The following is a 144,179-nucleotide window of genomic DNA, read 5'->3' on the forward strand; positions in this document are numbered from 1 at the left end:
CAGGAGGGAGTAATCATGACAATTAAGATGTATTTGAGCTTCTGTGCTGGCTGCTCTTGCTGCTGGCAATCTGAACAACAAACACTCATTTCTAAAGGCAACTTACTTGGGGGAGCCAGTGTTTAGATCAAAGGACACATAATTCTCTGTAATTTGGACTTCTAAGATCTCCTTAATCATGCTTATAAAGAGCTCAGCAACATCTGAGAAGTCCATTACAATACATGCAAATCATCATAACACACCTCAAAATTATTTTAACTTAGCAGAATACAAAAGTTGGGTCCTTTAATTTCTTAAAAAGTTGGGAAAAAACCCTGATCTTTAATTCAGTAGTCTATTCAGTTGCTTGCAGAATGTTCATCCATATTATAAACTAGGAACAAAGGCCTAAAAAGCCAGTGGAAAACCCAGCTTTCCCTAAACTGAAATAAAAATAAGCACATTTGAATATCTCCATAAGCATCCAGTTAAACACAACTGCATGACTGAACAACCTAGATCTAAAATTAAGTAAGTTTTCCTTTCATTTTAAAAGGCTGCAGGACAGATGTCTTACTGCTAACGAAAGGCCAACTGATTTCAGCAGAAAGTTTAGATTTCAATTAGTTATCCCTGGTCAACGTCTGAACCTTGCTCAGTTACAAGCCTTGATAGAAACAGATCAAATAATAAGACATTACCTAAATTATTAATGATTTTCCCTCAGTGATGACTGCAGTACAAAATCTGAATAGGATCTGAAGCTTTCCTCACACTTTGCTAGTTCTAGTCAACTGTTCTTGCTGGTTTATTTCTGCAGTGATCATACCATGTGTTATTATGAATGAGGTTTTTTGGGATTAAGATCCCACTTAAGCAAAAATTTCAATCACCTTTTCAGAAGACCTCAGCAGACAGATGATCTCTTCAGAAACGTTAGACAGAAGTGTTCAAAGTCAAGGAGCTTCCATTTTAAATAAGGTTGTCCACACTGCCATTAAGAAGCCTGAATGGAAGCCACGTACTTGAAAATCAGCTCACGAGATCTGGGAGCCTGGGGAAGCTGGACCCAAACTAGAAATTCCCAGAAAAATAAAACTTTTACTGCCTTTATCATGGAAGGAGATCCCCTATGAGAGCAAGCAGCAGAGGCTTGAGCATCAAAGGGGAAAATACATAGGTGCCTCTCAAAAAATAAGCTTCAGTTGTAAATGCCTCATTGCTCCTGTAGAATGGATTCAAGGAGAGAAGAGCAATGGCAGCAAATCTTATTCTTCTGAATACTTCCTCCATGCACCCCTTTTCTTGAATCTTCATATCCATAACAGCCATCCTTGGATTCTACCTCTCATCTCATCATTTCCAGGAAATTCTCATGATTCAAAAGAAAAAAACAAACGAATTCCTTGTAAATTCATTTTATGCCTCTGAGTTTATATTTAAGTAGTGTATATATATAGATGGTGGTAAATGGCACAAAGTGCTATAACAGTATGGACATTTGTTCTACTTCTTTAATAATGTCCACATCCAAATACTTCAAATACAGTTCCATGAAGTGTTTCTGGTGCTCAGTGCCCACCCTCAGGTACTCAAAAGGTCTGACCTGTACAGACTAAGTTCTCATCAGATTCTCACAGTTAAGGCTTTTTAAAGGTCTTTGAAGCAAAACATTAATTTGGATAGATTGATCTGCACTAAGCTGAGCTTTTCTGCAAGACCAGAAAATAAAGAAATGAAAGTCCATTTTCCATTGCTATTCCTGACTTTAACAGGGGTAATGTAAATTTACAACATCAGGAGATTCAGACAGCAAGCAATGAAGATTTGAAGGAAGTTGTTTAAAGTTGCTCCTGACTGGTAAGCTACAAGTCATCGGTCCTTCTTTGAATGGCATTGTGTTATGCTGTGTACAGGTTAACACTAATCTGTTAAAGTTGAGAGAGTTTTGGTAAAATTGCTTTGAAGTTATTCATAACTAGGGCCATTTCAATCATTTACTTAGTCTAAAAACAGTTTTTATAAGTACCTTAGGTGCTTGCTAGAAGGACTGACATGCAAACAGTGACTTTTTAACCTGTTTAAAAAAAACTCTAGACATGCTTTTAGTTGCTTACAGTAAATCACAACCTGTCTGAAAGCCCCCTGGAATTAGCATCTGATTTAATTAGCTACCTGGCAAAAGTGGGAAGAAACCATTTCATATGAACTCAGCTGGCTGTTGTTTTCAGGCGTCCTTGTATAGATGCCTACTAGTGATGGGAAGCAAACCTTCCCCTGCGCGGCTGCATGGTCTCAGCTGGCAGAGAGCATCCAGCTTCAGAGCCTGTGCTTCAGGATGGATGAGAACCTACCCGAGAGGCCACAGGAGAGCAGCAAACAGGAATACGACATGTTAGGAAAGACCCAGCACGCTTAGGCTCTTGAACTAGAGAGAAGGCTACAAGTATGATAACTGGCATCTCTTTCTCTAAACACATAAAAGTCCATGACAAAGGAAGGGAATCATCTGCTTCATCACATTCAGTGTGTCTAAGGGAAAGGAGTTTAAATGGCAGCAAGAGGAAATTAGACTAGATATTACAAAACTAATTTCTAATTCTAAAACTAGTAAACCACCGAAATAGAACGTCTACAGCATCTGTGTGGAGTCACTCCAACAGTGAGTAAATTGTAAAGCAAAAACCAAGGGACTGTTAATTCCACATGGAAGAGTGGGAAGAACTCCCTGTGGCTTCATAAATAGTCCTAAAATGGACATCATAACTCGGTGCTGTTTATTCCCGTGTGGATGCTCAGTGAATTTCAATTTAGTCAAATTTTTAACAGAATGAGAGGAAATAACAAAAACCCCTTATATACACTGTTACCGAGTTTGACATTTATCACTTCCAAATTTGTTTTATACAGTGATAGACAATTCAATGACAATAGAGGTATTCTATTGCTGCTTGCCATCTCACTGAATTTGACATGCCTAAGGATTAATTCTTGCATGGTAGGATGGGTTGAGGCGGGGGGAGAGTTGTTTTTCTTTAAACCATGTTTGGCTCATCGTTAAAATCCCATCAATTGTATTGGGAAGAATTCCTGTTTAAGATAATACGTCATTTAATCATGACTTGGGGTAGGAAAACTGCACTGAAATATTTTCTTTAAAAATTCCATCACTTTAAAGAGAATTGGTTTGACTGATTGCAGACAGTAGCACTGAAAGGCCAGGGTTTTCTCTGGACTCTGAAGAAAACACTGCTTGCCTGTGTAGATCCAACTGTGAAGTGATGCAAAGCAGGAGCATACCGCAGAAAGAGCAAAGCTGAAACATGTACAGTGAAATAAGCTGTATTCAGTTTGCAGGGCACAAACAATAACTTAATCCAAGTGTTCTTAGTCATGTTGAAACAGACTGTAACTGCCCCAATAATATTTCAAAGGTAAATGAGATTTTTTTTTTTGGCTCATGATGCATATTTATTCTTGTGTCTACTGAATGCAGTTACGCCATAAATCTGACCTTTAACTAACAAGAGTTCAGTATTTTTACTACCAAAAAAAGTACTTAAACCATGCAAAATCATTACAGATGTGAAGAGGGACTACAGCATGAGAATTTTTTTTTTCCTTTCTTTAATCTGATATGGTTCTTATGTTTGCTAACAAAAAAAAGATACAGTATTGCTATACCACCAAAAGGCAACCTTTCACAACAAATAAGGCACCCACAGTAAAACTCAGGAATATGTAAATCCAGATCTGTTACTGACCCATTGTGCAGAACTGACCCGCTCGTTCTGGCTTTCTGCTCTCGGCTGGCTTCACCAGCATGTAACCCAGCTGGGCCAAACCCATCCCGACCACTCATTTGAAACAAACCCAATACTGATATTTCCTCCTCCTTCCTGGCTGTGAGCTTTTTAAAAAACAAATCCATTTCTGGTCATTTACCATCAATCTTCATTTCCATGCTTCCTTAAATCAGATTCCGCTGGGCAGTGGTTGGGGAAGAATAGTTTGTCCATGGACAGATTTGCATAGAACTCAATAAATCCTGGCTGGAGCACAGTTTCCATTTTAACTGAAGCACCATTAAATGCGACTTACACCCTTCTGATGAGAGCACACTGCTTAACCAACAGCAAGGCTATGGGGATGTAAATGAGAACAAATAAGGAAAGAAATGCAAATCAGATTTTCTAAGAAACGTAGAGCTCTCACAAAATTTGTGCAAGTGTTATTCGTTTCTAGACTTTTTAGGTAGGTGTTGTTTTGTCTGTCATATTGGAACAGCAAGACAACAAAACAGGAGATATTAAGTTCCAAAATTTCAGCTAATGGAAAGCACCTGGCGATACACTTTCAGCCCTACCAGTCTGGGCAGGCTGCACACAGGCCAAAACCACCTGACACCTAATTCCCTCATACCAAAATGAATCCGATAAATCCAGCTTTCACAATAAATCACTCTGAATTCTCACTAAAGTTGAAAAACAATTTAGAGCAACAACACAAACCCTAGCAACTCTGGCGAATGGTCATTCCAAAGCTATTATATGCTATTCAGACTGCTTTAACCACCTTGAATTATTTACCCTCAAAAGATATTAAGTATTTTCTTCACTTTGGTTGTGTCACCAAACCAGTTAGCTAGTCATGTCAACTGTACGTGACAATATATATCTCATGCACTGATGGCATGCCTTAGTGAATTTTGCTTGTTACATTTGACAGATGGTTATTAAGGCAAATTTCTGAAAGATATTGATGGGCAAAGAAAAATCCAGAAACAGCTTACATGTTTTAGGATATATCTGTCACAGTAAATTCTAAACAAGCAGTTGGGGAAAGAGTGATTGCAGTGAATGATGGGAGAAGTGGGACAAACTGGGGCAGGGAAAAAAGTAGCTATAGTGTTGCTGGTACCAGCATCAAAACCAAACCACTATTTTTTTCTACTAATTCCCTTGTGGCTTTCCTCAGAAGGCATGCTCATAGTTTAGAGGAGTAGGCATTTGACATTTTTTCCTTGTAATAAGTAATTTGTGTAATAAAGCTGTGAGGAAATTGAACTTGTCAGCATGTTAAATGCATTTGTCTCTAGGAATATAATAAACTACATATGTGGAATTGATAGGATTGGAAGCTGAAATTCCCTGTGATTTAAAATCTAATTTGTCATTAATTTTTGTAATCCATTCAAATGCTCAAGTTTTACCAACGCTGCATAATAATTTCATTTTAAATGTAAATGAAACAGAGGGCATAGCTAGGCATTGAAAACAAACATTACCCAAGGCAGACGGACAGAAAAATTATTTAAATCAGTACATTCCAGCTTTCCAGTAACAATACCGAATGTTATATTGAACAGGATACAGTTGAAAACTGCCAAGATTTTGGCACAAGAAATAGTATTTTTATATACGTGTGTGTATACACACATGCATACCTGCCATTTAAATATTGTTAGCCAGATGCCTGCAAGTTACACTCAGCACTTAATATATACTGTAGGACATGTATTAATTTAAAATAGCTACACAGAGCAGTGTGAGGCTACTAGTTTTGAGGTTTTGTTTCTTCTTTTCATACCAGTTAGTGTTACCTCGAAAATACAACTACAGGAGGGAAAAGTTAGATTTATAAGCTGTTAAAGTAGATTTTTGTTATGACCTTAACTGACAAGTAAATTACTCTGTGGTTTACAGGCACAGATTATATTGTTTCTCAAAGCATACTAAAAGGCAGAGAAGAGAATGTTGCAAGGTATTTTGAAACCAGCATTTTTTCCACACTCATTTAAGGGTTTCTATACAACCCTTTAATCCATTTTGGCACGATCTATCACATGTTTAGTAGGATAAGACTTTCAGTTTATTAAAACAACTTGCTTTTTTAATCTATTATTCTTACATGCAACTTTGTGGTCTATTTACCTGAATAGGTTGTAGAAAATATGGAAGACCGTGGGCTCTTTTCCTCAGTTTACAGTGTAGCTCAACTAAATTTGAGAAACATACAAATTTGAGTATCAAAAAATATATTTCATGAAAGCAACATTTAAATCTAATGTTAACTTTTTAAGACTACCCTTCCCAATTGAAAGTCATACTCTGAGAAGATGATCTTAAAGATATTGCCGTTGTAGATTCCGTGCTAAGAATAAACAACAGACATCTATGCAAGATTTGAAGCTGAAACAAATAATATCTAAATTCAGACTTTACCCAATCTTAAAGAAATTTCTTCCTTAGAGAAGCTCATTTTTATAGACGTATTTTATTGTTTTCTTAGATGGCCAATAGCAACATAAGCCAGCATAGGTCTATAAAGACCCAAGTTTAATTACCGACCTTGCCATAGGTATTTTTGTGAATAGGGCTAAGTATCTTCATTTTAGCATCTATTGCCCACCTACGAACTGATGTAGTGACCCCTGTAGCACTTCCTGTGATTATCTCAGCATTTCATGTTAACAAATGCCTGTTATGAAGTGATTTAGAACACAACTGATGTTTTGATCTTCTCTGTTCTTATGGAACTTCATACTGCAAGACTCCAGTTATAAAACGTTAAGGATAACTCTGGGTTGTGACACGTGAGAGTATTTTGCGCCACTTCGTGATGTTGAGACTGCGTAGCCCAGTCACGTTGACTAGACTGTGACATTACTTAAGATTACAAGAGTAAAAACAGGAGCAGCTTTCCTGCTTCTATGCTGAGAGCACTGTCCTTAGCCCACTCCTGGCACCTGGTTCCACCTCACCATTGCTTTGGTGTTTCCGTCCCGTCCGGTTTTCTCCCTCAGCGCATTCACGTTGTTCCAAGTTACAATGCTCCTTTTCCCTTCTTCACTCATCATCACTGCTGCCTCTGCAAATAGATGTCATGCACAACATAAAGCTCATCAGGAAGGACATTTATTTCTATGGCAGTAACATTTCCTTTCATAAATATCCTTCCAGCTTATTTATCACATACCATGTTGTCCTCTCCCCTCTTCTCCCTCTCCTGTGAGGAGCAATTTTCTTTAAAATCCACATTAGAAATTGCCAATAAAATATATGTAGAATTCATATACAAAGGTGACTCTCCTTGCACTATTCCTCTACCGTAACAAATAAGAATCAAACTGAAACCCACATGCTTGTGTATAAAACTGCTTATTCAGCTGCCCATAATGTAAAATTTTATTCTTATTATTGAGGATATTATGCATTTGGAGATCCCATTAGATGTTAGTATCTAATAAAAATCTTACATTTCTTTTCTGCTCTGCCTATGCACATCTCTAATTTAAGATGAATCCTCAAAATTTCATATATTAAATATTTTTTCTATCCCCCCCCGATTTACTGGAAGAGATATGTATAAGTACATGCATGTGGAACTACTACCACCAGTGAAAGCACTTTCTCTTTTCCTAACCTCAAAGCTTGACAAAGTCTTGTAGGATTTAATATTAAAATCGTGTACAATGTACAATTTGCAAACACAACTACTGAAACAGTCTTAAAGGGAATCCACAGGCTTTGTGAAAACTAGATTTATTACAGATTATATTGCTGCAATCCAAACCCACAGAATATTTTCAGGTCTCTGGAGGATTATGATTCATATCACTCTCCAAGTGATGATTCCTACTGCTTGAGACAGGAAAAAACTTTCAAATGCAAGAGTGTTAATTCATTCACTTCTACGGTAGTTTTGTACATGGTCATACCTGCCCCCACTGGGAAAGTGAGAAGCACAAGAACGTGTTTTTTGTAACAGGGCTTGAGAACTGTCAATGGAACTCAACAGGAATCCCTGGAAACGTAGCTGGGGACCAACCCTCCCAACAGAGAAGGGACATATCCATTTTGCCAACAAGGACACACATAGATGATCTTCCCTGACAACATACGTTTCCACATGTCTCTGCTCAATGCTCAGCTCACAGCCCGTGAACTGAAAGGCAGCTTGTATGTCAGCTGGAAGTAAGGGCGTAAGAAGCCACTAATATCCCATGGGCTACACCATTTGCCAGATTATACTACAGTTATGTAGGATGAGGAGCTTAGCTGATTAAAACATTCCTAAAACATGCAGAGGATATTAACTGTAATAAATAATTTGCACAACATGACAAACATGCTAAACATCTTCCATAAAACCTGCTAAATATCTTCCATAAAACCTGCCACATAAGCAGTTATTTAATATGGCATCTGCTCTGACTGGCTTTCCATCTAGTCACCTAAATGTAACCTAAACCCGTAAACTAGGCTGAAACAGTATGAGCTTACTACATAATGTATAAGCAATGCCCTTTTTTGGAGGGGATGAGCAAAGTTAAACCACAGATTGGGTATTCCTTGTGTCACACACCTTGCTTTTCTGGCTTTAACTCTTTATGCCACTTTGCTGAGTAATAAAATATATGCCACTCTGTGCAAGACACTCAAATTAAAAACACCTAAACTTCATCATTCTTGTTAAACAAAGTATCCTGAAATGTATAATTTAAAAGAATTTCCTCAGCCTGTTTTTTTAAAAAAATAATTTCTTCTGGTAGACAACACAGTGGCTATAAAACTAATACCAAGGTTTAACTAAGTTTTTAAAACAAACTCTATATGTACTACCTAATTGAAATTCTTAATTTCCCCCCAACTGTGCCTTTAATTTTGTTGAATAATAAACACCTTAATCACAGTATCGATATTCCATTTTAGCTTTATTGTTTGAGATCTTCTTTTAAATTCATAAATTAATAGCATGCTATTAAAAGTGACAGATTGTCATCACTATAAATTCTTGTTCACCCATTTAAAAAAAAATCCTACAAACAAGTGAATGCTTCCCCATCAAGTCACATTAGTGTATTTTAATCTGAATTATTCTGAATATTGACAACAGGAACAAGAATATAATTGAAATTAATGTACTTTTTTGTCCTACTGAGACTGTGACTTGCATTTGTGAAGATGCTTCTATAATACGTTCTTTGATGCTTGCCAAATTGGCTACATGTGCTTTAGATTTAAACATCTGAGCTGGAGATGAATCTATCACAGTGTCTCACCAAGTGAAAAGATTTTCACTTTGTAAAACCTCATTTCCTTCACTTTTAAGATGGAAGTTTGGAATTTTCACCTTTGCTCAATACTGGGTAAATTTTTTCAGTGTTCTAAATGAGAATGATGAGGACAAATTCAAAGATTAACAGCAGTGCACTTGAATTAATATTAAATCTTAGGTGCTTAGCAAAAAGGAAAGCAAAAACATAAGGAAAAATCTCAAAACAAAATTCATGTGAGAACCCCAAACTATCTGATTTATCTAGTACTAGTTAACAAATCCATGTAAGCATCTTGCAGCCACAGGAGACTCATTACAGAACAAACCTACCAAGAATTAATATTAAAGTAAAGCTTCCTAGAAAAAGCTGAGTTTTTTAGTTAATAGATATATTATGGCAATAATAGAAAAGCCTAGCTTGAGAAGTAACCTTCACTGTGAAGAGGATGAAGTCATCATAGCCAACACAGAGCAAAATATGTCTTGTAGAAAAATGGATTATGACAGCCGACATATCTGAAACCCACACAGTTGTCATTTAGAGTCACTCAAAGTTCATTTAATTTTCTTCAGAAGTTCTTTTCCCTGCCACACTACCACCCCTCTGGTCATCTATTCCTATCTCCTTTACACATTTTCTTACCATTTTTTAACTACTTAAGTGGATGTTTATTTTAGAAATTTCTTCCAGCTGTCACGTATCAAAGACAGCTTGGCAGCTGTTTTAGGAGCAGTGCATAAGCTTTCCCCACTACTGCTGTAAACCGGTGCCAAGTGCGGAGAACTGACACCGCCTGAATATTTCTCTGGGGCACCAATACTGCTTTAATGTGTCTTGATTTAATGACAGCTCTGTATGGCTATTGCAAGTTGCCTTTCTTTTTCTCACCACCAGCACGCCCCATCCTGAGCCACCCTAAAGACATTCTTTGATGCAGAGTGCCAAGGCCTCCTTTGTTACACACACACACTGTCCTGAAACCATCCCTAAAAGGCTGGTAGGACTTGTGTCCATCGCTCGTTCCACAGCTTGCTGCTCTCCCCCAGCTGAGCAAACTCTTCTCTCCCTACAGCAGTTTAGTACCTGAATTTACAAAAGATACCTCATGCATCCATGTGAAATCAAATCTCAGAGAAATATGATATATAATACAAAAAGAGACAAATTTTGTAAAAGAATAAGCTAGAGTAATTTGGAACAATGGCTGAAAATAGAGCAGTAACTTTATTACACAGGGCCATAATTCAGAACATTGATCTCGTAGGTTGGAGTGGAAACTTAAATCACACTCTATGCTCTTTACGACTGAAGTTTAAAGGTAATCTTTAAAAGTGTGTAATTTTAAAAATATACATGCCAAAGAATGTTTTCTTCATACCAGAAACTCTCCCTTGAACTCTTTTATAGGTTCAATGCCAATTCTGGTGATCTTTAAGAAAAAGCTTGCAGAATAGCTTTGCCATGGAGAGCATTAGAAGCTGCCCAACTCACGGCAAAGCACAAATTAACAATCACAGGACACAGGTAAAGTATGATCCCTAAAGTAGGACCAGACTAGCAGCAATGCACATAGACTTTTTTTCCTGCACCGGTAAATCAAACAGGTGCTAAATAACATCCCCAAAAATGATGGCAACCCAGCCAAAAAATACCATTTTTGCTTTTTCTGCCATATAAATGAAGAAAAAAATCAGGACACAGAAGAACAGTTGCAAACATTCCAGGATCAACAATGATTTTTTTTTTTTTTTTTTAAAAAAAAGACACAGAGCCTTTCAGTTCTCTCCATTTCTACTAGATGGGTCCAAGTTCATAATGCTGGCAGAGCTCAACAGCTCAGGGAGAGAAGCTTGACACTATGAGCACGCACACCCAGTGAACGGCTCTGGCAAGCAATGGAATATGACAGATAACATGCTGAGTATTTGACATACTAGATTAACTTGCTGAGAAAGTAACTCCCATCCAAAAAGCCACAGCAACAGATAACCTCTGTTATCTAGTCTGCCTGTGGCAATAGGGTGGTTTACAATAGCCAGTTACTACTGTTTTCCAACATCCCTTTTTAATTGCACATATAATACGAGATCTCAGTTGCTACAACAAAATTCAATAAATACTGTGGGATCTTAGGTCCTTAAAAACAAATACAAATAAGAATTTTAAAAGTTACGTATTATTCTAGCCATTCCTATGATGCTCAAGGATAAGTCTGATAGCTGATGTTGCCCTGTTATCACAAAGGCACAAGCCTCTAGCATCCCTTATGAAGTTATGTATTTTACTGTAAGTCACCCTATTTCCCAATCAGTCCTTAGTCTAGTCTTTTACTGTATCTAACATATGGATTGGAGTAAATAGTTTTAAAAGCTATTAAAAAGTGCACCCCTAGTAACTGCGCTCCTCACACTCACCCCTCATCTTAATATTACATCTGACCATTTCTATTAAGCAGGACCACAATTATTCCCAGGACTAAACCCCAGATAATGCAAAAGAAACTACTTTTTTTCATCCCACACCAGTACACAAAATCTAAGATTAAAAACGGGAAACAGAAGTTGTTCAACCTGAAATGACAAAGTTGCTTTAGCACTAGAATAGAACAGTTTTACTGGAAGGGACCTACAACCCTCACCTGGTCCAACGGTTTAATCACTATCTAACTCACAAATGAGCTTCTGGTTCTGTGGGGTTTGTTTTCTTTCATTTCTATAGTGAACTGTCCTGCCTTATCACACCTGGGAATTATCCCCAACAAAATTCTAATGTGAAACATCCCTTACAGCTCAAACAGCTCTATATAAAACACTGCATTCACAGTTGGGATTGAGTACTTTCAGACCACTTCTCATTGATTAAAACGTTTTATAGTAAGATTATACATAATCCTATTTCTTAGCATGAGATTTCAATATTGTAGTTGAAAAATGATTGACCTGAAAGAAATGGTGTACTTCAAGAAAAATATTCTGTTGTTGGCTAAATTGGCAGTCAATATCTATCAAGCACAGCCCAGAAAAAACTTCCGCCATATTAACGGTTTATTTGAAAAACCTGTGATAAGCAATCTTATTCATGTTGCTAGAAAAATCACATTATTATCAGCAAGGTAATATCTGTCAAGTGACTATTGTCTTTTATGCTGATTCTTCTCAAGAAGGCTACTAGCAGAAACTTCAACAATATTGAAGTGTTCTAACAGCAAAAATTCATCTGAAAGGAAAAGGGATTCATGCTCTTATTTTAAATCACACTTTTTCTGCAATATCTAACAAATAGGAACCTCAAGATATCCAGTAATCAGAGAGGGCTCAGTTCTTACCTAAACAAAGTTAATAAGATTCTTCTCTTACACTTAAGAGCTACAATTAAATCTTAAAATGAATAGGAATAGCCTAATATTTTAACTAGGAATCATATATGATAACAGGAAGAAGCGACTGGCCTCGGGACTAAATACCCCAGCAGAAGAAAAGTTCTCTATTTCCCGGTTTATAGGGTATACAGTAATCTCCACCAAGAAGATACCATGGGAGTTAAGGAAAATAAATCACAGGAATATTCAGGTTCATGCTGGCATGGACAGATGCAACTTAAAAGAGCCCCAGCCCCTAACTCCAGGGTTATTCACTCCTGCACAGTGGTGGACTTTATCTTGCCGTACGCCTATGTTCTCCCAAAGGCTTGCAAAAGCAAGCCTCCCTCAGTGCATATCCTTCCCCTTGGAAGTGTGGATGATTTTTCTGGCTGTGATTGAAGACAGACACTAACAAAGAATATCTTCTAATATCACCTAATAAATATTCTATAAGCAGCCAGATCTCTCACTCATGCATTAAATATTTTATAGTCCCTACTGTCTATAAAAATAAATTTGAGGACAGTAAAATTAAGCAAATGGAAAAAAAAATCTTGAGATGTTTTATCAACAAGATGAATTTCGTATTAGAAAAAGTCATCAGTTTATTTTAACAAAAAACAGGCAGTTGTAATTAAATCCAGCCATTTGAACTGACAGAGCAATGATTCTGCTAACATTAAGGGTCTGTTACATGCCTACTATTCCCACTTCTAATGCGTAACTGGTTCTCTAAGCTGGAGAATCCAGGCAGAGTGGGACTATATTCACTGACTTTTTTTGTTGGATTTTTCTAGCAGAAATGAGATGAACGGAGAGACTTTAAATTTAAATAGAATTTAAGAAGAAAATATGAAATTGAGTAACAGTAATTGATACTGCTAGTTATACATATATGGAAGAAATCTAATAATCTAAAATTGTAACAGAATTCAGGGAAATTCATCTTGATCCAATTCTACTGTTTAAAACTGGGACAGTGTGATCTGCCGTTGTCCAGCAGGTCTCTGAAGTTACGCTATACGTTTTTCATCCACTTCCTATCTTCAGGTTAGAGATGATAGATGAGACAGAAAAAGGGAGAAAAGGAAATACGAAAATGAGGTTTTTATTTATGTTCATAAATAGGAGCAGTGGTTTTGAATTACCCTTCAGAAGTTGGGAATTCTGCTGTGATCTTTAAAACACACCCATTCCAAAATGCCTCAGTTCAGGTGCTCAACAGAAATAACGTGCACAAGACTAACAATGGTTATTTCCCCCGTGATTTATACTTTTTAAAAGGCAAAATACAGAGATAGCAGAAACTTTTTAAAAGTTAATAATCTCCAACATAACTTTTTGTTTGGTGTTTTGTGGCATCTTTGGTTTTCTTTTTTCAATTTCAGAGTATGTTTCTAGTAACCCAACTTCCTTTCAGACTCTTTCATCAAGGCTATAATTTTGGTTGAGCGGAAGGCTGGGCCACAGAGTCTGGCTTGATGCTAAATCTTGCCAGAGCAACAGAGGATCAACATGAATGGATCTGAAAATCTTAGTCTTGATTTTGGGGCAGCAGGTCATTCCCGTTAACTATAGCGGTGCTACAGATAGGAGGCAATTTGCAGGCAGGACTTGGAATAACAAAGGCTGTGCAGCTGGTATCACCACTGTCAGCCATAAAGCGCGGAAAGCTAAATCCAGGGCTGGTAAGAGTCAGTCTAAATGCCTTATTGCCACCGTCTTGGCAATAGCTTCCTTGGTTTTAGTCACCGTTTCTGTGAGGAGTCAAGAAGTTATGTTAACCACCTGCAGAATCCTTCCAGTACTTTATTCATAAAGTGAAGATTTCTCTTGGAAGATTCAAAGGACTTGGTCTTACTTCTTGCATAATAATAATATGTTTAGCTTGTATTAAAGTCAAAGATTAAAGTTCACATTCAGGATGGCTGGAACCGCAGAGCTCAAACTGCGGCCAAATCCTGCCAGGCTCTGGGGTGCCCGGAGCGAGCGCTCCCAAGCCCCACACATTGCTTTCAGGCAGCCTGTAAGGGCGAGGAGCAGGTTGGCTTTGGAACCTGAACCGATGCTGCATTAACATAGGCCCTGTCTTAACAGCTATTTCAAACATGTATAGAACTGCATAGGGATTTTTTTATTTATTTATATATTTTCCAAGTTGTTTACCTCTTGAGTTTATGGTACTGCTCCGAACCAATTTGTCCTTTTGCTTTACAGATTATACTGGGGGTTTTTACTTCCTTAGAGCACAACCCAAACCCATAACTCCCTGCTGTTTTAAAGACTATTTGTTCCCAGATTAAGTTAATTTTCACATAAATAGGTCCCATTCACAAGATCAAGGAGATCCATGAGCCTTAAAACCACTGACTTTGGTGGTAGTGAGAGCTCTTTGAACATAGCAGAGACTGTGGTTTTACAGTGACTGGCCATAACGTGTCCCTCTGGAATAGCACTGTAGCATGCATCTAAGTTTAAGCATTTGAATGGAGGGACACAGTTCCCAGGCATAAAATAAGCAGGGAAATTGAAAACAATATTCTTTAATCTATAGGACTTTGCCTTCAAGTCTTTAAGAGAAAAAGAGGAAAAGCACTTCAGACTTATACATAAAAGCAAGATGCAACAGAAGGAGGTTTAGAAAACAGCTTTCTAGAATTTCTGCTGCATTGTTGTCCTGCTGTTCACATGCTTAAGTCATTTGCAATGCAACAAAGCAGTCTTACTCTGCTCAACCCAATTGACATTGCCCCAAAGAGGAAATTTCTTCACCTTTGTTTACCCAAGAACAATCGTTGCAAATCATATTAACACTTCACATTTTCTATGTGAAGAAATCCCTACCCACACACACACACTACCCTTTGTGCAATAATTAGCCTTTTTGTTGGGTTTTGGGTAGGTTTTTTTTTTTTTGCTGGGTTGGTTTTGTGTTTTTTGGAGGTTTTGTTTGCTTGTTTCTTTTTACTTGTTGTTTTGTGTGAGTTTATTGGTTTGGTTTTAGGATTTTTTTAAGTTTAGCAAGGAAGACAAAAGCCATATCTACCATCCTTCTACAACCTGCTGACTCACTTTGCTCCTCTGAACAATGGTTCGGCCAGAGGCAAGAGGACCATGGCCAGAGCCACTTAGTAAAACCTTCTCTAGCCAAGAAACCAGACAGCAGCCCTGAAAACCACACACCAGGAGCAGCTCACACTAACCTTTCTCCATGATCTCAGGGTCTTGCTGCATCTCCTTCTCCCAGTTGTAACAACTTGTGTCAAAACCTACATTTCAGGGGCAAGAAAGGAAGACGACCATACATTTAACAGACAAGTTATGTAAGTGCAGAGAGGCAAAAAAATACAGTGCCAGTACGTCAAAATCAGGAGCAAACAGTGACTATTTTACTGTAGAAAGTTTCAGAGCAGCTTTTTCCTGCGCGGTGCAGATGGCTATGCCATGCACTTGCCAGAAACCTCTTCATTATGAGCATCCTTTTCTAGACTGCAGGGTGATTCAGTCTCTAAGGAAATCTTTATTTTGCATAAGAACTATACACTGTTCTGGGAAAAACAAAAAAATTCTGAGACTAAAAATACAGTTAGTACAGAAAATAAGTTACTTCAATCACTAATTCTCTCTCCCCCTTGATTTTTGTCATGATAGGTCACCTTCATTCTAATTTCATCTCTACTGAACACAGAAAAAAGAATTTTTGTAAGACCTGACTATGCCACTGAACATCAATACCATGCAACAGCCAGTTGAGTGCCATGACTTTACCCCTGTTGCGGTCTGTCCAACACCATGACAGCTAAGACTCTTCTAGGCAATGGCAGCACTGCCCTCCTGAGTGGCTTTATCTCTCTGGGGTTTGTTCTGTCAGCCACGCAGAATACCCTCTGCATTTATTCTTTGATTTCCAATTTCTCAAAATGTGTCAGGAAAACAAGCAGCAATTTAATATGCAAATAACAGACCAACTGAACAGAAACAAACTCCCATACCACGTAATCTATGAATTTGGAAACTGGAAGCATTCAGACTGGCACAAAAATTGCTACAGGGGAGGAGAGTTTCCTTTCAGCACTTCTGACAGGGATGGTGGAACAAAAGAAGGGTTGCATCACTAGCAAACACTTCAATAATCCAAAGGTTAAGATTTTGCCTGGCATGAAGAATTAACAAGCAAGCATTATATTATTTATTTCTGCTTCTGAGAATACTGATACAGTATTAGGGTGACTTTGAAGAACAATCAGTTTTATTGATTATTCAATACCGTTGTGGCTATGATTCATTTAGCAGTGTCCTCGTCGTGTTTCCAAAAGTTGCAGGCAAGAGGCAGCCACAATGTTCAAAGGGAACCTTTGTGCCTCCATTTGTAGAAGAGGAATTTCCCGCGCATCATCTGTGTGGAGCAGAGCCATCCCAGCGCTGGGCAGGGGCTCAGCTCCCCACTCCATGTCCAAGCACTGGTTCAAATCATTAAAAGAAATACCCAAGCGTCTGGGCTATCAAGTTCAGCAAATGTTTCACACTGAATTAGGTCCAAGCATCTCAGATGCTGTTGTTTTGTCAAGGTAATATATTTGGACAATTCTCAGCGTTTAGTAGCCCATAAAATCACACTTATTTGAGCAAGTGGCAGTTTTAGAAGAGTTATATAAAATACAGGTTAACTCAAAGCCTTTTTAGGCCAGTGCTTTTTAAATTGGATGCCATTTAACCATGGAACACTAAGTGTACACATTTTAGAAAAAATTCTCAATAGGTACTGTACAAGATTAGCTTTATACATTCACTCTGAAATTCTTTACTTCTGTTGATAGCTTATTTTAAGCCCTTAATGTCACTCAAATACAGCGTTTTCCCTAATAGTTAATAAGTTTTTGTAAAAAGCCTTGAGAAAAGAAACTGTTTAAAGTGCAAGAACATACAAAAAGTTATTTTTACATTCAGTTTGATTTTTCCCTCAATTAATTCATTGTACTACTGCAAAAGCTATCAAGTCTCCGAGTCAGATTTATTTCTCTTCTCTGTTATTTTATAGCAATGCACAAAGGAGCATTTCTCTCCTTTTGCAGACAAGGAGAGAAAACAGGTCCTTGGTTCCCAGGAGCTTTGTAGCCTAAAGATGATACAACCTACTAAGGCATGACAGTAAATACATGTGGGTGGGGGGAATGGAAATAAGAAGGTTACTTAAAATAAACAGACATGCTTATTATCTCTGCAGTAGCAGAGCTTTCTGTAAAAGCAAGCACTTACATAAAGGTTGCAGGGAAAAAAATAGTTTATTTCAGTTATTTTTGCTACTTAATACGCTGAAGTGCAGGTACGATGCCAGGAATGATGGTCTCTCTGGAGATTACTTGTACACTGTACAGCAGAAACGCATTCACAGCGTGAAAGTATGCAGTATACCTGCCGCTGCACTTGGAGGTTCAAGGTAAGAGCTGCAGGACCAGCAGATACTAAAGAAAGAGTGGTCCAAAAGCAAGGGAGTCCAGGACTTTTTTTTTTTCTTGCCTGTCAGGAAAAAAGAGAACAAAAACACCCTCAGAACAGTTTCCGTAAGTCACAAGCCAGGCTGCCTTACTGCCTTTAGTTTAAAGCTAAACCAGAAGACATGTGCCGAACGCGAGGCTCACGCGCTATCTACGGGCCGGCATTCAAATTTCACCGGCGAACACCAGTCCGGAGTGAAAACTCTGCGTCCACACAGACGTCACATCCTCAGCAGCAGGTGCCTGGCCGTGTAGATTCGCTCCCCTCGCACCCAACTGCTAGCTAACGCGGACACAGCCTCAGGCTGCCTCTGTTCCGGCCTCGTCCTAATACCAAGCACATATGGATGGAAAATCCAGCCCTCGCACAGGAGGGATTAGAGTTTCAGTTAGAAGAAAGAGCTGCTTTTACGGTTAAAACTATTTGGATGCCAGAGTCACTGTGGCACCCAAACCTGCAAGCAGGCTTCAGTGTATTACACTTCCGAAAGATAATTTTTTTTTTTCCTTACCTAAAGGTAGCTTTATCAGCAACATCCATTAGAGACTGCAGTACACCTTCTTGTATCTCCACGGGCAACATATAGTCCAGACTGTATTCTGCACATTCTAGCTAATTAAAATCATGCAGCATTAAATTCAAGATTCTGGAGAACCTGGTAAAACTTTCTGTGATTTTTGATTCTAGCAGGTAGCAATTAAACAAAAGCTGAAACCATAACTGCAGACACTGACCGTTACATGAGAGATTTTTTTTCTTACTGTGTTAGATACCTATACATCACTAATAATCTTTCTTCACAGTGTCACTGAATTTACCATACCTCTGATCAGAAACCTGCACAGAAACAATTTTTTTCCCATAACAGCAATGAATGACTACACAGCATTTTTCGCAAAGTTGGAAAGTTCTTAGCAAACATGAATAAGTGTCATGAATTTGACATGAGAACTACATACTCTGCAGATGCTTATTGGTAATTTGCCATGAATAATTTCTATCCAAGTTTTCAGTGATTTCTTGAAGCCAGCTGTCTGTCAATGACAAGTTCTCTGTTTAAATTTGAATACATATCTCTGTTTCATTAACACCTGAAGGTAGCTGAACCCTAGCACTCTCTCCTTGAAAAGCCTGCTCTGGGCACTTGAAGTAGGAACATCATCTGCACTATCACATATAAGGTGCTGTCGCTGACCCACCTGATGCATTAGAGCAACCACATCATGGCATAGGTAGCCAAGACTCTACTGGGGCAGTTATTACTGGTGTAATCCCCACCATACCGGGTGGATTTGGGCCATTGTCTCCAGAGTCAAGCAAGGCAAGAAAAGCTAATACCGGTCATTAATAGACTTGTGCAAATGCATTCCCTCTTCCCTGGGATCTGCAGCTCTATCCACAATTGCCATATGACCTAGCCCCGATATCAACAGAAAGAGCCCAACTGACTTGTAGATTTAGGATTCTTCGAGAAAGAGAAATTCCGTATAGAAGGCTGTGTAAAGAAGCCAAAATAAACTGTGCAGATTGTGATTCAATATAGTTTTCCTCAGTGATAGGCATTTCATAAGAAATTCACTTCAGACTAAATTAAATTCAGTTTTATAACTCAAGCTTAAGACAGGTATAAATCAGCAAAGCTATATAGTTTGCTATAACTCCATCAATTTCTATCAGATGAGCATATGACCTGTCGAGACTACATTTAAATCATTATTTCAAAGTGTTTTTATTAAGTGATCAGAGCATATGTTACTTTTGTCTTTAAGAATAATAAATCACCAGTGAGCTGACATGGAAACAGTAGAAGGGACAGAGTACAATGTATTAAGTTTTCCATATACCGTTGATGCCAAACGCAGACACTGCTTATGGAAGGGCAGCCCACCGAGGGAAAATGTTTGAAGTCCTGCAAACATAAAATCAAATAATTACCTGCAAATAGTCTGGTCAGATAACTTGAGTTACATTACTATTATTTTTGATGAGGTTTTTATACAGCAGAATAATAGGAAAACAAATGGAAGGGATGAGAATCAACATTGCTTGAAAATAGAGGCTGAGAAACTTTGAATCTCAGATGGATTGCAGACACTGCAGCAAGTCAATTCAGGTAACACCAGTTCAGTCAACAGGCAGAGCTAAATATCGGAAAGAAAAAGGTTTATACATATGAAACACGGATGGGTTTTGGGTTTGGTGGGTTCCCCCCTTTCCCCCAGAATTCTTTGAAGATATTTAAGGTGTTTGGATATTTGCATAATGAAAGCCACAGGAAGACTATCATTTAACTGAGTTTAATTCACAGCATTTAGAGTCTGATTTAATACTTATTGAAGTCAGTAGGAGCCCTCCCATTTAATTCATGAGTTTAGATCAGACCTTCATCTGCAGCTATAACAAGAGAGAGTTAAAAAGGATAATTTTGGGGCACATAGTTCTCCAAGTTAGAATTCCTAGATTCAGTTCCTTCAGCTAATTTGTGCACCCCTGCTGGGGAGGACAGAAGAAGAGAATTGCATCCAGATGACAGGCAGATGAAAATAAAGACATCCAATGTTAAACTGTGCATCAGCAACCCAGTCGCTCAGAATGGCTCGGCAGTCCCTCTCCCACAATTAGGTTATTCTCAGATAAGTGCAATGTGTTGCATAGGCCTACCTCAGATCAAAGGCTTGAAGTTGATATTTTCCAGTCTGGAAAATATCAAGTTTACCTTTGCAGTTTTAGGCACAAAAATACAAATCTCAAGCCACCAACGTGTGTTCAACCACGAAAATCACCACCTAACCTGGTTTCCAGAAAATTTCCTTCATGGTTAATTGACTTTCTAGCAAGCTAATTATAAACTCACTCCTGTTAAATTAGTCACACAATCCCTGCAAGAAAAGGACATGACCAATTACCTAAACACAGAAGACTTTACATAGATTTCATACTTTCTTAGACAACAAAGAATGAACTTCCACAGGTAAGATCTTTACCTATGTATCTTCCTGGATTCTAGCGATTCCTGAACTTGCATGAAGTTTTTCCCAGTCAGGATACTTGCAATAGGAACATTTAATACAGATTCTCTAAGCTGGTGTTCATACTGCCTTTTTTTTTTTGGCCAATAATGGCGCTAATAAGCTGTTTTTTACCTTCTCATTTTCACAAAATTCACAGAAATTTTGACACCTTCAATCTTGCGCCAAGTTTAGTTGATATTAAACAACTTAATTACAGGGGAAGCAGAAGACCAAGCATGAGTCCCTGAAATCTCTTTCCCTAGGGAGAAGTAACAAACTAAAAATAAAAAGCATCGGTCCTATTAGCTATTCTATTACAAAGCATAATTAAATGCTATTTAATTCTGTGTTCATGAAAATACACAGAATAAAGAAACTTCCCAACTTCTGAACTGACTGCTAGGTTTCAGCTCACATCTCGTTTCCCAGGCCTCTAGCTTTTCCAGTTCATGTTTTTCTGGCATCTTGGAAGTGCGCTGGCTTTACCGACAGGACAGTTATGATAGCAGCATAATAGCCATGACACCATCTGGCAGCATGTCCTAGAGACACAGCCTACACCCTGAGGTATAGGACAAGACTTCAGTAGAGTTATTCCTATAGATTTGATACCTACACTCTGTCCCAGGCTTCGCAAAGAAAAATGCTTTGGAAATCCAAAAAAACCCATAAATTGCCATATCCGGTAGCAAACAACTCCAAACAATCGGTGTGTCTACTTGGATGTTAGTAATTGTTTCAAACTAATGAAGCATCATGCACTGTAATCTCTAGCAAAAAACACTTGCTACTTCCCAGTGATATTTAAGGTAACAGGTTCACAATATACATTAGTGAACTTCCGTATGCTCCATGTTATAATGCTGTTCCATTCCATATGCAGACAGATTTAGTCTTTGCAAAGAACAGCCTCTTAGAAACCACCTAAATCAAAGGAGATCTTTCTGTTGCCCCTAATTCATGTGAAGAGAGGTGAAATTTTAGAAAAAATAAAAATTCAAGTTTGATACTGTTTTTGCAGCTGTAGCTTTAAAGAAAAAAGAGCCAGGGCTCATTCTTCTTTTAATGTTAGCCCCAAAATCTTCTGTTTAGAGCAAATAACTTATTTGTGAAAGCTAGTGTGACATTTAATTGAGCTGATAACCCCTCACTGTCAAAAAAAAAAGACTTAAAAAAAGTCTGAAAATAACTGAAATCTGCTTTCTAAAGCTCACATTTTAAAGTGTGTCTAGAGTACATGTCTCTCCTTAATTTGATTGTGAAACATCTTCAGATGCATAATCCAGCAAAGTATGTCAAGGGAGATGGCAACAAAACTAAATAAACAAACAGAAATTATTCTTTCAGATCTGACACCTGCTGTCTCTTCAGACAGTGTGGATCTGATGAGAATTAATGTAGCAGATGGAGCAAAATAAATGATGACTGCTTGGTTTCTGAATCATCAAATTATAAAGAAATCCTCTAATAGTTTTTTTCCAGAGGTTACTTAGCAGGACAAAAAAGCCCCAGGATTTTCCTGCACATGCCCTAAAGGTAGACAGAGATAAAGCTGCACAGAAGTGGTCTTCCCATCCTGCCAATTCCAGCCTAGTTATTTACATTGCAGCTTTAAGAAACATACAGCTCCTAACAGCTAAAACCCAAGTATTCAGGTATCCTGCTAAAACATTTCAATGCTCTAACGCTGAATCTCTACTTTATCAAAGGAGTCTTCTCCCAGGTCAGGAAATCCTGTCCACGTCGCACAGTTGTAGCAATGACTTTCCAGGGAGGCAGGAGTTTGGCAATTCCATGTGGTACAGTTTTCTGACAGATCAACATTTTACTATTCTGTTCTTTTACATTTTAAGAAAATGCAGCATCTTGCTAATGAGCTACTCAACACAAGAAAAACAATGGACTGCTCTAAAAAACAACCTGTAGAAAGCATGCATGCTCCACGTTGTAACAGGAAAGTATAGGAACATATCAGAATGCCAAGAACTATTGTGGACAAGAATTTTAGTTCCAATATTTTCTGACAATCTAGAAGTGAGGTTGTAGTACCTCTGCAAAAGAAAGTGAATTCCAAGACTGATTTCTTGAAATCTTTCAAGATTTCTTAGTGATTGTCCTCAACGCTTCTGGTTTCAGAAATCCTATTTGTAAAATGTGTGGAATAGAAACATATGCCCTGAGCAGAGGGCCTTTGATACATCTGCCTTTGAGGGAGATCAGGGCCTGATCTTCCAAAGTAGTTGAGTTGACAAGAGGGGCTTTTAGTTATTTCCATTTGTTTCCTTTCTCTTGCATATTAGATGTTGATAACTAGAAGCAAACAGACATTTTGGATTAAGCAAGCCTTTTTTTTTTAAAACTTTGAGTAGCTTTCACATTGAAACTTTACTAGGTAATAACATCCCTATAGATATGACATGCTAGAGGTCATTAGAGTTTCAGAAATATATTCTCATTTACCTACGTCTGCAGTCCCCTCAGATACAGCCGTTTGGCTTCAGCAAGTACACAGCTTCACAACCTTTGCTGCAGTCACAAATTCTCTTAGGCAAGTCTTGTTCTATGGACCTTCTCAAAATCCCAGAAGGCAAGAGCTTAATTTGTATTTTAAATATCTAACTATTTGGGCAAGCACAGACTTAAGGAACTGGTGACATTTGGCAGTGGGACCCAACGTAATGTCACTCTCTTCCCAATATCCCTGTTACCTTGTGTACAGCTGCGGATGGAGAGAGGTTACCCTACAGTGGGTGAACTTTTTAAAGCCAGATTTCTTTTTACAGGTCATTTCTTTTTACAGGCAGATCTTGTCTCACATTTACAATATTGAGCTACTCTTCCAATGTTGTAGAATTATCTACAAACCTATCTAGAGTCATGGTGATTTATTACCATGTGGCAGCTCCTACCATTTATATCTTTAGCTCTGCATCTTTATCCCTTCTCAAATATTTGCATTTGTTTTCAACACAGTCTGAAGGTTTTCACTTTCTTCTAGCTTTAAAACGATACTGTTTCATCGCAAATCAGAATGTGGCTGAAATGGTCACCTGCACTTTAAGCATTTGCAAGAGATTATTAGCACATCAAGTCACAGAAGAGATAGCTCCTGTGTGAAAATATAGCCTTTTTATAACCTAAACCCATCTGGCAGGCAGGTATCTACAAAATACACTTACACCAGCTGTAACAAAATGTAATGAAACACAATTAGGAATTTATCTCTCTCAGACAATTACAAGTGCAGTCTTCAGAGGAGCCATTGGAACCACATGGATGTGCTTTATCTTAGATTTTCACTTAAACTAATGACTTCTAAATTACTTGAGTAGAAAATTAAGAATGCAATGCTGCACTTAAGAAAGCATTTGCATTTCATTGCATATGCTGTTAAATTTCCATTAAACTCTACATTTATATACAGATTTTTTTAATTCATAAAAGATGATAATAGAATGAAACAATCTGATTGGGCAGATGACACCTTCTGAAGAAAGCAGATATTTCTGCATATCTGCCTTCCTCAGACCATACCTGTATCTCTTCAGCATCACGTGTCCTTTGTTTTGGGAAAAGCTTAAACAAAGAATTTAAGCTAATTGAAACTGTTTAGCTTTTTTTTTTCCAAATCAAGTCCAAGATCTATTCTCCAAGGTTTATGACAACAATTAAGAAGTCCAGGATACTCAATAAATACACATAATGCATTGGTGGGTTAATCCCAAAGTTGTATAAAGATGAAGTATTTTAAAATGGCAAAATAATCTATTCATAAATCTATTCATAAAGTGTTCAACAATCTTTTGTGCAAGAAATAGGAACACAGTGGTTTACTTAAGTAAACTGCAGATTTCAGTGAGACATTAAGAATTGTGTGAAGACAGTGGACTCATCTTTGCCAAAGACTTTCAGAAATCATCCTGTGAGGATCCTGCCTTCCAGAGATTTCTTAGTCTTTTTAGCCCTGTTGCAAGTAGATCTGTTATTTCACAAGCCAACTTCTGCCACTAATTCATAGTAGAGCTGGCAATACCCAATCTCATTAAAGCTTTACACAGACCCCATTAAACAAGTGCAGAACGTACTGCAGTTACATTTCAAAGTTGCAGGGTACACTACATGTGCATTTTTGATCATTTTGCTTGCTATATGTTTAAGGTCAAACAACAAATTTATTTTTTATTAATAATTGACATTTTGATATTATCTGGGAAAATATGTTACCAGATTTAACCATATTCAGCTTTATTCTCAAGTGTTAAATTGACATTTGTAACACTCTCCTTCAGGTAGGATTTTCAAGAAAAGAAAAAATTGCTTGGACCATATTGGTCACTAAGGGTACATAAAGCATTCAATCCTTGAAGGGTCATTGTGGAATCATTGCTGATGTTGGAACTATTCAGAGAAGTGCTACAAGTCACAGTCAGCTCAAGGGCTCATATCTGCTCTGTTTTGCATAAGAAATCCATAGTCCACATACAAATCAACTGGTAGGATCAGATAGGTGTACAAATATTTTATACCTAGATTGAAGGAATGAAGATACTGCAATCAGTCTACATTTTCATCCTGTGTAATACCTAACATGAGATTCTGATGTGGCTAATTTCAAGGTACTCTTTGCAGTAGGAATTTTTTGGTCCCATGCCCTTTTGGTGAGCAAATTTTAATTTTACCACATTTCATTCTAATCACCACTGTGCCATGTGTGTGACTAACCCATCGGTGGTGACTCTGGCTCTTTCACTGATAGGCTCCAGGAAATTTGTTTCATAAATAACTTTATAAAATAGGGACATTAAAATCATTGGTGTTTACACGAAAAGTAATTGAATATCAATCAAAACACACTGGCAACCTCTTGACAGCTCTAGTTCTGCTATAATTCATTGAATTAATCAAGTCTTGACATTGTGATATGTTATTACTAAGGCTGAAGAAGGAGCAGGAAATTACAAAGTTAAGGAAAAAAAGATCTTTTTTCCACTTCATTGTATGTGAAACTTTCCAGTGGAGGAGAATAAGGCCATTAGAAGATCTGCCATAGCTCAGATTCAGTTAATCTATTGTTTGATCTGGCAGTGGCCAAAACCAACCATTAAAATGATGGTGAAAGAATTGCATCAGACAAGTGTCTTGACTTCACCAAAGCAGCAATAATGCACCCTGCACATCCTTATGGCATATCTGTATTACCTTCAATACTTCTCAGTTGTGCGTCTCATTCTTTTATGAGGACAAAGTCCAAATCGACTACATTACATTACCTCCCCTCTTATTTCTCAAAGGAAAATCGGCAAGGCAGTACATAGTGTCCCCAGTGTATTATGTTGTAGATTATTGCAACCTCCTTTCACTGGCTATCAGGAAAACTTTGAACAATACAGCCGGTATAATTTTTGAAAGAGTATTTAAAAATGCCACTCCCTTTTGATCAGGTTGGGCATGAGCGGCAGCTACCATGACTCCTTTGATACACTTCAGCCACAGAACATCTTTGTTTCAAAAACACACTGAGCCATGCACCATGAAAGGTGTGCATTGAGTTCCTGCTTTATTACCAGGACACTGTGGTACAGACCACCAAGCATAAGTATTCATATGTACAAGTATTCAGAGTATTTTTTCTGCACAGTAAAGCAAAAAATAGCTAGTACTTGCTTTTGTATATCAGTAAGATTGCTGCCTAACTACTGCCACCTCTACCCCACCAAGTGATTTCCCAATGTCATATGAAGCAGCAGTGGTGGAGGAGGTACAAGAATTGTTGTCTGCAGACTCGTAGCTTCCTGCTCTAGCCACTAGATCATGTGGTCATGAATAACCGCAGACACAAAGAAGCATTTGGAAGCACAACACCACATTCAATCATGCAAATGTGTGTTTAGTGCACACTAGAACCTGTCCTCATAATAAATGGGTAACTTAAGAGCACAAATAGGACCCTATATAATCAAACTAATATTCATTCCACTCTTCCAACAGCTTATAGACACACAGCAAACACCACAGAGGTCTGTTTCCCAAGTTGTTAATGCCTAGAACAGAGAAGTGCTAAAAAAAAAAAAGATCTATTGTAGGGAACACTTGCAAAAAACACAGACGACTTACCAGGTATTCTTCCCCTACCTTTGCTTTTGTAAGATAAGCAAAAGCAGATAAACACATAGCCATATGCTTAAAAAGTACAGACAGTTCATAAAGCAGGAGGGAAATTGTGCCCTGGGATCTTTCTTCTCTAAACGACCTTCCTGAGAAATGCTGCATAGGATGAAGTGAAATGCCTACACTTCCTAGCAGCTAGTCTGATGCTATACTTGCTGTTTTCCGATACTTTGCAACCAGAGAAGGGGGGGAAAAAAGCCAAGCAGGTTTCAATTTCTCCAGAAAGGAGAAGATTTTAAGACTATTTCAGCTGGCAAAGTGCCATAGTTGCTCATGAAAAGGAGAAAGCAGGATATTTTAAACCTCACACTATATTCCCCCGCTACAGTAAGGAATATAAATATCTTCATCTCAAAGATTTTGGCAGAAGATGTTATTTTACTCCACTTCAATTCATTTTTAAAAAATGAGCTCGATGAACAGATGTTGAATTTACCCCAGTGGAAAATGAAGTCTGTTTTTTATCCACACAACAAAACCAGCCACTCTAAAATAAGAGCTGACAAACCTCTCCTGAAGTGCCGTGCTATGCTGTTCACTTTCTTTTGTTGCACCCATCATTACTATCTAAACTAGATTTTTTTCCATTCCTCCTCCCATTTTCTTACCCAGGTGGAAACATCATGTGGCTGATTTTTAAATAGGCTTTTTCCCCCCCCTTTATTAGAAAAGTGAATTTTATACTTGGAAGAGAAAGAATAAAAGGCTGCAGCAGATCTTCAATTGTGTGGAAGTAATTTGTTCTACAACCCTGAACTGGTTTAAAAAAAAAAATCCCAATTTTGCCTTGTGAAAGACTACTTTCAAATTGTGGACAAAGCAAAAAGCAAATATTTGGAGCAAATATGCCGTCAGACACATTTAGAGAGCCAGGGTCTACGTCTCTTATGGAAGAATTTTATGTCTGGCAAATTGAAACATAAACCTTGGTCTGAACTGGTACAGGAATGAGGGTGGTCTCAGGCAAGCCAACGCCAGCTTTCACCTTCTCCTTCGGGCGGAAGGAACCTGTCAGTCCTGAAAAAGTAGAGATAGTCACGGCACTTCTCAGGCCGGACGGAGCACTGCTTCCTCAGCGCTGCCCGAGGAGAGGAAAAGCAATGGGCTATGCCCCCCAGCCCTCTCGCTGCCGAGGGCACAGCGGCTCGTCCCCACTGCACGGGGCATCGTCCTGCACCGACTCCTTTGGTCTCATGGGACGCCTCATCCCACAAGTGTCCCGGCTTCTGCTAGAAATCCGGGATGCTGTGGGCTCCTGGATGTCAGCCTCTGTCGCTCTCTTCTTGAGGCATATCATAATTTCTCAAAAGTTCCATGTTCTGCTGCGGTGCTTCGTAGTGTAGGGTCTGCAGAGCCAGAGAAACAGGACTAAATACTTCTAATGTACTTGCCTCCAACTACAAGAAATTGGATTCAGTGGCCCAGATAACATGAGAATATAAAGTGGAAAAAATTAAGTACCTAGAGCTTGAGTCCTTTGCTAATATCCTAATTTAAAATACATACTAGCAAATCTTTCCATCACTAAAGCATAAAACGGTAGCAAGCATGGCAGCAGCTCTCCCACCCCACTAATTCAACCCAGCCTCCTGATTTTCTAAGAGTTCAACTTAATACATGACACGAGACAGTTCATATTTGAAATTGTTAATGGGGTTTTATAGTTGAGTTAAACCTGGAGATACTCCATCTATACATCACTTGGAGATCTTTGCCGCATCACCTTTAAAACAAATGACAGCAGAGAGAAGGGCTGAGGTGCAGTGAGACTTGGGCAAAACCTTTAAATGATAAAAGGCAAAGTACAGTGCATGGTAGATATTTTCAGGAACACATTCTCATCTCCAGTTTACACACAAACACAGACAGGGCAATAATATTTAATACCAAGGCACAGACCTCAGCAATATGTCCAACAGCAATTCCTAAAAGAAGAAATGGCTTTTTTTGCAGCAACAATAAAGCCAGCTCTCTTGGGCAATAGGAAATAAAATGTTTTCGTTTGTCTAAAATATGAGCTGTGAAAATAATAGCTATGCTATACAGAAAATGTCATTCAAATAAAAAACTGCACTTGCCTTTTGATGGGATATTAAATATAACACTGTCGCTATCTGGTATTTCTTCCCGATTTGCATTACCCTACAGACACCACTTAGTTATATACATTTTGTTTTATTATTCTTAGCATGCAATATTAATCTCTTCTTGGCTCGTAATTAATTACTGTTACATATTTTCACAGCTCCATGGTTTCCTCAGGGGAAAGACTCTACTACATATTTAAGAAGTAGATTAATGTGTACTTATGTAGATGGACCCTCTGGAATAATTTACATTTTGCTAGGATGATTTCTTAGTCAAACACATCTGAGTGGCTTTTTTTAGTCCAAGAATAACAATGTCCACAAAGTTAGGCATACCGATATTGAGAAATAAAAATGAAATAATATGGTGTCCTTTGGGAGCTCAAGGAACAATCCTGTTTTCAGTAATGACAGTATTCAGTGATAAAATAGGAATGAATCAGATCCATTATTTTAATCTACTTTCCAAAAGGTAGAACAAATTGTCAGTTTGCCTGCTTTAAGTAGTGCCGCTCCAAAGTATCTTCAGAGTGGAAGAGCCTGAAGATAAAGGGCCTTACTTTACTCTTTCATTGCCGTAATCCTGAAGATATAATTACTTCAGACTTCTGGCCTGATTCAAAGCATACTGAAATTAGTGCAAGCCTTTCCTCTGGCTTCAGATTAGGCTGTTAAAATAGCCTGTCTTTCCACATAGTATCTGGCTAAGGAGTGTAACTAATACAGTTTAAGGGTGTATAATTCCTATTCATGACAAAGTCTAGAATTTCTATGAAGATCAACATCTCCTGATCGTATGGCTAATCATTGCATTCCCACTTCACAGCAAAGGAAAATAAATATTTTTTCTAGGAACGAATAAATTCAAATGTGACAGCTGAAGTGATAGAAGTTAATGGAGAAAGCAGCTTTTCAACTGTGAGGAATGATAAATAACTATTGAGGTCACAGAGAGGCAACAAGAATAATAGCTAGCGACTTGCCATGCAGTATATTTCACCTATAGGGAAGCCAGCTGACTATTTTTCCTTTATCCTTACTTCCACAGCCTGTTTATTAATGTGGCCACATGAATTCTTCTGATAGTTTCTCTTCAAATACTGAACCCAGAAAGGCACGATATGGTGCCCGTTTAATTTCCCTATTGAGAGTTACCAAATGCTTTGCATTCCAAGAACCTGTGTAATTTACTAAACATTCATAATTAGAAAGTTCTTGCCCTTCGAAGGACAGACCTTGGCCGTTTTAATCCAGTTGATGTTCTGGCCTTAATGCATCACTGTCATTAAAAGGACAAGAGTATCTTTAGTGTATGTGATGGGCACCAAACAGAACACGTGTATATTTACACTCCGGTTGGTGCTAGGTTTACACAGAGATTTAGCCATCTTGTGTAATTATTGGAATCAAATGCATTAATAGGCCCTGATGAGCGTTATCAGTGCGTGAACCTTTAGAATGGCTAGGAATTTACCAAACGTTGATTTTATATTCTATTCTCTAAACTCTCAAAGTATTCATGCAGGATAAACCCATTTGAAAAACACCTTCATGGAGTGACAACTGGTAACGTCAGTTTGTTCCTAAGGCTTCATGCATTGGGATCCAAGGTTTAAGGTACAGTTTTTCTTATATACTATTATTACCAATTAAAAAGAATGCTCTGCACAGGTTCTGGCTTCTATTTCCCTAGATAAGGTTGATTGTAATTTTCATCAAAATGATCTTTAATTTATTCCTACTTAAAAACTATTTTGCTCCCCCCTCCTCCTTCCAGATTAAACAATATAAAACCAGAAGTTCTTTGAAGTATTGGTTGGTTTGGGGTTTTGTTCTTTTTTGCCTCCCTTAGTAGTTGAAAAGGCAAGTAGTACCTAGTTGTTCAAAGAAATAAAAGGGGTTTTATTTTCTTTCAAACATTTCACAGCTAGTATTTTTCTGAAGATGACAGTTTTTACTCTGGATTCAAACAGGGAGGCAGTTTGCTGAAAAAGATATTTCTGTTTTTGCCCATACCTTTGATGACAAAAAAAAAAATAATTTACAGGCTAAATTTACTCATTACCATTTTACACCTATTTATTCTCATATTCACCTTTAGTGGAAATAGCTCTTCTCCCACTGTTTTAACCATCTCCCATATTTATAAAATGCAGTTGTGTCCTTCTCAGCTGTATGAACAAAGGATTCTAGTAACTCCAGACTTCAGTTCCCATTTTCCTAGAGCATATGGAAAAATATTGTAACCCCTTCTGCCTTTGGAATAAAAATAAAAATCATTGTGGACTGGATAAAATATTCATTAAGATATCTTCAGTTTTGCAATCCAGAGTAGAACCTTGCCTCAAATAAGACAAGAAATAAGAAGAAATTACAGAATACTGGAAACCATATCAGTTCTAAATCAGTCATGCTATTTAATAAAGCCCACATATCACCTAGCCACGAGAGTTATTCCCTTGAGATTTCATATCTTAAAACATTACACAGAATGATCATTGCTTACTGCTCTTATGCAAAATGTTGATTTTTTTTTTCTTTCCACTTCAATCTCATTAAAGAGACTTAAGCAAGACAACTTTCACTGTTTTACTGTGCTTCATAAATAGAAAGATAACTTTTCATGGTTTTCAGATACAAGAAGGTACTTTAGTGGAAAAATCTATTAAAGGACTTGAATTTGGAAAGTGAACTGGATAGCTACTATGAATGCACAAAGACAATCATACACAGGAATGGCCATAAATTTCAACCAGGCTTTGGGCACAAAAAGTATCTTTGCAGCTGAAATAACTGCTATATGTACTGATATATATAACTATATATACACACAGATATATACAGATATACATATATATATATAACTGCTGTATGCACTGATATAGCTGCTCATGTGCACTGTATCAAGGTTCAAAGCATCCTTACCACGATGGGGGAAGTATTATGTGCAAAACACCCAGCATTCAAGCCAGAAGTTTGAGGAAGGAATTAGGCTTTCACAAAAGTCATCAACAGTGCAATTAGCTCAGATCTCTCACAGGTAAGATTTGGATCTCATCCACACTTTAAGGTCATCCTGCTGCTTGATGTCTCAGGTTTAACATGATCCACAAGCTATAAATTCTAGATTATATATTGCTGCTTGCCATGTGTTCTACAAGTTATCATTGTCTACCAGTTCTTCTACCGTATATGACAAAATACTATAAGTTAACCAGTATCTCCAGTGATGCTGAAAGAGTATTTTGCTGGCTTCTATAGGTTGTCCAAAGGGAATCATGTATTTTGCTCAGTCATACCCCAGTTCTGGAACATGGACTGCTATGGCAGGTTAACATTCCTCATTTAGTGAATAAAAGTATTCCAAAAGTAAATCTCTGCCTTACTTCTCCTAATATTGTGAAATACTCTATCTCCAACATAGCTTTTCATTAAAACATTTCTATCCAATTTTAATATTTATTTCTAAAGTATGTACTAAGATACATTATTTTCATTCCATCTGTTAAGTAGTTTAAAGCATAATTGAAATAAAATCACTGCACTTTGAAGATTTAAGGCTCCTAGAACCAAGAAGCATTGTGAAGTCTATTCAGCTGTTGTATTCAGGTTCTTAAATAGAATAGAGAAAGAGACTGTCTCTATAGAAACAGGCAGCTTCCTTGAACATAGTGCTGGTCATTTAGCTTCAACCTTGACCCTTGTGATGACAACACACCCAAAAAGTTATTTCCTCATTACTTTTGCATCTCATAACCATGTATTAGCAAAAATACAGGTGAGGCAGATTTGCTTTTTACCCTCAAGTTTTTAACTTAAAAGTCAGTAAGTAATTCAAAACAGGGAAACTTGACTGTGCCCTTCATTCTCTACTGTCTTTGTAGTAGCAAGGCATGGTGGCATACTGCAACACAAAATGATAATCTAAATGTTAACAAGTCATCATTAAAGAATGATGACCGTTTTCAAAGTACAAGCGATGCCTGACATGCTATCAGACATGACAGAAGACAAGATATTTTATTCATTTCAGGGCTTCATTATCAATCCCTCTTCAAAGCAGTCAGAACTCATGCACCTCTCAAGCATCTAACAACTGACTAGTGTGCAATTAGCATAAGAAGTTAAAACTGAAAGCATATCTAAGCACATAAAAGTGTACATGTATGTGCTTCTGATTATTAAGTGTGAGAAGATGGCTGGGTTCAGAAAACCATTATACTGGTTTTCAATTAGATGCATCCCTCTGCTTTGGGTCTGCCAACCTCTTACTTAGAAAACTGAAGGAAAATGATTAAAAGGAAACGTTATGCTTGCATATCGAAAACTGTACAATAGGCCACCTCATTAAGCAACTGTCAGCCTCAGAGAGGCCAGGATATCCACAGGTGCAGGAAGCACAAGACTTCAGTTTCATTAGTAGAGCAACTTCCAGCAAGGACATATGTTTTGGTCACCTCTGCAACTCTAACTTCTCCATAAATTCTAAGTCAAGGGTTATTCTGATGCAGATTTGCAACCATCCTTGGTTGCCACCAAGCTGATAGCTCACCTACCTCTAACTTCATGCCAAAAGAGAAGCCTGAACACTGTTTGTGCTATAATAGACAGCCTAGCCCTAATATTTTTACCTCAGTCATGTTTTATAGGGGTATCTTACACAAAACGTCTTATTAGGAAGCAATCCTAACACTCACAAATAATATTAGAAAATTTGTTCCATAAGCTTTGAAAGAGCCATAAGCTTCTAAAATAAGAACTTAGGAAAACATTGGAAACAAGAAAACATTAGGAAAACATTAAGAAAACGTTTTGGCCCACTGTTTCGTATGTATGACTTTCCCTAGTGTTTTTAACATGGCTTATCTGGTGATTTGGCCCCAAACCACCACCAAGCTGCCCATGTATTATTTGATTTCTGGTAAAGGAGCTGCTATGGAGGGAAAGTAAATGTTGTACTTCAGTGACTAGTTGCCCAGGTTGTGCTTTTTTTTTCCCCCCCTTTTAAAGACCAGATTTGTTAACCAATCAGTTATTAATATGCTCCTTAATAACTTATAGAAACATTTCAAACAAAACTGGGAATGTAGGAACAATGAATATGACAATTCCCTAAAGGCAAACACTGGTTTCCTCTGAAACTGAAAGCTGCAAGAAATAGAGCTAAACTGCAACAGGAAAATAAATGACAAAAGTCATACCCTGAATATTCCCAGTAGGCCATTTGGTCAGATGAATGGTTGCTATAGCACCAACTCTCCTTACATGAATTCACTCCTAAAGATCCAAAATAGCTTCTCTTCTAAGGAAAAAAAATACAGGCAGATAAATTTTATATCAGTAACACCACTGGAGATAGAACGTCTCCAATCACACAACAATAGCCACCAATCTCTCTAGGAGAACTTTGCTTTTAGTTATGAACCGACCCTAGCAGCAGGCTCTGGTTCACCTTCCAGAAATCACTCATGTCTTATTCTTTGACTACAATGGCAAAAAACCCTGATCCGCCAGAAGTGATTCCCTGCTGTGGTAGCAATATGGTTAATATTGTCAGTACAGTTGCAGCAAGAAACACTACGAGTTCAACAAGGGCCACAAGGATGATTCAGGGAGTGGAGCACCTCACATATGAGGGAAGGCTGATAGAGCTGGGACTGCTTAGCCTAGAGAAGAGAAGGCTCAGGGAGGCTCTCATTAATGTACATTAATAACTGAAGGAAGAGTGCAAAGAGGACAGAGCCAGGCTCTTTTCAGTGGTAGGACCAGAGGCAATGGCCACAAAGACACGCAGGAGGGTTTGTCTAAACATCATGAAATGCTTTTTCACTGTGAGGGTGACCGACCACTGGAATAGGTTGCCCAAGGGAGTTGCAGAGTCTTCTCCAGTGATGTTCAAAAACCACCTGGACATCCGAGGACACAGGCTCTAGGTGGTCCTGCTTGAGCCAGAGTTTGGACAAGATGACCTCCAGAGGTCCCTATGAACCTCAGCTATTCTGTGATTCTGAGACAAGCATCTGTTGAAATTTAGCCCTGTTTGTTGTCCGAGTTCCCTTGGGAAAACTGCTCCCAGATAGTTCTCCATTTGTAATGAGTAATCATACTGCAGAGTCATTAAACTTGGACAGGGCTTATGTTCTCAGGGAAAGAGGAAACTTGCAATAAGCAACAAGTGGTATGAGGGAGAACAAGGTCTACAGACCTTCAGATTAAATATGGTTAAAATAACAACAGAACATTAAGCATAGGTAAGTCAATAGGCTTCCTAGTACTTAACACTAGTGTCTTGGGCTAAGTCTCCTCTGTAAAAGTGGCACCTCCATTTACCCTTGCTCCAAGGCCTCCTACCTTTCCTAAAATAAATGACTCCTCAGGGTAGGCTAGAAGTGAAGGGGTATTGGGCTGGTAAGCTGAATCTTGGTAGTCTGAGGCAGGCAAAAATGGCTGAGAAAGGTATCCTGGCCAGACTAAAAGCAGCCTTGCTGCTATGCTAAATCGCAAAGATCTACCCCACCCGCTGTTTTCTGGCAGAAGATATACAGCACCTTCTCTGATTAGGCCTCTCATGTATGAAGAATAAGTTTGGTATATTAACATGTAATTAAGTTAAAAAACAAAAACTTAATGAAATTACTATGCAGCATCACTATCTTTATGGATCTAATTGAATCACCAAGGGAGTCATTTTCTCTTGGTTGCAGCAAGAAAATTTAATAAAAAAGGCAAATATTTTCCACTCCATGGTGAAACACTGTAATCACTTGCTCTTTCTATACTGCGCACCCACGTTTAGAGGACAGAGGTTGGATTTAAATAGCTTCACTGTGCAATTGGTTGCGAAGCACCAAATTACACCAGGTTTCACAACTCGGGTACACAGCTGTCCAAGTTTCCTTGACCTGTGCCATTTATGAAATTATGGAACATTATCTACAATTGGTTGGGCTGCTGCACACAACAGCAGCAGGGACATTTTTTGTTTTCAGGACACAGTTTAGGGGGCATGGTGGCATTGGGTTAACGGTTGGACTTGATGATCTTGAAGGTCCTTTCCAACCTTAGTGATTCTGTGAACAGCTAAACCACATGAGTAGAGAGATAACAACTGAAGTTACTGTAACTTGTGTGAGTTCAAGTCTCCCTTGCTGTACTGAACTGCTTCTAACTCTTTTTTTGTCTCTAAAGCCAGATTAAGTCCACCAGAATTCATCAGCACTTTGTCTTGATAATGTCCCAATAAACATCTGGGAAGTCCCCCTCAGCTGGCACCCGTCACTTGCTCCATGGAGCCTTAGATCAATACCTGTCAGAGGAACCTTAACTGATGTTAATTCCCACAGCTTGTGTAGCAGTTACAGAGAGCAGATGTGTTCAAAGTAAACTAATAGAGCAGCCATTGTCATTAAGTGGTAAGAGGCCTCAAGTGTTACAGCTCACAGATTGTTCCAGCTTTTTAGCTTTTCTGGGACAAGAACACTAATAAATGAAACTAAATTCTTCAGTTTCCTATCACTTCCTTTCATGCCTGTTCCTGCTCACATTTTCATAGCATCACACTCTGCCATCTTTAACAGCTCTGGCTATCTCTTAATAATTTCCATAGCTTTATACTAACATTAGGTTCATTTTCTTATTTTATCCAAATTAAAATCCAACATTACTGTGACATCTCCTTCCAGCCATGTTGACCATGGCCAGACATGAAGTCCTAGCAATAATCTATTTGAATATGGGTTCTTTTAGAGGCATGAAATAAAATTGAATCCCCCAAGGACCATTTAAGAAATTCTAACAAACAGCTTTAGCATCACATAGAAGTACTTTCTCCTTCCCTTTCAAATTTCTGGGCAGGGCCAGGCAAATCAACCAGCAACACTTCATGCAGACACAGCTTGCAGGAAGTTTTGCTTGTGTATCCTAAGAGTTCTGTCAAATATAAGCACGCAGGATTTTGAAAAGACCAACTTCAGGCATTTATGCGAACAAAACTCAATTGTGGAAAAATTAACACAAAGATCTGTATGTAACAACTGTCTGTTATCCAGACAATAACTGAACTAGATTGCACTCTCAGTCATGCATGGTCAGGTCAAGCTGGTGCTACCCTGCTGAGGGTGAGAAGATAGCCTGGTCTATGCTCATTAGTCTCTCTTTCATAAATGTCAGAGTCAAACTGACTTTATTTAAATGAGAAACATATGTCCACTCCACAGGCTCCATTTCTGCTTAAAAGAACTCTTCATGAATGAGGCAGCTCCTCTGTTTTTACCCACCTACACTCTTTTTCCTGTTAACTGCTGTGATTATCAAACTTGCCAGATTGCATAATGGGGTTGCCATGGTAAATATTTTTACTTTTAATAAACACTCCGCTATACTCCTTCTAATGTCTCTCAGCACACAGGGAATGTAAAAATATCATTTTGAAGTCTCTTGCCAAATTTCATGGTAAGATTCCCAAGAACTATTTTTTTAAGCAGGGCTAAGCTGATATACCTCCCATAACAAACCAACTGTACTAATAAATAACATGCAATCTTAATCAGACATATTTTGGTTTTGCTATACAAACATTTTCACAAACTTGTTGACAGCTTTGCCAGAGCAACATCCTTAGGCAAAAACACTTTTGCCCATGTAATGTCATTTACCATCAAAATCTAACACATATATGACAAATGGAGAGTCATTTGTCCCCTCAGTTGATGGGAACCAAATAAATCACTCAGACTTTGCTGGAGTTGACTTTTCTGTCCTATGAGACCAGCTCCTTCAAAATGTATTTTTTTTATTATTATTTCCCATGCAGTCTCCACATACATAATCTAAAATTCATAGCTTCTTTTTTAGGATTCTGACCATGATTTTCTTTGGTACTATTCTAAACATTAAGAATTTAAAAGGGTTCTAAACATCTGGATGTGTCTGTGTTGCTGCTATTCCTGTGTTTGCTGTGCCAAAAAATTTCATTGTCGTATGTGTGCATATGTTGTATTCTTTCTCATATTAATAACAACATTAGTAATTCTTATGCAAATCTACTGTGCTGCTGCCTTTGTGCAATTTTTTTTTTTTTTTACTATTTCTCTTTGGTGTTATATGGCCACTAAGCACTTTTGAAATAGAGCAATACTTTTTTTAGGTTTTTTTTTTTTTTACAGAAAACCTAAGCTCCTGGCCACCATTTTGTTCACTATCTCTAATCACAACTAATCAAACCATTGTGCTTTCTTTTTCTCCTAGAGAATTAGGAAAAGACAAAAGTATATGCAAAGTCTAAGCTGTAGGTTCAAGTAGGAAGAGAACTTACATGAAATACAAAAAACCTACAAGTTTGAGGATAATTTGCAAGTCAGTCATTAAAAAGTCATTAAGAAAACATGTTTTATCTCTTCTCTGATAAGTCTGTTACAGCCAGGTTTCATAAGGGACTTTTTTGCCATCTTTATTGTAGGAATCTGTGATGTTGGTGCTTAGCCATCCCTGTGGCAGAACTGGCTCTATCCTATGGCCAAACATCCTTTAGGTGGCACTTCCACAGCTGTAAAATGTGCCCACATATTCCTGTGCAGTGCTGTTCACCTCTAGTCCTGGCACTCAATCGTATCACACCCTTCCCATTCCACCTTACCCTTTCCTTTTCTGTAATCACTACTTAAAGGCATTTAGAATTCACCACAACACCTAGTACTACTGTCAATATTGCATACCTCAAAGGATCCTAAAGAGAAAAATATCTCTTATAAATGCACATTACTCAGTCAACTGTCAATACTTGTTACTTTACACGTGCCCAATTTTCATGTTAGAGGGAGTTATTTTGTTGTTCCAGTGCAAGTCTTGGGTTGTGCAAACCCCAGTTTCGCCATGTGGGTGCCTTACGTTGTGTAAGGAGCAACTGTAGGTTCTTTGAATACAGTATGATGAGACAAAACTCCTTATGATCTCTAAAAACCCTGCAATAGCTTTGACTCAGTGTGTGAAGAGAATTTAAAGCAAGCAGGACATTGAAGTACTCTGCGGTTTGATGCACCTTGCAGCTCAAGCTCTCATTCATATAGAAAGAAAAAAAAAGAGAATTTAACTTTTACATACAGTTTGAGCCTGTAAATCCAATTCTAGGCTTTGTGAAAATGGGTAGGATGCAAGTTTCAATGCTACAAGACACCTTATCAAAACCATCAACCACAGCAAATCTGAAGTCTGAGGCATCACTGATCCTGACCCAGGCTTTGCACCTGGTGTGTGTTTCTGACCTCAGAGATAAACTGTCTTCAATCCAGTTTTATTGAAAAGAGCTGATCAAAGTAGAGGGTAAAACATACAGATCTCACAGCAAAGCACCTGGACAAACTCTTACACTGGTCCCAGGTACTCAGCTGGCCAAGCCATGGGACCTTGGGGGTCATCAGCTCCCCATCTTGGCTCATCTGGGCAGCAGTAAATATCCTGCTTCCAGCTTCTGTCTTTAGAGCCCCAGGGCTGCCCAGCAAAAACCTTTCTGAAAGCTTCAGGGCACAGCAAGCCAGGTCTCCTCAGGGCAGATCACACTTGCATACCCCCAACATGCCTGGGGGCTGCACATCCCCAACTGCTGTGTTCACCACCACCATCCACCCATTGCAAGCTCATACCTACCTTGGCCAGGTCTCACTCACTCCTCCACAGCTGCACCGAGGAGCTGCAGAGTTTCGCTCACCCTATGTAACACCACTTAGGTCCCTCAAATTTACCTGAAAAGCCTTATAGTATGATTCTTCCCACACTATTGTCACCCTCCCAAACCTGATTGGGACCTTGAAGCATAGAAAGAGCTGAAAATTAAGAAGAGTCTTCCCTCTTAAGAAATAAAGAAAAACATTTCAGGTTTACTTCATTTGAAGGTTGCAGGTTGGTTCCTTTTGTAGTTAAATTGGGACCCATTGTGTGTCTTCCACCTGATCACTTTAAAACTTTTAATCCAGGCATCTATGCCTGGAAAATTGCTTTATTGTATGGCTTCCATATTTTTAACTGTAGTTTGAAAGACACTGTAATAGTTATGAATTCCCATCGAGACCCATTATGTTGGCAATCGGATGCCTCAAAAGGGCAGAAGTATTCCAGGCAACATTTACTATTCAGCTTTGAAAGAATCTATGTTGTTATGCTGTTCTGTATTATTCAATGTATAACAATGAAGCATTTCAAGTACTTTAAAATTATTCTGTTACTGTGTGTACTTAAACAGTCTGAAGTAAAAGAAAATATTTCTGGGAGACTGTAGGAACTTGGTAAAGAGACTTAAATTATTTTTTTTGCATTGTCTCCTAATGAAAAGAAAGAAGCCACAATGTACCAAAAAACCTTCCTGAGCCACCAACAAAGGAAGCGTGTAGCACGTATACTTTTTCTAAACCGAAATGCATGTATCTGAAGTTAGTAACATCTTTGTGTGGTAGTTGTCTGTAGCATCACCAAGAGTCTAGTACTAGGAAGACACTTATTTCCAAGTAACAGCTCAAGTACTAAAGTAGCTATCTATCTACACCCCCCTCTTTTGAAGGCACTGTCTTTCACATCACCACTTAGTCATTACCAAAAAGCATTTCTATCAACAATATCCCCTGGAAGAGTAAAACATCAAGGACACTTCAGGACTGTCAGCACCCTTGATCTGGGGAAACATTGCCCCCACTGGGATTTCAGTCTGTGCATCAAGACGCTATCTGTTTTGACCCTCCTAAAGTAGTTAAAAATACATCCAAGTGATTTCCTGGAGACAGGCACGCATTTGACAATTAGGAAACTTAAGCACAGTGCATGTAGGTGTCATGGTCAGAGTGGTCTGGGACTAAAAATTTACCCTCTTCTACACTGGTGAAGGAAGTGCTACTTATCTGAAGTAAGTATTTATCATTTAAAACTAGATAGCACCATGACAAGAAGCCCTATATGTGAGCTGGATCCAAATAAAGTGCAACAAATTACAGTTTGCCTCTTGCCTTTCTCCTTCAGGGAGGCCATAAGCAGCTTGCACTTCTTCCTTCAAACAGCTCTGGTTTAATACATCTCTAGCTTTTCCTTTCTCTCCCACCACAGTAAGCACATGGCCCCCAGGCAGCGACTGCCGAGGTGAGCCTCCCGAAGCACTTGCCCAGCCACAGCTCCTCCCCATCTCCGCGGCTAGTCCCACACCCAATCTCCCCGGGACGTGCCCAGCAGCTTCCCGAGGCGCCCAGCCACGCAGGCTGCTCACCATCGCTTCAAGCTCCTCAGAGCCGCTGTGCCCAGGCCGCTCCGCACAGCACCTCTGTTTGGGGTAGTGGCTTAACTCAGAGCCGGGGCACTGAACTGCCCAGGGTCGCTGGTGACCAGAGGACGACCGCAAATCTCTGCAAAGATGGATCTGCATCCACACTGCAAAGGAGAAGGACTATATACGTATATATAGTATATATACTATATATATAGTATATATACTATATAAAACCAAAAGAAAAACTTTACCTGACCCCAACAATATATCTTCCTATGACATATAATTATTATTGTTTAGTTTTGGCACCGAGTAATCCATTAATTTTGACTGGAGTAGGAAAAAAAATCTGTGTAATACGCATCTTTCCAAGAATGGAAAGCGTACCATGACTCCTGCCACAAAGCAAAACAGCCCTGGGTTCCAGGCTGGCCTAAACATGGGTAGCAATGGTAGATGAGTTTGGGTAAAACACAGGGAAGAATACTTTAAACCTACAGCAAAGATAAGTCCTCAGGGTAAACCCAAACAGCCAAGAGGATATTTGCCTCGCTACTGTTTCTATCCGTCAGCTGCAAATAGGTCCTCTCATATTTTTCAATATTCTTTAACAAGGTTAGAAATCAGAAGCAGACCAAGATGACTTTTGCAAAGCTGTAATAATTTATAACTATCAGGATGTTTGGTTTTGCTTGGCGTTTGGTCAGTTTGTTGTTGGGTTATTTAGGGTTAGGGAAGAGATGAAGAACAATGAATGACATGAAAGATGACCTGCATCTGGAAAAACACAATTTCAGCTTTTGGGGAAAACTATTGAAAAAGAAACACAGAAGACGCCTTTCAACGGCGGCAGATAGCAATGAAAACAAAATCTCAGAACAAGTAAATTAATAAATAAGTCAGATTGCAGATTGTTGCACAGCCACAACAAGCTGCAGAGCTTATTGTTTCGCTTCCAGACCAAGGTCTACAGAAAATAAATATATGGGGCTTGGGGCATTTACAGACAATGAACATCCAGACTGAGGAATGTACCCCGAGGTATTGCGGGAATCATCTCACTGACAGAACAGAAATCGGATTAAAAAAGTAAGAAAGAAATATGACCTGTGGAGACACAGAGAGACAGAGGCTTAAACTGACTGGTAAGTAATGGCATCTTTCCACCCATAGTGCAAATAACTACATTTGAAGTTTACCAAGGAACACATTTCAGCTGATTTAGCCCTGACCTGTTTCTGAAGCTTTGTCTATACAGCGCAGCCGGCGCATCAAACTTGCGAGGCCTGGTACCCGCCTATGGAAGCGGCGCCGATACCTCCCTTCCCACTATCACGCCTCCGCCTCGAGGCTGGGCGGCTGCTGGAGGCCTGCCCTTGCGGAGCGTTAAACATCCAACCGGGAATTGAACCTTCCCCGGCACCTTTGTTATCAGCGTAACAGGAGGTGGTTTTTTACAATTCCGCAAACGGCACCTTCATTACTCCAGGGAGCCCGTCCCTGCTGCCTAAAGGCAGACGTCCGGGTGCAGGGATGGTCACCCAGAGCCATAGCCCCCGCGTGCCACACCGTGCCCCTGCCACGCACCCCCCGAGGGCTCCGGCTCTCTGCTGTTCAGCTCGGCTCTGAACCATCTTTCTGATGGTGTTACTTCTCAGTGCAATTCCTTCTGGCGAGCCTAATAGCCAGTTACAAAAGCAAAACCAAAAGAAAAACTTTACCTGACCCCAACAATATACCTTCCTATGACATATAATTATTATTGTTTAGTTTTGGCACCAAGTAATCCATTAATTTTGACTGGAGTAGGAAAAAAAAACCTGTGTAATACGCATCTTTCCAAGAATGGAAAGCGTACCATGACTCCTGCCACAAAGCAATCTCCGCCAATCTCCAGTAACACATATGCTTGAACATTAGCTGGAATAAATCCAAGAATGAAAAGAAAAATCTTTATGAATTCACTTCAAGCGTGGTGAGCTTAATGTCATTCTCCAAGAAGAAAAAAGGCTACGCAAGTTTCTTTACAACAAATTATGTTTGCTCGGCCCCTTGTACAGCACTTCCAAGTGCCAGATACAGTACTGGCTACAGTGCCGCATCGGATACAGTCGCCTTTGCGTTGTAACAGGAGTTTAGATCCTCAAGCACTGAAAATTGAGGTCTCTCTATTGACTCTTGCACATGGATTCTTTCCGCTGAATCTTTACACCACATCAATCTTCTGTGTTTCGGTATTTACTTCAGTTTGTGTTTATCAGCTTACAATTACTTAATCAAGAAAGGCTCTTGCGATGCATTATCACCCTTTGAAAAATAATACCAAGGATGAAAGAGAGAGGAAAAGCAACAGATGGGTAACAGTTCCAGCAGGACAATTGCATTTGCAAACAACAAGCTATAACAAGCGCCTCAGCCTCCCCACAGATTTCTTTTTAAGTTTAGCAATAACGTGTTAAGCGTGCCTCCAACTTGCGAGGCATTTCACGGTGTAAACGTTCCGGTGAGCCTTTGGTAACCGCAGCAAAGCTCGCTAGAACAGCCCCGCTGGGACGTGGCTCTGCCCGAGCAGACCGAGGCTGCCCCGGGGGCTGCGGGGACCTTCCTCCCCGGGACCCTGCGGGCGAGCCGCACGCTGGCGCGGGGCTGGCAGCGCATTTCTCTGGTGACCAGGAACCCCGTCTGAGGCGGAAGCCTGTATAAATTGAACAGGAGGAGAGGAAACCGGTTTCCTGTGCTGAACTATCACTGCCCATTACGTTTGTGCAAACGACAACCTCTTCACTGCGTTACAGTTTCTCCATTCCTCTTTTGGGGGTTACTTTTTTTTACTGGGCTTACCCATCCCCACCCTTTTGATTGTTACCATCCATGTGTGTAGCTATCCAGATGAAAAATAGTTAGGAAAGAACTGAAAAAACAATACAATCCATTAATTTACCTCATTTTTCTCCTCCCTCAGGATAGGTCTGTGGAACTCTAATTCCTTCTATGCATGAAGTACAGTATTCCCAGGATTTAATTTGCTTTCGTGAATTATAGAGAAACTATCTGCCGCTCTAGGTTGATTTTCCCCTCGAAATACCTCACAGCCTCCTTTCTCCTCCTTTTAAAAGCAGCCGCGTTGGGTTAGGCAGCAGGTATCACCCGGCACCGCCGCTGCCGCGGCTTCGCAGCCGGATGCGGCCGAGTGCCGGCGCCGAGCTGGGAGCAACGCTCCAAGGCTGGAAGTGGAACTGCTTATCTTTTCTAGGACTGTTCTCACATGCCCATGCAACTGCCGCTACGTGTGTGACTACATGTGTGACTTCTAGAAACGAAGCATTATGAGGGAGCAAAACCAGCAAAAACTAATTTGAGTTTTACGCTGCAGCCAAACCAGCAAAATCTGAGTCTTATATTGTAGCCAATATTGTGCGAACTTGGATGCGCTCCTCTTTTAATAAATAGCAATATTGGAATGTTTAATTCATTATTGTTTATACGAGCACATTACATTCCTTGAACTCACAGGGTTTAATTCTTATTGCGTTCCTATGAGTCTGCTCAGTCTCAAGCTCATGTAAATAACCAGCAAGTCCTTGGTTTGATGCAGAGAAAGGAAAAGCTTGTACTTGACTGTCACCTCCTTCAGGCAAGGTGCAGCATGCAGCAGTGGTAATGGTTATTCATTTAATAGTTGTTTAAGATGTTCTGTCCTGTTTCTCCACAAGAGTTTCCATCTTTTCTATGCTAAAAGTCTTTTTCTAGTGGCTCAGAGGATAAAGGAGTTTAGCATGGTAGCACCTTGCTCTTCCTGGTGTATGTGATAATTGCCAGAATCTCTTACAGGGCAGAGCACAACAATATGCTCAGAATGAAAAGTCTTGTGTTCAAACCTCTGCCTTCCTGCAGCCTTCCAGCGCAAAGTTAGACCACATAGTTAAATTCAGATGACACCAAGGCAGCCAGCTCCTGCTGGATTTGGGAAGCAATATTTACGTGTCTGGGCTAAAGTTTAATTCACCCAACTCTACATTTTCTGAAAACAGAGCTTACAGCTTCCCTGACTCAAAAAGGTTTTGCAGAGATTACAGAAAAAAAAAACCCCACAATCTGCAAAGCAACCAGATGCAGCAAGCCCCATAAGCACAAAAAGCACTAATTACCTCACACTTTGAGCGCGCAGAGAGGGGGCTGCCCACCCCGGCCAGCACAAGCAGAGCAGCACTGCGGGTGAGGACGGGGTGGGAGCCAACAGGGACAACATGGCAGCACCCTCACCAGAGCAACAACACACAAAGCAAGAAGCAGGTCCAAGAACAACCTAGAAAGGCAGGAGCAAGCAGGGCTGAGCAAAGAGCTACCCACAACAGGCAGAAAACCCCACACAAAGACCAGAGCCTGCCCTAAATGTGGCTCTGGGGCCAGTGGGTGGGTGCATGGGTAGGGGTCCCAGGTGATCCTGGTCAGGGCAATGAAGACCTCAGCAGCTGAGGATAAGAGCATTCACCTGTGTTGCTTTTATGGAAGCTTTGACCCTTAATTTGAGACAAAAAAGAAAAAAATTGAAAGCAAGCCTTTTTTTTTATGATGAAGCAGAGTATTTCAATATCCTCAAACATTTACTGTCTTTATAATCTTTAACATAATTTCTTGTTTCTAAACATTTTCATACTTGATAGCTCTCTTAAAAAATTATCCTGACACTGCTCATTCTACAAAAGCAACTAGAAAAAGAAAACAATCGCTCTAGTAATCCAAACTAGGTTCCATTTTTTAGTCACATCAGTCTGCCTCTGCTGAGAGATGCCATAAATACTGAGCACATTTCTTAGGACGTCCAGGACAGTTTTGTTACTTGGCAAGTCTCCGTAAGTCGTTCTCTACAACACACTTCACTAATGCCACCATTCTTTTTTTTTTTTCATTAGGGTTGAACAGGAGCAGGAGGCACTTTCTGAGAGCAACTGAGGTGATCAGCAGTTTCAAAATGTTGCCGGAAAAGTTAGGGTGGATTTGATAGAAATAAATCACAAGATCGCAAGACACTTCACCAGAAGTGGAGTGTGTATCAGGAGTACAAGCCAGACCATTCCCATACAGAAAGTAATGGGTTACCATGAAACCAAGGTTTTCAAATTCAGAGGAAGAAATAATAAAATCATACTTGTGGGAATAACAAAGATCGTGTTAATGAATGGGGCTCTTATTTGGCTCCATTCTTGCTGCAGTCCTCTGGGTGACATGCGGTTCCCCGTGCATAACTGGAAGAGTCAGCACCTTCTTTCTTGCTCTGAGATGATACAGTAAATTTAACCATCTGCTACGTTTTGTTAGAGCTCGGAGGAAAGGGAACAGCAACAGGAAGAATATCTGGGCAATCAGTTGTGAATCTTACGTATTAGACAAGTAAAGGTTTGCATGCGTTAGCAGAGCAGACTGATTTTTTTCTTCTGATCAACGTTGATGATACTGTTCTCCAGACTCTGGAAAACTTTGCAATAGTATCTGAATGGTATCATAACAAACTTGCTAATGAAAAACAAGTGGAGAGTGGATGGTGAGAACTGTGCCAACATAATTACTGAACAGACCAGCTACCTGATACTCTTACAGATTCAAAGAGAATGCCTCAGAAGTATCCTCCATGATTCTTGCTCGAAGTTTCTGAAAGTTTTCACTTTTTTAGCTGTGAGTTAGAATCCAAACAACTTGAAAATGAGATATCGAAATATTTGAAGGCACTGAACATATCTTGCACTCATCCTGGAGAATATCTGCTATTATATGTGCATTTATACTAACAACAGAGGCAAAATGAGAGGGGGAAGTCCCAGAAAAATCTTCCCTCAACAGGAAAGTAAAAACACTTTCATACCAACCATCTCTTTATTTGAGCTTGCACCCCGCGTGGATGGCTGTCAGTCAGGAGACCCGGTTCCTCCTCCAAGTTGAGGGACACCTCAGTGTTGATCTCAGTAAGACTTGCTTCTGCACAGAGTCAGTGAAACAACAGCTCCACATCATGCCTGAGCCATCGGTCACCCTGTGCAAGGAGCACTAGGCTCCCTCCCCGCAAGATGGGTGTTCGTAACCTCAGCAGGCGCGTCCTTAGCCCAAGCCGTAGGGATTGCTGTGGCACTTGTGTTGGCAGGGCCCAACGGGTAACCGCCGACGGCAGAGATCGCTGACACGCACTGGCATACTCCGTACAAACGGTGGGGAAAGCTTCAGAGCCAGGGAAGAGGGGGCCCAGCCTTCCCTGGGCAGGTTGCCTGATGGAGGGAGGCAAAAGCGAGAGGGAAGTTGTGTCTATTTTTGATACCCCTCTGCAGCTTAAGCAAAGATCAGGACATCCTGATCTTTGAGTATGTATTCTGCATAGTTTGTATGCCTTTTCCTGCACTGCCTTTCCCTTGCTTTTCCCCTTGGAAGAGCTAACTCCTGCCGGAGCGAGAGTCTGTGCTGCGGTCGAGGGTGTTCGTCACCCAGAGGAGGTGTGGAGGACCTTGAACTGGTTTCAAGCTCTGAGATACCACATACCTGAACTATATACCTCTCTCCCCCAGGACAGTCAATAAGGGTAACAGAAGTATTGTGATTTTCAATATGTATTTTAATATACATTTTAAACACACACTAACCATAATGGGAATTTGGATTTGAAAGTTCTCATTCTGCAGCCAATATACATAAATATTGGAGCAAACACAATTTGAAAAGTGTCGGTATCACGTATTAACATGTTGCAACATTTACTCCCCATAGGAAGGCATACTACTGATGTACCTAATGCATATTCTACTGAAGTACAGCATACATATATATTTGTTGTACTTCAGCCATTTACCTGCGATCAGCTCTCCTGCCGGACTCAGCATTGCCACCAGCAAGAACAGTGCTTTGTATTATCCTTCCATTTTATATTTAAAAACTCAGTTTCACAGTTTTAAACTGCTGTCTCGCATTAGTTAGAAATCATCGGCTTTTATTTTTCTGTTCCAGCATGGGGTTTTTTTTCATTTTTCATTTCCTCTTTGCAGTCACAAACTTAACATCTATTTAAACACAGATACATCCTGTTACCAAGGGTAATTGAAGTAGCTGATGATTTTAGGTACTCAGCAATTTACTGATTTGGAGAGCACAGTATCTCAGCATACCTTCTGCTTGGATCTCACAGTTTCGCTGCAGAGCAAAGAGAGTTCGGAGTATTTGATCTAGCAAGCACATGTTTTATTAAATTATTGACATTCTGCAGATTTCCATGGGGTAGCAACGGCTCACATTGCTTATCATTTCCTTCGGCTAAATCGCCTCATTCCATGTTTGACCATGTACAAAAACAAAGTGCATACTATGTTTACAGCAGAGACCGGTAGTATTTTAATTCAAATATATTAAATTTCCTGTGTGGTATTTACAAACTCTTATTCCATATTTTTAGTTACTGAATTTGTTAATTCAGTATTAATTTAAATATTAACATTAAATCGGAAATTAACATTATTGTAACGATATAAAGAAATGTCTTTCATACTCGAAATCCCCAATTTTCAGGTTTTTTGTTTGTTTTCTTGGGGGTTTTTTGCAAGGAATTTATAACACAAAGTAGATATGAGGCATAACTCACAGCTGGAGGAGTCCTTATACTACTGATATAAGAAAACACAGACAACATCGACAGAGCTACCAGGCGCTCAGCAGACGCGAGCGGTCACACGGCGGCTGCTGCGGCGGGCGAGAGCGGGATGCCCAGCGGGGCCGTCGCCTCCGCGCTCGGCGTGCGGCGGCGGGGGCTTGTGGGCCGCTTCGCCCGAGCCCTGCGAAGAGGCGGAGAGGCCGGAGCTGCAGCCCGGCGGCTCCCACACCGCCCAGGGCTCTCTGTTCCCTCTTCCCTTTGCAAAACGAGTCCTCAGCCTGACAAAGAACATTTTACTTTCGTAAAGATCATTCTTGCTCCACAGAGGGTGAAACAGCACAGGATGCTCCGCTTCACAGGGCAGCCCCCAGAAACCAGCCTCTCCTCCACCTTTCTATGCCCGTGTCCCCCACGCAGGATCACAACACCCGGGGGGAGCACCAGGAACCGCTCCGCCGCGCGCTCCCAAGCCGCCGCTGCGAGCTGCCCGCGGCGCGCTGCCGCCTGCCGCACCCCCGCGGAGGCCGGCGGCCGGGTGCCGCTTGGCCGCTCGGTCCGAGCGCCGGGTGCTGGCGGGACTCTCACCGCTCAGAGATGAGGTCCTCGCTCAAATGTCAGTCGTGAGATTTTCACATGTCGGTATAAAACATAGACTTAAGAAGAGGCTAGCCCGGTTCCCCGCAGGCAGCACGCAGTTCAGCTGGGAAGAGGGTCCAGGCTTGCTCTGCTCTGCCTCACCTGGGGATACACAGCTGGATTTTAATAGCAGGAAAACTGGCAACAAACCCTGTTGTTCAGAACACCACCAGAAGGATGTTTTCATTCGCTTTTACAGAAAACCTAACCCAAAAAGAAGTAGCCCGCATGTTTCCAGTGCTTTCAAAAGGTGAGGCTCTTGGCTTTTCTCATTTTATTTCCTTGATGCTCTCAGCTGTGTGGGCTCAGGCTTTATACCTGAGCCAAAGCAGTAACAGGCTGTTTTCTCACTATGCAATTAGACATACGTAGGCAGGATTACAAAGACTGGGTACCTTCATGAAGGTATATGCCTTTCTATTATCTTAAGAAATGGCAAAGGCACTTGCACGTGCTCTTTTGTTACTTGTATGACCCACTCAACAGCTGTTGCATGGCCAAAAGCTGTGGGCACCTGACAGCTGCCCAGGATTGCATGTTTACCATCACGATCTGCTTGGACAATTTATTCTACTTTATATCCTCTCTTTCTGGATTTTAAGACATGCTTTTTTTAAAACAGTAGGCCTCTCCATACGCTAAAGAATAAAGCAAAACCAAGAAGCATGTAATGCCTGAAAAAGTAGAAAAAATAAAATAAGTGAAACTCTGTTTTGAACTAACAAATATGAGTCGCCACATGAGAAAGAGACTTTGGGAGAAGTCAGGCTTGTGTGTGGCATTTACACAAATGAATGGCTAAAAGTCAATTCAGCTGGTGAACAGGAACCACAGGGGTTATGACAATAGTGCCACTGTATTAAGTGACCTCCAGTTACTCAACATAAGACACATTTATTAAAGGTTGTTGGGCTGGGGTTTTAAATGTATGGGAACAGCACAGGTGTAGATGTATTCACAGGAATTACTGTGACTTAGACAAGGTGAGGTTCCTGAGTAGCCCCATGGCCATGGTCCTGTGTCAGTGCTAGAACCCCACTTAGAGCTTTCCAGTCTGCCCAGCCAGTAAATCTGGGACTGATCAAGATAGATTCAAATGAAGTAATTTATTTCTGTGGCAGTAAGTGCCTGATTTTTTCACCTTGATAACTGCTTGTAACACCATCTGATTTGGGGCATAATACTGAAAGTGTCCAGCATCAGCGTCCCCTCTCCTGTCACTGGAGGGAGGACATGAGGCTCCTGCAGATGACACTGCAGAACATCTCAGGCACTTTCTCTGAGTCACCCTCAAGACGTGTCTCCCCTTCAGGATCCTAGGGAGATGGCCAAAGAACTCAAGTTAGATACTTTTTTTTTTAATAACCAATGAGAAAAATCTGACATTCTTAACAGTCTTTAAACCAGTTCCACAATGGCTTGCAATATTCCCAGCAGAAACAGCAGGCTTAATGTAACCTCAGTGGAAGTCCAGCAATGCAAATGGACTTACACCATTGCTGAATTTGGTCCTGTAGTGCCTGGGATGGAATGATGAAGTTCACACCTCATAATATACCTTTTTTTTATTATTATTATTATTCAGTGTTTCATACCATTATGAAATGTGTGCCACAAAACGTTTTAATTGACCTGATGCTGTAGCAGTGGTAAATCAGTAAGGGCTTTTGTTAGCACACACGATGTGCTTGTGATGCAGGAGCCAAACAGGACAGCTGAATCCTTTCCTTATGAGGTTAATTACTGATTATCCCAAATGTTGCTACACCTAGATACTCCTGCACCTGGTTCATCTCCTGGCAAAAGCGGGAGAAAGAAGAAAGTTGCAGAGGACTCCTTCCCTCCCAGTGACAGCTGCCCGAGGCTGATGACGTTGCTTCTCCTACCCCACTTCTACTGCCAACCCCCGAACACACTGATTTTAACCTTCCTTCAATTCTCAGATCCCTGAGCAATTCCCAGAGGGGGTGTAATTGTAGATGCAATGACCACATGCTCACTTTCTTAATGCCCTTTGGTGAGCCCTGGAGAGGCAGCTGAGGACAGCCTAGAGCCCCGCAGCGCGGGCTGAAGGCCTCTGCCAGCGTCGGACTATTCTTGGCATCGGCGGTTTCCAGGCTTCACTTCTGCTTTACATCACCTGAGGCATCCAGATCCGTACCTCCTGCAGCGCTGCAGAACACCGTGTTGGGCTCCCCACACAACAGCGGTGTGAGTGCAGCGGCTGGTGGTTCACCTGTGCATAGCCCCGTGCTGTTGCGGTTGTGCTGTCTTCAGTACCCCCGCTTGCTCATTCAGCCCTTACGCGCCACGGAGCTTCAGCCTGCCTCTGAGAGAGAGACGGATCGAGACGCTCACACCTTCATCCCACGCTCCTCCTCTTTTGGCTGAGGAGCATCACTTCCAAGAGCAAAGACCAGGTGCTGAGATGCAGCCAGGCCGCTCGCTGCTGGGGGCGGCTGTGCAGGACGGACTGAAGAAAGGCCACCGGCTCCGCTCCGCAGCACAGCAGTGTCCCCGCAGCCCTCGAGGCTTCCAGAGCCAGTGGCACCTGGAAGGGATGTGGCAGCCTTCCCCTTGGGAGGCTTCCCCTTGGGAGGCGCTGGCCCTGAAGCAGACCTTGCTGCAAGGATGGATTCTTTTGTGACAGGGTAATCCCGGCTTGTAAAACCCACCTGAAATCAACAGTATAGGATTTGCTCAGTGCCAATTCTATTTATTTAAAATAATGAACAAAAACGTAAAAAACAGATATCTGCACAGTTCATTCACGAAAGAAAATATATTATATTCCTGTCTTCCCTGAATCAGGTGGGGATGATTAAAGAGTCTCATCAGGAATGGCACAAACACTAATAGAGCCAGAGATGTTTTGTATACAGCACTGCTTTGGCTGACAGCTCAGAATTTCCTTAGGGTGCTTCCCTGATGGAATGAATTCTATCTTCGATCTATACCGCGAGGGGAGGAAATGGATATTTAGGTTATCAGTGTGTTGCTGTGGACTTTTATACTTGCTACTAGTAAACTAATACGAGGAACTCAATGTTCTTGTTTCAGTGACTTTCAGTGCGCGTGTTAAGGCAGTACGGCCAATTCCCCGCAACTTAGACCCTGCCGCCGCAATCTGCATCACAGTGCCCGGCGTTGTCACAGGACCAGGGAATGGTGAGTGGTCCTGAGCAAGCCTGACGCAGAAGATGTTTGTTTGTGATGGGCTTGTGCAAAGTCACAACTGAGCAAGTGCACTGGAGACGCCTCTGGCAGCAATTACAGTCACCAGGAGGTGGCACCGCATTTTAAATGATTAGTCTCTGCAAATGAGTGTTGAGGAAGGGGGGATAAAATACACCCGTTAAATCTCAGCCTTTCAAAATATGATGTCACAGCAAGTCACGTTCTATTAAAGGAATCAGAAGATAAATGTTTGCTGTGGGCTGGCGAAAGAAACCAGGAAGAAAATAAAGCTTTCCACCCTGTATATAAATTGTAAAAGATGACTTCTTTCGTTGCTTTGCTTCTGCCAAAGAAAAAATTCTTTGCTAACTAAGAGAAATACAGCAGGAGACAAATCTCCCAAAAATAGAGATAGCAACTATGGCTTTCCACCAGAGAACGTCAGTTATTTCCAAACGCCGTTGTGTTTTGGTTTGGTTTCATGCCATACAGTCTGTGAACCAGCGCTTTGCTTTAATCCAAGCAAGTTCATCCAAAACTAGGGCAAAAGGTTCATATCTCAGTCTCTGGTTACAAACGTTAAGAGGTAAGAGACTGTTGTTTAAGAAAGGGGGAATCTGGGCTCTGAGATAAAATTAAAGAACTCTCCTGTTTACACCAGCGTGGGTTACTCAAGCAGTACCGGGAAGAGGGAGGACACTCAAAATTCTCAAGATGCCAGGAACCAGTGGGAACGCTGCCCAAGCACGGCACCTGCCGCCAGCCTCTTGAGAAAGGGGCTTTTTTTGATATCGTGAACTTTTGCATATTTCCGTATAGAAGATAAATCTGGTGAAACAGATGTGTTACGACAGAGCGCTCTCTTTTTCTTCTTACATATCAGATTAAAAGATGCATTGCGGGAATTCCACATTACTGTCGTGTCTTTGCTGTGTCCTGCATTCCACAGATTTATATTGCTCAGAGAAAAGAGGCGGCTGTAATTCTGCCTGCCTGGCAGCCATTGACAAAGACAATGAAAGCACTCAGGGCTCAAAAGAAAATGGTTATTTAATTAAAGCGACAAGAAAACTCCCTTTCTTACTGTAGCCAGCAGCCACATGGGGTCCAGCATCATATCTCTCTTCATTCCTTAAATCATCTTCTGGAGAGGGGGTAAGCAAGGTTGAACAAATGGGTTTACATGCCACAGAGCTAGCAAGGACCAGCTTCCCAGGGACCTGTGTCCTGTGGGTCAGTTATCAGGTGGGAGCTCCACAGCACCTACCGTTGCCTACACGTATGTCTCGGGTGTCCAGTAAAAGGTGAATTCACATCTCAGCCTTTCCCTCTGTAGAAAACTTCTGCTCTTCATGAAGTCTGTAGGAAGTTAATGATCTCTGAAAACATAACCACAGTGTAAACTCAAATGCAGATTACAGTCAGTATGCTTGAACAGCGAGGTGCTCTGTTCTGACAAATCTTTTATTTTGATATAAAAGAGTGACGAGATCTTTTTAAATATCTCTTCTAAGTTGGGAGTCAATCAGTTGTGTCCTTAGAAGCTGGCTCCTGGAGCTTTTGCTGCATGACCTAATATGAGGGTTTGCTGGAGGCATATATTAATGGCTTTTAAATGAATTTTGAGCAAACGGTGCCTTGGGAGCACCCCTTTAGCCTGTACTTCAGAAACATTTTAAAATTAAATATAGTGAAACAGACAGCTAGAAAAATAGACCATATTAATACTAACAAAGCCCCTAGTAGACAACAGGCTGCAAGGCCATTAAAATTCTAGTCATGGCTGGGAGAGCAGACTGCAAACTTCGGAGACGGCGACGTAGAAAAAGCAACTAACAGCAATTTTGAAGAGAATCTGACATGATTGTAAGAACATCAGCTGGTTCTGCCTTGGTTGTTGTTAATAGACTCTGTTGTGACCCCCTGCACAGCAGAAATATAACATAATGAAAGACGAGGCGTATAAATCAGCAATCAACTCTTCCTTCTCCTCGACACATCAGTAACAGCTAAATGAAATGAAGATCTGGGATGCTCCCCTGAGCTAATTCTGCACCACTTAAATTGCACCCTAATCTGCGGTATTTATAATGCAAGCAACTTCAATGGATTAGGTTCTTTGAAATTCAGTGTAATTTTGTAAAACAAAGCAATTATGAAGCCAGCAATTTCCAAAGGGCTATTAAGGCCACAGCTTACTACAGTGAAAAAGCGTCTGATTCCATGGAAGTTTGAATCTCTGGGTTGCTATCAGTACATCATAAGTACTTTTTTCCTTCGTTCTGATGGTGGTCACCAAGACATTGCTTCGTGATCTAAAAGCTCTTTTAAAACAATGTATCTATCAACGTGTTCTGTAGAAAATGCTTGTGGCATGGGAAAAAAACTGGAAGGAATTATGAAACCTCCAATATTGTAGGTGGAAACAGTCATCCTGATACCTTTGTGTACTTTTTACCTTGTTATACACTTCAGATACTTCCATAGGTGTTCATTAGTCAACTGACTGAGCATCAAGGGACAGCTTAAAACGGCATTCCAGCAGGACCCTGCCAGGTGCCAATAACAGACAAAGAAAAGAAAATCTAGCTAGAACTTCTGATTCTTGGATGTAATACAGTTTGTGAAAACTGACAGGACACGGTGGGAAAACAAGTTATATTGCAAAAATGCATCTGGAAAACTTCACTAAGTATCATCAGGGTAAGAAAAACAACCTTCTTGCTTTCGTTCACTCAGAGGTAACTGATTAATTCTTCATTCTAAGGAAATCATTTCAAGTTGCCGGTCTGCTTTGTATTTTTAACAGATGTGTGGCATTGCATATTGGCCAGCTGCCCATCTCTGAGACCGACTTGTTCTCTGCAAAGTTCCCACTTTGCTAGAGACAGGGGTAGAAACTAAAGTCTGACAGCCTATTATAAAATAAGACAATTCTTACTGCTCTTGGACTTAGCATTCTTCAGAATGTGTGGAAAGCCCCCGTTCTTCTATTTTTCACAGGAAAGAATGGCTTGTTAAGTTCCATATGAAGGGAGGGTATGAGGGATGGGAAGGAGTGCTCTCCCACCACTGCTGAAGCCATAGCAGGCTGGCGAGATGCCTGTTGTTGGGTACCAGCTCCCATTTCCATCCTCACCTGCCTCAGGGCAATGACTTTCCTATGGAAGTGAGCTAGCCACGATTTGGGAATTCCAAGGCAAAGGAATGCTTTTTTCAGGATCTGATATGCTGGGATTCAGACTTTGCTTTGCAAACAGGGAAAAAACCAGCACACCTAGCTATTGAGATAGTCATTTAAATGTTAATGCTACGTGGTTCACCTACTTTTATCCCATTTCTCTTTACCCTAATCAGAGTTTGGCACTTAGACAATAAAGTACTTCCAGCTCCAGCTGATGATTCCCTTTTTGAGGGCATCAGGAGAGTTATAAAAGAAATGTTCCCTTGCACAAAGAACCAAAACAAGCAGAGTTCAAATGTGTTGCAATGTCAAAAAGTATGTTCTGCTTCATTCAGCAGCAAGAGAGCTCACACTTGCCTGTATGGGAAAGCCAGCAGAATTACCTGTTTGAGTAACTCTCCAACTTCTTTGACCCACGCTTTTCACAAAGGAAATATAAAAGCATGTAAATCTGATAACAAACTGCTGTGTCTGGAAGGAGAGGGGCTCTTTATTTCCCATCAAGATGTTTTTACTGAACCACTGTGAAAATGCACCTTGGTGTACTGTGACAGAGACAACATCATTTTGGATTTTTGATGAGAAACTGCTCATCGACTTGTTCGCAAGATGGAAAAGTGATGAAAAATAAAATGCAAGAAAATAAATTATAAAATGATGACGCTTCAGGTCTTCTTGCAGTTAAAAACCCCCATGATATTCTTTAGAAAGTACTTTGGATCAGGCTATTCTCTATAATGAGGGGAAAATCAAGGAGAAATCAAGGGAAATCACTGTGACAACAGTGCAGGAGGATGAAAAAGGAACAGTGCAATCTGCAGGAGACTGCATGGACAATAGGGACAGGGGCTATATTTCTCACATACTGCCTGTGCATTTCAGCTCCTGGCTTTCCCTCCCAGCCACTGTCTGCTGGTTTGCATGGTATTTCCCTGCTCACAGAAGCAGCAGCCAGATTTCCTATCCTACACACATTTACACAGCAAAACAGTGCTTGATCCAACTTAGAGCAAGCCAAAAGTTGATTTAACTTGCAGCTACTTCTAACAACTCCAAGGAGTCAAAGAGCAGAGGTCACACATAGGTGGTAGGTACTGACAGATGCATCCAAAGGATCCATATGGCATTGCTGCTGGAGAGCCACCGCAGTAGTAGTAACCAAACAAAAAACCCCAACCCAAACCCTTGCTCACATTTTACTATCATAAAACAACTTGTTTCCAGCTTATCATATTAAGTGCAAGTTTCAGTCCCTGATTATGTCTGGCTTTCTTAGATGCACTTCAAATTATTTCTCTCTTGCTTTCTGACCAGTCTACTTAGTATTCTTCCTCATTTGCAAGAAGCCTGGATGAAATATCGCTCCTGGGAACAGAAGTAGCATCCCAGCTCAACGTTGGAAATCAATACAATTAGAAGATGCTATAAATCTAGTTTTCCCTGAGAAGCGGCTGTTGTATTTTGAGTTCTAGATGCGCAAAACCTTCCCATATTTTGTAAAGCAGGTGAAGCCACATCTGCAAGTACCTTCTGGAGTACCAGGGTTTGTAGTCTTGGCTTATGAGGTAGATAAATGAGCATGTGTCAAAAGCAGCAGAAGTACTCACAGCCTTTCATGGATAATGATGTGTCAGTCTTGATTCTTCCAATAAAGCAAAAAAAGCTAGCTTTGTTCTTCAGAATCCCCTAATCATAATCAAACAAATTAACTCACACTGAAACATAATCAAATAATATACAAAGACTTGTTACCAGGCTATTAGTAGATTCAAACAGATTAAAAATAGCACTGTGAGCCTTCCCCTCCTAGGTTTTCCTTTTTTTTTTGTACTGGGCTTGGATTTCTTGATTCATTTTATGTGTTACAGACCTAATGTTCACACTGACATTAGCAGTGACAGCCGGTAATAATGCCATTGTCATTCGATGCTGATTTCCTGCAATCCCAAGAGCACTAATAAATGATTGCCTGATCCAAGCCCAGCAATATCCATGGAAAGAATTCCTGACGCCTTCCGTGGCTCAGTTGTTCACTTTCCCAGTTTAAGGTTGAATTAAGAGGTGACTATTGCAAATAACATAAACATCACCTGGGCTTGCTCAAATGTCAGCTTCTATTTTGGGCTGTGTAGCTCAAGGAGGGAGCCTAAAGGAACCCTGACACTGAAGGCAACCTTTTCTTATATAATCAGCTATATGCTCTTATTTAAATAATGGCTCCTCAGGAAAATGACATGCTGCCACAGGAGGTTCCCCAGGGGAATGAAGACACACAGAACAGAGAAACAATCTTCTGCAAATGCATCTATTTAAGGGGTTCTTAATTCCAGTTTTCTTACAGGCAACAAGTTTTTCCAGCCAAACTCTCCCCATCTGACATGAAGTCTTTGTCAACGTTAAACAGCACAAGCCTAACTGGTTAGAAGTTAATGAACAATCTTATCCTCGTTTGGCAAAAATAAAGTGAAACTTTAAAACAATTCCAAAACTTGAGTAAAACTCAAATCCAAGTGTGCTCTTGATACTGAACCAGATGTAAAGATTTTCAGCGACAAAATCTGCCCATGAATTTACATGCTTGCCTTCCCTTTGTTTCATTTCTGCTTCAGGCAGGGCTTCGTACCACAACTCAGTGACCTTCATAAGCCAGAACAATTTGGCACTGATGCCAACATTCTCCCCTTTATTTGCTCCTGCCTCTGCTTTGCCCCTCTCCATGCCAGCAGCCCCAGAGTGAAGATAACCTGGGAACTAATTCAAGTTAAATAGACCTAACAAAGAGCCCTACCCAAACAAAACATTCCCCAAACCCAAGTGCAGTTTTAAGCAGATCAGTTTTCTGCTGGCGGAGAACTAACTCTTGCTCTGCCAGAATAAAGATCTAAAGACAGAGATATAAATGAAGGCACAGCCCTTTTTTCCACCACCCAAATGAATATGGTTTGGAAATGATATATTCTTAATATCCTGCAGCATATCAGCATCTTAGGAGCCTGGTTACAATGGAAAGCTGAGCTTTAAGTACCTAGGCTGCCCTATGGGAAAAACTTTCATCCAGTTCAGTTGGTGCCAGATCAGGCACTGATGGGTAAGTGGTGGCTTTCAGTGTCAAAAATCACAGTTCTTCAGTGAATCCTACTTCTGGCCTTGAAAACATTGACTGAATAGAACATAACATCTGGGTCTGTGTAAATCCATCTCACTTTTTTTAGGCATTTAGTCATCATCTCTAAGGATCAGTCCCACGTTCACAGGTGTATTGTATTTTTCCTGCTACCTGGTCGCTTGGACAGATATATGTGTAAGCATGAGACTTAAGAGAAAATATATTTCCTACATGCTGGTAAACTGTGCAGTGTCAACCTGTGCACCTGGTTCTGCTACAAATGAAGACACACTTCAACAGAGACCACTGAGCAAGTAAGGAAATAAAACAAAAGCAATCAGAGAGCATCAAATCTTCCAAGATAATTAAACTCTACTTAAGCATTCTGTTCTCACTTTGAACCATAGATTTAAGCAATTTAAGCAATTTTCCACGAGGATTTGACAGTCACATGTGGCAAAGGAAGAGCAACTTTCGATTGATTTTGTTTCACTCTGTAAGCAACTAAATTGAATAATACATGGGATAAACAAATGCGAGAAATAACAGACATCCCCCCCCAAACAAAGCTAAATGGCATTTTTATTTTATATATTGCTGCTCTAGGTGGACCCTGGCCTTGCATCGATTCTTGTTGGCTCACTGTAAAAGGCTGGCAAAGGTCTGCCACAGAAGCATTTTTTCTTGCAAATATTTGCTAGGTTTCTGGAGTAGAGAAAAGGATAGACTGTGCCAGAGACCTACCATGGCTCTCAGGAAGAAGAATGACTCAAGCCCTCTTAAAAGTACGCATTCTGTTTTTCCTTGGGTTTGATACTGAAAATGCCTGTGTAAAAATTCCAAATGTCTCAAGGAAGAAAGGGAAGAAAATAGTAAGAGCGTGCAGTTAGCCCACATCAAAGCACGTGGCTTGACAGTATTCCTACTAAAGCATCTCTGCCTGGGTATTGCACCAAATCAGTCTTCCTCCCCAGCAAGAGGAATGCCGCTTGTGTCTTAGAGGGACCACCCATGAGTGCGAGTCCAGCCCACTCTTCAGTGATGGAAGCCTTTGGATAAAGGAGAGGGAGAACTTTTTTCTTGAGAATTTCCACTAAGAGTCTGTATCCAAAGAGAAACTGGGCACCTCAGTGCCATTCCAGCCCCACGCCAACGACCACTGGTCCTCTTCTGGGAAGGATCAGCCTCTGCCGGAATCCTCGTGACTTGCGGTGTGAGATACAGGGTCTGTACAAGAGAGCCGACAGCTGGAGGCTGTGAGCAGTGATGGACCACGACAAGACGGACCGAGCCAAATGAGTTGCTGCAGCTCATCTCCACGAGGCAGGGCTGTGTGACACCTTCCTTTTTGTGGGCTGCCATGGTTGTGAGGTGCGGTAGCATCTGGAGAAACTACAGTCTTGATTTTTCCAATCCATCTCTTCATTTGGCTTAAGAAAGGATGTCATTTTGCTGGGGCTTTACATGGACATCACTCCGTCATAGCTGCTCTTGTTCTTCCTTGCTGCCTATGTCCACGGATGTTCCAGTATCTGAATATACGGAGTTCCTTTGAGCCTACCCCCAATACATTTAAAGGCACATGAAAGTCTGGCCTGGTCTTCATTCTGGGACAAATACATGAAGAAAAGGGCAGGTTACTCAAGGGCACCAAGGGGACACCAGAACAGAGCTCTCTAGGTGTGACAGGTGCCCCCAACTCTTTATCTTTCACAACTGGCAGAGGAGCTATAAATCTAATTTTGCTACCTTCTCCCTTCTTACATTGCAGAACAACATTTACTTGTTTCATTATGCTAAATGTAGGTACACTTTCATTTTACTAAATGTGCCAAAAATAGAGATCATACATCATCAATACTGTCTGGCTTTCAGCTGAGTCATCACGTGTTTATGGAGACATAAGTATTTATGCAACTATTTACTTCAGTTTTATGGACAGTATATTCCAAAAGGATGCATTGCCTTCAGCACAAAGAGTTTTCTGTATCATTTGGTCTGTATACAATTTATCTCATTATGTAAAATTAAGCACTCTTTGTTCAGTCAAAAAGGTACAATAAATTATATTAGCAAGTGAATCACTTATTCATTTCTCTTAGTCATTTTGTAATGTCTTTTATCCGGTGATCTCAAAATACGGACAATATCCGATTAAAAGTTGTAATTTCATACAATTGTAAATTCATACCATTATTTCATACACTACCTATAAATAGCATGTCCACTTCTGTGTAAAGTATGCTAGATTTTTTTACGTTCACAGCAGAATATAAAAGTATATAAAAGATTGACTTTAGGGAAAGTCAATCTAGAAAATTGAAAGACAAATTCAGGCAGTTTCCAGAGTTTAAGTGTGGCTAGGGTGCCATTCTCTTAAAAAAAAAAATTACCAAAATCATCTTAACGAGCACAGGTAATTGAAGTCTCTTTTTTATGCGTCCTTTAAAATCTAATTTGTCCAATAGGACCAGGGGTCCTCTTCACACTGTTTTATGTGGCCCTTACTGTATTGTTTCTGAAAACGGCAGGACTGCACGTTTACCCTGGGGACTCCTGCCTGTGGACATGCCATTCCCGTTTCTAAGACATGGAAATCAAGTGGAAATCCCAGATTAGATTGGAAATGGAGCCTGAGCCAAAAAATGAGCCCAGCTAGCCATTGCTAGTTTCCTCACCTGAGGATCTAAAACTCTTCACTTAGGTTGTGACCTGCAGCAGAATGCAAGGGCGGGATAAATCATCTGCATCCCCCATTTCTCTGCTCAGCCGTGATGGACCGGCTCAGAAATACACTGCTCCTCTAGCTGGGAGGTGGCTTTCTGGAAGCTTTAAAGACAGTTGGGTGTCAACGCTGCAGTTGGGTGACCTAACGTTTGGAAGCTGGAACAGTTTAATACAAAAACCCCAAGCAAACAAGTGAAGCACCTTCCTTCAGGCAAGGCTCAGACCCTGCCTCTCCCCGCCAGCGGGACGCGCAGCCGCGCCGCGGTGCTGCGCTGTGCCAACTCGGACGCCTTGGGCGAGATGCGGCGGGAGCCGAAAGCGGAGGCCCTGGGCTCATTGACAGGCTTTGCTTTCTCAAACTGACGTAAGAGGCAGGAGAAATCTGTGCAAAGCCAGCTGTTCGGCAGCTACACCCACCAGCCCTCTCTTCCCTGTGCAAAACCCGTGAGGTCAGCAGCAAAGCGCAAACGGTGGGCTCATCTCCATCCTGTTCACACGGGGCAAAAAGGGCACCAGGAGCGCACAGGAAAGCGTTTTTGCTACGCATTTATTGCTTGTACAGAGGGAACTTGCAGTTCTCCAAGACATTTACACTTCTATTGTGTTTCTATAAAGTTTAGCCATAGAGATCTCTTTTAGAATAAGCCGATGTTCCCCTTGATACGCAAGCAAGGGAGGAGATGGAGCATATGGGCTTGATATGGAAGAAACGATGGAAGGCACCACGACAGAAAAAGACAAAAAACACGGGCTATTCCGCCGTGGTTCGCTATACCCCCGGTGCGGCGGGAGCTGAGGGAGCCGGGCCGGCAGCGGCGAGCGAAGTCAGCCGGAGCCCCCTCCCTTCCCCACGGCAAGGCTGGCGCCGCCGGCTGCACCGGCATCGCGCCTCCGCGCCGGGCGGCTTCACCCCGGCACCCGGGAGGCGCAGACCTGCCGAGCCAAGAGCCAAACGTGCTCTAAGCTATTTTTGGTTCTTCCGTTCTGTATTTTCTCATGTTTGTATGGCTGGAAGAGCAGGAATTAATTTCACCAGAGCAGCTACAACTTTTTTTAGATGGCTTAGAGCAAGATGAACACCTCACACCTTTTATTTCTAAGATTTCCAGAGTATTAAAAAGACAGGTATCTGGGAAAACACTCATATGCAAACCCAACTGTTTGGAATGTCTCAGCACCTAATTCCTTTTTAAGCTTGTAAAGAAACAGAACAATGCACAGGCTAAATACTAAAGAGAAAACCCACCACAATAAACTTTTTCCTGGCAAGTTTATTTGCTGGCATTTGTAAATCCACTGAGAAAGTGTAGTGCGATCAATACAGCTGAGGCCCAAGTTCTAATTAGAGCCTTCTGTTTGAAAACAGCTTTTCTTTAAACGCTACGTGGCTAGTGGTGGTGATAGAATATTCCCTTAAAATAAGAAAATGGTTCATTAGTGTTCATGGAAACAGAAGATCAATCTGTCCTTGTGAAAGTTAATGAATACACAGAAATATCACATCATGACCCCTGATCTCGGTGCCTGAGGCAGCGGTATTATTATGCACTCACCAGAATTGCTCAGCAACACGACTCAGATACAACTCTTACTGCATTAATTTTATCTGTGTGATTATTTAAATTAATGACATTCTAGCTGCAAGTCACAAACTTCAAGAGACGTTCATCTGCTTAAATATTAATGATGCTTTTCTGCTGTAAACTGTAGGAAGGGAAAGCAGAACTAAATACTAACAATTTTAAGAATAAATATTAACAACAGCATAAGCATGAAAAATAAAGCTGTTTCACTCAAATACTAAAACAACCCACTTACACCGCTACCCTCCCTCCCTCAAGGAAGCAAAAACTGTTTTGTTAAATCTTGGTCAAGCAAGAAGTGCAAGATCTCCTTTATTTAAGAATGAAAGTTTTGAAGTATGATGAAAATACCTTGAGGTCTTAAGCAACTTTTGACAAGTCCTTCTGTGACTCCATCTCCCTCTATAAAGTACAAATGGAGAGGATGTCAGCCATCTCATTTCTGTCAGCAGCACAGTGATTTACGGTAATTATGTTGACCTGTATGCTGTTTTAGATAATGGCATTTGCATTCTGTTACCTGCAATAAGAAGGTCTAAGAAAAAGAAATGTAATTTGAAGTCTTGATATTATGATTTTTTTCCCCTAATGTACTTGATTCCAAGATTAGTCTTGTAAGTTCATTACCCACTGAGCTCTGCTGCAGTTCAGACCGTCTCCATCTACCCACTGAGCTATTACCGGTTTGCTGGGTCCTACCTGCTCAAAAGATAGAACACCTTCGCACGGATTTGAAAACTGGGGTAAGCAGCTCTACGCTTTCTCTTCCGATCCCTTCTTCTTTTACCCCTGAAAAATACTCTCCTGTCTCCACTACTATGACTTGCAGGTTGGCCACTGGTCTTTTGTGGGAGGAAAGGGACCAGAGAGTACACAGCATTTCTGTTCAGTCTTTGAGGAGCAGCTGTCTGAACAATCGCACAGCGCTACTGAGAGCCGTCTCTCCGTAACCGGGAGAGGTTACGCAGAGCCAAAGACCTGCTCATTGGGATGACTTTGCAGAACACTTTTGTGCCTTTGAAAAAGTTATCTAGGAAGATCTGTGGACATTCGAGAAAGAACAAGGTTGAAGGATATAAAAGGCTGTGCTGGAATTTGGTGGAGCAATTGAAACTAGTCCGTAAAATTGTTATCCTCTTTTTCACATACCGGACAAGCTCAAAAAAACCCTTGTGAAGTCCTGTTAATGGGGAGGGCCTGTGTGTAGGGCAGAGACTGGAAAAAAACAGTTCTCAAGGATTTACCACATACTGATCTCTGAATCCCATGGTAACCCAGGGCCCCACGGCTCTACACATGGATTTGCAGCACATTTTCTGAAGTACGTCTCTTCAGACAGAATGTAGCTCAGGTACCTGAAGGATTTCTAGTCTAATTGTGCATCTTTTTCCACCAGCATATCAGGTACCACCAGCACCCAACTGGCACACATGATGGCATCATCATATCAGAGTTGTAGACATGCAGTCTGCTCTACAGCCTAAACACTGCCGCTCCAAATACAGTGAAAACCTTTCCCTTGCCATAAAGCCAGTAACTGGAGGAGTAGCAAACCCTCTCACTTCCTTCAGCTAATGAGCTTGCTAACTAAGCGAGTCAGCAATGATGCAAAGATTAAGTGACTTAATCTGTTGGTACCACAAATTAACATAAAACAACTTCTTGATATCGTGTCATACACACACTTAATTGAAAGCAAAGTTACTTTTAGGCCCTTTTCCATCCTTTGCAGACAGTTTCACTAGAAAGAATAATATCAGAGCTAGTTGATTTAATGACCTTTCATTTGAAGGCCAAGGTTAGAGTGGCTTTTTTTGTCTTCTTTGTAATTGGACTGTTCAACCACAGATAGTCTTGCTATATCAATCATTGCATGAGTGAAAGGTGAATAAAAGCATTTACTGAACTGTCATATCCATGATAAAACAACAGATGCTGTCAGCTCTAAAGGGAATACATTAACAGAAGTAAACCTGAAAGATAAAGACCTATTAGTCATAACATGCCTTTCAATCACTTATTTACGTTAGCAGTTCAGCTTTGATATAAAGTGAACATAATCCTTTTTTACAATAAATTAAGCTTATCTTTGCACTATGGTGTATCTTAATTAATGATGGCATATTGATTTTTTTCCTTTAGAAACACGTTTACCTTCACCATGCTCATCGGTTTGCTTCCCTGAAAACCCCCTCACCTCCAGCTCTGTTAGTACAGCCCTTTGGGATGTAGAAACCCAACATCGCACATTTTCCCAGTGTTTTACTTCACAATTGATAATGCATTTATTAAACTGACACACAGATCCTAAGCCCAAACAGTTAAAATAGATCTTACTGGAGTGACTGGTTACTTCAGGGCACTCTAACAACCAGAAAGGCTGATCTGACTCGGAAACATCGGCTCCTTCCTTATTCCTGGAGAGAAAGCCAGTCTGTTTAATAAAGGAAGGTAAAGACACTGAACAGCGCACAGTGCAGTTCAAGAGCTGAACTATCCAACGTGTCCGCGCTGTAGCAGGGCACAGCTATTTGTAGTAGCAGAGCACGTTAGCTTGGGATCAGCCACCATACGGGACTCCAGCTGAGACCTTGCCAGCCCTAAGCAGAGCAGAAGAATTACTTCAGCTGTCTTGAAAGCTAAATGCTTTTATGTTCCCTTATGACATTTAGTTATTTTGCAGCAACATGGCCTTGTTTCCTCATGTTCCACTTGCAATCTGCTATAATCCTTACATTCCTTTCTAAAGGGCTGCTGTCTTGCTTCTCTTCCCATTATGTATTTGTGTAGTCAATTAGACTTGCTTAGAAGCACTTGTCCCTATTGAATTTCTTCAATTTGTCCAGATCATTTTGTATTCTGATCTTGTATTCCTGTGTCCTTCCTTTCCATTTTATAGCTCTGCAGTTTTAATAAGCGCACGGCCCACTGCTCCGTCCATGTGATTAAGTAGGACTGGAACCAGACACAGAACCGCACGCCACTCTGGATAGCCTACTCCTCCTCCAGCACTGAACACTGACAGCATCTCTGAGTGCAGCTCACTGTAACTATGAGTATAGTTTTGAAATCTACTTCTAGTCATAATGTGGGTCATGATCAACATCAGTCCTCTCAGTCTGCTTTGAAACTTCATATTTAGAATTAAAAGCCAAGCTTAAGATATTTGCTATTTTTACTCAAACCATAAGACTATTACTTCTGTCATATGAGAAAATTAGCCTGTGCTAACTCACTCTCTACAAACATGAACAAATGTAGCTCATGTTGTTCATGTCAACATGAACAAACCTACTCTGGCCGTTGCATTCTTTTACTTTTCTTCCAGGGTATCTGCTGAAAAAGTAGCTGCTAACATTATACACACCTAGATAAATGAAATTATTATTAGAATTGCATCCCATATTTTTTCAATTAAAAATATGCAGAGACCATATTCCCCACTGGTGCAATCAAAGTAAGACCTTGTCCTCATGGTCCTGAAGTGAGCAGGAATTACGTGGTTAGAGACGATCAGTCTGACTTGTAACCTGACAAGGCATTCTTACGCAGAGCTTGTTAACAAAATGATTTAACTACAGCTCACTAAGCACAGTGCTTCACTTGCATCCAGGGTAATCATAGCTTTCTATCTACAGCTGTTATGCGTTTCTGACCATTTGGCATAGCACACAGTAGTCAACCATGTTATTTTTGAAAGGTCTGTTTGCTGTTAAATTAAGATGCTGGTGCCAATCTATGAAAGTAGTGCATAATATGGATGCTGTCACAAGAGAAAAATCTGCTTGCTGCCACAAAACAGCTTGTGGCATTGTGAGATTCCTGTTGAACCTACTACTCTGTCTCACTACGACACCCGATGAGTGGTTGTGTTGCTTTAGGTGTGGAGGGGACACACACAACAAGCCTCCATCCTCCTTTCTAGTGCCCTAGAGGCTCTACAACAACTCTGTTCATGATGCTGATAGTGACATCAAAAAGCACTGTACCACAGATTAAGTGGGACTTTTTTTTTTTATTTTAAACATTTACAGAGATGGAAATAAATACAGGAAATAGAAGATAGAGAGGGTGCTTTCAAAAGAAATCAATCAAGTCTTCATCAGGCTTCAAACGGGAAAAACTGTATCCAACAGCTGCTTAAAACTGGCCATCATTTCAAAGGTTAAGGATTAGGCTGAACAATAATGTAAATAACTGAAGATAAGCACTACAATAAACAAGGGTGACACAGCTGACATCAGTGAACACACAAACAAAATGGAACCACACTACAACAGGAAAGTCTCAGGTATTTACAACATACCTATCATACAAAAACATTTGGAAATACTTAGGGAGTGATTTCTTCTCTGTCCAGCTGTAAGGTATAAAAGAAACACTGGAGGGTTTGTTGGTTTTGTTCCCCTCCCCAATATCTACAGAATAGTTTTAACTTTTGGCAAAGTTTAAAAAAAACTTTGTATTGCAAGAATTTTTCATACAACCTGAACTCTTCCATGTTTCCATCCTTGCTTATCATCAACGTCATCCACTGGGGCAGTTTGTCAGAAGATAAAAGAGTTTGTAAAGTTCTTTACAGTCTTTTATCGATGGTCTGACCTGTAGGTTGGAAAAGTGTCTGTGCGATGAAGCTTCACTGGGCTAGAAACATCTTTGCCGAGTCAGATGCAAAAGACAGAACAACAAGACATAGGCACCTTATTCAGTATTTTATCAAGGACTATGTGAAGTACAGATTACAGCCTTTTAATTAAACCTATCACTGCTTAATGTGCTACTCCATCTCAGAAACATCTCAAGCCAGACTTTCTTTCCCAGTTCCTTCAGAACAGAGAGTTGTACAAAGCAAATTAATTTTTTTAAAGTTCTGACTTTGCATTTTAAATGAAAAATGTACTTTATCTCACAATATTAGCATCAATTCTTTTCTCTACAGGAGCAAAGGGGACAAGACCCAATTCAGAAACTGTAAATTCCAACTTTGGTGGAAGAAAGTTTTTGCATACAAGGTTTCAGGTGCCTCTACCATTCAGTGAGTGAATGCTGCTTCATATATATGGAATTATACAAGTCAGTATAACAATTATTTCATATTTCTTTCTCCAGTAATAATTGAAGCATTTCAAGATTTTGGCAGCCTAATCTAATTAGAGGTGCTTGGGGTACCACTGAAGGAGTAGCCCTGACTGATGAACAAGACAAGGACTTCAGTGTCTTTCCTAATTACAGCGCTGGCTGCATGGCTTATTTTACAAAGACTTTTACTACATTCTCATGATGACAGTCTCCTAGGAGCCTTTATTTTTCCTCCCCAGTTTAACAAGCAAGCTATTTTTCTAAATATAAAACAAGTAGTTTGTTCCCATACAGACTATTTATCTTGCATCAACTCAGTGCTGAAATATTGTTTTAATAAAGGACTCTCTAGTAAGGCACAGTAAGCCCAATCCACTGATTGTGTCAGAGTGCTGCAAGCAGTCTTGTTCTTGTGTGCCACAGGCTGCCACCAGCAGGTCATCTTCCCATGCCCTAATTTATTGAACAAATTTGCACAGGCATGTAAATGCTGCTTCTATTATTCATCCCTCCTCGGAAACATTTCCTGGGTTTAGCTGGGGCTTTTTATGTGCTGCCTGCCCCCTCTAGTGTTGAAAAAAAGCAAAATAGTAGCTTGTAGGATGTGCTGAAAATCAAGAGGACCAGAATGAAATATGGCTATATATGTCAGGGCTGCCAGTGCTTGTAATTTTTAACCACAGCTTGTGATATTCCATGTTCTGGAGATACTAACCTCTACAATCTCCTGCTTTATTAAAAAAAAGTAAAACAAACAGTCCTTGAGAAACTCCCAGTATCTGAGAGGAAGAAAAAAAGAAACAAAACCAAACAAACAAAAAACAGACTCTAAAAGTTTTCCAAACCAGGATGTTTTAAAATATGTCTAGTGATCTCTGAATGCTTGATATTGGTAAATGATATCTCCCTATTAGTACTAGAAAGCCCTACTAGTTTCTGGGGTTTTCTGCTAAACACAGGTTTACTGGTGGGTTTTTTTGCAGCAGGATGAGGCACCAAGAGCAGGGCTGCCTCTGGGTGAAGGACACGCCAGCCCTGACCTACAGGGATGGCAGAGAAACAACCCATATCCCGATGGCCAAGCTGAGCTTCACTTTCTAATGCCCCTATGGTGAAGGGAAACTGCTGCAGATCATCTTTATCATCCAAATGTTTAATCAAGCTCAGTCTTTATTCCATACATTGTGAAAATAAAGTTATGGCAGGAATTGGGTCCTTCCATTTAATACTCCAGGCTGCCACACTTTTATTAAGTGTTTAGTCTGTTTTCTGCTGGCTTTTCCGAGTAACGCCCCGATCCCGACTTCACAACTCATCACTACCAACATCTGTACAGACACTAACTCCGCTGACTCGTGTAGCTTAGAGTGGGGGAGTGTGTTTTGAAATACAAATGGGGTGTTGGTTGGTTGCGGGGGGGGGGAAGGTTTAATTCTAAAAATACACATGACTACACGATGCTGACTTTGGACCAGCTCCTCAGAGGTACTAAGCACCTGCAGCTCCTACTCCAGAGGTGTCTCTGGGGAGACGGGCACAGAGCAACAACAGCGATCGGTGCTGCCGGTTTCACTGGCCCGGGAGACAAGTTCCGCTTCGAAGCCCGCTCTGGAGCACACGGCCAGGGCCGGCTCCCGCCAGCCCCGCTGCGAAGCCCGCTAGCCACCGGCCCGCAGCGGGCTGCCTTCCCTCGCCCCACCCCTGCGCTCAGTAACCACTAGATGTCCCTTGGTGCCCACGGAGGGACAACCGGGTGCAGAGACCTCCCGGGGAGCGACTCCCCCCGCTGCAGCCTGGGGAGGTTTTCCGGCAGGAGGGGACTGAGCTGTGCCGCCCCTTGGGCTGACAGCACGGAGGGGGTTGCAGAAGACATCTGCCCACCCTCAGGCCACACTGCAAGGCACGGCGGCAGCACTGCAGCTGTTCAACAACAGCTTTCTGAAACTACTTATCGTAGCCATTTCCTTTTACTTTCCCCAATTCAGCTGTTTTCGAGGATGCAGTTGTTTAGGCTGAATGTTAGCAAGTACACAAAATGAATAATGAAGACTGCATCATTCTTAACATGAGGCAGCCATCCAAAGGAGAGGGGAGCTAAATGGTTGTAAGTCTGGCAAAAAAAATCAGGTGCCATTAAAAGAGTTTGGTAGCAGGAAGGATTGTGCAACCTTGAAAACAGGATGTCCTTTAACAGTAATTTCTCCTTGATTATCTAAAAATGGTCAGAAAACTTGTCAAATGAAGGATCCCTTTCCAATGGGAAGTAAGAAGAGTACCTCCTGAAGACAACCCCTCTGCCATGTTGTCCACCTTAAGGTGGGATGTGCCCTTCTCTCCAACGACCAGCAGTGCAATTGGCTTAGACCAAACATCAGCCTTCAGCGAGATGGACAGATACTGAAATGATTCAACAGTGTCGTGGTCTGATTTGTACCTTGCCTCCCCCCACCCCAGCCCCTTACCTTGCAGACCGTAGAGCTGGCCAGTGCTGTGCTGCCGTGTGATGTGCTGCCAGTAGGCACTGCGGGGCAAGGGCACCATGGTGCTGAGGGACACGGCTCGCTCGCTCATTTTCATCTGAAGCTGTAAAGCAGTAAATGGATGTGAAGGAGACAGTCATGCTTATTACAATAAATTGCAATAAATCCTCCAAGAATAGGACGACCACTGGCTGCAAGGGCTTCTAACGATATTGCCAGCACAGCCTCTCCCTCCCTCCCTCTGCCCACCCCACACCAGCAGAGGCAACTAACTCGGGGGTTAGTCTCTGTAGGCACACACCACTCGGGTTAGGAGGCCACGCTGCCGTGGCACACCAAAGCTCACCTTGGTGCTGCCCTGGTCCTGGGCTAGCACTGCTTCCCCTGGGGGGAGTTTTAACTCAAGCAGCTGAAACAGAAACCATGGATCAGTGGAAGATAAGAAAGCATGGGTATGCTCCCCCTTCAGCAGCAAAGCCATCTGAGGGTCTTCCCAGCTACGCAAGCAAGTTCCCAAGGCTACATACAGCCTCAGCACATCAAGAACCTGACTGGAAATGTTTCACATGGGTGAGGACAAGTTGTTCTTGCTAGTTTGGAAGCATTTTCTATTCATCTCCCATCTCGTACAGCTGAGAAATGTGCCAGCTGGATGGCACAGGAGTTCAACCCAGGAGATAACTGCATCCTTCAGCTAAATTCCTTGAACGAACAGCATGCCCAGGTATGCTGAGGGGAGAGGACGTGGGCTGCAGTGCATTGCTGGAAGCCCCTTCTCACACTTCCCCCTCCATACAGGGCCTTCAGCTGCATTTCCTTACATAATCACAGCCCCTTGTTAGTTATACTATACCTAACACAAAAATGTATGAGAACTTACTACTTTAAGGAATTTTTTTCCATAAATTTAATAAAATGTATGTGCAAGCTGATAAAAATAATTGGATTTTATCATGAGCTTCACAGCACAGCTAAAATTCTCCTCCAAAAGTTCAGGAAAACATCAGTTCAAACATATCAAGACTGCACTTGACTTTTCTCATTTATAAAGATAGCTTTTCATAGAAAAGTAAGGTTTTAAATTTTAGTTTCACAAAACCTGAGATGAAAGAATATTCTACAAAAAGATCAGTATATTTTGGAGCAAAACCAAACAGGCAAAGCAAGCACAGAGAAGAGGTGAGGGCTGGCTGTACCCAAAAAGACTCATTTCCAAGTTATTTAGAGGTGCCATCTACCTTCAACCTCCTCTCTGTACGGTGGACACTGCGCCTGTGACGTGAAGGTAAAACAACACAAAACCCAGATCAACTCCTGCTCTTAAAACACCCACCTCCATGTCAGCTGGATGTGAATCACTGCACCATGCGAGGTTCCGCCTACATTGTACAGCATATTTATTACAGCTCCTTCACTAAAGCCCCAACACCCTTTGCAGTGTCACCACACACATCTCGGCACCATGGAAACAAACAACGACAGATCTTTTACTGGGAATAAAAATCGGCAGAGTATTGTAAGGATGGCATTTCCTGGCTGGAGGTACTTTTTTTGGTGGTTCCATTTATTGATGAGTTGGACAGCAAGCTAAGGCAGTTTGAGCAACAGTTTGGCTGTTAGAAGGAGTGCAAAAAAATCGATCCTGGGAGGAAAAAAAAAAAGAGACACAGCTAGAGAAAGATTAGATAAAGACACAGAAAAGGGCCAGAAAGGGTGTCCCTCCTGAACTCAATCAGCAGGGGAAAAAATGTAAAAAACTCACAGCTGCAAATAAGAATTAGTACGTTATGTCCTGAATACACAACGTTTCATCAAAATACCTCAGACCGCAAGCAAAGGCAGCTTTAATGATGATTGATTTCATTCTCACAATTAACCTACTGTATCTCTGGTGCAACAGAAAGAGTATGAATAACTTGATAATGACCTGGCTTTATGCTGCAGAAGCACCCGGCACCATAAGCAGGTCGAAAACAGCCAGAATTGATATGCTGGAACACGCATGAGCAAAGGCTGCGAGCAGAGCGCCAGGTGGGACATGCGACTCCACATATCATTAATACAACAAATAATTTGTTAACTGGAGGGCACCTAATCGGTAGCCTTTCGCCCTCTTCTGCCCAAGGGAGAAGCCCGAAAGGAGGTCAGGATCCCCAGAACAGTTCAGACGCAGCTCCCAGCACACATGGCAAGGATCAAGTTAAGTCACGCTGACACCAAAGAAGCAGCAAAGGTGTGAGAAGCGGTGAGGGACACAGAAAGCCATGCCACAGCTCCAATGGCTATGAGAGACCTGCAGAGGAAGGGGATGGAGCAGCAGCGCTCACAGCCATCAGCAGCCAGCGCCGAGGGCAGCTGGGGAGCCGCTGTGCCGCCTCTTGTCGCCTGGATGAGAGATGAGCACAGCTATACTAAGGCAGTTTGGGGGGCCGAAGCACAGCTCTGGGTCAAACACAGGGTGCGGTTGGTTCCCAGAAGTCTTGGGCGTCAGGGAAGAAAGATTATTTTCTTTCTTGGATCCCATCTTAACAATCAGCAAAGCTTTCATTAGGCAGAGGCAAAACCACTGTCTGCTTAAAAAAAAAAAAAAAAAAAAGATCAAACCAACAAACCCCACCCAAAAATCCACAGGCACTAACATTCGCTCAAGCTAGCTGTGAACATGGCTCCAAAGGGAAAGAAAAGAAAGATGATTTAAGCTTTGCTAGGTTTGGTTGGTTTCCTCAGGCTGGACAATGCCATTTTCAAAGATTTTGCAGAACAACTCGCACTAATTAAACTTCCTCTTGGGACTCCCAATTGGGGAAGACTGCACTCATTGTGTTTTTGAGGGAATTTTCTTCCTAGTGAAGTAAATTCATGTAATCAAGCAAAATCAGTTAGAAAGATAATCGCTTAAGAAATGTTTGCTAAATGCATTACAGCAAAACTACAGAATGGTAAACTAATAAAAACAATTTCAGAAATTAGAGGGCACTAACATTGCTGCTGTTTTGACTACTATCCATCTTACTCTAATACTTAATATTCTTCTCTTATTTCAAAAGTTAGTGAGCAGCACTTCTGCTCTTCATTATGAACCTCTGTGGAATGGCCAGAGATGTTTTAGCAGGCTCCAGCCCGGACAGTTGCACTCGCACGTCAGCCGGATCTAGCGCACAGTGCACACCTGAGTCGCCAAGAGGGGAATAAGAGTCAGGGAAGGCGGCCCGTAAAGCGGCTGGTAATGTCTTCCTGTGAAGCACTGAGCCTTAGCTGCCAAAACTGGGAAGTTCACTGTTATAACTTCAGCGAGATGTCAAGTTGTAATGTCTTTTTTTTAAAGCAACCTGAACTGAGAGCAGGCATAAATGACAGCAGTCAAGTCACAGCACCGCTCCCGTCAGTTTTCATGGCAACCAATGCTCCTGAAAATATAACTGGAATAGATATTTTCTTTCCATTTTCTGGCAATGCAAAAGTGAAGGGAAAGAACCAGTTGGATGACATGAGTTACCAAATGACCAGAATGGCTTCATGCATCGCTAAGCAAAGCCAGCTCTTTTTTCCCTTTAAAAGTGAAAAGGGAGAGATCTTTGAATTCACTGAAAAGGAAAATAAATGAAACTCACTTGTGAAAGTGTCACAGACTCTGGTCAGCATATGCTCAGACCTCACCAGAAAGCAACAGCACATTAACAGAAAGTGTCAGGGTGAGATTCCCAGCTGAGGAACCACTATCGCATCAATTTTCCACATGAATTTCAAGAGCCAGAGCCAGTTATACTCATGAACTGAACCAACACACTGTAATATAAAGAGAGTGACTGCTGGGGAGGTGACAGACACATTATAGCCCACATTCTCAACAGCACTTGCCAGCTTTATTTTGCTCTATCAGAATGGGACATTCAACTCCCTTTTTCCTTTGCACAGAGGCTCCAGGAGCCCTCAGGTAGCTCAATACCATCTTCACCTCCGTCTTGGATAGCCACATCACTGATGTAGCAGGGGTCAGGATTGCAGGAGCAAGCAGGAGACATTCAGTGTAGGCTTAACTTCTCACCATCAGCATCTCCTACTTTCTACTTTTATTTACCCTTTCTGTAAATAATAGCTGAAGCTTCACTAATACAAAAATTCACACAGGGTAAGTAATTCTTGGAGACAGAAACAAGACAGACAGCCGAGCGTGAAGTGCAAGCACCTAAAATGAACTCCTCCTTGAAGTTTTCAAAATCAGAAGAAAAATACAGGGGAAAGCAATCAATCTAAACAAAGATGTACTTTACAAATATTTTATAATCAGCAAAATAAGCCACCTGAGTTCTACACTGATATACCAATCTTCTGCCTTGTATTGGGTATACATGGCGAGGTTTTGGTAGCGGGGGGGGCCGCAGGGGCGGCTTCTGAAAGAAGTTGCCAGAAGCTTTCCCCATGTCCGACAGAGCCAGCGCCAGCGGCTCCGAGACGGACCCGCCGTGGGCCAAGGCCGAGCTCATCAGCGACGGCGGCAGCACCTCTGGGGAACGGAGTGAAGGAGGGAAAAAAACCAGCACGGAGCAACTGTCGCTGGAGAGAGGAGTGAGAATGTGTGAAACAGCCCTGCAGCCCCTGGCCCAGAGCAGGAGGGCTCCAGGCGCCGGAGCAGAGGGTCCCCGGCAGCCCCCGGGGAAGCCCACATGGAGGCCGGCTGTGCTCCTGCGGCCATGGAGCTCCACGGGGGAGCAGATCTGCACCCGCACCCGGGGAGGGCCCCACGCCGGAGCAGGGGGATGCCCGAAGGAGGCTGTGACCCCGTGGGCAGCCCGCGCTGGGGCCGGCTCCTGGCAGGGCCTGTGGCCCCGTGGGGAGAGAGAGGAGCCCCGGCTGGAGCAGGGTTGCTGGCAGGACCTGGGACCCCGCGGGGGCCAGGCTGGAGCAGCCTGTTCCTGAAGGACGGCACCCGTGGGGGCCCAGGCTGGAGCAGCCTGTTCCTGAAGGACGGCACCCCTGGGGGACCCGGGCTGGAGCAGCCCGTTCCTGAAGGACGGCACCCGTGGGGGGACCCGGGCTGGAGCAGCTCGTGAAGAACTGCAGCCTGTGGGAAGGACTCACATTGGAGGAGTCCGTGGAGGATGGTCTCCCGCGGGAGGGACCCCAGGCTGGAGCAGGGCAGAGGGTGAGGAGCCTCCCCCTGAGGAGGAAGGAGCGGCAGAGGCAACGTGTGATGAACTGACCACAGCCCCCATTCCCCATCGCCCTGTGCTGCTCAGGGTGAGGTGGTAGAGAAATCGGGAGTAAAGTTGAGCCCAGGAAGAAGGGAGGGGTGGGGGAAGGTGTTTTAAGATTTGGTTTTATTTCTCATGATCCTGCTCTGATTTCGATTTGCAATAAATTAAACTAATCTCCCCAAGTTGAGTCTGTTTTGCCCATGGCAGTAATTGCTGGATGATCTCTCCCTGTCCTTATTTCGACCTACAAGCTTCTCGTTATATTTTCTCTCCCCTGTCCAGCTGAGGAGGGGGAGTGATGGAGCAGCTTTTGTGGGCACCTGGTGTCTAGCCAAGGTCAATCCTAAACTTCTAAATCTGGTTATCCTTGAACCCCAGAGAAACGATGAAGTCTTACTAACTATTTCGGAACCAGACTTCTCTATGAGACTTGGAAAACTCATATTCAGGGACATATGGACTCATCTGAAACAATTATATTCCGCATCTAAAGTACAAGACTTTCAGTTCACCAGGAATATGGTCTTATCCCCCACTCAGCACTCTAGGGTCTATAAAATTAAATGTACGGGTTGTAGTTGGACACAGTGTCTATAAAAAAGCTTTTAGAGGTTGTGCAGCTGCTCTCTATTGAAATCTATAGTTGCTATAGATTTGTTGTGTGCATCTGTTGAGTCTATTGGCACTTGTAAGACGGAAATTTTACAGCACAGCATCAGGCATCTATTAAAGATGCTATTACATAAATGTAAAACCACCAATTGCCTGTAAGCCTATTCACTATTGTTACTGAACTTATGTCTGGTTTCTGAAAATGAAATTGTGCTCTCAACAGGTTACTCAATTGCTTCTGATCCTGGTGGGCTACAAATGTTAGCTAGTTATGATGACATAGCCTAGCTTAATTTTAATCTGCTTAATTTAGTTACTGTTGAGTACTCATATCATCTACCCATCTGTCTCAACTTAGATAATTTTGGATATTTTTGAACAAAAACTTTGTTCACTAAGAACTATAAAGTTTTTTGTTTTAAACAGAAGTCAAAAACAGCAAAGATGATGTTAGATGATACTTTACTGAGAAAGGGAAAAATACCAGTGCAGAGTTCACCTGCTAGTTCTAACATTTTTGAAAGAAAGCAAGCAAAGTGTCAAGCTCTTCCTAGTGAACCTGAAAGTGCTGGAAAAAGCATGTGGTCTAAATGGACACAGGGCAGAAGGTGTCACAAAACAGTTTCCAAGTTAGTAGTTCATCCTCACAGACAGTGCTCTCCTCCCTTGGGCTTTACAGAGTGACCACATTGTAGTGACACCAGCCAGAAGTTAACAGCGTAGCATCAGCTGAAAACTGGTATATCGCACTACACATAGTGTAAAATATATACACAGATATATATATTACGCTACCTTGTCTCTTTCCTGTTGAAAGTAAAGACATTGCAGGACTCAACATCACCTAGAAACAGGCTTGCATTCTCCTCACTTTCCCATTTCAGTTATCCCACCTGCTCTACAAATAACAGAATTATCTATTTGCCTGCATGCTCAGCTGAAGCAATCATTTATCCAGTCCACAAGATTGGTCAGGACACTTGGAATGTTTCCTATTGCTCCTCCTCTCCTCATTTGCTCCTCCTCATTTGACTGTGATTAAGAGAAATAACTTTCTTGTCATGTATTTGGCTTCCATTCTGTCTCAAAGTCCAAGAAAGCAGAAGAACAAAAGAAATACAAATACTTAAAAAGAATTTGTTCCCTTCCCCATTCCCTCAACATCCACTCTCATCTTTTCTTAATTTCCACAACTAGTAAAGGTATTTTCTGTTTCATCCAAGCTGGGTCATCCTGTTAATACTGGGATAATTCATCACTGCAACTTATCCCTGAAACCAAGATGTTAGTAGCATTACTGAAAGGATTAGACATGGATGTGGGTAACAGCAGCGCTTATGTTTACAGTAAGAGAAAGACGTAAGTCTTATTGCAGATTACATAAACCAATTACTACTGCCTGGAATAGAGATGTTGTTTATAGCCAGGCTCTTCCACAGTTGTCCATTCTGGGCATTTTATACATTCCAGAAAGCCTGTTATCTTCAGGATACTAATTTTGCTGTCAAAGTCAACCTGTGAGGCTTGGGGTGTAGAGACCAATTGTGATACGGGATAAACAAAACATTACTTTTCAATCTATAGGTTTCATGCGGGGGGGAAAAAAAAGTTTATAAGATCCTGAAACACATTAGGTGCAAGTGCCATAAAACTGCCTTCCTTAGACATAATCCTTGTGGAGATGCCACACACTCTGTTCTCAATCACTAGGCTAGTTTTGAATCTTACACTCCTGTATTTCCTACCAGTCATGTGTGTCACAAAACAAATTTTAGACATAAAAAGCACTTGTGGAAAACAGACATCCACTGAGGGATCAGACAAACATCTAGTCCTCCCCCATAGTTTAATCTGAACCATATGACTCTTTCCAAATCATCCTTGGAGTGCAGACATCAATTAGCACATGGAAAACCGAGCATGAGCCACAACATTTTGCAAATAGATTGATGAGAAATGCTTCCAAACAAACTCATGATGCTGATTAATCAAAGGAACCTAATGAGAATGTGCACTGACAGAAGCTCATAATCTCTGTATTAATTCACACTTATTGATAGCTTTGCAAACACAAAAATCAAGGACTAGAAGTTTGCCTGTTGCTTTGATTCTTGAATAGCAATCCCAGTTATATATACTACCCTAAATATTAAAATCAAGCAGAATTTAGTAAGATCAATAATCTCTGGGAGTCACTTATTATCACTGCTTACTATCTGGGAATCACAACTTAAAATCACATTGAAGAAACATATCGTTCACTGGTGCCCAGTGCGAAGTAACAAGCATAAGGAGCAGCCGTACCATTGAGTTTTTCACACTCTGCAACAGGCGCTCATGTTGTTCTGCTATGGCCAAAGCAGCCGAGTGAACCTTCTGATAGATTGCTTCCCCATCTCTGGTCTGAAAGATGAATAGTCCTTCTCCTGTGTCACACATTCTGCCAAAGCAAGAACAGATGGGATCCAAGTGTGAGATTGAAGTTTACAGATCACCAGGAACAAGCAAAACTTTACCATGCTGCTCTAAAAGCATTATCGCACAAGCAGGAAGAAAACAAAGTTTGTTGAAATATGTAACTAAGTTATGTAAAAGCCTCTGCATATGGGTCTTACCACCCCGGGTCCAATCTTACTCTTTTAGCCCATATTTGTGTTGCTCTCACCAAGCAGGGACTCAGCTAAGTACCACTGATAAGTGCTCAGGCTCTAGAGAGTTCATGTGCAAGACCCATATTTTTAATATTTAGACCCTATCTAGAATCTGTGCCAGGCAGGATTAATTTCTCTTCCCTTTCAGACTTTTAACACTGCCTGTCATGAGTTTTGCACAGTTTTGTCTTCCACTTGAAACAATAAATACATATCCTCAGCATCCCAATTGCATTGTCTTACTATGGCTAATGCATGACCAGCTAAATAAAAATGTATCCCCCAACAAGAGGGCTAAATTCTGCAGTAATATGGAGGTTGGATATTTAAATGCCTCCTCCCTTTCCAGATAAGTTAATTGTATGATCTTTTTCTCTTTTACTATTGTAATTCTTTAATGTGCTTATCTAAAATAATGCATCCATATCCCTCAGATGGCTGAGTTCAATAAATAAATGCTCCAACTTCAGCCGTGCAAATACTACAGCTGATTAAGACTGAGCTGCAGGAAGCAATATAGAACAAGTTTAGTTTGCTTCTGGGAAACAGCTTGACACCCACTGTTCTCAACTTCAAACTCCACTTCTCTGTGTACAGAACCCATAACCCTGTGCCCAAAGGCCCACATGGTACAAATTCTGGAATGATGTTCACTCCTTTTTCCCAGATCTGTCCATCCAATTCTCTGGGTCATATAACACTTTATTTAAGAACAACCCTATACAGTAATATACCATAGCTCTCCCACTCCCATCCTCAGGCACTTTTATTTGGAATCTGCTTCCATTCAAGCTGCAACCTGCTATTAGGAGGGGTTTTATTTGTTTTTATATTTGTTTCAATACTATTTTTTATTTTTTTTTTTTTTTAGCAGGGGGTACGGACTAGCCTCTGTCTGAAGATAAGCTCTGATGTCCTTCAACAACCTTCAGAAGTGGTCCAGAGCACCACCCAGCACCACCAAGGAAAACAATGCCATGTAGCGAACACACACCTACCTCCCCGCTTCAAACGTGAACCAGGATGGGTCCCGCCCGTAGCGTCGGAGGGCACTTAATGGCCAAGAGATGAGTTTTACTCTGGGATTCTGGATGTCCCAAAGACAGATATTCTCAAATGTTATCTGCAAGGTACATTCCCCATGCACATCTAAATTAGGGGATGGCATCAAATACACATTGAATCTCTCTGGGAGAAAAACAAAAGGTTAGTCTAAAATCCCTGCCCATTAAATGTACAAGTCATCAAAGGAATTTCATATTTTCCAAGTCTACTACAAGATCTTATTTGCACTTTAAACAATTAATTCAAAAACAAAGACTCCATTCCACCCAGTAACTCAATAAACTCCATGTTCGGGGCAGTCAGAATGCTGCACTCAAAGGGTGTCAAAACATTTGTGCGTGCATTCAGATACCAAAGAGCACTGCACCATCATAATCCTGATATTTGCAAACAATTAATAACATTGTGTGCATATAATTAGTTAATTTGCATAGAAAAGTGAAGTAGCCATGGGCTGAGGTTTTGCATGCAATTACTACTATTTATTATTTGCTTATTATGTTGCCAAAGAGCCTCAGTCACAGACTGAAACTGTTGTACAGACAGCATACATGAAAACACACAACAAAAAATAGTTCCCATCTCCAAGAGCAACTGACTCGTCTGAGAGAGAAAAGTGCTATTCCAAAATAATTCTAGCTACCTTACTTAATACCTCTGGTAGCAACTGAAGAAACCAAAAGCCAAAAAAAAAACCCCCAAACAAAACAAAAAAAAAACCAAACCAAAAAACCCAACACAAAACAGGAAGGAGTGCTTAGAAAAACAATTTTGCACCAATTTATTTCTGATATTCATATGCACAGTTCAAAACACTTTAAAATAATGCAATTAAAGATTTAAAAGGTCAACATTTATGTACCTACCACTCTGCTCCCTCTCTACTCCAGATGCCAACAAGTCAGGCTCTCCAAGGCTAATGTCATTAATTCGCGTTCCAAGACACTCCATCTGCAGCACCTTGCACCACTCATCTGCCTCAAGTTCTGTATAAATGCCCAGAAAATCTGTGTGTAGGTATAATACGTTTATAATTTCACAATTTATGCTCTTATGTTTTCCAATGTGCATTGCCATTTTACCCACCTGACTCACAAGCAAAAGTTTTGGAGGTATCATCATTAAAATAAATCCCAATAGCATGTTTCTTTGTGCTTTTTGGCATTCGTAATATATTCTTCACATTATTGAGCTCTGTGACCTGAAAAAGCACAATTCAGAGTTTTAATTAGGACCTTAAAAAATATATATCCATTATTGACTGGAGAAGGAGAGAAAAGAATTATATCGAGTTGCAAAGAACAGAGAAAAGGTGAGAGAGCATGAACATGCCTATGATTGCTCTTAAGGAAATGCAGCCTTGACATGAATCACCTTAAACAATCAACTTGGAGACCCTGGATGATGAAGCAGCCACATCCTCCCGATCTCTCTTGTCTGTACCTGAGCTTCAGTGCAACAACATCTGAACAGGATTTTAGCTAAGAGGCGGGTAGAATCAAAGCTCACTCCAGTGAGTGATCACTCCATCATCCAACCTGATGTAGCAGAAGCAAGGAGGTGAAGGTACAAATCTAAAGGATTCACCCATTTGGAGGAGCAAATCCAATTCCAGTACAGCTTTCATCACGCAGGACAAAACTGTAAGAATGGTGAAAAGCTACCCTCAAAATTACTTTTTGATGGAAAGTTGAGGATTTGTTAAAATGGTCCGCTCAAAAAAAAAAGTCACAGTTTTAGTTATTAGAAAGCTTTTTAGCTTTAAAGGTTCACAAACTTGTAAATGCAGATTATCTAAGACATTATTGCTCTTTTATCTATTGCCTTCACAGTATTCACAGTGGTCTATTTTGCTTTTCTGGGTATCAATCAGCAGTTAATTCATCTCTCTCAGCGAAAACTCTCCCTAAGTCACCATAAGAGCAGAGGATGAAGATAGAGAGCACACGAGTGTGCCACTGACCTGGGTGTTAGTGCAAGGGCAACCCAGACTGAGGGGCTTCTCCCCGAGTCTGCAGGGGAGGTGTACAGGTGGGTGTACAGAGAGGGGTGAATGTGAACAACTTAATTATATGAGGATTTTTTTTTTAATGTGTTTATAAAGCTCTATCCTAAGCCCCTTCCCCATCACTTTGTCCCTACCTCTGAGTGCTAGATGCTGGAATAAGAGAGGAGGGACAGGACAGGGACCCAGCGTACGCCTGCACACCGCAGCAGTGTGCAGGAAGTTGGGTGTTTCCAGGAATCACCTTATGCCCTGTGTGAATGCACGCTGACTGCACCGCAAAGCACGGCAGCCATGTACCAAAAACACACTCCAAGATCGCTGGCTCACAGCCTCATTTAATAAAATTACAGGCAATTTCACCCCTTGGGCGATATCTTGGAGAAATACTGAAATCAATAGTACTGCGTCATTAATTTCACTGATCATCAAATCCTTTGTAACTCATGTTTTAGTTCTGAACTGGGAAACAGGGGTATTTATATTTGGAGAAATGCTAGCTACAACATTTGGCAGCTCTGGGCTATTTTGTGCTGCACTGACTGCTTGAGAGCTCTTGCATAATGGCATTTCACAGCGCACGGACTGAAAGTCTTCACATGCATCTGAAGATTTTCTGACGGCATTTGCTTCTGCTGAGCTGCACAAGCTGACACCAAAGCATCTCCCTTTGAAGAGTGACAGACAGGTAGACCCCAACTCTGACCCTCTGACAAATGTCTACAGTAACATCCACACACTCTATTCTCTTCTCAGCTGGTTGCAGACTAAGGTTTTCTTCAGTACCAAACCTAGCCGACACGGGGACAGTAACAGATGGACAAAATCTGGCAGGCTGGGACTCTCTCAAGTCAGTGGCACAAGTGATAGCAGGCAGAAGAGTGGCTTGAATTCAGTCTTTCAGCCCATGCATGCCTTCTGTCCCGGACACAACCTCGTTGCACCTGGTTTTTATGTCTGGCAAAAATATACTCAATAAGCAGCTGCCCTCTCTTCCCTTTTGGGAAGTGCTGAAGTTGCCTTCACCTTTCAGAGGCTCAGAGGTTCTCCAGTACGGTGACAGCCCCTTCTGGCGAGATCCAGCTTTAGCCAAGAAGCTATTCCTGCTGCCAAGGTTCAACATCGCACCTGCGCTCCCGAGGGAGGAGATGTCTAAAGATCACTTGATATTTGACCTGCTGTGCCACCCAGCAAGGTGCTTCAAAATGCCATCATCATCCCAGGTGCCTAAATAGCCTTCCTGTTGCTCACCCTTATGCAACAGATGGTTCAAATTGTCTGGCACACATGCACTGAATTCACACTGAAGAAGTGGCAGGCTGCTAACATCCCCTCTACCACGCTTTTGGAAAGGAGTCAGGAGCAGACACCAAACACCTGCAAATATTTGAGGATGAAGTTTTCTTTTTTTGCATTTTTTAAATAACTCTTCTCCTGCCAGGTTCTTGCAAAACAGTGCTTTTGTGGTTAGTTTATTTCATGTATGATTTATTTGCCCAAGATCAATAAGTAACGTACATTTATAAATTAAATTCTAAAAAGGTGGCTAAACCACAAATATCAGACCTAAGACAGTATTAACAGAGAAATCTCATGAAGAATGATTTTTTTTTAGGAGTTAAAGACCTCCCTTTGCATACTTCTCCCCCTCCTCTACTTTCAAGCCTCCTTTATGTTAAGATGACAATCCATATAATTGAAATACATTGCATTAGATTAAAAACTAAAATACTTGCAGAGTTGTGTCATAAAAGACTTCTGAACCAGGAACAGGGATTAATCATTCATTTTCCAACCAACAGTATGAGCAGACTTCACTCTGATCAGGTACACGCAGGCAAAAATTCCTCCATCTCTCCCATTCCCTTCAAAAACATGCCAAACTCCGAGTTTACTAAAAATGGTCTTTAGCATTCAAACTAGTGTTTGAATTAGTATGTAATTCTCAAATATGGGCAACCTTTCAGAACACAACCCAAAGCAGTGTATTTATTGCCTACACAACTGCCATGTTCAATGTTTTTCAAGTGTCTTGTGTTTTAATCTTAATTATGCACTTCATGGTTGTGTCTTGGCTTCCTGAAAACTGCCCTCATGATGAGTACAGGTAGAACACTTCCCAGGACATGCCAGGGGAACATTCAGTGGAAAATGCTGCTGCTGCTGCAATTACAGCCCAGTCCTGCTTGTAAGATTTGCCTGTACATATCTAAATTACTAAGCATATAACACATACTAAAATTTTTATAGGTTTTTAAAATATTTATTTAAAATATAAATATATATATAAATAAAATCTACAGTCATGTCTATATCTCTCCTTCTTCACTGGGAAAAATCATTGGCTGCGGGTTTTCAGGTGCTCATACACAGAATTGCGCACACTGGCCATAACCCCGCTGTAGTCCAACACTGGCTTATTTGAAGAAATTAAAGCCAGGAACAACTACCAGATTGGCGATTCGGTTTTTACCATCACTGTCGGAGGCTGCTCCTTCACTCACAGGATCAGTGGAGCCATGCACAGGATATGTCCTTCCATATGGAAGGACACATACCTGCCCCGCAGACTTGCAGTGAGCCTTGCTGTACGGCTTTATAGTGAAGATACCAAAATATCCTGACAAGTTACTTTAATTCTTCTAAAGCCTCAAACTAGACTTTTCATTCATAGTAAGTGATACTATTCATTAAAATAAATGTTTAACAGCCAGTTATTAGCAGAGTGGTCATACTTTAAACATTTAATTTGCTACCAATACAGTTTTGCATTAGCAAGCCTGGAAAACAATTACAAATTACACAATTCAATTTTCCAAATGGATTATTCCATAACTAGACAGAAAGACTGTTTAAATTACTTCTGCTGTTTAAAGGCAAGATTAATACAATCGGATTAAAACTTAGATCCCCTCAAGGAATCAGTATATTCCTGTCAGCCGTATGCAATTAGTTGGTTTTGTATTGGAATATTAAGGATTCTTCTGGCACACTGAAGTCAACAGTCACTTGGAGAAATAAGAATTCCTTGCTTCCTCCAATATTATTTTGTTAAAGTATATGGTAAATTTGTGGTTGATTATTTACATTTAACAAGTGAAAAACAGACAGCTACCTGAAAGGCAACCTTCAGCATAGATTTTGTAGCCTGGATCCTAATTATTTTCTCTCCCTCGTGTGACCAAATGAATTAAGTGGGCAATTTGCTTTGTGTATGCAAATTGCCAGTTCACTTCATAAGCTACAGATGACTGTTCTCAGGTGACCTGTATTTTAGGACACTTTACTTTCTAATCTTGTTCTATTTTTCAAAAGTGGAAAGGTTAAAGGTCAATATTATACCAAAAAAGTACTTATTTCTTTCTTGTTTTAAACTTCAAGTGGCAAGGATGTCAAAATTCAGCCCCTGGTGCAGGGCTGCAGAAGAGGACACACACATCATGCATGCAAATGCGAACAAACCGGACCCCCCCCAATATAACAGCAACACCACCGAGACACCTCAGAAACCCTGCTTGTGACCCGGACTTCAGGTGGATAAAGGAGAGACCGTGACTGGATAAAGGTGCCAAGGAGATGTTGTAGGGTCTCAGACCACAGCAACTCAGCTCCAGGGACTGGTACCAGCAGGGTGCCGACAGCACAAATGCTCTGGACAGCCTCTTTCCACTAATAAATCAAGGTAACATTTGCACTTTAATTCATCACACGGGAAAAAAAAAAAGGCAACAAAATGAAACAATTTAACACTTCAGTGAAGGAGGCAGGTGCTACTGAAAAATTAGCTCCATTCATCATTTTTCTTTTTCTACACTTTACAGTTTTATGACGGATTAAACCTTTCCAGAGATTGATGGGGTAGGCGGGGGCTCCTCAGTTTTCTAGATTTGATGCTGCTTCCAGCAGCATTTGAGAATCACTTCAGAATCCAAGTAGGAAGTTAATGACCATATTTCTGAAACACCAGTAATCTGTAAGTGAGGTTTTCCTCTATCAGACTGAACTGCACTTGTCCTTAGATTCAGTAGCACAAGCTTACGGCACAGTGACACTTGACGTGTTAACAGGACTGGCTGGGCTTCTCATTTGTAGGATTAACTTTATTGTCAGAGACAGCGAGAAGCAGCCTTCTGCCCAGGAGTGACAGAATTAGAATAGTCACAGAAAAGCCTCTACACACCATCAAGCTGTTATTGCAACAGCTGCTCTTGCTGACCAAATGTGTATCAAGACAACAGCAATGACTATCCTAGACTCTGGATGATGTCTCGAGTAGCAAATATTAATGTTATATATCAAAACCAGGTGACGAGTAGTTAGTTGAAGACTCTGCCATATTGGGTTGATTGGTTGGGTTTTTTTAATTAATAATTAACAATGCTTTTTATAAGAATCAGTTCAACTATAGAGCGGCACAGAGCAGCAGTGACACGTTCTCCTTTTTCAACACCTCATATTTAATACTGTTAGAAGCTGCATCATTCACCACCTCAGAATTTCACACATTTACAAAGCTTATTTTAGAAAGAAACTCAGTTTTATCCACCTGTGCTTTTCGTAAGTTAACACATTTTAGCCAGAAAATGCTATTTAATATTCATCAGCTTCCTTGCAGTAAGGTTCATTAAAAATAAACAGAACCCGTCAACTTGTACAGCTGATGACTCCAGAACTAGAAGAAAGCCTCATTTACTACCACAGGGGAAAAAAAGGGACACTGCAGAGCCCCGCTGCCAAACAGCAGCACCGCGTAAGTGACAACCCACTGCCCCGAGCGGTCACATTTAAACCACTCTCCTGGGTTCGCGCTGCTCCGGTGCGGGGCGGCACGGCGGAGCGACAGAGGCGGAGCGCGAGAGCGCAGCCGCGCCGGCAGCCGGTCCGCGCCCCAGCGGCGCTCAGCAAGCGCGTCCACAGCCTCCGCGCTGGCGCGGTGCCGGGGAGAGACATCTCTCCATTTCGTACAGCGGGACTACAGGCTTCCTGGCAGAAACCTCAGCATCGCACCCCCTAATTCGGGTCTCCATACCTGGGACCTGAAGCAGACACAAGTTTATGAGAAGGGCTTGGAGTGATTGGGGCTGGCAGTCTCGCTCGGCAGGTCCAAGGCACCAAAAAACCATAGAAGCTCAGACTGATCATCTCAGGTATATTCAGCTTAAGACTCAGACCCCAAGATTCCTCACCCGCCCCCCAAAGGAGATTTAGGAAATAATCTATCAGGTCACTCCCGCTGGAATCAGTGCTTTCAGGAGTACACACTGCATTCAAATTTGGTTTACTCCTCCAAAAGGTAAAAATTTCTCTGCCCACTTCCCCTCAAGACATTTGGGTTTACGCCTTCATCCTGCTTGAAATAACCCCTAGATTTGGCTATATATTGATAAAAACCACAGAAAATGTGGTGTAAGATGTCTTACTGCTATGACAATGTCTCTCAAAACTTCAGCCACGACTAGGGTTTGCTTTAATGTCTATAACTATTAATATTACAGATCCAATTATGTACAATTACAAGTTACAGCTTTCAAAAGCAGAAATCATGAACTTTGCAGCTACTAAAGTAAACAGTCACTCCCCAGTGACTGACTGGGGCGTTTGACCATTGTTTATTCCTGTCAAATAAGTTACCAGAAAAATGCAGAAACTAAATTCATAGAAGGAGCAATAGTTTAAAATTAAGTAACTGTTAACTGTAGGCTAAGCTTGACTTATAACTGCAAATCCCCCCGAACTAGTGAGACTTTCTATGGTGCTTTAGTCTGCAAATCCAGACATAGGAAACTGCTGTTAGGTTATATACATGACAAGTAAGTGCTAACCTATAGCTAACTTATAGGACTTCTTGAAAGAAGAGAAAAACGTCCAGCCTCATTTAGATTCTTCTTGGATTTCATGTCCATTACCTAATGTGAACTTCAAGTCACCGTGTGCTGCTAATATACTGCATCAACAGAAAAAATACAGATTTGCATCAATAATTTATGCAGCATTTCACACAAAGCTGAAATTGTCTTATACATACTGTGCAACCATCATACACATCAAATTTTAAAAAAATGCACTTATTACTTTTGAAAGTTGCTTAGTATAAATTTGAATGAACTATTTTTGGACATGACTTACTACGAATAGCCACAGGTTTTAGGACCAATCAATTATAAATTACATGGCATATAGACAGACAAGTCTGAATTCAGATTCAGTATTCCCTCAAGATTTCCTCCTAAACGTATGTCAAAGTGAGTAAGTGTAGATCAGCCTCAAGCTGAGTTGTGCTCACTGACTCCTAGGAATTTATGCACGTAATTCCTAATCTTCCAATATATTAAGCTTTTGCCAACAATGATTATAAATTAAAGACTTTCTTATTTTCATCTCCATGCCCAGGAGAATTACACATGTAAATTCTCAGATGAATATGAAATGTGCAAATAACTCCAGAGAAGTGATTAGAGGGGAAAAACTCGATTCTTTTAATACCGGTGAATTTAGCAAAGATTTTCACACAATCATTGCAAGAAAAATTTGCACGTCGCCCTTCATTTCTGTAGCTGTCTACTGTCTTCCCACAGATGCAAAATCCTAGTAAAATGGGAACCCCTAAGTACCCAGCTTTTTGAATTTACATGTTACCTTTGATGGTTGTTACAGTAATTATGAAGAGCAGTGGTCACTGCAAAGTATTTCAGATCTATTTTTAAAGGGCTGAGGAGAGGAAAGGACATCTTCTCTAAAAATAAAGTCATTTTCCATTAGCTTAAATGTTAGCTACATTAGATGTTTGCTACAAAGCAGAAAATAGAACACTTACTCTGCCTCTATTTCACTGAATGAAGCAACATACAAGTGGGTTTAGGACCTCGATAGTAAAAAAAGTTCCAATTTTCAGGCTAATCAACACATGTAAACTTCAGATTTTATTCTTGATTGTACGTTAAAAAAAAAAGTTTGAGAAACAACCGTATTACCAATTCTTACCTTATGATAGCATCTAAAGTAAGCAGCTCTTTCATCTGAGAATTTCTCCAGCCTCTTTGGCCCTTTGCTTGAAGCTTTTTTGAATACTAACCAGCATCTCTGGTAAATCTAGAAACACAAGAGAGTAAACTTGGCATCTCAAATGACTTGAATATTACTAATATTTGCATAGAAGTTAAACTCATAAATCAGCTGTTGCTCTGGAGCTACAATTAATGACTCTCAGTAGCTTAGACAAAACATAAAATCAAGCTAACGGATAGGTACATCCTATTTCTTTTGAATTACGATACAATCAGAAATTCTTGAAGGCAGTGCATGCTTGCACGAAAGGTGCTAGGAAGAAAGAGCTGTAATTATGCTTGCGAAGGCAGGGCTTTCTAGTAAACAGTTTTTTAAAAATAAAGTGACACACTTTTCCATGTGGATTTGTTACTGGTTCCAGTCTTGCGTGCATAAGACAGACATGAAGAAAGCTTCAGCAGACAGGTAGGAAGGGACCTGCCAGTATGAAAGATAAAACTGTAAGTGTATATTCTATCTATAAGGGTAAGTGAGGATACATAAGGAAAAGGAACTAAATTACTGGGTAATGAAAAAGACAGATCATTTAACTGTAGAACCCAGGACCATTCTGACAACCAGCATTTTGCTTTCAAGATCCAGTAAAATTTAAATTCAGGTCACTTGGGGCAGACTCTGGCTGTGCAGAGTGGCTGAAAAAACACCTTTCCATCTACAGCATTAAGCCACATCATCTCTCAAACTTCTGCTACTATTTCTTGCAATCTTCCCACCTATTCTTTAACTGTGGTGCACTTTCTACCATCCTCTTACATTCAAAACCATAGCTCTCAACTTCGATAACATACTGTCTGTATAGAAGAAAAGAATTATAAGCCTTGCCAACTGTTCACAGCCTACCTTTAGTCAGTAAATTCCAAAGTAACACCTGGTAAGTTAGAAATAAAAGAAAACTGCCACTAAAATTAGTATGATTTCAAAGAAAAAAATCTGATCAGCCATTATCAAGTGGTTCACAGCTCCAGCAGAGCTCCAGTGCAGCACAAATTCACTGGAGTGACCAGTGAGGAGACCCATCAAAACATCTCACTGCCTTCAGCTAAGCCAGCACCCAACAGATAACCAGCAGACAAAGCAACTCCATCCTTTGAACCCTTGATGGATTTCTAACCAATGTCTTCAGCACAAAACAACTATGTCCATGAAAAGCAGCTATATCTTTATTTCTGTACCCGAAAATGATTGTTAGTTGACTAGCTGTGCTTCTTTCATCGACTTTTAGCTGTTTCTATAAAGCTGTTCAGGGAACCACATTACTCCCTCCAAGCTTTATTATTCTGCCTCACATGTGAGCACTCATACTCCTGGCCCACTTGGCTGCAGAAACATTTAGCATATGGACAGGCTGCCCTGATGCCAGGCATAAGCTGAATCGATCAAGATTTTCTTCCAATTTTCCAATATTGGCCACCCAACCTGTTCTGTTTAATGTAAGGGTTTCAACTGAATTGTTCAAAAATTACTAGACACTGACCAAAATGACAGATTACCACCAAAAAAAAGCAATTTAGATATGCACCCGCTTCTACTGGAAGAGACTTTCTACATTTGCCTTTTGAGAATCTTGTTTGCTAGGCCTCATCAAACCTGACAAGAAAAACTCTCCAAAACCCACCCAAAAGACTGTAAAATTTTAAGTATTCAGCCCTTCTGCTTTTAAAAAAACCTATAGTTTTAACTGTAGCAATTAGAAGCCCACAGACGAGAACAGAATCCTTTAGTAATGCATTTGCCATTGTACAACACACACGAGGCCAACAGCTACAACATGATGATATCCTACTCGGACCATCTGCACTCAGAAGCACGTCTCTGAGTCAGCAAGCATCTCAAAGCTGTAGCTGCAACAGAAAGTCACCAGCACACAGAATTAGGGGCAGAAAAGGAAAATAACATTCTAATATAAATAAGCAAATAAAGTTTTGCTCTGCCGCCAGCTGGGCACAGATCTAGTATGGTTATTGCCCTTCCATATGCCACTAGGAGCATAAGTACTATTAATAATCAACTCCAGTCAAGCATGGTAGATGGTTATAAATTGGTGCTACTGGAATTTATTACTGCAGTTCAACAATGACTAATCCAAGACTAATTCTTGAATTTAGATCAGAAGCAGAGCACAGCTGGGAGGGGGAACCTGTTACATTTAAGTACCTCCAAGGATGCAAAAGCCAAATCAGCCTACAATATACATACTGGTCTTTTCAGTTTTGCTTGCGATCCCATATTACAATCCTCTAATAAAAGAGTCCTAGGGTTGGAATACATTACGCCAGTGCCTCAGGAGAGCATCATCATACCCAAGTAACTATACCTATAAAGAACAAATGGCATTCATGATGCTAACAAGCAAACTGGAGAAAAGTCAGGTCATGAAGGTCCCTCCCCTGAATTTCCCTGAATTTACCCTGAAGAGAATGGGTACTATTATCACAGTCCCATTTCTATGTTCCCATGACACATATATCTCACAGGTGAACATTCAGCACCATCTTAACTGAGTATAAACTACACAATACCCTAAACCTCTAGCAATAAAGCAATTAGAGGGTTGGACTAGGTGACCTTTAAAAAGTCCCTTCCAAGCCAAACCATTCCATGATTCTATGAATAAAAAACTTGGCAGCACCTGCCTAGGAGCACTGAAAGCCCTTCAATGCAGTCAACGCACAGGAGATGACGTTGTGCCCAAGATGGAGAGCTAATCATAGACCATGTTATGAGCTGCAATACAGAGCAAGTAATTAGGTCTTTGATGCCATCATGACCTAGTACGTGTCTGAGACTTGCCAGTATTTCTTCAAGTTGAAGATGGCATGCAAACTGTTTACATTGCTACAGCTGTTTTGACAGCAGCAACAAGAACCAGCCCCAAATGCTCTTGGGTGCCTATTCTGTCATGAATACTTAGCTCCCTTATCCTCAAATCAACATTTTCACTACTACTCCATGAATAGGAATTAGTTGAAAGTACTGCTGTAATTACTTCCACTCCAAATAGTGGCTGACAGCGATTAGATAATCCAAACAGCAAATCAGGATCTGATGTGCTGAGAGAGAACAGTAATAGCTGTCATTTGCATAACACCTAAAACTTACAAAGCTCTCCCTATGAGATCTTCCAAAAAAGCCTAACTCAAAATTTGAGTATCAAAAATTAGCATCTACTTCCTATGGTCTCTCCTGAAAATTTCATGTTCTGCCCACCGAGCAGGTAACAACATAAAACCTGAGGGAAATAATGCGACTGGATCATCTGAAATGCAGATAGGTGATCCAGTATGTATGTCCAAGGTCATGTCAAAACAGTTCTATTTTTGGCTCTAAAGATCAGCTGATATAAATCCTTACCACAGCTGAAGTCAAAGGAGGAGTGACTTCAAAGGAATGATGCAATCTGAGTATTTGGATTCCTGCCTCTCAGTGCTATGCCTTAGGAACCAGGCAGGATTGCTCAGCCATCTCCACGCGCCTTCTGATGCTGGAAATACACCGTAAAGCAAAGGAGCGATTAACCTCAGCTGGAACCGGTCAGCATCTGGCTGAGTAAAGTGGAAAAATTTCTTGCGACTTTCCTGGGTTTCACGGTTCAGTTGTGGTTTGAGAATACTCTCATGCAGAGACGGAAACCAAAACCGGAGGCTCGCTGGCCTACGTGATGACCCAAACCCCTGGTCCGTCCTGGAAATGGGTGTGGGGAGGGAGACCTGTCAGTCTTCACCACCTCCCAGCTGATCAGAAAAGCAAGATAACCAAGAGCTAGATTTTTGGGTGCCTAAAATGTCACCTTTATACTTGAAGCACAAACTATTCCACACGAGAAACAAACGTTTGAATTTAGAAACTAAAATTTGCATTTCAGTCCAAAGCACGTTTACCCTACCCCTCAAATCTTTTGTTTAGCAACTGATGCAAAAAGCATCTCGAAATAGCCAAATATTTAGAAATTGGAGGGGAGAAGGCTGTTTTTCATATCTTGGGGCAGGGGAATTAAAACTGCCTATTTTTTAAAACTAAGATGTGTGGCTTCAAATACACTATGGCAAAGCAGCCTATTTTACTTCAGGACCAAATAATCCCACCCTTCCTTTGTTTGTTATTTAAGAGGGATCTAGAGAAATCAGAGACAGTAGCACAAAGTCTGATCTGGCAAATTCCTCCTTTGCAAACAAGAAATGAGCCTTCAGGGAAAGCTGTCCTATTTTATTCTTGTGTTGTGTTTTTCTGCGCTCTGCCCTAAAACAAAGAATTCCAATGAGCTGCATTTACAGGGACACTGAACTTGCTGTCAAATAAACACAGATTTTGCTTTTTTAAAAGCAGCAGCTGAGAGTACTATCATGCAGCTTGGGATGATTACCAGAAAGCCTGGGCTATTCCCAGGAATTTGCCTTTTCTGACTCTGATAATGTCTAGAAACAGATATCTAGTAAAGGCACAGCACAATAGCACAAGGCATTCTCACAGTATGTTCTGAACTTTTTTTTTAGTTGGTAGGAAAAGGCTGGTCAACAGCTCACCCGCTGAAGTACCTCAGTTGCATATGGAAAATTATATGAGTGTTTTTGCTGAACTTTGCCAGGGAGTCTCTAGTGGACTGGAGTTCCAGGTACAAGATCCCTTCCAACAGGGAGTTGTTCACACAGAAAATTAGCCAGCTAGTATTAAGTGTTTGGAATTTAATTCCTGTATATTAAAAAAAAAAAAAAAAAAAAAAGCCTTAATATGTCACTGCTTATTCAAAAGGTGATAAAGAACCCTGAAATAGAATTCCCAGCCAGAAGAAAATTTGTGAGGAGACTGGATCTAGAATTTTGCTTTGCATGTAGAAAAATGAAATATTGCCAAAGGCAGATTGCTGCTCATTCATTTAATTATATTCACTCCTCAGACAAGTCTGAAGCAGTAGATCTCCATTAGGTAGCTGTTTCTTCGTGAAAAACTGGAGGACTCCTTTCAAGTAAAAAGGTCTAGGTACCAGCAAGTATGATGATGCCCTTATGTATCATATTCAATAGGATTGCATAGTGAAGACCCCACAATCTTTACGTGACTTCACAAAATGGAAGTACTTAATTTGAATTTATTTCTTCTGTAAGGTTATGACTTGCCTCTACTTTTCCAGCCCAGCTTTCTCCCTTGCCCACTTCATCCCCATATCAGCAGTTGTGTTCAGCTCTATTTCATTCTGAAAAAACACAATATAAGTATAAAACAATTACAAGTAGACGGATTACTAGAGAGAATCACATAGTTGTAAACATATCTAGTTTGTATTGAAATGTGTGTTCTATGACTTAAACAGTGCGTAGAAATGGTTCACTGGCTTTGTAAAATAAGCAACAAAGTCGTCCACGTGTTGTCTGTAAAGATATCACTGCACTTGGCAACAAGACAATTTCACTTTCCCAGAACACCCATTTAATGCGTGTTATGAGTAAGCGATATTGCATTATTCATTGTGATCAGGTTATAATGACTACATAAATCAAAGTTGGTTTACATCAAGCTGTCGTCTTCTCTGGGGGACTACGGAAAATAATCTAGATTTCTCCCTCCTTTGAGAAACACATTCGTGGAGAGATAAACCTCACTCCTTCCTCTCATTCAGTATACATCTTCAGAAACAATATTTCACACTAAGAAGCCAGCCACAGGTGCTAATAGGGAATGAAGCTGTCATCTTGTGTCTGTGCCTGTTCAGAATGCACAATATCGCTCAATATTGCAAAAGTTTTTCATCAAGTTACAAAATTCAGCTTTAGCACTGGCCAGAACTTGCTATAAGACCAGTGCACAAAAAAATGCTTGGCAGATCTTTATGAATCTATACAGCTTCTTTTACTCTCACACTTATTAATGCAAGTCACAACAGATGCCTGCTGCTCTAAAATACGAGGCATTTTGATCAGTCTTTACTCTTCAGAAAGTCTTTCCTTCTACCCCTTCCCTCCCAACTGGAACCGCATCAACCAGAAGTGGGATTTTTGTTAATGGCTTAGGCTCAGAACTCAAACCCATTCCTCCAGCCTTAGTTTAAAATACCAAACAGCTGGATTTGAGCCTACAGATGCATTCCCACTTGGCACGCTAGTTAGAAGGGATTTAGAACAAAGTTGCCTCCTTTTTTTTTTTTTTTTTTTTTCCTTTTTTTTGGTCCTTCATGATTACAAGGCATTAATTCCACTTACAAGATTCACTTACTGCCAAAACACCCTCAGTAACTGAAAGTCTGCGTGCCGTGACCTAGGGCACGTTGCCCAAGCCATGGCAGGGTGGTGAGGAGCACAATCTGAGCACAGACAGCAAATTGGCTCACTCAGATTACTTAACAATTTAGTAATGGAATGTTTGTTTTCTTTTGTGTCTATCTTATGCTCTGTCACAATGGACATGGACAGGGAAACACAAGGAGCATTTTACAGGTTTTGCTTGGTTCAGACAAAGGGGGAAAAATGCTCAACAAAAATGCTGCTGCTGGCACAGGTCATGTGTGGCAGATTTCAGGATGGGATGGGCTCATTCAAAGACAAGAAGGGATTTGTTGATACATTCCAGCTTGGTAGAAGATTTTTTTTTATTATTATTTTTATTTTTTAAAGGGACAGCCAGGAGCTTATAAGAGGCCTTTACAGTGAATTAATGCAACTGTCAATAAAGTAGTTTAGAAGCAATGTACCCCCCCAAATTGCTGATGCACTCAGCATCTGGAAGTCTAGAGTTCAGAGGCATCTTAATTACAGATCCTGGCCAGATGATGAAGCACATTACCAATGAAATCTCGCTGACATACCATCTTTTGAGGGCTTTGGGAGGACACTATGGTTCAGTCCAGACAGGACAGAGAAGCCACCAGACTTGGGGGGACACCTACAACAGCATTCTGAACCTCAAGGGGCAGGGAAAGGGCTCCAGGAATGCAGGACACCCAGGAGGCTGGCACCTGGAACAGAACAGTGATAGCTGCTAATGCAAAATGTCATTAAGAAGACAGGGCTAGGATTTAGGACTTGCTTATCCCACGTGAGTATCCTAAGTGTTCCGTGAAGGAGTCATTTCTTTCCCTTCTGTACTCAGTGCATGGTGCCTTGAATTTGCATTGGCAGGTACTCCTTACATGCAACTCACAGGAGACTTGTTGATAAACTAATGCGTAAATAAATTACACTGTGTAATAAACTACACAGGAGATGTAAGGGATAAGCAGTCATGCTGTTTGATGTGATAGAGGGCCATATACAACTTGACTCCATTTTTTAGTTTCTCTAATGACTGTCTAGAATTTTAGGACCTAAAAGACACTAAAACCAAGACTTCAATTTCCAGCCTACTCTCCCTGCAAAATGATGATTTGGATGCAGTATCATTAGAAAGAGAGCATTACCTGAAATATCCTTCCACTTTCAGGCACTTCTTTATGGACTTACAGCCTTCAAAGTAAAGGGTTGCTGGTTTGTTAGGTTTTTTGTGGGTTTTTTTTGTTTTTTTTTTTACATCATACATAGAAAATGTAGTAATTCTGGGCTGTGTAAGGCCATTAGAGGAGAACACCTCCAAGTGCCAAGAAGCACTCACAGCAGAAACCCTCTCATGCTAGTGACAGTTTAAAAAAAGTACGACTAGAACTAAGTATCTGATTTGGTTCCTTGCACATCTGCTAAGCTTTATATATGGGCACAGTTAATTCTAGGCATGAAACTGGATAGGAGAAAGTCAGCCTCGGACTCTAACTACTAAAGGAAGGAAAAATAGCAAAGGCTTCAATGCAGACTAAAAAGTGCCTCTGTGCAGCCAGCTCACGCAGGCTGAGCTCTACAGAGTGCAGTTGGATGTGCTGTCCTGCTGGGTCGGGCCATTAGCGTGGTCCAGTGAATTAACACAATTTAGTACTGTGTTAGAATTAGGTAACTGCTGAATTAACTTAAAATGACTGCGATGGATTATGATTTAGAATTATTCTTTTTTGTCACTAAGTATCTGGTTTGGTTACTTTAATTACATGGGCTATAGGAGGAAAATGGCACTGATACAACTCATGAGCAGTTCACAGCGCTCACTAATGCGTACATCAGATGTAAAGAGGCTGCAGAACACACACGCACTAACCCTTGGTGGCAGCCGCTCACAGCTCTAACGAGAACACAAGCTCACCTTGTTCAAGCCACGATAAGGGGATGCTCTCCTGAATTCAGCTGTCAGAAGGCACGGGTGGGACTTCCTCCATGTCTGGAGATGAACTGCACTTGCTCACAAACGCCCCGCAACAGGCTTTGTTTCAGCCCCCCCCAGAGCATACAACCATTTGTAAGAGCTGTATTTCAGAGTTGGGCTTGTAATTTTAAGACTACACATAATGAGACAAAAAAAAGGCAGAAAGTGCACCTGAATTAGGCCTTTATCTCAGTAGAGCAAATTCCTCAGCGGTAAGCTGCCCAGCATCCGAAGCCAGACAGGGGAGAAGGGCTTTAGCTTCTCAGTCTTCAGCGCACGACTTTCAGCCGTACCTGTTGCCACTTGCCCACCTGTTAAATCCGGTTAATGGTGCTGGTTATGTGCTGCTTGGAGAGCCAAGGATGACAAACGCCCGTAACTAACAGATGGGTATGACTGCTCATTTCTGGCCTGCTGTCATTCTTTGCCATTCACCGATTAATTTAACTGCAAACTTCAGAAAGCATCGCAGCTTTCCTGTAACAAATAGCATTACCTCCCATCCCTCCAGAGACCTCAAGTGAGTCTCAAGGTTAGTCCATCATACTGTCCCAACACAAGGTAAACTTATCTTACTCCTTCATACTTTTCTTTCAATCCTGACATCAAAGCTATCAGTCACAGGGCATTCTCCCAGCCCCTCTGGAGCCTGGATCAGCTCTAAAATGAAAGTGAATCTGCATGAAAGAGCAAATAATGCTACCAAGTGAGTCACTGCAAGCTGGACTTCACCAAAATATAGTGCTTTCTTAAAAGTGACAGAATTACAGCCCATTAAATCATAGTAAGAAGCACCTCAGCACTGCCTTACAGGATTGCAGCAAATGACTGAAGTCACTGGCCTCGACTGCTAGCTGGACCGCCGCTCAAAGCTGCACGGCGGCCAAAACGCGGTTCCCCTTTCAAGCACTTGGCTGCACTGGCTACAGAGCAATAACCTCCAGCGCACCCCGAGTTCCTGACGGCACGTGCACAAAAGGAGCCCAGTCAGCGCAGTGAGCCCACAGGTCAGGCGATGGACCCCGTCCCGGGTATAAACCGATGATGCCGCAACGTTACGAGCTCCGTTGCTCTGCCAGAACTTTTAAAGCTACCAACCAGATGAAAAATAACACCAGTTTGTCCAGTATTTTAAAAACAAAATTCAGTCAATTTTCTAGTAAAGGTGCAACTGAGGCTGGGGGGAGAGTTTCATTTGTCTATTTGGGGGGTTTTTGTTTTGTTTTGGGTTCCTGCGGGGACGGACTAATACTGACTTAAAGAAACACAGATTAAAACCAGGATCCCAGAGCCAATATTTCCCTGATAGACTTCAGCTTCCCACTGGCTCTTGCAGTCCTCTTGCATTTTCTCAGGCTAATTGTTCAAATGGACAAACGCGACTTCTATTAATTTCTCCTGTCCCAGCTGTGTAGTACTAATTAAAGAAAGAGTTCAAGAGTTCCTTCAGGTAGACCCCATCCTCAAGAAAGTATGCCTGCCACATAAAAATGTCTATGAAAGCTTAACCGAACACTGTCTTAATTTGCACTTCATTTAACAGAGAATAGCCGCTTGTGTTTTACCCTAAGCACTGTGCCAAGAGTATGCCACTCAGTAGTATATCGCTAATTCAGTACAACCAGCTACCATCCATCCTCACCGGTGTGGGGACATTAGTGAGAGCATTATGACGAATCTTTCCTTTGCTGACCATAGGGCATTGATAATTCCCCAGATAAACATTACTTGGTAAGTAAAAGGACAACTTAATCTCCCACATTAGTGTTAGTGGGGAGAAATACCACAGATTTTACCATAGCGATAGTTTTAATTGAAACAGATGACATTAATTTCAGTAAAGGGGGGAAAACCCCGCTATCCATACCAACAGCCTGAACTTTCATTGGTGTTTCTGCCAGCACTTGAAGTCAGACAAGAAGATAATAGAACAGTCCATCATCTACCACGGTATACCCAAAACTACACAAACGTCAAATGAAGATGTCAGTCCCGGGTGCAGACCTTACATCTGTTACTTTCTTTCAAGTGTTTCCACAAACACTGCAAAATATTAATTTATCACTGATCTAACTTCAGGGTAATGCCCATACGCACCAGCCGGAGAATCACCTTCACACTGTGTAACAAACTGATGATGAAAAAGCATCAAAGTCACGAACAGCTAAATTTCACCTGTTTATAATTGCGTTTGCTTTTTCTTTCACTACCTTTACAACAACTCTCGGCATACCCTTTCGTATGCAGAGCAGCCAGTGCCGTTACCTCCAGAAAGCATACAGAACTTTTTCTAACAAAGAAGAGCAAATAATGAAAATGCAGAACCGGGGACCCGCAACGGGCAGAAGATGAGGGAAGTGTTTGAGATAAAAGCAGAAGGAAAAGGATGTTCTGGTCAGGTTTGCATTAGATTTGTTAAAATGAAAACTTCATCCTTCAAACAAGATAGCAAATGGGTAAGAACCACTTGTTTACTAGTTATCTCAGTTTATGAAAAAAGGCAAATTTGGAGTTTTTGCTTAGCAAACTAAGCCCGTCTTCCAGAGAAGAACATGGAAGGTAATTTAGCAGAAAACATATGCTGGAAAGCACAAGAAAAGCTGTTCCTGCTCCTAAAAAGGGCCACCATCAAACGAGGAATTTCATACTCCAAATCATGATCTGCATAATCTCCTGTCTTCTACCTCTTGAAGAAAAACTAGAACAGTTCTTAAGCTTGTTTTGGGGGGTTTTGGTGGTGTTTCGGGTTTGTTTTTTTTTTTTCAATCAAATTGGGCTCTTCTCTGTTTCTCTGCACACCGTGCCAAATATCCGATTTGCCTATTTTTAAGATACACAAACCTCCAGATTTCCCAGCCCAGTTTAGACTCATAGCTTGGGCTATGAGTGAGATCCAAAACAAACTCAGATCCTGCCCTAAAATGAAACTCAGATGGGAAAAGCAGTGTGATGAAAAGTGGGGGGCCAAGGAGAGTTGTCAGACCCTTGCTTCTCCATCCTGTTTTTACAAGGCGAAAATGAAGACACCTTGAGAGAAGAAACAAAATGTAGTTCTACCACGTGAGTTAATTCATCCCGAATACAGCGCTAAGCACCCTGGTCCTCTAACACATAGGCCACACCAGGTGAGCAGCTGCTGAATGACAAGCTCTGCTCACTTTTCTCCAACTCAATTTCTTTGCTTTGAGGATCTTTGCTTCAATTCCAGAGGTAACCCCATCAAGACACCTACTGACTTGGACTCAACATTAACTTTGTGCCAAAGGAAATCCAAAAGGGACTTGCTCTTGAGCTGATAGACCCAATGCCAGCAGCCTGATGGAGCTGCATTAGGTCTTGAATGACATTTACAGGTATTCCTCCCTTTATCAGCTCAAGAATAAAAGCTCAAACTTTCTAAGCCATGTCCTGGATCCTACCCCTGCTGCCACTGACAAGTTCCAAGCCATAAGAACATCTTAATACCTGTCAATATGTTCCAACACCTTATTTAACAGTTTTCTAAAAATACGAATATCTAATGGGCTTAATATCTTGCAGGTTGAAGTTTTTACATAAGAAATCCGTGCAGCTTTTTTCTGTCTCCGTGCTTCCAGACTGAAAGGAGCTATATAGGTGAGCACAAGAGTTTTATTAATAAAGCTGCTTCAAATGTAGATATAGGCAGACAACTTTTCCTTCTCCTTCCCCCTCCTTGCCTTACATCATTCTTGTTTCCAGTTTTCACAGCTCATACTCTAAAATCCCCATATTAACTTTCTGGCACACTTATTCAAGTGCCAATCTCTTTAACCATATGGTTCTAGTCCTGCAGATCGTCTCTCCCTCATTTTACCTCTCCTCCCACAGGGTTTCACAGAAAGAGTGCTATGCAAAACTTGTAGAAGTACATGTCATTTTAAACGTTCAACACCAATCTTCTCAATGAAGTTTCTACAGAATTCAGTTTAATTAAAATCAAGAACTGAAAACCCTGAAAGCTTCATCTCTTTTCAGCTTTTGACAATCAAAAATCTCAGCTGAAGATAAAGGTTTTTTTTAAAAAAAAAAAAAAAGCTGAAGTGGACAAGTCTAAAAATTTATACAAAAGTTTTCCCAAACTTCTAAGCACGAATCAGAAGTTTTCCCATCTAGTCCTAAAACAAGTGTATGCAGTAAGCATTAATGCTCCACTTCATGAGGAACAGCCTATAGCACAAAATTGTTGTATTTTCCCACTTAAAGCTACCATATGGTCACTCTTCAACATGTAAATTCTCATGCAATACTCAGATACAAAAAGGGATCAACATCCTCCTAATTTTAGGTGAATTTTACACTTATTTTTAAATTTTTTTTAAATTATTTAATATTGCCAGTAAAGCATTAATCAAACTAAGTAGCAGACAGTCCAGAAACCTAAGAATGATTTTTTTCACTGAATTTTAAATCAATCCAGAAATATTTCAGTATTGCTCATGTTACTCCACTTACGCAAGCATTTCCTAGAAACAAGCAACTAGTTACAAAGTCGTGAAGAAGTCAGCTCCCTCCTCTGCCACAAACTGAGACTGAACTATTCAAATTCCTAGTATGGGCTTGGCCAGGAGAGCCCTAGTTCTGCCTTGGAGGACACCACTTACACCACATTCCTTCACACTGATGTGATTAAGAGTTTTTGGGCTCGTCAGACCCATCAAGCAAAGAAAATTGACACGCACAGATCTAGTTTCTGTCCTTAACAAGGTTAATACTAAAGAGGGAACAAGTCTACTGTTGTAGTTCCAGAAGTGACATCTTTCAGAAGAGACCCAGTTACTGTTACCTACTAATTTTTCCTTCCCTGATTTCACTATGATCAAGATTTTACTGAATTTGGTTAAACTGGTTCAGAACAGACTTAAATAACGTTCAGAACAGCAGCACTCACACAAACTTTTTCTACTATATGTTAACGTGATCCTCATACCAGTGACAGCCATGATATCAACACAGTCGCTTTTAGAAGTACAACTTCTGCTTTTTCTCCTTCCCTCCAGTCCGAGAAGTCAGGTCCTATTTCGCAGCCACACTTCCAGTGCCATTCAGCACTTGCATAAGGCCACCCGTGTAATGAGAAATCATTTAATCATGCCCATGTTGATTTGGAGAGGCACAAAAAATTCAAATTATGCTACCCCATCAGTACGAGCGAGGAGGAAAGGCTGAATCCCCTGACCCACACTGCCCCAGCACAGCCAGGGAATTGTCCTGCAAAAGGAGTGGCTGGAAGGAAGCCGTCTGGGCTGAGCTTAGTTCATCTTTAGCTCTTCAAATAACCTTATTGCTAGAGGTATGGGTAGAAGTTCCTCCATCTTTAACAAAGGCAGTGAAAGCCATCCTTTAAAACTCCATTTGATCCCAGAAGATGAGGGCCCATCAGAGGATGGTGACAGACCCCCCCCAGGCAGGACTGCAGAAACACCCCAGATGCTGGACAACCCAGCACTTGCCATGACTGAAACCCTGGAGGCCACCGGCTGATCTCCGTGTCCTCAGGAAACTCCCATGGACAAAGACAAGTGGTACCAGAATTGCACTTTTGGGCTTCAGCTGCTAAAACCCCGCCAACCCTCACGTTGGGTGCTCAGATCTTTTCCTTGGCTCCGGCCCAAATTCCCGTGGAGGACCCACTCTAATAGACAGATGAGGCCAATCATTCCTTGCATAATAAGGAGGTGCCTCCGACAGATGGGATTACACACAACCCCAAGAGCAGGCTGCGGATTTAATTAGAAGTGGTGTTAAACAGATACGACTGCAAGAACAGTTCTGTGCCTTGCCTCGTAAGTGCAAAGTGGAAGATACCTCATGAGACAGGATTCTGCAAAAATCTGTTAGCAGCAGTTGCTTTGCCAGACAGAGGTACAAGAAACAGATTGCTAGGTAAAAAAATTCCACTTTACCCCTCTCTTCCTCTCTGTGAGCTTTATTCTTTGACAAACAGACATAGAAGTCTCTGCAGAGACCTGCATTTTTAGGGACAGACACTTAGCTGTTAGCACAGCTCCATTAAAGTCAATGGATCCTCCCAAATGAGTGTTTTTAATAGCTTGTAATAATTTGATAGTAATACAAACTTGCGGAGCAGCCTCCCAGACCTCTATACACAGGAAATACCTTCATAAAATCATGGCAATGATAAAATAAATCAGGCTGCCTGTTAATAATGTCCAATTTTAAGACTTCTGCACATTATTTTTAGTGTTCAGATTGGTTTTCTGGGTTGTAGACATCCAGTGTATCTAGTTAGCAATAGAATATGTTCTAGAAAGACAAATATTTTGTAAGGCTTTTCCAACAAACAAATTGCTAGGACTATTTGTTTTAAGTACTTCTGTCATGCAGAAGCAGCAATCTATGCATAGTAATTCAGCGGCATATGCTGTCCTACACTTTTCTAATTTTAATAACCCTGTCTTTTATAAAGGAGAAAACTTTGTCCTCTTCTAGAATACAGGTCACCTTAATTTTCATATGCAAATTAATTCAGCATTTCCTATTCTGCTTTTAGATACATAGAATCTGTAGTGTTTTCTTGAATCCTTTGTGAAAACATGCATTTAAACTTGGGAAGGCTACTTCTACATCTGAGAGCGCCAAAGTTATTTTCCAGCTCCTTCACCAGCATCTTCACCACGAAATTAAGAGACAGACAGGCAACCTAAACTAACACGTTGCGAATAGCAAGGGAACAGAAATAGTTTCAATGTCAAAGAACTTTGCATACTTATCGTTTATTTCTTACAAACAGCCTCACATTCAATTTTTTAACCATAATTCATTCCTTACTTCAACCTGGATTTATATTGGATGATGGCATAGACTTCTTATATCAAAAGTCTTCCAGAATAAAAACACATGAAAAGCATGTCTTTATTAGCAAGACAGATAAAGATTGCTTCAGCATTGGGAAGTTTGTGACAGAGGGAGAAGCACGTGAGAGCACAACTACTATAGATGGCTCCACGTCTACTTCTAAGCTTTAAAAAATTAAAAGATGATGCCTATTCTTGCTGTTGGGTTTCTCCTGGAAGATTGTTCAGTAACACAGTCCCCACACATTGCCTATGCAGTCCTTTGATCTGCCCTGTAACGCAGCAGATCAAGCACCACAAAACGCAGAATGAAGTTCACGTTTTGATATACCTGTTCTATTAATGAGTTTAAAAGCGATGCTATCTGAGAAACGGGGATACAATGAAAATACCTGCACACAAGCCCGATATGTTCACAGTAGACAAACCTTGGGAGAAAGAGTGCAGTCGTATTTGGATCACCTTGAGGTATGCTCAGAAAGGTATTCTACCCCTCCTGGAAAGCAGCGACATGTAAGACACCAGAGCCAAACTCTCTATAGGGAATAAGGTACTTGATTTCCAAGCAAGCCAAGAGAGAATGTTTTTGGAAGCCAATGATTTCTAGTCAATCAAGTATTGCAGAACCAAACCAGACTGTGCAAGGCTTTGCATAGCTGTGAATATGTACAGCTCCTTAACAGAGACATCTCTGCTCACCACCAGCACATCTCAGCTGGTTCTTTGAGGCACTTCTGTTTGATCAGCACTATTTTGCTTTCAGCTGCAGACAGCTCAAGGCAGTTGCTGTTCATCGAAGAGATTGTTTCCCTCTGACACTAACAGTACTTCATCACTTAATGCAACAAGACACTCTAAGTGTGTTACTGGCATGCCAGAAACTAAGGGCTGACAGCTAACCCCATGGCATCTTGCTCCAGCAGTCTCCCATACATCAAGAGGCAGGGACAGGCCAGATGCCTGCATACTCCGCAGGGTCTTCCGAGGGGAACGGCACCATCTTCAAAGCTCTGCGCAGGAGGGCAGCCGGCACCCTCCTGGTGCCACACCATCAGCACTCCCAATGCTGCTGCCCGTACCCTGAGGAACGGACATCAGGAACACCATCCACCTTCACTTTGAGCATCCAGCAATTACTTCTCTCTACACCTTGACAATGGCAGTAAAGGTTATCCTCAGAGCAGCTTCTGTGCTGCATAATCCTTGCTCAAATTGAAACATGGCTTCCAGCAAACCTGAGTTTAGGTGTGGGCACAGGAAGAGTAAGCTGAGCCTTAACAACAGAGAGTTCAATAAAAGTGTTAGGCTGCAACCAACACACACGGCTGGGAGCCTCCCACCCCACAAGGAGAGGTGGGCTGACTGCACCTTGAAGAAAACTACCACGTGCCCCTTTCTTTTTAAAGATCTTCAGGCTCACTAAAGGATCTCTATTTCAAAGATCTGTTCCTGTTTTGATTTTTAATAGTCATTTGAACGCTCAGTTGAGCCAGTCCAACCTACAATGAAGGCCCAAGTGCATTCATCCACCCATCCTTAAAATAGAAACACAAGAAGCAGCCTTTTCATTAGGGAGAGGAAACACCTCCATAATATATTTCCCCTCAGAAAGGTCACATCTGTATCACAGAACAAGACATTATTTGAAAATCATAATCACAAAAGAGCCTTTTTATGTACAGAGGCCATAAAATGACCCCCCTCTTTCATATATAAACATAAAGCACTTAATCAGATGAGAGGTGACTGCAAGCAAAAGCACTCTGCGAAAGAGAGTATCTTCTTTCCCAAAACATAGGTCCAGTGGTCACTAACGGTCACTGATCACAGCGCAAGGCTGATGTTTTTTGTTTTAAGGAACTCTGGGAGGTTGTGGTTTTACACTGTCAGCAGTTTTCTAGCACACAGCCTCCTCCGTGTCATTGCTAACGACATAGCAGAGGGAGACCATTGGCTGAGGGAATCATTTTTCTCCCTATAAGGATGGAAAGAATCGGGAAGACTACGCTTTCTCCTGAATATATTTGGCTCTGCAGAAGACACATGTGATACAAATGTTGCTATGGAAACTATTCTATTAAAAATATTAAATTAAATTTACATATTTAAAGTGCAAAAAAACAGGCCAGGTACAAAACTAATCAGCCTAAATTCAATCTTGAGATTACAAAGTCGGGCCTATCAGAATTGTCATTTTTCTTTTAAAAGAGGTTTGGTTTTGAGCAAGCTGCTTCTCTACACCTCTTTCTTTCCAAATCTAGCACCTGTACCCCAGTTATTCAGAAAAGTCATTTCTTCAGATAATTTGTAGATCCAAGCTCTGCTCCTAGTTCCCTTGGTGATGGAATTACCGTAGCGTTACAGAGAAAAACCCAGGAGCTGCATTCAGTCTGAAAAGACAAAGCACTGATTACAGCTGTGCCACCATAATATTGGAATGTATTTTAATAACTCCCACTCACATCTTACCACACACACAGTATTGAAATCCTCCGCAATTACACAGGAGTCCTACACAGGGCTTGTCCCTACTGATGTTTTCAGGCCATGGGAAAGGTCTTTGAAAGTTAGCATTTTAAGGTGTAAAATGTTTTTTCCTTCCCACCTGCAGCTCCTGGATGTCCAACAGCTCTCCCCAATGCAGCTACCAGAAAACAAGCTGTTTGCACAGTTCCTTCTCCTCTGAAAAAGCCACACTCCCAGTAGCCACTGAGCAGGATTGAATTCAAGCTCTTCCTAAGGCCAGGTGGCAGCCCCAGGTGCTCAGCCAGCATCGGTATCAGCCGTGCACACACACACCTGCGGCAAGGAGGAAAATTCACAAAGGAGAAAGGACAGGTTGTAGCTGGGGCTACGAACTGAGAAGCAGGTGCTGACAGTTGCACCGCTGCCACAAGCAGCAAAAGCTTGTTCTGCATTTGAAGAACTCAGGTTAATCATAATTACCCACTTCTACCTAGGTGTTGTAAATCAGGGCACTGGCCTTTCAAGCAGCTTATAGAAAATGCAAGTTACAGGAAAAAATCTGCAGCCATGTTTCAGCCATCTACCCTGAAGTAGGGGCCAATACTTTGAATTGAAAAGTACAAGGAGAGAAAAGCATTACCGCTGGTGAAACTACTTATTTCCAAACAAATGGAGCACCGAGATTTGAACAGGTCAGCTCTTCCTCACAGCACAGGCCTCCGTCACCAGATCTAAAGCAGTGACAGCCAGATCACAGCAGCTATGAGCTGCTCTCCTAATGACCAGTTTTGATGTTCAGTGCTTAATTCCCAGCACTGGAAAGCCATCGGGACAGCACGCCCAGAGCCCACGGCAGCTTAAGGCAACAAACGCAGGGCACTTCATTTTAACAGATCTATGGCCATGGGAACAATCTGGGACTTTGCTTGGACTGCTTCACAAAAGCACTCTCCATCAGCCCTTTCACACTTTCCATCCATTGATAATGATAAAAACCTTTGGAGTTAGAAGGAATGAGATCAAATAAAGAAACTGTCTTTTCAAAGAAAACATTTAACATTCGTTCCATTTCCATGGACACAGTGTCATTCTCCATTTCCTCCTTTGTTTTTGCATTCAACTGTCAAATGCACTTCTACCAAGAGGGCATTGAACACTTCCTCACCACCACCACTCTCAAAGTGTTTTGGAAAGGCTTAATAAAGGAAAGTCAGAGGCATTAACAGAATTTACACCTATCTCAGAGTTAGATGCGCCTTATTCACATTCCCACTGGGTTTCATTGTTACAGTATGGAAAGATGTGTCAAAGTTTCATCTTACTCTTCATTTATGCTGAAGCAAGCTGAGTACTTATATATATTCAGTAATGAAAGGATACTTATGATACACTAATTCTGCCAAATTTACTATGAGTTCTCTCATAATGATGTTATCTCTATCTGTCACAGAATCATGTGCTTCTTAAAGAATAAACTACGCTTGCAAGTCCAGGTACAAGAAAAATAGCATCTTCTGTTTGGAGATGCCTGCTGGAACACTTTAAAATGCTTTCCAATTTCCAAACAAGTCAGGGAGATGCAAGTTACTAAAACTGTTGAGAAGCCATTGAACATGAATACAGCAACAGAATGAAACTATGATTGTAACGAGCCAGTAAAAGCTTTCGGGTGACCATGCACACACACTCCCCTAATAAATCTTGATGCAAAACTCACGCTATGAACAATTCAGAATCGCCAACCCATTAGTTCTCAGCAAACACAAGAAATTAGTTCCCTTCCTGACCTGAGAGGAATATATATAGCAATTAAAGCATTTAATACATGCAAAGCCTCCCTCCAGTTTGCATCCCCCTTGAGCTGTGTTGGCTCTCTAAGGAAAACAGGAGGTGTGGAGCACACAAGTCCCATCACTGGAGCGGCACTGGTAGCTGAACTGTTGGAACAGAAAATTGCTTTAAGAGAGCATAACCCAAACAAGGTACTGTAGGGAACCGGCCCGCCACTATTGCCTGTCTGGTACCTACAGCTGAAACTAGGAACACGCCGTGGTAGTGAAAGAACAGACTTAGAATCTAAGTTTAGCATTAAATAAGGAGCTAGAGGGGGCTTTTTGGCTTTTCATTTTGTGCCATTCAAATGCAATTAATTTAAAAACCCGAAAGATAACACAAGGTCTTCATCTGTCCCACACAAGACCTTAAAGCCCCGATTTTCAGCAACCCCCTTCCAGGAACCCCGGGACTTCTGCAGCGACAGACCGCACTCAGCCCTCACCCCTGCCCAAAGTTCCACCGCACCGCCAGACTCTCACTCCCCGAGGGCACAGGCACCCCCAGCCCTCGCCTTCCCCCCGGCCGCCCCCGTCCTCGCCGCCGGCTGAGCCCCCCGCGCTCCCTGTCGCCGCAGCCCCGGCCCAAAGTTGGCGGCGGCCGCCCGGCTGCGGGCGCTGCGGGCAGCTCGGGCTGAAGGGCAGAGCCGGGAGCTGGAGGCGGCACAGCCTCCGGGGCCGGCAGCATCCCCGTCTCCCAGCGGGAGAGGGGAATAAAAAAAAAAAATACACGTGTATATCTGTAATGGAGATCTATATATGTGCATTTAGGTGCCTTTATTCTTCTCCCCCTCCCTCCAATATTTTTTGTTTCGTGTCTCCCCTGCGGAGACAGCCACTGAGCTCCGTTTGCAAAAAGAGAACAAAGCGGGGGGGGAATTAAAAAAAAAAAAAAAGCCCAAAGGCAGGTGCCCCTCGGGCGAGCCCGGGAGGGGGCCCGCACTCACCCCCAGCCGCCTGCTCCGGATGCGCACGTAGCCCTGCTTCACGATGTCGTTGAAATTGGAGGCCATCCTTCCTCGGGACAGTTGGAGGCGGCCGGCGCCGCTCAGCCAGCCCGCATGGCGCGCAGCAGCCGCCGGAGCCGCGCCCCGCTCCGCACCGCCCCGCGGAGCGCCCCGGCCCCGCCGTGGGAAGGGCCGCCGGCAGCGCCCGCCCCGCGCCCACCCCCCCCGCCGCCGCCCCGGCCGGGGTGCCCGGTCCCGCCGGTCCCGGGAGGGCTTGCGGGCCTCGCGCGCAAAGTCGGTTTTGAGGAGCAAAACGCTGAGGGGGAGCAAAGCTCCCCCCCGGCCCCCGCCACCACGGGCCCCGTGGGGAGCCTCGGTGGCCGCGGCCCCCCCGCCCCGGGCGCGAAGCTTCGTCCGGCGGCAGGTGGGTCAGTTGGGAACTGCCGGCTCTGCCCGGCCTGCGGCGGCGGCGCGGCCCGGAGCCGTGGTTTTCCCCAGGAAAGTGGGTTTCCCAGAAAGTGTTTCAGATGCCCGAAAGCCTGCCAAGAAGCTGCTCCTGAAGACTGGTAACCCGAGCTGTTGTCCTGCGCTGCACTTCGTGTCGTGGAAATGTCACACGAGCACGTGCTGCGTTTTCTAGGCAACGCGCGGTTGCGGTAATGAAAGACTTTGGCTGGCGCTGGGCCCCGGAGTTGCCTTCTGCATCCCCCGAGTCCTCCTTTTCCAAGAACGTGCAAATATCGCTAAGTACGCAGCGAGCCCAGGAGAGAGGGGCTCCGGTGACTCCGCTTGCTCTGCATGGGTTATCTGTCGGTGGTACGCTATAAATACTACGTCCTGGAAAGAGGGACCATCATCTCTTCATAACATCTTTTAATAGCTCTACAAATATAGGCAGTCCGAGGATGAGGTCAGCCAGATGGATGACTTTGAGAATCATCATGCCATGGCAATTACAAACGGGGTAGCAAGGAGAAAGGCAGAGCAGAGAATCACCTCGCGGCTGTGCCGAGTGCAGGGCGACGTGGATGTGATGCCCATTTTTCTTTAGTTGTTCAATGACTACAAAACTGACCTATGATAAAATTTGCCCCTTTCTGGCTTAAATATGTAGCTCCTTCATTTTAGGAGCAGCCAGAAATGATGGTGGTAGTTCTGGTGCAGTAACAGCGTGGTGATTTCAGTTCTTGCTTGAAGAGGTGATTATGCTTTGCAAGGCTTTACAAAATATTAATTGACGGAGTGGATTACAGAGATGGAGTGTGAGACTTTCTAGCTGAAGGGCTAATTCACTTAGGATGAAGGAGACAAGTCTGCAGCCCTTGCCTCAGAGTCTACTTTATTATTTTACACTTCCTTCTCCTTTTCACTGAGCTATTCTACAGAATGCAGAAAATAGAACAGCTTCAGCTAGAAACAACAAAAACTTCCACACCCATGCACCAAAATACACCAGAAATGAGAAGAATATTCTGAGACAAGCCTGTCCATTAGGGTAATATGACCCTAAATCAACACAGAAGTTGCATATTACAAAGCATAGGCTCCTCACTGAAAAATTGCCAAGGAATGTATTTTTGTTAAATATATAGTACAGACCCAAGAACACTGTGAATACCAGTTCCATAGATTTCATTGCTGGACAAAAGCTAGAAAAGACACTCAGCCTACTTCATCTTGTATAGAAGTGTGCATTCAGCATGGAAACACATTTCACAGTCTCAAGCACCATAAAAATACTAATGCTGGAAGCATCAAGTATATTCTAAAACCAGAAAAAAAAAAACCAGACCGTGCTTATTTTGGTTTCAAAGACATTTGTAGCAGGAAACAAATTACAGAGCCACTTTAGATGTCTTTTCAACAAGTTTAGACATTTCTTCTAATCCCTTCCAGTACCTGTAAACACATACTGCTGATATCATTAGCCACTAGCATATTCTTGCAGGTAAACACATTCCTAAGAGCTTTGCTAAGTAAAGGTGGATTTAAGCCTGTGCTTATTCTTTGATGAATTAGGATATTAGTGTCCACTTACATTTTTACTTTGAACAACATAAATCCCTTGCATATGCTATGGTTCAAAGAGAAAATGCATTTTAATTCCCATGTGTGCAATATGTTCCAAGAATGTGCCAGAAAATCTCATTGTTCAGGTTTTCAACCCACTACTATCACTAAAAAAAAAACTTGTTCACCAGGATTTCAGTACCGATGCAAATGTGTGGTCTTATTGTTTTGACAGGAATCCTTCTTTCATTTCCCTAGGTGTCTGTTGACCATTTGCACTCCCTATACGGAAATGCTGCACATGTTTATCTACATTCAAAACTGTATAAATCCTTTTTAATAAGCTTTCATTGAAATGCAAATTCTTTTCCTTTTAATGACAATGTTATTGCCATTATTTCTTACGAAGATAAGAGTCAAGGGTCACTTTGAAGTACTAGCCTGTTGTTAATAATTTAAGTGGATTATTGTTATAGTCTAATCTCATAATAACTATCATTGTATTACCCTGCAATGAGCTTGTTCACTTTTAGGGCTCTGGAAACAGAAATCACTGTTAGGGATTTCAACTGAAAATGAAGGTATCAGGTTTTTTCAAAAGGCCATACTGACATTTTAGGAAGAAGTTACATTCACCTTATTATATTTGCAGCATGTCATCCCCTGTGTCCATGATATTATTTCATCACAGTCTAAAGGCAAAATTTGACAAACATCTCTGAGACTTACCAAGTTAAAGAATAAGAAAACTGCAGAGGCCATTTTAAAGCAGCAGTATTTTCTGTGGAAGTTATTTCCTTAAACAGATGGAGCTGGTACTAGTCAAGCATTTCCTGACAAAAAAGTTTCTCATTTGATCACCCTGAAATGTTTTTCTGGAAATGTATAACTTGCATCAATATTTCTTTATGAAAAGCTCTCATAACATTTTGTCTCCATAAGGTCAAGATCCTAACATTTTTCCATTATTGTTTTGATTTTTCAGAGTAGTTTAGAAATGATAACGTCACAATGAAGTGTTCTGACCTTATCAAGTACTTTGAGGTTACTGGAATGCAATATTTCAAATATAATATCTCCATGAAAAGCTTTTTGGCATTCCTATGTCTAATTTTGTTCTAGTGTGAGATAAACTTTTGACATTTCATTCTGATTTTTGCAATGGAAATTCCGAATTTGGACTAGTTCTAGCTGTAAGGAAATGCAACAGATAATGAGGAAAAATAAAGGAGTGTAATTCTTTTCAAAAATGGGTTTTTTTATCCTATGCTATTGCAAACCTTGAAATCCCTTATTCTCCTTTTTGCAAAGCCACACCTGTCATGCTGCCTTGGATCATTAGGCCAGCCATATTTAATTTTGGAAAAAGAAAAAAAGAAATTTATTCTGAGTTTACTTCTTTCACAATGGAGAGATTTGATTAGTTGTGCCTTATAATTATGGCTTGTTCTACCACTGGTGCTAATGCAAAACCATACGCTGGATCCACAGTACAAAGCTGCTCAGAAATTCTCTTCTTTCACTATTTCCATATCATTGTGCTAATTGATTTGGAGTGAATGAATTCTGCAGAGGTGAAGATTTCTCAGATGCTTTTCTCTGCTGTTCCATCTTCTTCTGTGCCTTTGTTTGTAATACGCCAGCAAGGGTGCCTGTGCCATGGCCCGCACCGCCGGGCTTCAGGCAGAGGAGTGGTCTGTTGGGTCACAGAGTTTAGGAAACCTTCATTAAATTTGGGTTAGCCTTTTGAGGTAGCTTACCTCGTGAAGCGAGGGCAGGACCCTTGGTTAAAACACCCTCATTTGCTCCAGGGATTTTTGAATACATTAGGTATTAAATTGCATTGGTGAAATGCACACATAACGTATTGGTAGAATTACTATGCAGATGTCAGTCAGTGCCAAAACATGAAAATTCATGAGACTGAACAGCTAACTTAAAAAAACCCAACCTACCATAACGGGACGTAGGCATATAGCTACTTGCACAGCAAACAGGAAAATGCCTGCCAGCGTAAGCCACTGATAATCAATATTTAATGAAAATAAATAATCTATTAACCAGGCTAACACGCCGTTTTGCGCAGTAATATTGCAGTATCAGGCACTGAAATTACCTTGCCTCTGCACGAATCATCCAAATAACTTTGCTTCACGTAGACCAAGGTGGTGAGAGGCAGAAAAGATAGCGGGGGCCGGGGGAAAGCAGCAAACGAAATGTATCTTTATCCTTTTACTGGAAACTCTGGTTCTGATTGTAATATTTTGTCCCTAACAAAATTACTGTCAACACAGTGAATGTTCAGATAGAAATAAATATATGCTGACTGAATCTGCAAGCAAAGTGAATCCAGGGTAACATTAGCTATTGAAAAACCCAACTCATTTTGCTTGCTTTGTATTTCTGTGACAGTTACAAGCATTTAAGCAGCTTTTTCATCCTTGCTCTCCTGAAGACATATATCAAGGGACCTTCCTGCATCTGCAGAACGTGTCTGGAGGGATTAAGCGGGGCTGAGTGGCGGATCACAGGTCACCATCCATCCTCCCTTTCCCTATAGGTAATTTGTCGGAGTCTGCGGCGTATCGAAGCTCTGGGACCGGCAGCTCGCTCTGACCTTTGGCTGTGGCAGAACTGGGGTGGCACAGCCTGGGACTGCCCGTTTGACATGTCCCATCCGAGCCAGCACACGGACGTTAATCCCAGAGTAGGTCCCAAAACACGCGACTGTAGCTTTTATCGAGCCATGAGTGGGCAATGCAGCGGTGCCAAAGACCCAGCTCAGCAGCAGCCGAATCCGGATTGCGCCATGCGCACGTGAAGGACTCGCTCACGTTTCCCTGTGTGTTTGGATTTAACTGTGCCGCTCGCGTAGGCGGATTTCACTGCATGACGTACGCGGTTGTCATTGGGGCTGGCCCAGCTAAACCCCACAGTATGTTGAGTAATTCCTCCAAGACATCCTTCAAAACAGGACCTACCTCCACTGACGGAAAAATTGTATCTTCTGGGGTAAGGCAGCATTTTCCGAGACAGCAAGGACAAGCCTGCTAAATACTCGAATTGCCAACATCAAGCTGTGAGTGAGATTTAGCAAAGGTGTAGAAATCATACTGTAAACGGACGTTTTGCCTATTGTATGCTCACAAAGGAACTTGACTGGGAAAGTATTAATGGTACCCAGGGTAATACTTAAGCCAGGGTCTATGTTTAACGGTATCTGAAAACTTGCAGGACATTCTGTAGGAACCTAAACCTCGTCTCTGGTAAGATTGTCTAGGAAGAAGGTTTGGGGTTACTACTAGCACTCGGGCTGCAGTGTGCCTCATCAGTGCTGTCACGGGATGCTGGTTGCTGTTACAGCGTATTTAAATAAATAATTTATTATTATCATGCTGCAAGAAAAGCAGCTAAGTTTCAGTTTAAACCCAAATGTTAGGGGTTTCACTTGAAAATTCAAAACAGAAGCTTCTTTATGTTATATCATGTATATAAAAAAGTGAGAAGCTGTTCCTAAATTCGACTTCAATGTATATATTTATAGATGTTCCAATACTGATTGATTCCAATGAAATTTATTTTATGCTGTTTTGCCCTAAATACTCATTACTGAGCCAATGTCAAGCTAATTTGATGTCTGTGTTAACAATATGGCTAGAAGGCAAATTCTTATCTTGACTCAGTGCATATTTAAGCATTTACTGCTGCATGTCTACTGAAAATTTATGCCTGAAAGTTTTTTGATCTTTTTGTTGCTGTTAAATGAGCTAGAAAAAAGTATATATTCTAATTATAGTATTTGCAGATGGCATTTGGAAAAGATACCAAATCATGTCAGTTTAGAATGCAGAGTTTAATGTGCTGCCTTATATAATCAGTAGATTTGGGGGCTGGATTTTAATGTTTCATTGTGCAGTTGTGAGGTTAAATTTGCATGAAAGTTTACCAGAACTCGGCACCTGAATAAAATGAATGAATATGAAAACAAACGCTATTCCCCACTGCGGCATGACTTGCAGGTAGGAAAAGCCAAAGCTCTCACAAATGCCCTGCGCCCTGGAGATACTGAACGGGGAAGGCGTGAAGGGTGGATTTTGTTCTCCATGTCATTCCCCCAACGGATCAGTGCCTTTGTACGGAGGTGGTACAAGAAGAGTTGTGCTCTGTAATGCTCTAAAAGACTAAAGCAAATTACTTCCCTTTAGAAGCAAGACAAATTACTAGGAAAGAACGATGACTGAATCACCGTACCTTCACACCAAAGTGTCAGAGAAGATAGCTAACTAAAAACACGTACTGTTTGACTCTCCTTAACTAGAGCTGAGACAAAAGACTGCATCAGTCACCCTCCTGCACATGCAATTGGAAACACTCAGTTCATGTGTGAAAACCTGCATGTCACGTTTTTGGAAAGGTAGTCCAAATTTACAGATGTTCTTTGCTAACTTTGGAGGTGGAAATCCAAACCAGCCATTATAAAACAAAGACTAACGCAAGTAAGACAGACACCAGGACAGTAAGTCATTCTTCTTATGGCACGCAAACAAATCTGGGATTTGTATTTCATTATTGAAATAAAAATATTATGAACAGTTTCAGAGTGGTAAAAGGCAAATGACAGGCCCTCTGCTCAAGATCAGAGCTGTTTGCATGACTCCATAATGCCGCGTAGCAAAAGGCTCCGTGTAGAATATAGATTTTGTAAACTTCTGCTAACCGCCCAGCAACTGCAGGTGCCTTAAATTGAGTCACTTGTGTCCCTTCTTTGTGAGATACCATTTATTAATTGCATTTGCACTGATGATGAAGTTAAAGTCCTACTGAGGATTTAAGGGGACTTGTCTGGGTTCAGTCACGGTGCTTCCTAGTCTCTCCTCCTAAACTGCGCCAGCAAATCTGGTATGCAACTGGGAAAGGATACTCAAAGGCTAAATGATTTCTCAGATTTCCCAGGGTCTGTGTCAGAAATAACACGAGAATTCACTCCATGAGAATTCACACCTCCTGAAGGCTGTAAATATTGCTGCTGTTCAATATTTTGAGGAGCAGATTCCAGCACAGACATGGATTGTCTAACACAGGAGAAGTTTGTCAAAGAGCCAATTTCAGCTTTATGTCAGGTCACTCAAAAGCAAGGCAAGAAAAGACAGGGTTTTTGACTGTAGAATTTATCAGTAAAAATATTTGTTTACTATTACCCAAAGTTTAACAAGTTTTCTAACAAAGCTGCCATAAATTGAACATCTGGCCGTGTTGGGTGGAATTTACAGACCTTTCTCATGCAGCTACTTCCCTGAGGAACTGAGAAGAATGACTTAACGCCCAATTATCCTTGATTTTCATGCAATTTACACAGAAAATATTGTAAATTGCATCTCTCATGTAAATTATTTCAAATGAGTATTCATTAACACAGGTGACTTTTCTTGCCAAGGCTCAGCTGGCTCTGGGGACTCATCAGTTGTCCTAAATGGTGGATATATACACTGATTAGCAGAAACAGAAGGGGAGAAAAGCACGGGCATGAATATACAAAGAGAACTCATTCATAAACAAAAATAACACAGACAACTTGAGCAACATGCACTGCCCAACATTAGCAAGTCTTGTCAGCAGCACCTCTGTTTCCTTACTGATATTTAAATGTTAGGTTAATTCCAATTTAACTTTGTCATTATTTGTGGCCAGATTCATCTATCTCACTTTATGTTAACGTTCTTTCAATAAGTAGTCTACAACCCATTAAAAATGTTAAATGACTATTAATAATACGTGAATTTGGGTGGTAAAAAGCACTAAGCTAAAAGATTGTAAGTTACTATAAAATGTAGTACTGAAGAGTTACTAAAACACTGCACAACCTGTGTACTTTATAACCCCTAACAAACCATTTGCTGAAACTTCCATCGTTATATTAAAACTTTATAACATCTTTACTTAGGGAACTCTATGGGTTACTTAAGCCAACTCGGATCGCTCCCCGAAGCACGCTGACATGCGTTTCACCACCTTCCAGCTCCCACCGGGCAGGACAGAGACTCTGGTGGCGAGACGGTGAGGAACAGCAGCCCAGCCCGCGCCCAGCCCAGATCTTTGCGAAGTCTCTGAAGCCTGAAGATGAGTAGAGCCTCTGTGCACCTTGCACTGTTTTTCAGTTTTGATCATTCTTTGACGCGCGTACAAATCCAAACCATAATTAATTTTCCTTTAAATAGATCAGTTAATTTTCCAAAGGAAAAATCAGCATACCGTGAACAGTGTGGCGAGTTTGGGTGCGTGCAGTTCTCTGCTACGTCGTGCCTCGGCCGATGGCCAGCCATCCTGATCGTTATCGGCTCAGCTTTGCATTGATCTTTTTCCATACATTTTAGTAAACAACAGGAAATTGGATACAAGGATTCCATGTACAGTTTATGAACAAACTGAACTTGCCATCTGTCTTAAAGTATTGAAATTCAAATTGTGGTCATTCAGGGTGAGTCTTTATGAATTTATACACTCAAGCCCAAAGAGCCTTCTCTTTCAAAACAAACTATGGCCAAAAGAAGGCGGCGGTGGGGGGGAATAATTTTTAAATGGTAACAAATCTCGCTGTAACAACATTACCTGTCCCTTTTGATTGCCAGAGCTTGAAGCAGGAGTGAAAAGCTGGCGGTATACCCTGCTCTTGGCACTGCTGCAGAACTTCTGGGCATCGCTTTCGTGCTTCAGAAATCACTTGGGTGTATTGGGCTTTTAAGAAGAGCTTAAGGAAGCCCAACTCTTAATGAATTTTCAGTGGTGCTTGGTGCTGACCTCTGCCAGGTCCCTCCCAGAGCCTGGGTATTACATTTTGAAGGGAGCTTTTGCAACGTACAGGAGGAGCATTCAGAATTTGCCCGTTCTGCTATGGACTTGGGAGGTTTTAGGCAGGGCCAAAAGCCGCAATCAGCTGAGCAAGGAGCACACCCGCTCCAGGGTGTGTACATCCCTGGGGCTCCGGGCAGCAGGTCAAGCAGGAAGATCAGTTGTCCTTGAAGTAGGTGCCAGACTCCCCTCACCTTCCCCTGCCTCCCCCTCGGGAATCTGGCCTTCACGTGGGCCAGGTGTGGAGAAGGACTTGTTTCTCTCCTGCAGATCTCTTCTTGGTAATTTTTGACCATAAGCACTAAAACGCTGCAGCCCTGACTCACCAAGAGCCTTAACTGTGAACGTAATCTAAAGCGGTTCCAAAATGACGTTATATATTAATGGTCTTGCTCATGTAATAATGTTTGCTATGCGCTCAGCAGGCGGCCTAATTCCTTGAATAACGGATGAGTAATTCCGAGGCCTCTGTTTCACTTCTGTCAATAACACTAGTTTTGAGGGTTTTTCTGCAGAAACTGGTGTCTGTTCATTGTAACTTTATCATGAGCGTTTGGTTGGAGTCTCAGAAAATCTAAACTGGCAGAATTTCATCCCCTTCAGCTGAACGATGCCAGTTTGCACTAGCAAACACGTCAGTCTTTGTCTTTTGTCCCGGGAGCTTTCCTCGCGGTCTCCGATCCCAACACATGCTGCAAACTTAAGATGTCAAGCATTTGTCCACAATTAACCTTTAATTGCAGGGTTTCACATAAGATCTAAAACTAAAATACAGAAGGTGGGTGCACCAATAATGACATGCAGGCTGCCAGGGCAATTCCTTTGGCCGTCAGCCGATTTCCTGCCAGCTTCCCCGTAGAGCAATCCCTTAGATCGGGATAGCTGTCACCAGCTATTACACTTTTCTGGCAGCTTGCTCCCTCTTTTCTGAGCGTCCTGCAACTACACGTAGGACCAACAGCGCATTTGTCACCTGGTGAAAATATGAGCAGTTTACATCGCGGAGCACATGGATCTGTTTGTGGCTGGTGCGAGCTCCCGGGGGCAGTTTGCGTGCCCCATCGCACGGGCTGGCACGCCTGTGCTGGAGTGAGTGGGTCAAACAACCAGCCGGTTAATTGAAAAGCCTGCCTGGTAAGACTGGTAGATTGGTAAGACTGATGAACTTCAGTGAAAGAAAACTCTAATTCCCAGCTGTGGTTCAGTTCGGGATAGCAAAATTAACGCTTATATTTAGTCACGGAAATAAATAATGCATGAATGTTACCATGGCATTTTAGCAGCATTTGGGTCTGAAACAGGCGTTGCTATCATCCCTTCTCAGCCTGTTCAAGCCTTATACTTTGTGAACAGTTCATTTCCTTAACATTAAACTTTAACCAAATGTTATTTCCTTTTATGAAAATCAGTGGTTTCTATTAGACTTGCTTAGGGTTGATTTGCTAAAAAGCATTTATGTATAGTGGTGTCATCTGAAAGCCACTCATCACATTTTCTTCTTTGTTTCAAACTGGAGAAGGACTGTTTGCCAATAAAACAAAATGCATAATTGTGAATCTAATTGCACATACTGTCTTTGTAAATGTGCTTGCTAATTGGTTATTTGCATGAGCAAAGCACATACCTACAATTACTGGTTTTAAAAGTCCAGTTGTGAGATTTCTAGTTTTAAAAGTGTAAACAACTGGTGATTTTGTTGAATAGAATTCTTCAATGTCTTTTCCCATGAGCATTTTTCCTGTATGTTTGTCTTCTTACAATTAAGGAACTTGACTATACTGCGTTGTTAACAGTTCCTTGAAAACAGACGGAACAAAATATATATCTAGTGGTATCTGTAAATCCATTTTAGATATGGTCAGGTATTGTTGCCGCCCCTCAAGACTGGATTGCAAATGTGAAAATTTGGAGGCTTTTAAAGCCCCAGGCCCTTGTCTAATATCACTACCCTTTTCTTTATTATTATTTTATAAGTTACATTTCTAGGCATTTTAATTTCAGAGTAATAACATGACCCTGAATAACAGCTTGGTTTGAACCATCTTTTAGTTACCAGAGTCAGAAGGTGCATGACTGGAGTCTTGATTTCGGTTTTCACACAGTTCTGCACCTTTTTTAATGGATATCTCAGCCCAGACAACATCAATAATCCTATAAAGCATTTTGCAACTGATTCACTGTTCTCTCTGGATATCTTTTGCTTGTACCTTGATTTCTAGAAGAAAGGCAGAAAATGTATTATATATATTTGCGTTGATTTCACTTACTGACTCCTTTTAAGGACTTTCAGTTAATGCTACCAGCTAAACAGAATGAAAAACTGATCTAGTGTGTACTTAGTAACATTGAACTTCAGCAGAAGCACCCTGAGCAACAATATATATTGTATATATATAAAAAACACAGTGGACTTTTTGGTCTAAACTTCCTAAACTAATCCAAAAGGAAGATTATCCTTTCATTCAACAAGTTGCAGTGGAGAAGATAAGCAGTCATGCAAGAAGATTAGAAAGACTCTAAAATATCCTTGTAAAATAACTATTAAGGCTTTGATGTTGCCTTATCTGCCAGTAAAAGATTTCCCAAACGTTACAAAATATAAACAATTGCACTTCAGAATTGAAAGGCACAGCGCTAAACTCCGTGTGCACTTTTTTAGCCTTTAATAACTGAGCCAGTGTAAAACGCAGTCCAGTCTTTGAGGAAGCACAGACCGTACAGTTGCATGCAAACTGCATCTATGTAAAAAAAAAAAAAAAAATTAAGCAAAATATAATTTTTCTCTGAGAAAGTTTACCAGAAAAACTATTTTGGAAGAGCCAGGAGCACACAGGGCCATCCCTGAGGCTGTCATGAGTCAAATGCTCAGCTCCTCTCCCGGAGTGCAGGCACTGGGAAGTACCCTCTGCCCAGCCTCACCTCACAGAATCACAGAATCATTAAGGTTGGAAAAGACCTCTAAGATCATCAAGTCCAACCATCAACCCAACACCACCATGTCCCCTAAACCGTGTCTTGAAGTGCCACATCCACATGTTTTTTGAACACTTCCAGAGATGGTGACTCCACCACCTCCCTGGGCAGCCTGTTCCAATGCCTGACCACTCTCTCGGTGAAGAAATTTTTCCTAATATCCAATCTAAACCTCCCCTGGCGCAACTTGAGGCCATTTCCTCTCGTCTATCGCTGGTTACTTGGGAGAAGAGACCAACACCCACCTCACCACAACCCCCTTTCAGGTAGTTGTAGAGAGCGATAAGGTCTCCTCTCAGCCTCCTCTTCTCCAGACTGAACAACTCCAGTTCCCTCAGCCGCTCCTCATAAGACTTGTGCTCCAGCCCCCTCACCAGCTTCGTTGCCCTTCTCTGGACATGCTCCAGCACCTCAACGTCCTTCTTGTAGTGAGGGGCCCAAAACTGAACACAGGATTCAATGTGTGGCCTCACCAGTGCCGAGTACAGGGGCACGATCACTTCCCTACTCCACCACAAATCATCAATGCAACAAACTTAATAACTGGAGAATCAACAGAAATGAGGCACGGTCCAAGACAGAAAGAAGGACATGGCACGTTGAGAGCATGTGTCCCTCACTGGGACCAGCAGGGTCCAGACATCCATCCCCTTCTCTGCCTCCTCTGACACATGAGCAGAGGGGCAGGGGCCAATGCCGCCTGAGACCTCGCCTACAGGGACAGCAATTTTTACCTGCTGCGGGTGGGGAAAAGCCATTGCAGTGGTCTCACGTAAATTAACAGAAATCCAACAAGTCAAGAAAACCTGCTGCCTTTTCTTCCCCAGAAGTAGCTACATGTGAACAGCCATACTACACAGTAAAAACTCTTTGACTGACAAAACCATTTTCCATGCAAGAATGTTGTACTATCACTTGTGTGTGCAGGCACGGGTGGACACTAAATAGTTCCTTGTAACTTGGTGTAAAGAATCAACTGAGTTGGGAAATATTTTTACTGATAAACATTGGGGAGGGGATAAAGTAATAGTTCAAGAATGCCATTTAACACATACAAAAAATATAAATTAAATCAACCTATGTGAACTTTACAATATTTGTAAGGATATTTGGCCAAAAAGGTTGCTCAAAACTAATGAACTAGAACCCAAAATCCAGTATAATGATGCTAGAAGGCAGCTCCTGAAACTATGAATAAGATTAAAAGAGGGTTTCAGGTTTCTTAAGAAGATCTGCTTAATTGAAACCAAATAACTGCAAATGACCATGTCGGCAGTGCATTTCGTTTAGAGAAGATTTCATATGGTTAATGGTAATTACTAAATATGTGACAAATTAACTCAAAGCAAGTGATAACGTATATGACAAGCAGATAAGAAAAAATATTACACTACTGCTACAACTCCTAAGTCTTTCAATGACAAAAATTTGAGAATGTCAGAATTTTTTTTTTTTTTTAAATTAGACAAAAACAGTATTTTTGGAAAGTGTAGCCACTGCAGTTTCAATGGAACTATCCAGTTTGATGTCCCCTGGCATTATGAATCTCATCAATCTTCATGGCCTTTGGTTAAGAATTAAAAAGAAATTAAAAAAAATCACATTTGCGCCTTCCCATTCATTCCTTCTAACTCTCACTCGTTATAATGCTAGCGATTGATGTTTGCTCTTTAAATCATAAATAGGAAGGAAAAAAAAAACCAAAATCTGCTGTGTGAAAGTAAAAACGTTCCCATCTCTATTCCATTGACAACCCATAAACAACATCACGCATTGTACATCTCCTGCTTTCTCAACTGCTGAATGGAAAATTTTTCTTAGATGCTTACTGAAGCTTAACCCAATGAAGTAATTAAAAGAAAAACTTAATGAAGTGGTGTGCTAATGAGAATGACTCAGTCTGTGGCGGCAGCAAATCGGCAGCAGTCACGTAAGGACACGTCGCTGTCCTGGCTTCCCGTTGACAGCCCGTAGCAGCAAGCAGAAGTGCCCCCCCCAGCTTGGCGCTTCGCCCCACGTCCGCCACGGCCACCCCGCTCCTGGTGGGGAGCGTGCTCTGCGCAGGGTGGTCTGTGCAGGGCCACGCACTGCTCTGCCCATGGCGCGTGGCCAGACTTCCCTCACCTGCTCGGACCAGCGTGGGACTTGCTGGCTTTGGGCACAAACTCTTCTTCTTACTCCGATTCCCGGAAAACCCCTACCCATAGGCAGGAACGGAGCTGCTCGGGCCATGGCTGGTAGTGGCATGCTCCAGTCCCACTGCTGCTAAGTGTGGAGGGCGTTAGGAAGAGCTGTGAGAAGACCCATCACCATCTCTCGTCTTCCAGAGACAACAGGATTTGCAGGAGCTGAACTGCCTGTGGCTCCATTTTATTTCTAGATCAATAAAACCCACTGTCATTCCTTTAAACAGCCACCCTAATATCATTATTTTTCTTATTATTAGGCTGTGGAATCTTGGTTCTTGTCCTGACCTCACCATATTAAAATGGGTACAAAGTCGAGGGAAACGGTGTTGCCCTTTTGTGGCCTGAAAAAGCTTAAAGCCTTTTCTGGTTTCAGCACAGCACTTCGTTTGAAAGCAAGAGCCAGGGAAGGAGGCACCTTGCGGGATCTGCCTCCGCAAAGCCACAGTGCAAACAAGCTTCCTGGTGACTCAGAGTTCGCACAGGGGAAAAAGAATGTGTACTTCCTTCCTCCGGCAGGCTGTGAGGGCCTGGTGGCAAGATCTCATGAGGGAGACATGCCTATTTTATGCTTCAGAGCATGTTTGATTACAAGAAACGTCTTGCACAAATCATTGCCAGATCAAGAGTACATTTACACGGAGTTAAAAGCACCATTTGTACTGAGAAATGCATGCCTGCGTACATGTGTACATGTATGTCTGCACAGTAATTGTCACATCCTTTGCACCATTCTTTGAAGCCCCATAATACCTCTGCCATGTAGGTAAATCGCTGGTTTTGGGGGGGTTGTGGGGTTTTTTGTTTGTTTTTCTTTTGGTTTTTTTGGTTGAGTTTGTTTTTTTTTTCCAATTTACAGGTACTGAAACGCAGGCAAAATGTTAAGTCACTTTGTTAGTACAATTTCGCTGTGTTGCCATTATTGCAGTTCTAGAAATGAGGTTGGCTAACAGATGAGGAGCATGACACCAGGCCCAGACAACAGCTGGTAGAGGCTCTCACCTCTTCCTAACAGCTGACAGAAGAAAATAGTAGAGCAGTTCTGCAATAGGAAAATGATCCAATACACACTGGGAGTTTAATGGGATGTGCATCAAACCTGTAATTCATTGAATAAAAGAGAAAACAGTAAGACAAAGAGCTTCATTTGTCCCCTTGCTTATAAGGCTGGAAGTCAGTAAAAGCCCCATTCCCCATGGGGGAATTAACAAGATTCCAGTGATCAACATCCTCGGTATTCAAGAGCGCGTTATAAATGAGAGATCAGGAAGAAAAGATGTTAGCAATCACAAAGATGGCCATAGTTTATTTAGCTAAATGGATATTTGCATTTCCCCTACAGGGAAGTAAAAGCTCAACGTGTCAGACTATTTTTCCTACGTAAATGTAAGTAAACACACATATGCATCAAGTGGATAAATACGGCCTCTCAGACAGACCCCTCTCTTGCAATCATTCTTTCAAATGAGGTCATTACTGAATAAAAATGTTTCTTTAGTTTTGCTCTGGATTTTTACCCGTGACTTCAAAGACACTTCTATCACCGTGCTCTGCAGGGGATCTGCTCAGGAGCCAAAGATAGTACAAAACCTGGAAAATGCCTCAGTATAGCATCTGCTCTTCTGCACTATTTTTATTCAACATTTTGTACTGAAAACACGGGCATCACTCAGGACGGGTGATAACCCTGAAAGCTGAATTTTCTAGAGGTTTAAAAATGGTGCAATTAGGATGGACTGTCACAAAATGATTAATACCACAAGGTACCTATCATTTCTTTTAGTCATACCAGAGTAGCCCATTAATTTGAAATCTGCATGGTCACAAGTGTCACTTGCTCCCACATTTATCCATGGGGACCAAGAAGCTGTCTTTACAGGGAAATCAATACTGAGTATTGTTGTGAATATCTTCAGACTAATCAAAAGCATGGGTGACGTGAAGGGGAAGGAGGGGGGAGTTCATTAAAGTTAACAAATTATTGGTGTGGCATGATGGTACAATGTTAAATGGATGTCACAAGGCAGACAGCTCATGTTTTAAAAAATGTTCATTACATTTTGCCCTGGAGTAATGATTTATATGATTAGGATGTTTTCTTCATCTAACATCTCTCCCTATCTTCAGGTTTGCTACTGCCAGCCATCTTCATTATACTGGAGCACCTTCAATGCAAAACTTATAGCAATATTCAAATCTCTAGGAAGTTAATGTTCAGCACTTTTTTTGAAAAGTGCCTCAAATTAAGGAGCAAAGACAACAAAATAATTTCACTGCTCAGTCTTAAAAATGTTGAAAGTACTAATTCTAAATCTACCCATGCCACACCTCTGATACATCACACAGACCACTGACAACGTTGTAGTAATGCTCAACTTCTGTAATGCCGCATCTGATCTACATTCCTGGGTTACTTAAGGACCATTAACTTTTTTTTTTTTTGACACTTGGAGATTCTTTTCAAGCCAAATCTATTTCTTCTCATCCCACTGTTTGATGCTCAGTCCAACGCATGTTACAAGGAACAGCGTGCTACACTGAATTGAATCGCAGTGCATTGAAACCACAATATGCTGCTACATTCTTTTGATTAATATGTGCCAGAAACCCAGCACTTGCCTTTTGGGACAAAGCTGATCATGATGCAGTTGTCCCACACCAGCATCCTATACCAGTTCTAAATGAGAACTAGTACAGCAGCATCTGCCATCGTATTCTTAGGAGTTTCAAGGAACAGAGAGACTGTATAATTAACAAGTCAGCACCCTGCAACTACCCTGAGGCAATGTGGAAGCTAAAAATGACTGGAGAAATGCAAGGAGTGGCAGAAGGACTTGTTATGTTTGTTCAAATAACGAATTTGCTTTACAGAATCAAGAGGAACTGTTGTCTTAGTAACCCAGTCTGAGAAAGAAAACATTTCGGTAACTTGGCATGCAGTGACCATAACATCTGCACACCAAGACAGGTTGGTGAGTCCTGCAGAAGGATCCAGATTCTCTGGAAATAGCTGGCATGAGTTATCTTGGAATTTAGCTGGCATTGAACTAGACAGAACAAAGGAGTTTGGTTTTCCCCTCATATCCTCCATTTCCCAAGGAGAGCCAGAAAAAAATAAAATTGGCAGGCCAATTTATACGCTACACTGGGCTATATTCTGGGTTTTAAATAAGTGCAAACACACGGCACAGGCACGGCGCCTGCCTTAGCTTTCCTTATCATTCATCAGACAGTCACCTGGAGCAGAGACTGCCTTGCTGAAGGATAAAAGGAACCTGTGCCGGGCCGCTTGCGGGTGCCCGGGTGACACGGCCTCTCCCCAAACGCCACTGCTGGGGAGTGAGAGACCCTCCTCCTGCAAAAACTCCCCGTTCCGTGAATAAAACTCACTAGTGACAAAACTCGGGCATCACGTGTGGGGAGCATTTGCTGTTATCATATTTGAAAGGATTTTCAACATTATGCGTTATAGCTGCAAGAGGTAGTTATCAAAATATTAAATAAGAAAATATGTTCAAGAGATGAATGGTGCAAGAGCTCCCTGTCATGGAAATGCGGTTTGCGATTACAATTTGTTAAAAATACATACTTTCCCCCAGGCTAAACCATCTGCAGCAAATCAACTTACCTTCACGGATATTTACACCAAAAAAAAAAAAAAATCCTTCCAATCTGAAAATGAATCTTTAATAACAAAACTATTCTTTTAAAGCCCCACTGTTATTGTAAAAGAGCAATTAATGTACCAAATAGAAAAATTTAACTAGGGTGCTTGAAATGATCTCTTACAAACAATCTTCTGTAAACATGTCCATATTTCATTAGGTTGCTCTGCAAATAGCAGAGAGCTCTGAAAGTCATTGCGCAACAAATAATCTTGGCAGTACCACTCGGTTCTTCTGAAGTGATCTGAAGTACTGGTGTAACAGCCAATAATGAATTTCAGATCATCTGCGATCCCTCGCTGGAATTTTAAATGTTTTCCCAAATGGAGAGGACGGCGCTTGTGAGTCTGAAGATCAATTTGCTTTAATGGTTAAATGCAAAAGAAAGTTAATGAGTCATAAAAAAATGGTACATGATGAACATGGCACCTCAATTTATATTCAAATATGACTTCTGGTCTAAAATAGAAAGCAAAGCAATTAGCCAGCAGAGGCGTTAACTGCTTGGGTTATTTAGTATATAATGAGCAAATGCATCCACCCACCACTTTACTTTGCAATGCTGTTTTTCATTTACTTTTAATGCATTCATAACATTAGGTTTTATTTACCATTATGATGATTAACAACAGGGAAACTGGATCAAACTCTGCTCTCAGTTGCTTACAAGACCAGAAAAGTTATTGTAGGAACAGCATTTGGTCCACTGCAATTTCTGAATTTAAACCACAGACAATGTAGAAAAGAAGTAACGGAATGGAAATAATTTTATATTTTAATTTTTGTTTCATTCAGTGCTGCTTGGAACAACAGGAGGTGAGGTTAAAAGTAAACTGAGCCCAGTCTACCTGTAGTAAATTGTCCTGAATACAAAAAAAACACCCCACAACCCGCAGAAGCAGCGACAAAGATCAGAAAACCCTATTGGCCAAACTGCAATCAAACTCGGTGGACGAAACGCTGGCAAGGGGCACTGCGAGCAAGCAAAACCGACGGCACTTGGCAGAACATGCCAAAGCAGAAGTTCAGCTCCAAACCTCTGAAGAAATCACGAGTGACAGAGGTGACCGAGAACTCGCTCAAAGAACTGAAGGGCAGAGTCTTTGGGGATGCTTGACACAGAGGTTTCCCTCGATCTCCTTTTCTGTCAAGAAACTTTTTCTACCCACTAGAAATTTCGGAGGTTTCAATAACTCCAGGCGGGCTGCCTGGTGCTCACAAGTGCTCTACGCTGCACACGCAGCAAATCCCGCTAAAGCGTGTGGCCTTAACGTGGGTGCAGCCACTCTTCTTTCCAACATTTCCTCAATGAAAGGAAGCACAGCAGAATTTAGAAAAATAGTAATAGTTCACTTCTGCTCTCTACAAGTAATTTCTGGAATAAAGAGGAATGAAATTCAATCCTAGTATTGATAACCGTAGCTGAAATGACTGTACTGAATTGGATGGTTATTTTCAGCATTGACTGCAAGTAGCCATTTTCCTTCTGTTTCACCACACACCCCCACATGTTACCTGCTGGATTTTTTTTTGCCTCTGGTTTTACAGTTTTACTTAACATCACTTAAAAAGCAACACCCACATATCCTTCCTGCTAGGTCCCAAATTCCCTTCCCAGGACATGTTAAGACTGACTTAAGTTGAAAGCATAACCAGTGGGATTTTCCAGTTCACACTTGGTGAGGTTTACTGACAAACTTCAGTAAGAATCAGAAGTGTGAACCAACATGTTTTCTCATTAGTACAGTCTGACATTCTTCAATCCCACGAGGCACCACCTAAATCTATTTAATTTCACTAAGTTTGCTAGAAAAAATGTCCATTTATAAAGATTTAATGTGACTAATTTAGAGCACTTCCGACATTCACGGATGTGTGCCCAAGGCCCACGTAGCCTCTCTAATCGCTGTTTTGATGGCTTTCCTTGAGACGGCGTGTTAAGCTTTTGTTTGGTCATTGAACGGAATCCTCCATGAAACATGCCCCGGTGCAGCCGCAGCCTCGCAGCATCACTTCTTGTGGTGAGGGTGGGTTTCAGGAGGCATCTGTAGTTACTCTTGGTGCTCTGGGAAAACCATACTACATGTAATTACATTGTGTGAGTACCCTTACAATTTCAGTTGGATACGATATCCTTCTGCATTCTATTCCCAAAGCCATTCGGTAATCTTGTCATTGCGAAAGATTTGTTGCAGCCCATTCCTCAGCTGTACTTAGCGATGGATGAAATTATCTCACAAATGTTATGCAAGACCCTTTGAGATTTCTGAAGAAAAGCTCCATAGAAAAGCACTGTATTATTGTTTGTCTTCTACCACGTCAGCAAGCTGGATGCAGTATGAAGGTCCCTGGAGAAAACATAATTTTTAAATATGTCTCTTCTGAAAACCTCCTTTAGGAGCTATGACCCAGAAGAGGTATCCGGCTGGTTTTCACTGCCCCAAATCTCTGCCGAAGAATCACAAGGAACAACTACAGCCCTAGAGTCCATACACCTTCCCTGGCAAGCAGAAGGGATGATCCAAATGGATGCAGACTATCACTGAAGGGTTGCTAATGACATTCAGTTCTCACTGATTTGAACAGAGGATCTTCCCATAGGACTGAATCATTACTGAAATAGATAAATGAATATAAAAAATGGAGTATTATTCATAGATGTGCCCAGACTGCCTCTACAAATGTCCCTTCCTGAGAACAAGTTAGAAAAATGGTGTGGCAAATATTGCTTACTCTGAGAGGGCAAATTACTAATCCGTAAATATGAATCCAGTTTCACTGCCATTCCATTAGAGAAAGCAAAATTAAATGTTTGCTAAGTAAAAGGCATGTGAGGGGTAATAGGATTAAAGAGGGGTTAACTTCAAGTTTCTCTGTAGGAATTACAAAGAGCAGGAAATAAAAATAAAGTACAAGTAAACTAAAAGCAAAGAGCTTTGGCTATATCTGTTTAAATCGTGAAATATACAAAAAAGTCTCTACCAAAGTATAATGACATTTTGGATAGTTGTTTTCTTGTGTATCATATGCATAGATGGTCTTTGCTGAAATTATATATCATTTAAGAGTTTGCCAGTTGTACAGCAAATATCACACACCGAGGGCAGGAACACACACAGACAAATAATAATTCTTTCCATTGGTTAGTCTAATTTTGTTCTACGCAGTTCACTAATGAATAATTTACATGCTAATGTAAATTAGATCAATTACTGTTTTCACTTGTATGAAATAATTATTATTATTAAAACAGTTAATGCTTATAGAGAAGTGCACTTGTTCTCTGCTCTAACAAATGGGGATCACTATACGTTATTAATGCCAGGTATAAATGCTTTTTGGTCTCACATCCAGATCTACTTTTCCCCCCCCTCTCGAATCCGTCTTTCACTAAATTTGCATGCAAATTAAAGTTCTTTCAATGGTGCATGATTTTGCTTTATCTTCCAGCTTACCTGTGTACTAATGTACAATTTCAGAGCCCAGTTCATAGAAAAGCTCTATGTAATACATTAGCTTACTGAAGCTATATAATGTAGAAGTACAGGTGTTTATTGTTCCCAGGTTTTCTATTCAATGTATGACAGGCAAGTTTTAAAACTCGGTATAGGATGGGCTTGTATTTTCTCCACTTTAAAAAAAAAATAATTGTACGTTATATCAACAGTAGATACGTTATGAAGAAAATAGTCACATTTGCTCAGTTCCAGAGAAGGACAATGTGTTACTTCTGTCATTACTTTGCCAGGTATAATTTTTTCCTGAACTGGCATAAAGAATTCTTATGTAACAAATTTGAGTTTACTTAAGAGCATTGAAACAGGGCTGCAGCATCAAGTGCGAACCAGAAAGTAAGAAAAAGTGCATCCAGAGAGTCTTCGTTACAAAAATCCGCAGAGCAAGAGGCTTTTCCATAGCAGCTCGGCATCAGAAGGGAAGCATGCCTGGGCTGATGGTGCATTAAGGTAGAACGTTCCAGGGAGGAAGAACTGCTGTGTCGCTCGTCAGAGTGACACGTTCTAAGAAAACGCCAGGCTGAGCTGACCGGTATCTTGCCCAACGGCATTGACAGGTTACGTGAGTAACATTCATCTCGGCACAACGGCAATGGATTGCTCATTAAGATGTGAGAGACCTACAGCCTGGAAAACTTGCCCAGAAAAATTCAATACAAAATGGAAACCAGGCACCTTAACTAGATCCCTGAAAAACAGCAAAGCAGCTCGAACATCATACTCAAATGTGAACGTCACAATACCGGAGCACAAAAAGGGTTTGCGACAGGACGTCTACGGGTTCGAAACGTCTATGAGTAGCAGATGTGATATTTGCAGGTGCGATGCAGAATCTGACCTGGCTGTAACGGGTTGCAGAGCTTTGGTGATCACCAAAAACAAAAGGATAAGGAAGAAGGCAGCAGCAGGAAAGATGAAGTTAAGCTTCTGACATTCCCACCTAGAAATTTCTGATAGAAATATTTTAAACTTGCACAAGGGCTGGCTTTTAAGTGCTTAACCTCTCCTGAAGTCACGGAGAAGTTTTCCTTTGACCTCACTGAACTTTGAAGCAAGTCAAGCAAGTAAAGGTGCTTTACATGTTGCCCTCTTTATCACACTATATTAATACAAGAATCAGGATGACTATGTGTATATTTCATAGAATACCGAGTTAAGAATTGTTTTTAAATTAAGCCTGACACCTCCACCTCTCAAGCAAAAAGTTTTAATACTACTTCCCAGACTACTTGAAAACATTCCAGCATTTTTTCCTATAGCAAGAAAATCCACTTAAGAGTAAGCAGTTAATTTCATTTTCTTTCATTACAGGGATTGCATTCAAGCAAGCCCCATTTGTGCAGATAGCAGACATCCAAACTTAAGGGCATCCGTTTGTCATTTCTTACTCAATGCCACATGGCTCGTATCATTAGCTGGGTAATACAGGCTTTTTGTAACAGCCTTTCACATTTGACACTGATATAGATATAGTTGTAGTCATGATGCACGACTACAAAGCAACTACTTATCAGAAAACTTGAATTAGGGCTGAGAAAGACCATGGACAGTTGTGCTTCCCTCAGTGCACTGAGAAGTGGGAGGACAAGGCATTTTCTGCATTTCTAGTCTAGTTACTTCCAACTACAGATGTACCAGTTCAGACTCATACTGTCATCACAACTCCTCAGTAGTATCTCCTACATAAGAGTGAGTAATGCCTGGCTCAAAAGGAAAGTGAACTGACAAAGGTTTTTGCCTACTGATTTCTCAAACTGTCAAATTAAGGTCGGCATATTAGTTTCCAAAACTGTCAAGTGAAGACACGAACACAAATAACAATTGAAATATCAATACAAATATGTTTAATACATCTGTATAGGTAAAACGTGTTGGGTTTGTCGTGCACGTCATAATTGCTCGTTCAAATAGTACTGTAATGTGTTTATTCAGATGTGCCTTTGGGGGGCTGTACAGATTCATTTGTGAAAGCCAGCTAGCACGTGAACATTGAAAACTCGCTTCAAAGTGTGAAGACAGTGCTTGCTGCCCTGCTGTGTATTTGATTTCATGTCTTTTAAAATGTAAATAAGAGACTCTCAAATATCTACAGCTAATGGAATGTGTGGAAAGAAAATCCTTATTTTCACCGAAGGAAAAGCACAGATGACTAATACAGCAATGAATGACATACACCAAGAAACAAGTCGCTTCATAGCCTAAGGAACAGCTGTTGACTGGCAAGGCAGGAGCACGAACAAGGCCGTTGAAAACAAAACACCTGAACTGGCCACTTCTTTCTAGAGGCACAAAGGCAGCGATCAAAGAGCCACCATTTCAGTGCAGTTGCACATCGTATGTGCAGAATAATACCTTAAAGAAACTTCTAAAATATTCAAAGGGAGAACTTCCAAATCCTAACTCAAGTGATTTAACTTAATTTGAATTGCATTACTTTTCTCCCTCTCTGAATATTAATTGGGATTTTTGACAGATAAGTTTACTGTTAGTGAGATGAAAGATATGCCTGTCAGCTAATGTTTACAAGTCAGTCTTCAAGCTGAGAGATAAAATTAAAACCATTACCATACCACCAGTTTCAAGCCAAACTCAATATCATACCCAATACTTTGCAATTAAGCTGAATTAGAAGAAATTAAGCAAAGAACCCTTCACCTTGGCTACAATAGGATTTTCTTAAGCCCCAGCACATTATCCAGTCACACTTACACCACAGATTTTCACATGTTGTAAATTCACATGTTCAGAGCCAGGTTCTTACTCCACATCTACCAGGATGCTCTGCTCTCACCAGTTAGATACGGCACAGCGTGACTTCATCATCTTCTGGATGATATGGTTTGCGCTAGGCACGTGCTGGCACCATGAATTATTCTCTCCTATTTTTGCCCAAATTTTTGCCCAGCTGTATTTGGGAAGAAATAGCCAGACAATGTGATTGCCCCTTCTTAAAAAGGGCCTCTGTTCTCCAGTGAGAGATGACAGCAATAGCAACCATAAGGCAGCCATGACATCCTTCAGCTTCCTCACCCACTGCCACTTTGACACCCCAGAAAGGTTGAGTGGGAGCTCCTGGGCTATAGGGACAACGTGGATGGGATCTGTGTGCACCCCACCACTGACCAGGGAGGATTTTCCTGCTGTCTCTCAGCATATCTCCCCAGTACCCAGCTAGCAACTTCAGCTCACGTGCTTGGGAGAAGACATGGGTCATGGCCATGGGATCTCAGTTTGCCTCAAGAGCAATAAATGGTCTAGTAAGTTATTTTGAGACAATGTGCCTGGACCTAGTGAGTAATTGGATGAGACAGGAGAAGCCTGAAGCACTTTTCTGGGCCCATCTGAAGTACTAAGGCAAAAATAAAACAGGGTGCTTTGCAATACTGATTTATCTTGCAAATAGTGCACATCAGCTTCAAACATTTGTCACCCATGATTCTACTTCATGGTGACAGGTAGAAAGGTCAATGTTTTTTTCTTCTTGAACAGAGTAAACTGGGGCTGCTAGCAGAAAATCAGTGTTCCAATTACTGGCTTAGCAAATAATAATCAGTTTTATCCCATCTTTAGCTTGAAAAAACTGAGCCTGTTGGGAATAATGAAATGGCTTTTCAAATGCTCTAGAAAAATTAACTCTTAAGTATCTATTTTAAAGCTTCCAGAATTAAATGGGAAAGACAGGTAGGTAGGGGCAGTGGAGAATACTGTCTGAGGGAAGTGAGAGTAGGAAGAGACATCTGGTGTAGAGTTTTACCTTAGAAAAAGTATTTTCTCTTTGATTATTGGTTGTATTCCAATCCAACAAACTCTGGTTACTTTTTCTCCCATATAGCACAACCTTGCAAACATTTTAATAGGCTATGTTGCCCTATACGTTAGTACATTAATTTTGATTGTCACAAGACTTCTAAAACTAAAAATAAGATATAATCCATCCATAAGAACTCAAAGCATTTAATGTCAATGTTGCAGCACTAAATACTGATAGAAAAAATTCCTTCAAGACAGGTTGGGAGTACAGGAGCAGAGAAGGAATAGTAACAAATGTGGGGGTTTTTTTTACCCCAATCTTGGCAATATTTAACAAAGCAGGAGGTTTTCATGAAAATTTTAAATTTTCATGATAGAGGAAGGCAGATGTTTTCTTGACCAGCTCACATTTGAGAGCAATATTTAGCAAAGCTGCTCAGCACTGTCATTCAGATGGACCGGTTTTTGTATGGCAGCAGGTTTAGCGATGAATTTCAGCTGGACTATTTTGTCACACCAAGGTCATAGTGCTGTTGTGATTGTAAAAGATAATCACAGATATATTGCGCTAGAAAAGCTTTCGCCTTGAGAAAGCAAGAGGCTATCACAAACAACTCTACCCCCACCCAAGGACACATCGTCAGGCAGCTTGAAGTGGGGAACTTGACAGCGAGTTAGCAAATCGTCTTTTTGGGGAGGTCCAGGCAGAGTTTGTCCTTTTGGGAAAATCTAAAGCAGGTAATCCACTTTGTTGGGTTCACAGGTGTAAGAACTTGTTCAGAGACAGATTGCAATTTGGAAAGGATTAGTTATCAGTATCCCAAATGATATTTTAGAGGGAGGAATTCAGTGCAGAGGTTAAGTGTGTTTATGCCCCTCTTCCCGCTGTTTCAGACACGAATAAAATACAGACCTCAGCTAAATCCACGCCTGTTCAAAGTGATTATTCCACTTGTTTCTTCTGTGGCCTCTTGATTTATTCCACCAGAGAGTGTGAAACCCCCCACTCTCTGGTATGAAATATTATTTTCCTAGCATCTTACAACCTGTTTGTATTTTATATGCAATATGAGGAATCGTACGCACGCGTTTGTGACTATCAACCTTTTTAAAGCACTCTGAATGGATTAGGAGTTCAGACCACAGGCCAGACAATGCCATGGGCCAGTACTGTAACAGCTGTTAATTTTGTTCTAAAACCCATTGGTTTTGAAATATTTCTGTTTGGATTTTTTCTGAGGGCAGACAGGCAGAAGAAGGTAGAATCCAAGTTGCTTCTGCCAGTACAATGCCTGTCTCATGCATTTTCAGCAGCCAGCATAGGAATGTGCTCATTTTGAATTGAAATTAGCTTATTATAATTTTATTACTGGCTTCTGACCAAGTGAGGAAGTGCTTTCTAATATTCAGGACATGCTGTACAATTTATTTCTTTACAAGTAATTTTAGAAAAATATTATGATCAGAGAATTATACTCTGTTTTTTACTAATTTAGACTAATAACAGAAGTTTGAAAAAATACAGAATGAAGCTCACTAACTCTGGTGAAATTATTCTATGAAATTTGTGTTCACCATGCTACCTGCAATATTTCAGTAGTAATTAATAGAGTAGTACTTTATGAACCCGTTTCTCTGTGTTACTCAAGCTATGCTAGCATTGTCATAAAACCCCCACATTTCTGAGCATTTAAAAGAACTGCAGCATAAAATTTTGCTTTGCACTGCAACATAGCCTAGATGAGCATCTGACTAAAGAAATAAAAATTTAAGTTTTGGGGGAATTTCAATGATAGAATGGCAAAATCAGCAACAAAACTGCTGGGCTCATGAGGGAGAGGATGGCAAACAGATCAGGAAGGCTCCCGTGGTCGCCGGCAGCTCAGTAGTCTCCTTTGAATGATTTATGAGCTCTCTAGCAGCCTTCTCTGAATTCTGCATTTCAGAAACATGCCAGAGCAGCTGTTTGTAGATGTAACCAGGCGTTGCATGTTATAAATAATGAAACAGTTATTTAGATAGCACTGCACCAAACTGGTGCCTTCGAACCGAAGCTGTTTCACAAAGGGCAGAAGTCCTTAGCAGCTTTGTTTCACCTCTGGCTGGAGAGGACAGACCCTAAGAGCGGGAAGAAATGCAGGTTTCCCAAGTCTCAGCCTAAGAGTCCTCAAAGGCCTGGTTTCCCTCGGACTATTGCAAAGATCATAAGCGGCAAAAGAAACATACAGCATGAGAATGTGTAGGTTTGAGGATGCTGTGCTGGCTTGGCTCCACATGGGTCTGTTACACCAAAGGATAGCTGCTTAACTGCATCACTTGCCCCACAATGTCCTCAAGGTGGCAAGATATCCAGAGGATTCAACCCAAGGAAACTGGCTGAAGGTCTGGGGCACTGAGAGGCATCAGGGCAGGCTCTTGGGCAGCATCGTTTCAGGACCACTAGTTCTGTGTGGCTTGGGACACCATAGAGAGCAACCAGGAGCAGGAGAGGTCCTTTAGTTCTTCGCACCAAGAAGAGGGAAGGTGATCCGAGCAAATTTCCCACAAACCTGACAAAGTCATGGACTAAATACAACTGTGCAGCAGCCAACTGCCAGAGAAGGTGAAAGTTCCTGCTGTTCCCAGACTGAACATAAGTGTGAATGGTAGGAAGTCTGCTCAAGTCTGGTTTCCACACTGCTGCTCAGCCTGAAAAAAGGAGATGGGTTTTGATCTGTTCTTGGTCTTCACCAGTACAAAGTCCTTCAGATACAATTCATGTCAATTCATGCTGTGACAGCTTTAGAACAACTGAGACTGTAAATAATGTGGTGTTTTATTCATTGTGGATAAGCTTACAAAAGGGGACTATCTCACTGCTTAGGTTATTGGCAGCCCCTAGGATGAAATGAACCTTCATTTTTTAATGAAGGAGCAATCCTGCCAAAAAAGTAAATAATGAGAAGTGCAACGATGGTTGTTTCACAGGCTGGCTCTTCACTGATGTCAAAGTAAGAGTCAAATTTCTAAGCAACTTTGCTGTTTTCTTAAAACTGAAGATGGAGAGGCACAATCTCATAATTTGCTAGACAGTGAGAATTTAACAAGGTTTGCTTCACACCTTCTGGCACTGCCTTTTCATTTTTTACTATTTTGTATTCAAATATGTTGCTTTTCTATATTCATGTGGACAAAAAGGTAGAAAAGAGCTAACAAGTGTCCTACGTTTCCCATGTGCGTTCCCTGCCTCCCAAGAAGCCAAGACTTGAATTGGAGATGTAGATGTGCTCAAACCAAAAATGTCTTTCCCTTTCTCGTGCAGGTGTAGAATCTCCCTGATGTTTTTATAAACCCTGATACAACTTATGCCAAAACTGGGACCCTTCAGAGCTGGTTTGTTACATCCAAGTCAGAGGTTAAAAAAAGGCAAAAATTGCTTGTGGCTGGATCATCATAGCAATGAGATAATGAGCTAACGTTTTTCAAGGAACAACTAAAAAAGTATATATATAGAGAGAAAAACAGATGATAATTATATTGAATTATTTTAATGAAAGTCATCTGAAACATTCATTTCAGAAGCAAAGAGTCTACATTAAGCTATCAGAAATGCAAATGGCTAAAAGCACAATGGAACATTTGGGAAAAAAAGCGTATTATCTTAGTAACACATATCTTCATGTGAGATGCAACCAACTTTTTAAAAGAGGAAAATAGATCCCTTCACAGAATTTACACTGTCAGAATTAAGGAAGATCTATGAAAGATACTGTACTGTATCACTCCATTTTTGTAGTCAATATTTGAAAGAAAGGTCTTTTTCATATTTATTTCATAATTATGGAATACTAAATAGAAAAGCTCACATGTGCATGATGCACGAGAGGTACACAAATTCTCCACAGCCCAAAGCAAAAGCAGACAAACTTTTATTTTAATCTTCAACTATATGACATTGCCTTACTTCCTTTCAATTATTAATTACATTCCTCACTTACATGCCAGGTTTCTAAAAGAGAAGGCCAGTATGCAGCCTATATCATGATATAGGTGTGGTTTGAGTGCACCTCATCAAGTTCAATGCAGAGAAGTGGTAGAAGTCTCTCCCCTAATATTGGGACTGTTATAACCAATCCAAAACCATTTTCTCAGTGAAATGGGACAGCATCTTTTTCCTCTTCTATCGTTTTCCAGTCCAAATGAGGACGGCGTACACCACCAGAGAAGAGCGGAATTTGATAAACTGATGATAAATGACCAACCTTCTACTGACTTTATAAAGGGTATTATCTTGTGCAATATTGCAGACAGGTTTGATTATTGTCAGAAAACTGGACCATGACAAAAACCACAGCACCTTACACAATAAAATCTGTTTCCTCTATATCTTTGATTCATATCTTTTGACTTCACTAAAAAAAATACTTTTTTTTTTTCTCCCTTAGCACTTGCAGAGCTGTGATTTCTTGAGAATGATCAATCTGTGACAGGAGCCTCACAGTATTCTGGGGCTCAGACAACCTGGCCTTCTAAAATTAAAAAGTTGCCTCTTTCATCTGAGTATCAAACAGTTAGAAAGAGCCTGAAAGAAGAATTTAGCTGACAATGTAACTGCATGAGGCAAAGATGTGGAGAAGAGACTACAGCCTCCGTCCCCACGCTCCCCCAGCTTGACTTTCGATCTCAGCTCTGTTTATGGCTATGGCAGAAAGCATTCTTTGACTTGTCAGCTGCTCAAATTTGACCTAGAAGTTAGAGAGAAATGAATGTAGTATGCTGTTAACCCAATCTTTTTTCTAACCATACAGCATTTTATAAACAGCCTAACACACACAGCAAGTTGAAGAAGTGGGAATAGACTAATCAAATATTACAGCTTTCATTTACTTCATGCTAAATCTAGATAAATGCTATCAAAACTGCTATGGCAAATGTACAACAGAATCGAAACACAGCACATTTCAGAAGGGTCTCCCAGGATCTGCAGATATCACCAAAGGGAAAAATATTGAAATGAAAAATTAGCTAGTTGGAGATAGATGTCCCTTCTTCTCTGCCAGTGTTCTCACTAGACTCAGCTTCACAAACACATCTTCCTCTCCCCCCACCTCCTTTATTAAGATTAGCCATTAAGTTACATGTGGCTGACTGGCAAATGCTGCCATATGATCTGCACTTCGATGATAGCAGCCAAAGTATTTTTCTGTCTTTTCGAGCATTGGTAGCAAGGGCCCTACCCAATTCCAGGCACTAGTGACAAAAATCAATAGGGTTTCTGTGACTGCGAGTAATTTTTTCAAACTAAAGGTGCCACTGTGGCTGGATATTGCACCTTTTTGTAGCAACACAATGGGCCACCTTTAGATGATCCCTCTGGATAATTTCTGTACATTGTTCTAGGACTTTGCCCAAGCCACTGCTGAAGCAGAAGCTTACTTCACCATAAAGCCAAGGAGTCTCTAAAGGGATTCACCAACAGTTACTTAGGCTGAGGTAAGATTCATCTCTCCAGTTACGCACTGAGAAACCTCCTTTACCCATCAGGGTGTTACAGCAATCCCTGTGTGCAGCCGTAGGCAAGCACACCTGCAGGTTGAGAGTCTCCTGTGCTGTATGCTCCTGTTACATACCTGGATGAAAAATTATTTTGGGAAGCTGGCATACACCAGTCATTCACTGGCATCCTAGTCATTATTTACCATGAGCATCACTACCTGCTCCTTAGAAACTTATTTATAATTCTCCTCACTTTCACACTGTGGTGCCAAATGATGTATATTCAAACTGATATAAAAACGATTAATATGCACAGATATGGAAAAGAATTTGCAAAACAAATACCAAAGAAAATAGCTTCTAAAATAGGCCAAGACATTCTGCAGTGACATTCAAGATGAAAAAGCCTGTGTTTCATTGGAATAATAATCAAACACTCTATTGGATGCCAAGCAAATACTCAGCCAAAAGAAAATAAACTTTACTGTGTCAGTCCTTCTGTCAATCCATCTGTCTTCTCCTTTCACTCAGCTTCCCAGTCTTGTTTCTGATATGCCCTAGAGTAACAGTGGTTTCCCGTACTTGCAGAAATGAAAATATTTCAAAATAGTCAATATCTGCATTTCCAGGGTTATTCTTGGGCATTTCAGAACCTGAAGAATGTTTATAAGTAGAACTTAAGTTGCGAGATATCCAAATATCAGTGTAATTGTGAAAAAGTTTCTATCCTGGTGGCCACAGAAGCTAAAATGTGTATGCATAGACTTGAATTTGCAAGTCCAGATTGGCTAAATATACTGTTGCCTGCCACTTTTGCACATACTGCTTCAGTCCTATAATCAAATTTAAACTCCACATTTTTTATATTTTTACATTAAAATTAAGTATTACTTTAGAATCATTCCTGCAGTCTTATTTTCCTCCTCATGCATGGTTTACTTTTAATCATTTTAGGTTCCCTGTCTAGATTTGTTTTAGCCTCTGAACAATCCTAAATCACAAGAAAATAAACAGAAAAAATAGAAGCCTGCATATAAGTAAGAAAAATCTATGACTGATCTTGCCTAATGCTTTGAAGGCAAACTGAAGCTGTTTATTTTTTCAAAGTTAAGTCATTAGTTATTACATCTGTTGAGAAAATGGACCATACGTTCCGTGGAGTACTGTGTATTTTGACATTTATTTTTGTTCTGTTTCAATACAAAGTCAACATTTGGATGTTCACCAACTAAAAATTCCATATTGCTTCATGTAAGGAATGTTTAAAATATGAAGGCTCAAAATTAATTATCATGTCTTATTCAATATGCAATGATTAGTATTAATTATCGCATTTAAAATCTGAAACTAAACAAAATAAGGAATTAAAGATTATAAGAACAAAACATGAGAGCCTCAAATGGTGTGTTTTCATAAATTCCTATCAAAAACACTTCCAAATTTGCTACATCCAGTGAAATACTTCTAACAGTGCTGGGTTTTCTTTCGGAAAATTGATGATAGAAAAAAGACAGAGGTTCAGTTATGGTTTGTGTATTGCTCGATTCATGGGATAAAGCCCATTGATCTATTCGCCACTGAGGTAAGAGGCCAAAGTACTCAAATGAGGGAAAACGCCCTGCAGCGGGCTGACGAGTTGGCGCTGAAGGGCGCAACACACGACTTCTCAGCTCTCTAGTCCTCACCCGTACGCAAACCGCGTCCCACCTATTGGCGCGATGAGGAGCGAAGGTCGAAGACAGACGAGCTGCGGAAGGGGTAAAAGCACACGCGACCCAGCTCTGTGCGCAAAGTTGCCGAACCTGCGGGGGGAAATACAACCGTGCTCACAATAACAGAGAAAATGAGTCAGAGACAGAATGAGTACGTGCGGCTTTACCCAGCAGGAACTTTCCTCCTAATGAAGTCTGTCTGTGCAATTCCACACAGAACTCACTCTGAACTGCACTTACCACCACCGGCAGGTTAGTGAAAATTACTGCCGGGTCCATGTTCTTCTGCCTTGTGACAATTAGGCTTACTCAATTTAAAGACCATTTTTCTTTCTAGTTCTTGGGAAGAAGGGAAAGAAATGCTGCCAACCTATCCACAGAGCTTCAAAACTGCATTTGAGAATAGTGAAGCAGAGAAAGTCCCAATTTAATCTACTGCAATACTCATTTTGAACCAATCTTACCCTTTCCAATTTCCTTCTCCTTTTATAACAGGCACCCAACTATGAAAGCCCTAAATTGAGAATAATGAATCAAATAACCTTTGTCATGTAATTCAGTAGAAATCTCTCAGCGCTGCTCCCCATGATGCTATTAAAACTTGGGTGTGCCAGTGCCCTACTCCACAAGTAATGAGTTTTGTCATCCAAGTGGGCAGGAGAGATGCAATTAATGACATAGGGGAAACCATGGCATTATTGACCCTTCCTTTGAAGGAGTTTGTCTCTCAACAGAACTACTGACAGCTAAATAATCCCAATTTCATTGTTTTCTTAAACATCCCTAATCTATTAAGTATAAAAAAAAAACCAGGGGCAGTGCTAACATATAATTTGATTAAATTGCTGCATGCAGTTGAAACAGAGGTTAGTGCTTGTGCATCTTGCTCTGAGATTAATGGACACAAAACTATTTTTTACCAGGCTTGCTTATGCTTATCAAGGGCTGCAGTTACCCATGGTCCATAGGGGAAGATGTTATTTAGGTTAAGCTAAAGTACTCTTCCTGGTAGAGTGTTATTAAACTGAAAGGCAACCAGAAAAGAGAATTAAAATCTTCACTATTACGATTTTATTTGTTATTTGTTTAAAAAGGTGGCTAATACAATTCAAACTGAATGATTTGTAATGCAGGTAGTATCTAGATAGGAGTGGTGCTTAGTTTTCCATGTGTTTCACTGGCAAAAAGGAGCAGCAAAAACCATGCATCCTCTGCATTTGCCATTTATTTGCTGAATTAGAAATAAAATTTGGCATCAATACTGTCTCTGCTCTAAAGAAAATGACACTGTTAATACATTAGCTCTTTCTAAATCTGTCTATTGGATACAGACGCAACACAGGGCAGCAAGTATCTCACAGTGATATTAAAGCAATTATGAAAAAAGATAGGTACTACTAAAAAATCTGTATATATTATTTAATCAAAACTACGAAGTCTATAAGGAAGTATGTAGCTTCTGAATCTTAGTCCATTATGAATAATATTTGAAGTGTAAATAGTTTAGATCTGAGTTCAGGAAAGTCCATAATCACATTTCAATTCCATTGAGGCAATGGTTCAACAAGTACAGATTTCTCTGGAGTAATGACATTTTGTTGAATAAAGTGATATGAAAGAACCCATTTTCTTGCTTCCTATACATTTCCTTACATCAGCAAAATAAAAAGAAAGTCACAAGGAGCTATGCCATGCTCCTGAATATTTGAGTATTCAACCAGCTGCAAACAGAAATGAACTACAAGTCCAAGTGGCAACGTAATATTCTGAGAACCTGAGTTACAGTAATGATGAGACATGATTTCAGTTTCCTATTTATGAAAGATGCTGAAGCAAATATAGCTATTATTAAAGTTTATTACAAAGGTTTATGCAAATTAGCTTTTTTTTTAACACACCATCACCAGACTACCTGCATGATGAATTTGATTACACCTATGAGATGTTCATACTGTTTAGGCCGTGTCCTTTTCTAACCCTCAGGGAACCTCAGCAGCCCTTCAGACAGAGCGTCAAAATCTAGGCTGTGCTATTCATTACTTTGAGTGGATTATCCTTGCTGCCAAAGATTCACAGTAAACTAGTCTGCTTTGTTCCTGAGCCAGAAAATTTTAATTGTTCCTGCTTCAGCAAAAACTGAATAGATACCCTTCCAGTCT

The 144,179-nt window shown here is 41.2% G+C and overlaps 1 protein-coding gene across 1 annotated transcript; it reads right to left on the minus strand.

Annotated features, from left to right (window-relative positions):
• Positions 1–67,846: 67,846 nt before the first annotated feature.
• Positions 67,847–110,507, minus strand: DOK5 (docking protein 5). Its single transcript, XM_082007090.1, has 8 exons — positions 109,889–110,507; positions 89,513–89,620; positions 81,613–81,727; positions 81,393–81,512; positions 80,460–80,649; positions 79,115–79,250; positions 70,986–71,106; positions 67,847–68,098 (listed from the first exon to the last, which is right to left on the minus strand). The coding sequence occupies exons 1-8, from the start codon at positions 109,952–109,954 to the stop codon at positions 68,031–68,033; spliced, it is 924 nt and encodes a 307-aa protein (XP_081863216.1). The 5' UTR covers positions 109,955–110,507; the 3' UTR covers positions 67,847–68,030.
• Positions 110,508–144,179: the final 33,672 nt, after the last annotated feature.

This window comes from Phaethon aethereus (assembly GCF_964289735.1).
Source record: "Phaethon aethereus genome assembly, chromosome: 16".
NCBI lineage: Eukaryota > Metazoa > Chordata > Aves > Phaethontiformes > Phaethontidae > Phaethon > Phaethon aethereus.

What these genes read in the sequence shown, in the direction of transcription:
- DOK5 (XM_082007090.1), bottom strand. Translation starts at nt 109,954, where the DNA reads ATGGCCTCCAATTTCAACGACATCGTGAAGCAGGGCTACGTGCGCATC. An exon ending in TCCGGAGCAGGCGGCTGGGG is followed by an intron (nt 89,621 to 109,888) that starts GTGAGTGCGGGC and finishes TTGTGTTTCTAG; the next exon opens with ATTTACCAGAGATGCTGGTT. An exon ending in ACTTTAGATGCTATCATAAG is followed by an intron (nt 81,728 to 89,512) that starts GTAAGAATTGGT and finishes GTGCTTTTTCAG; the next exon opens with GTCACAGAGCTCAATAATGT.